This window comes from Lissotriton vulgaris, chromosome 2_1, assembly GCF_964263255.1.
Source record: "Lissotriton vulgaris chromosome 2_1, aLisVul1.2, whole genome shotgun sequence".
NCBI classification, from domain to species: Eukaryota; Metazoa; Chordata; class Amphibia; order Caudata; family Salamandridae; genus Lissotriton; species Lissotriton vulgaris.
The window spans coordinates 1,252,535,724-1,252,679,902 of record NC_141687.1 but is presented as its reverse complement, the minus strand read 5'-3'; the positions used below and the strand labels follow the sequence as shown (position 1 = coordinate 1,252,679,902).

The 144,179-nt window shown below is 44.5% G+C and overlaps 1 long non-coding RNA gene across 1 annotated transcript; it reads right to left on the bottom strand.

Annotated features, from left to right (window-relative positions):
- Positions 1 to 94,610: 94,610 nt before the first annotated feature.
- Positions 94,611 to 143,756, bottom strand: LOC147732451 (uncharacterized). Its single transcript, XR_015308660.1, has 3 exons — positions 143,718 to 143,756; positions 138,836 to 138,904; positions 94,611 to 96,045 (listed from the first exon to the last, which is right to left on the bottom strand). It is a non-coding gene; the product is annotated as an uncharacterized LOC147732451 (long non-coding RNA).
- Between the last annotated feature and the right edge of the window lie 423 nt (positions 143,757 to 144,179).

Sequence of the window (144,179 nt, the reverse complement as noted above, 5' to 3'; positions counted from 1 at the left end):
TCTAGCTCTCTTGACTTCTGAGGCGATCCTTGGTTTCCTGTGAAGTTCTTTTTTTAACAACAAGTGTAGTTTAGTGCACTTTGAATCAAACCACCCCCGTACCCCCTTGGCCTTGTGTTGTCTGCTAAGACATTGCCTAATTGCCTTGGTTATCTCCTGAAATGACACTAGTAAGACCGTGGGAGGAGTATCTTCATTAAGGCATGTCTCTATATCTCTAAAGGATTTAACAATAGTTTGTTTAAGCATCTCTGTCTGGTTCACCATTGCACAATGCAGAGAGTAATCATTAGTGCTGGCAATAGATATATTCTCTAACAGTCGGTCTCTGTTATTGGTAACTACAACATTCTTAAGCAGCAATGTGACTGATTGACAGAGCGGGAAATGGTCCCTAAGGGAATTGTCAGAGACGTAAAAGGAGCGAAGTCTAGGAGCTTGACTACTAGAGGCCAACATAAAATGTTTAGTAGAGCAGCAACCCAGACCGCTAAAGGTTGTTGTCATGGGGACAGGTGGTGGGCATAATTTGTTAACAAAACCAAGATCAAAACTGTAAATAAATTCATTCAGTAGGTCCCCTAGAACAGAATGATTAATGTGTAAGGGACAAACGCCATCTTCACATAAAGCCCCACAAACATTGGTCCCAGCATTAACACACAGTACAATTAAAATCCCCCACCAGGAGTACCATGATATCTTTCCTGTTATTTTTGCTTAACAGACTCAATGATTTATGCATATTCTCAAATACGGCGCGTTGTAAGCCTGGGGAAATATTATTATAAAAGTTCACCATAGCTAAAGAAAATGTTGAGTCAAAGTCCAGAACGAGCAATTGATGATAAGAATCACTAGCAAGCTCAGTGATCAATTTCAGGCTTAGAGTGTTCGACACATAAACACACAAACCACCCTTTGCCCTGCCACTCCGGGACAGCAGGAATGTGGTACGTCCTGTACCTGTTTAAATGAATGGCTTCCTCAGCCCAGGTCTCCTGAAAACAGAGGACTTCATAATGTCGAACAGAGTCCCACCATAATTGAACATTTAGTTTGGAGCCAATACCAGCGATGTTCCAAGATACAATTCGACAGACCTGGTGCTCGTCCACAAGCGCAAGAGGTGCAAGGGAGATTACATCCTCAGTTGGAGACATGGTAACAAGTGCGGATTGAGCTGGAACGTTACAGCTGTCGTATTCACTATGTACAGGCTCGTTACCAGGGTCATGGGTCAATATGGTCATATATGGTCTTATTTTCCTTCAGACTCTGTGAATCACCACTTCCGCACCATTCCTTGGATTTAAGACAAGGCACATGGTTAAGTCAATCGTTATCCTCCAGACCACTGAAAACCTCAAAACGGTTATGAGTAGGTAGGTAGTAGCTAGGCTGTCTTATTTCCCAGTGACTCTCAGGAGCACGATTGAGGCCAGGATTTAATGCAGGTTCTAAGAGGTGATAAAAATATCCTAAAGGTAGAATATTTATGTCGCGTGAGGTTACCGGCCCATTCCGCCCCCTCTCTATAATGGTGCGTACCTAAAGTTATAACTACGCATAGGTTATAACTACGCAATTTCCTCTGAACAATTTTGGGGAGGGGCTGACCCAGCCAATCCTGCGGACCATTTTGAATACCGTGAAGAGGCATTCCTTCAGGCCTGTCCTGGAAGTCAAAAAACTGGAGAGCCTTATTCCTTAAGGTTGACCAATGTTCGAACACGTTAGTAGCCAGTTGGGGGACATTGGTCAAGACCACCGTATACTGGGTTGCTTCTGCGGGTAAATCTAAGTTTTGTGAGGAATCGTAAGAAGTTTCATAATATCCCTGCTGATTTTTGTCAGTAGTGGCAGCATCAGTACTTCCCCCTTCCTTCCCCCCTGCAATTACCCTACTCTCAGAGTGGTCAGGCTGATTGGTGGTTATAATAGAATTCACGGCCTTATTCCTCATTTGCTCTGGAATTACCACATTAGAGGATGAGCCCGCGATAGGCTCTATCCCTATATCGGGTGGAGTGTGAACTACTGGTTTAGAGGAGGCGGACTGTACCAATTGGTGGGTGCCTTGTGTCAGCTCGTCTATTTTTGTTAGCTGGGATTCTATGTTGGAGATTTTTAAGTGGATAGGTTCCAAAACAGTTACCAAAATAAACTTCAATTTGTCCCAAAAACCATCGTTCTGTATTAAATTTGCAGTGTTAGCTGTTTCTTTCTGCTTAATTGGACTGCCCAACTCACATGTGCCCTCTGCCAGTTTCCTTTTCTTCCCCTTCGAGCAGATAGCATTCTTGCTATGCTTAGGGGTATTTTTTCTTTTAACCTTGGCAGAAGTAGAAGGAAATTCTGAATTGTGTGTGTGTTGACGTTTATATTTAGCCTTTTGGCCTCCCGTTATGACAGCATGTCTAATCGGACTATGTTCCGGAGATATTAGTATAACTGAGTTCTCAGGTGAATCTGTTACGGTTAATAGTGGAGGACAGGTAATAGATTCGGGGGGTAAGGAAGACACGTTATTAGAGTCTGTGCTCAGGCCATAAGATTAGGAGTCAGGGAGAGTCTGATCTGGGGGCGGAACGGTTCTAAAGACAACCTGCGTTCAGTAAGTTGAATTTCTCGAACAGGAACAGACTCAGCCCTCACCAAGAAGGCATCAAGTGTCCCAGCCACGGTCCTACCTTTAGCTTTATTCATGCTGTAAATACTTCTTACTGGATCCCCAGCCCTATACTGCAAGTTAGCAACTTCTGAATATCTCAGGCCACCCTATATTATCTGCTAAGGCAGACGAGGTAACAGGCCACAGATAGGATTTAACATCCAAAAATAACCATAAAATGAGTAAAAAATATCTACTTAGTCAGAGCCCTTTGGAACAGAATTTAAGGCAATTTGGTAAGTTCGCTGAAATGTCCCACTGGCTGGTGCAAGTTGAACTCTCTTGTGACTCAATATAATACAAACAGAATCCCCCTTATATTCAAAGTCAAAATTAGTCAGTTAGCTTACTTCGTGTCCAAGATGAGAGCGTTAGGGGGGGTGGGTCAACCCAGTCTCCTTTGGCCTCTGACGGGCAGTGCCCGGGCAAGCCCATGCGTGTCCCGTGCTGCGGGAGCCCGTGCCTCTGCTTAAGCACCTCCTGGTGCATGTGACCTTGTTGGGAGTGTGGGCAGCACTACTGCCACGCGGGATGCTGGTTGGTGTAGTCCCCTCTCGCTGGGTGGCAGTGGCGGTCAATGGCGGCAATGGCGGCAATGGCGATCGAGTGGCGGCTCTCGGCGGCGCTCAGTGAACCTAACGAGTGCGGCGGCCCACCTCGCTGCTCTGGACTCTCTTTTGTGGCAGAAAGATGATGCAGGTACTGAAAAGAACTCGCCTGATTGTGTTCCCACGAAGTGAAAAACTGCACGCAAGACCCGATTCTGGATATCCTTTAAGAAAGGTGCGATGTCTCATTTAGAATTTGTGTATTCTTGAAAGTGATTACGGAGCAGAGTTCCTGCATATAAGGGCCCCTCCAGCTCCGTTGCGCTTTGCAAGTGCATGGCTACCGACCCACTTGGGTCTCGTAGTGGTGCGTAGCCATGGCCTGGGCTTGGCCACAAAAATCTGAAAAGAGCTGGAGGGGCCCTTTTCATTGTCAGGGCGTCACTCTGTACATTGTTTGTCTCACCAGGATATTTTAATTTGACTATTGGAAAGCAAGTGCCCACTTGGATATGTTAATCAGGACTTCCAGTCCCATCATGACACATTATCACTACCTGGTTTTACATCGGGGCTTATTGTGTAAAATAAAGAATGGTCTACCTTTTAAAATGCTGATGCCTTTTCAATTGTCTCGAAATGCTGCCCAGAGGAAGGGAGGTGTCCTGAAACGCATTGGCGGCATTTGTGTGGGGGGATGTCCAGATTGAGCAGCCCTGCCTTTGGCTGACTTCCGGCCAGTGCGTTGCACCGGAGCCGCAAACTCTCTTTTTAGAAATTTGTTGCCAAGCAAAAGGCCATGGCTACGCACCACCACAAGACCCGAGTGGGTCTGTAGCAATACACTTGCAAAGCGCAACGGAGCTAGAGGGGCCCTTTTCATTGCCATGGCATCACTCTGTGCATTGTTTGTCTCACCAGGATATTTTATTTGACTTTTGGAAAGCCAGAGCCAAGTTGGATGTGCTAATCAGGAATCCAGTCACATCATGCCACATTTTCACTACCTGGTGTGACATCAGGGCGTATTGTGTCAAATAAAGAAGGGACTACCTTTTAAAATGATGATGCCTTTTCATTTGTCTCAAAATGCTGCCCAGAAGAAGGGAGGTGTCCCGAAACACGTTGGCGGCGTTTGTGTGAGAAGATGTCCAGATTGAGCAGCCCTGCCTTTGGCCTGACCTCTGGCAAGTGTGTTCCACCGCAGCGGCAAACTTTCTTTTCAGATGTTTGTGGCCAAGGTCAGGCCACGGCTACGCACCACCACGAAACCCGAGTGGGTCTGTAGCAATGCACTTACAAAGAGCAACAGAGCTGGAGGGGCCCTTTTCATTGCCAGGATGTCACTCTGTACATTCTTTGTCTCACCGGATATTTTATTTGACTTTTGGAAAGCCAGCACCCACTTGGATATGCTAATCAAGTCTTCCAGTCCCATCATGCCATATTTTCATAACCTGGTTTTACATCAGGGCTTATTGTGCAAAATAAAGAAGGGACTACCTTTTAAAATGCTGATGCCTTTTCATTTGTCTCCAAATGCTGCCCAGAGGAAGGGAGGTGTCCAGAAACGCGTTGGCAGCGTTTGGGTGGGGGAGATGTTCAGATTGAGCAGCCTGGCCTTTGGCTGACCTCCAGCAAGTGCGTTCCACGGGAGCGGCAGACTCTCTTTTCAGATATTTGTTGCCAAGCCCAGGCCCCGGCTACGCACCACCAGGAGACCAGAGTGGGTCTGTAGAAATGCACTTGCAAAGCGCAATGAAGCTGGAGGGGCCCTTTTCATTGCCAGGGCGACACTCTGTACCTTGTTTGTCTCACCAGGATATTTTCTTTGACTTTTGGAAAGTCAGCGCCCTCTTGGATATCCTAATCAGGATTCCCAGTCTCATCATGCCACATTTTCAATACCTGGTTTTACTTCGGGGCTCATTGGGTAAAATAAAGAAGGGACTACCTTTTAAAATGCTGATGCCTTTTCATTTGTCTTGAAATGCTGCCCAGAGGAAGAGAGGTGTCCCGAAACGTGTTGGCAGAGTTTGTGTGGGGAGATGTCCAGATTGAGCAGCCCAGCCTTTGGCCTGAGCTCCGGCGAGTGCGTTCCACCGGAGCCGCACACTCTCTTTTCAGATATTTGTGGCCAGGCCACGGCTACGCACCACCACGAGACCCGAGTGGGTCTGCAGCAATGCACATGCAAAGCGCAACAGAGCTGGAGGGGCCCTTTTCATTGCCAGGATTTCACTCTGTACATTCTTTGTCTCACCGGATATTTTATTTAACTTTTGGAAAGCCAGCACCCACTTGGATATGCTAATCAAGTCTTCCAGTCCCATCATGCCACATTTTCATAACCTGGTTTTACATCAGGGCTTATTGTGCAAAATAAAGAAGGAACTGCCTTTTAAAATGCTGATGCCTTTTCATTTGTCTCCAAATGCTGCCCAGAGGAAGGGAGGTGTCCAGAAAAGCGTTGGCGGCGTTTGGGTGGGGGAGATGTTCAGATTGAGCAGCCCGGCCTTTGGCTGACCTCCAGCAAGTGCGTTCCACGGGAGCGGCAGACTCTCTTTTCAGATATTTGTTGCCAAGCCCAGGCCCCGGCTACGCACCACCAGGAGACCAGAGTGGGTCTGTAGAAATGCACTTGCAAAGCGCAATGAAGCTGGAGGGGCCCTTTTCATTGCCAGGGCGACACTCTGTACCTTGTTTGTCTCACCAGGATATTTTACTTTGACTTTTGGAAAGTCAGCGCCCTGTTGGATATCCTAATCAGGATTCCCAGTCTCATCATGCCACATTTTCAATACCTGGTTTTACTTCGGGGCTCATTGGGTAAAATAAGGAAGGGACTACCTTTTAAAATGCTGATGCCTTTTCATTTGTCTTGAAATGCTGCCCAGAGGAAGAGAGGTGTCCCGAAACGTGTTGGCAGAGTTTGTGTTTGGAGATGTCCAGATTAAGCAGCCCAGCCTTTGGCCTGAGCTCCGGTGAGTGCGTTCCACCGGAGCCGCAAACTCTCTTTTCAGATATTTGTGGCCAAGCCCAGGCCACGGCTACGCACCACCACGAGACCCGAGTGGGTCTGTAGCAATGCACATGCAAAGCGCAACGGAGCTGGAGGGGCCCTTTTCATTGCCAGGGAGTCACTCTGTACATTCTTTGTCTCACCAGGATATTTTATTTGACTTTTGGAAAGCCAGCGCACAGTTGGATATGCTAGTCAGGACTTCCAGTCCCATCATGCCACATTTTCACTACCTGGTGTTACATCAGGGCGTATTGTGCAAAATAAAACAGGGACTACCTTTTAAAATGCAATGCCTTTTCATTTGTCTCAAAATGCTGCCCAGAGGAAGGGAGGTGTCCCGAAACACGTTGGCGGCGTTTGTGTGGGGAGATGTCCAGATTGAGCAGCGGCAGCCCTGCCTTTGGCCTGACCTCTGGCGAGTGTGTTCCACCGCAGCGGCAAACTTTCTTTTCAGATATTTGTGGCCAAGCTCAGGCCACAGCTACGCACCACTACGAAACCAGAGTGGGTCTGTAGCAATGCACATGCAAAGAGCAACGGAACTGGAGAGGCCCCTTTCATTGCCAGGGCACAGTTGGATATGCTAATCAGGACTTCCAGTCCCATCATGTCACATTTTCACTACCTGGTTTTACATCAGGCTCATCGTGCAAAATAAAGAAGGGACAACCTTTTAAAATGCTGATGCCTTTTTATTTGTCTCGAAATGCTGCCCAGAAGAAAGGATTGTTTATCCTGAAACGCGTCTGGCAGTGTCTTTTAAACTGGAAGCCTGTGATTTTGTAAGTGACTGCTGGCAAATGCTCGTGTTTAATTAAAGAACCAAAAGAAGCTTCCTGTGGCCTCCCTCATTGTGCTTTCCTGGTGTTGGATATATATATACATATATATATTCAATGAAAAAACCATAGGTTATAGACCATATATAGTTAGGAATTAGCATTTACAAAACCATATTTTACTCACACAAAACCATTGAAATTCCATATATAGTTAGTTGCACTAACTATATATCGCGCACCCGCAATCCACTGCTGATGATGTCACATATTACATCATTCATGACATGGTCAGTGACATCACTGATGACATCACTGATGACATCTCAAATGACATCACTGATGACATCTCAAATGACATTACTGATGACATCACTGATGACATCTCATTTGACATTACTGATCACATCACTGATGATATCATTCATGTGATAATACGATGAACCTCTTCAGACTCTAATATAACCTTAGATACAATCAGTGTAAACAGACACTCACAGACTGTCACTCATCCATGGAGTTACTCACACACCTAGTCAGTCATGCAAAGAATCTATCACATCTCCATTTCCTCAACTATACAGTTATACAAACTTTACTTATTCAAACATATACTAACACATATTTACTCTCTTATACAATCCCTGATACAAGTTCACAATGATCCATACAGCCACTCACACATTCACTGGCTCTTATGCACAGTTATTTATATATGTCAACTCTCACATGTACTGTGTTTTACATATGTACTTACTTTGACATGTAGAACTGAGATATCCATTCACTCACCAATACACTCATGCACACAGTCAACCGCCCATACAGCTGTTTCCACATGCACTTTTGAAACCATACATCTAGTGAATCAACTGCTCACACATCTATGCACAGAGTCATCCACCTCCCAGCCACCCACACACACACTCAGTCTCCCATACAAATACTTGGGCAACCAATCAATAACCCATATAGTTACTCATATAGCTACTTATCAACACATGCAACAGTTTACAGAACAACAGACATAATGATGCACAAATTAAGACAGTTTAGTCACTAACCCATGCACTCAGTGAGACACATTTAATCACTCACTCATACAGTCAGTCATGCACCTACTAAATCCTTCATCCAGAAACTTATACATCCACTCATTCTTCAATATGTAAGACATATTTTAACTTTACAGAAACATGCAGTCACTGGATGTTGTCATCAGTGATGTCATCAGTGATGTCATTTGAGATGTCATCAGTGATGTCATCAGTGATGTCACTGACCATGTCATGAATGATGTAATATGTGACATCATCAGCAGTGGATTGCGGGTGCGCGATATATAGTTAGTGCAACTAACTATATATGGAATTTCAATGGTTTTGTGTGAGTAAAATATGGTTTTGTAAATGCTAATTCCTAACTATATATGGTCTATAACCTATGGTTTTTTCATTGAATTTCAATGGTTTTTTAAAAGCTAATATCTGTAGCTGTAAAATGTCTTTTTCTTTATATCCCAAATTATATTTTATATGTTTATGATTATTTTTTTTAAAAATATTTTTTGGGTTCGCTCCTGGTTAGCGAACCGGGAAGCTTTCCGTTAGCTCAATTTGATGCAGCGACCCGGTCCGCTAACCGGTAAACGTTCCGTTCACGCAACTACCGCATCAGAAATCAACATCGTGACGCGTCGCGGAAACGCGACATATCACGTTGTCGCGTAATGCGTCTTATGACGCGCCGCGTTAGCGCTCCCGGAAATGCTCCGGAACGCGAACCGGAAGCGATTCGAGGCGCGGCCCGCGTAACTTGAGCGGAACAGGTCATGTGACTTGTTTATTAAAGTTTTCATTGGTTCATTTCACTTTTGGTTTCCTAATGATGTAAGACTAAGTCATGTGACCTAAAAATAACACTTTTCATTGGTTTAGAACTATTTTTTTTCCCAAATGATGAAATCCCCCACCTTTTTTTCTCACTCTGACTTTCAACTTTGAGAAAGGAAGACCTGATCATTTTCTCTGATGGCTTCAATAGTAGCTTCAGCTTCTGCACCCCCACCACCACCACCACCATCTCCTAATAGGAAGAGAGGACCACCTGCACAGTTTATTGGAAACATAGAGGAGGAAGAGGAAGAAGAAGACGGAGAGGAAGAAGAGGGACCACGATTTGTCCAAGAGTTACCCCGGGTATCTCATCGGAAAGAAAGCTTTATCTGGCAATTTTTTTCCATTCCTCCAGGAGAAAAAAAAGTCAATGCACGCCATGCTACGTGCCTTATCTGCCAAGAGAAGTTATCCAGGGGAACTAATAAAAAATACAGCTTTGGAAATCACACGATGCACCGACATATGCAGAGGTGGCATCCAATCAACTATAGTCGTGCAGAGATGCGTGAACTACAACAGAACCCCCCAAATTCGGTGGCCCGACCTTCTTCTGATATCTCTCTCTCAGTGGAAGAGGCAAACGAAACTGTGGCAAATATACAAAAAAAATTGTACATCTGAAGCTGACATGCTTATATTGTGGAACATTAATTTCATGCGCAAACATGAGCGTGAAATGAATTATTCTGGCTTTCGAGAAACACCAATGTTCCAAACGCAAGAAGTTTTAATTTTTTTTTTTGCTCCTGTTGAGCCATTTTCAATGCCTCTTTCTGTTTTTTCCCTTTGAAAAAAAAACAAAAAAAACAAAAAAGTGTTCAAAAAATACAAAAAAAACAAATAATGTTCAAAAAAGAAAAAAAATATATAAAAAAAAAAAAAGTTCTTTTCAGAACTACCTCCCCTTTTTACAAAAATTGCTAGAAAGTGTAACACTCTAGCAAGCTGTTTTTTTTTTAGTTCGCTTTCCGGTTCGCGAACCGGTACGCGAACCGGGAGCTAACCCCAATTTTTTTTTTAAAAAAATAAAGGAGTAAGTACAAGAGAAGAAAACAGAGTGTGATGTAAAAAGAAAGACAGCTATAGGGACTAAACCAGAAATGGTGTTTAATAGATTTATTTACCTAAGAAAAGAAGGAAGAGGATATAATTGTGGAAAACAAAATACATAAGGAAGTGAAAGAATCAAGCATTGAAAATGCAATAGGTTTCACAATAGAAGAGTTTGTTCGTTTGATTTTGCAAATGGATGAGTGGCATTGTGTGGATGAGAGGCATTGCGTGGATAATTGGCGTTGTGTGGATTATTGGTGTTGCGTGGATGAGTGGTATTGCGTGGATTAGTGGCATTGCGTGGATGAATTGCGTGTGTGAATGGCATAGTGTGTGTGAGTGACGTTGTGTGTGTGAGTGGCGTTGTGTGTGTGAGTGGCGTTGCATGTGTGAATGGCGTTGCGTGTGTGAATGGCATTGCATGTGTGAGTGACGTTACTGTGAGGGGGGGGAGAGGAGAAATGCACACGGCAGACAGGAGAGGAGACGAAGCGAGGATAGTAGAATGAGAAGGTAAAGCAGCCGGGGCGTTTATAGTGAAGCTAAACTTCACTTCAAAGGTGTGGGAGGAGTACGCCTGAGGAAACAGACGGCGATTTGGTAATGTGCACACGCATTTTAGGTCAATGCACTTGTGTATTGAACCAAAACCCACGGGCACAGCTCCAAATTTGCACAGTTCACACAGCAAAGTTATGGAACGCGCTTCCTCTGAAACTGAGAACTGAGCGGAACCTCCTCCGCTTTAGAAAATCCCTCAAAACTCTCCTCTTCCCATAACCCCCCTAACCTTGCTGCTTTCCCTCCCCTCTGGATTACGAGGTATAGCGCTGGGATGCTCTTGGGTGACTACGCGCTCTATAAAAACCTTAAATAAATAAATAATACATTTAAATAATCTTTGTTTAAAGCTCTATAGTCTGAAGCCCTAAAGTAGGTGAATGTGATTGAAATGTAACGAAAAGAGTAGAAAACATTTACCTTATAATTCTTGTTAACTTTTTCAATTCTTTTTTCATACTTTCAATCTGTGAAAGAGAGAACAAACATTTCAAAAATATTAAAACATGTATTTAAAAATTAGAAAAGACAAGGGAAAAGGTTCAAGAACAAACAGTTTTTCAACAACTTTGACATTTACAGAAGCCTCTGCTTCTCTACGTCCCCTACACAATCCTAAAGATATATATATTAAACAAACAGTATCTTGATGCTGATGAAGTGAGGCCTATTTTGGAACATGGTGCATCTTTTGCACTGCTGATGTCTCACAATAGTGATGCAATAGCAGCGGAAAAGAGATGTAAAGCCATCATAAAATTGTGTCTAACATTTTAAATGATTGTTTCAGGATGCAAATAAGATGTGTCCTTTCAAGAGGTTTGTTTGAGGTGAGGCCTATTCAGTTTAAAAAAAAAAACAGTACCCAGAAGTGCAGCACTGTAAGCATTAACTTTGACACTTACAGAAGCCTCAGTTTCTCCATATCTACCTCACATTTCTAAATGTATATCATAAGTACAAAAAGTAGAACATTAATTATACATGTTAAATGGTTTATTTTTGCTGTTCTCAGAATGTATCAAATTTCACTTAAATCAGTGACTTGAAGGTATTCATCATGTAACAGTGGGGAAAAAAAACACAATCAAAATGATTGTGTTTAAAAAACCCATACAACATAAGAAATCTGAATTCAAAACTCCTTAAAATTAACTTACTTTCCATAACGTCGAAGGATGTCCTATGAACAGCGTACACTCTGTTGTGCTATTAATATTTTCAGCCCGCCACTTTCTGAAAGAAAACCTCCATCGTTTTGAAAAATATGTTACATACAATAAAATACTTCTCACATTCTACCACATGTTTCCACATGGCCAAATCATGTTGGAGCGATTTACAACTCTTGTAATTCTTGTAATCAAATCCCGTCATTTTCTATTTTCGCAACTTTCAGAAAGAAAACATTTAAGATTACTTTCACAATCCTGGACTACTAATATCTTACCCTTCTTGCTCACTCATGTTCTACTTTTCATATGACACTGATACTGCTTACTATGAAGCAGACTTACTTGCATCAGGTTTATATAGTTGGATTTTTAAAATGACATTATAATTAAAAGTTTTGGACCAATAATCTAGACAGCATTGCAGACTTACATTCCCTCTACTTCATGAACCTTTTGCAATTCCTCTGAGCAAATCCCGAGATTCTTTCCTTAAAATTTTGGTTTTAAAAACACCAGGTAAGAATTTTTAAGGTCAAACGGCAATTTTTTTTTAACGTTACAACAGAATTGTTGCAGAATGACCAGCCGTTTCTAGACTTTAAATAAGCTGTGTAATGTCCTGATGTTGTTGAAGGACCATCGTGATAGATAATTGCTGCAGTTACAAAAGTCCTTCCTGATATTGACAACTGCGAAGCAACAAAATTTTTTATTAAAGTTGTTAATTTTGATCCATCAGGCCTACATCGTTGGATCATTAAAATGACATACTGGCCATATCTTCGTATAAATATTGTTGACATCATTTCAGATTTACATGGCTACACTCCATGTTGTGATCAGCTGCTTTTACTAGCTTATTAAAGGAGACTGATTTACTGTCTGGCAAAGTTAAATATATAAATCTTTCTGAGTCTACACTAGTAGTACTTGATACCCTACAGTTCTCGCAGTCATGCTGCCATTGATAAGAAAGCCCAAACAGGTGATCTACATTTTCCACAGAATTCCTTTTATTCCTGCTTACAATTTTTGAATCATCGACTTTTGGGCTTTTTGCTACAACCTCCCTACTATTACTGATATTTCTTCGTTTACGGCCTACCACACGTTTCTCAAACAAAGGATATTGAGGCAAATGTGGCGCATACTCTCTTCTTAACCTATTGTATTCCTTAACACAATCTAGATCCGCACAAATGTTTGTGACATCACAATCAATCAAGTACAATCCCGATAAAGTTCTAACTCGTGACAATGCCACATATGCCATACCCTCCTTGAACACAGAACTGCCAATATTCACCAATGCACTATCTACACTTAAACCTTGCGATTTATGGATTGTCACCGCATATGCCAAGCAAACAGGAAACTATTTACGGCGAACATATAAGTCTTTAACAAGCAAAAACCTAGCAGAACAACAACCAATTAGCTGTACTTCCTCAATGCCATCAAATTTAATTTTTAGAAATTCAATACCATCTCTACTTCTGTATTTCTCAAAATCAACTACATTACCCATTGATCCATTTACCAGACCTCTTTCAACATGTAAATTCCTTCTCAAAATGATTCGGCAATTTAAACACACATTCAAAGTCTTTTCAAAACCCGCTGTTTTAGATATAGTCTTCTCTAATGAATCCAATTTTGATTTCAAATTCTCAGACAAAATAATTGTTGATCCCAAATGCTCTATTCTGTCAATAGCTTCAAGTTTCACAATCTCTTGCTTTTCTAAATTCAACATTTTGTTGTTGAAGATGGCACATTCTGCAAGAGTTGGCATCAAACATATTCCGGATTTCTTCTCAGTAATTTTCTGAAAAATATTCTCAGGCACAACGTCTTGTTCTGGATATAAATTTGACAGTAATCGTGCATTTAAAGCTTCTTTCCCATGCTCGGTCACTTTTCCAATTCTAATATCTTGTAGAATATTCTTGTAATCTTCATCCTTTGCCTGACGCATATTTTCATGCAGTTCAGCATAATTGAAGTTTAACCATATATTGACGTTGCCAATGCTCCCTAGGCACTTCCTGGTATCTTCATGCGTGAGTATTTTGAACACAGGTTGTCCTTTTACTGGTGTCAGCTGCAGAAGATCTCCGAAAACAATGATGTGTTTGCCACCAAATAACACATCATACTCAGTTTTAAGAACTTCTTGCATTCTCAAATGCACAAAGGCAAGCATGACATTGGAAACCATGCTTACTTCGTCAATGATAAGAAGTTTCATTTTCCTCAAGACTCTTGAAACTTCACAACAAGCATCCCCAGATAACTTGTGGTATTGTAATTTGTTGTCATGCTCCACTGGCAGCATCAGTAGACGATGCAAAGTAATACCTTTAATGTTATGTGCTGCCAGTCCAGTAGGAGCGGTAACAACACAAGACAGCGATGACTCAGTCCTTTCCTGCAAATAACAAGAAATTGCTTTAATAAGGAAACTTTTTCCAGTTCCCGCTTCTCCACTCACGTACAGTCGGACAGGCTTCAACGACGTACATGAGCACTCTTTCTTCTCATGACTTAATCCATGATCAATTTGCTTGGTAACTTCATCATATATTTTCCTCTGCTCAACGTTGAGTTGTTTTTCCAAGTCTTCTAAGTTAACCGCATCCTCCTGAACATGTGCCATGGCTCTTTCCACTTCATTCATAGCAGTGGCAGCTTCATTTTCGATAATAGGTCCTCCTAGTGGATCCTGACTCAATGAAACAGATCTCTGACTGTCCTGAGAACTGTCTCTGGCAATCTTGGCTGCAATTGTTGCTTCCTGCTCAATTTCCAAAGTCAACATTTCTTGATATTTGGGAAAAGCAGGACATTCTATGGTCTCCTTAGCGGCAGTGAAAGAGTCTTCGTAACAGAGGAAATCTCCAAGCAGTTCCTCTTCTGCACGCCAAGGCTTGAAAAGTTGCAAAAGTGCTAAATAGAAAAACTCCTTTTTTTCTGGAGATTCGCCACTCAATTTTCGATGGTTTACTAATTTGCATTTTCTTTGCTTGACCAGACATCCCTCACTTCCAATTACAGCATACACTCCTTTCTCAATATCTTCTTTGATGTTCCTCTTGAATATGTAATTTTGTAGAACCTCATATAGACAAACATTCTCAAGGTGACTGCTTCGATTTGGATAATATGTATCCAACATGTTGGTCTTCAAAATGTCGGTACTGTTTGGCTCCTTTTCCGCCAAATACTCAATTTCCCGGACAGGTTTTAGAACTCGATTTCGCGTTGCAGCAAGACCAAGACTCGCCCAAATGATACTCCTGGATTTGGCATAGAGACTTGCTGAAGACAACCGGTCAGAACATTCGTAAGCTCCGATTTCTCGATGCGACAACATCTTCAGACTGAAACTGTACAACTTCTTGCTGAGGCTCTTTTCATGGGAAATGTCCTCCCACATATCCTTCAATTCTGTCTTTTCTTTATTGGTGATGTAAGATGTCACATACCGAGCCACAGCCATACAGTTGTCAGCCACAAACTGTATATCCATGTTAGCATTCCACATAGACAAAATCACTGGGTTGTAGTCGTTGATGTACTTGGACTCTTCGTTCCTTTTCAAATTGTATGTATTTTTGGGTGATTTCCTCGTCACATTATGTCGCAGCGAAGACATCAAACTGTTCACTCTTCCTTTAGAAATCACCGGTCGTGGAAAGTTGAAACGACATTTGGTGTAGAACTTGTCCTTGTTTCTGAATTTATGACGACAGTACTTTCCACAACGATGGTTTTGGAAACGTAGAACTTGTTCTCTTAGGCTTTTTTTCTCCGTTGCGTTTGGAACAGCACACGTAGAATACTGTTCTATGAAATTAATCACTAAGTCATCCGGATCTGTTCCAAATTTAGGTGCATCCTTGATCCACAGCAACATATGTATATGAGGAGCACCTCTTGCTTGGTACTCCTTTCTCCAGAAGAAATCCAACACCTCTCCAAGAGGTGGATTCTTCTTATTTGTGATGAAAGACATCATAGCTTCAAATCTATGATTGAAGTACCTGCATACATTCACTGGATCCAAAGAACACAGTTCTCCAGGTGTCTTGAATTCAATGTTTTCAATATTTCCATTTGCCTCTCGTAGAAATTCAAGTAAGTCTTCCCAGCCATACTCGGCACAGCTCAGAGTGAGGAACCATGTTGGAGTCCCTAAGTTCCTCAGGATACATTTTAAATCACCATGACGACGGTACCAGTACTCATTAGTACCACGCTGACACGCCATGAGATTAATTAAGTGAGAATCCAAAATAATGTCTTGGACATTGACTTTATGCATAAAGTCACTTGCCGAGATGTTTCGCATCTGTATACCACTTTTTAAGATGTGGTTCACTGCATATGACAGTCCAGACAGATCGCTTTCAAACAGGAGATGAAACAAATAGGGAATGCATTGAGGAAACCTAGGATCTTCTGCATACAATCGTAAAGTCCGGTATTCAGACGCAGGAATTTGATGAGGTCGCTCATCATATCTTCCTCCTTGACCTGTTGGAAATAGCTGTGGGAAACACCGAGCTTCCAAACTTTCCTCCCAAACACTAATGGGACTCCCTTTGGCTTGTTTCATTTGAAACAACTCAATTGCATTCCCCATGACTTCCTTGGAATGCAAAGGATGAACACTATAATGTTCATATATTTCTTCACTTTTTGTGGCCTCTACTTTCTCAATTTGGCCAGCACACAAATCGCTATCCTCTTCATCACTTACTTCCTCTTCTGCAACATATACATTCTTATAGTACTTATTATTTTTCTTCAAATACAATGTTGCCTTTTTGACTTTCCTAACATCCACTAAATCTTGCCATATTTTCTTATTCTTTGTCGGAACCCCATTAACCAAGATAACCAGAGGTTCCTCTTCCACTTTTTCTACTCCAATTGTGTTAATGTTTTTGTTCAAATCTAGAGGCAAATAAACAACTCTTCCCTTTAATCCTCTCTGTAAATCTGATGGAGGCAACTTCCCTGTCTTTGGCTCCATTCTTACAATAGCCTGAAAGGGATGGATACTTTGAATCAAAATAGATTCATAAGTATTTAAATCCTTCAATTCAGAAGGAACCTCAACCAATTCCAGATTATTATGAACCGCCCTAGCAGGCATCTGGTTTTGGTTTAATTTGTTACAACAATAAGTACACACACGTTGATCCGATCCCAAATCAAAATAATTTTCTACCATCAAGTATGTGGCAAAATCCTTCCATTCACTATTATTTTCCCTTTCACTTTTTGCATATAAATCCACTAACTTAGTCTGATTCTTATAATAAGTGCGTCGACAACACACACAAGTGAAATTAGGCCTCTCACTTGATTTCATCTGAAACGTGGCACTTTCCTTCTGAAATTTATCTGTACTAGAAACCTGTACATTATCTTCAACATTACCCTCTACTTCTGGGTCAATTTGAACATTCTCATCTTTACTTCCAAAGTAACAAAACTCAATTTCTTCACAAATATTCTTGACATCTATTTCAGAACCATGCAAAAGAGCAGCACATAATTGTTTAAGCATAATTGCTGGACTCTTAGCATGATACAACATTCTCACTAATTTTCTCACTTTATTATGATGCACTGCTAGCATCCTGAAATGATGAAAAACACTCTGGCATACTCTCCTGGAAAAACAAGCCAGTGAATGACCATGCAAACATGTCATTTGTCTCACTCTGCAAGGATCTAATTCTTGCAACAACTTCATTTTCTGCTTCAAACTTTTCTTATTAAATGTCCGTACAAAATCACAAAACAAATTGATGGAATCCTGTTGCACACTGCAAATAGAACTACACTTCCAAATGTACACAGGACCCTTAGGATGTCTTCCTAAAACCTCATTACCTAACACCTCGTCTGTCTCTGTTGTCACAAGTTTTTCTTTTTCAACTGGACAACCATCCTTCACTTCATAAGCTCGACCACTGGTGTCAACTGCAAACACCAAATCATTATCCTGAAAATAACTCTCCTCATTAAAAAATGCCTCACAACTTGAACTATGCATCCATTCTCCGGAAAAAACTTCACAAAAGTTACTACGATTTACTACTCTCTTCCATCTACTATTTGATTTGAAATCAGAAATTACCTTGTTTAGTTTCCTAATTCTATTGATTACCAAAATAAATAACTTTCGCTTAATTTCGAAAGCATGATCAATAATTTTCTCTACATTTTTCTTCTTCTTATAAAATGCCACTTTCTGTTGGCCTTTCTTAATATTTTTTAATAAATTAACTATTATCCTGTTGCGGAACATTCGTTTTCGAATGTCCCTAAACTGTTGTTTCCTTCTACTATCATGCACAGAGTTATCTCTTGCTCTAGCAGTAACATTTTTGATTGGTCTTTCCTTTCCATTTAAATTGCTTTTCTTTTTCTGGACTGAAACATTTTTTGTTGAAATACTTTTTTTACTACAAATATTTCTTATGAATGATTTCGTGCTCTTACCCGGAGCTTTCTTGGTGATTTCACAAGATTTTTGGGGAGAGGACTGCTGCAATAATAGATGATCTTGCTGTCTTTGACGTTTTCTAGCCTTTCTAATTCGATTCTTAGTTGGCATTTTTTAAATTTTGAAATGATCTGCAGTTGAATCTGTGGAAAAATATAATAAAAAATGTTATTAACCACTATTACCAAACAGTAAATGAATAACAGTCATCAAAAACTTAACACCCTACTTATTATTTAACATAGCAAATCTTTTGCACCACCACTGCGTCACAAAAGTGACACACAGTGGTACAAAACAGGCATACACCTATCATAAATCTCTCCCTAACATTTTAAATGATTGATTCAGGATGACGATAAGGTGTGGCCTATCTAGAGGTTTGTTTGGGCCCAGATCTTTGGACTGGGGTGAATGTGTGTCATTGATCCACATTCGGTCCATCACCTGCTTTGTTTGTTTGAGGTGAGGCCAACACACGGTTGCAGATGAGATTTTCGCTTGTTGAAGAAAACAAAGGAGATAATACATGTGAAGGCCTACCAATGAAGTAAGTCATGTCCACTTCACTCTTGAACAAAGGGCAGACCTCTTTTGAATCTGTGGTCACACCTAAACTTCATCTGCACAATGTCATTCATAAACTTAGGAAACACTAGTGATGTAATTGAAAAATGTGGAGTTTCTTTTCCTCATTTCAGAATTACATCACCTGTGTTTCCTCATTGACTTAAAATGTCCTTAATACACATGAAAGCGTTTTTTTGATTGCCCTTGCACCATTTTTGGGTCATTTTTAACCTGGCTATGTTACTCCCATAATCAAAATCTAAATTTGCCAAGCACAGGTGGGAGCGTATTTACAAGAAACTTGCCCCATGAAGAACGCTTTCCATTTAAAAAGGGAAAAATAACATCATAGACACTCAAATGCCTTATAAATATGGCCCAAACAACCTATGAAGCTCTAGCAGTACATATCCAGAAATGTAATTGATTTCAAAAATCGTTTTTAAACACAACATATAAATCAATTGTATACCGACATTCAGTTGGAAATGACTGTAAATGTCCTTGAGACACATGAAAGCGTTTTTTTGAATGCCCTTGCACCATTTTTGGGACATTTTTAACATGGCTATGTAACTCCCATAATCAAAATCTAAATTTGCCAAGCACAGGTGGGAGCGTATTTACAAGAAACTTGCCCCATGAAGAACGCTTTCCATTTAAAAAGGGAAAAATAACATCATAGACACTCAAATGCCTTATAAATATGACCCAAACAACCTATGAAGCTCTAGCAGTACATATCCAGAAATGTAATTGATTTCAAAAAATCGTTTTTAAACACAGCATATAAATCAATTGTATACCTACATTCAAGAGGAAATGACTGAAAATGTCCTTGAGACACATGAAAGCGTTTTTTTGAATGCCCTTGCACCATTTTTGGGACATTTTTAACATGGCTATGTAACTCCCATAATCAAAATCTAAATTTGCCAAGCACAGGTGGGAGCGTATTTACAAGAAACTTGCCCCATGAAGAACGCTTTCCATTTAAAAAGGGAAAAATAACATCATAGACACTCAAATGCCTTATAAATATGACCCAAACAACCTATGAAGCTCTAGCAGTACATATCCAGAAATGTAATTGATTTAAAAAAATCGTTTTTAAACACAGCATATAAATCAATTGTATACCTACATTCAAGAGGAAATGACTGAAAATGTCCTTGAGACACATGAAAGCGTTTTTTTGAATGCCCTTGCACCATTTTTGGGACATTTTTAACATGGCTATGTAACTCCCATAATCAAAATCTAAATTTGCCAAGCACAGGTGGGAGCGTATTTACAAGAAACTTGCCCCATGAAGAACGCTTTCCATTTAAAAAGGGAAAAATAACATCATAGACACTCAAATGCCTTATAAATATGACCCAAACAACCTATGAAGCTCTAGCAGTACATATCCAGAAATGTAATTGTTTTCAAAAATCGTTTTTAAACACAACATATCTGTTTCAGCTTACATGAGAGACCATGGAATGGGCTCCATGTACAACAATAACTTGTGTTACTGCATGCCAGAATGCTACACCGAATATGCAATTACAATTTCTCAAAGAAACAAAATCTATTTGTATATCACTTGAGACAAAGCCACATTTTAAAAACACAGCTTTCTTCATCATTTTCTCCTTAAATCATACTATTCTCTATCTAAATTAAATAAATCTTTTCTCACCTTAGCAAATACTTTTTGAGTTTCAAAACAGTCTCAGAAATACTCCAAATTGTCTTCAGCAGAACAAAGAGGATGCACTCCAGAGGCTGCAGCTATAGAAAGCACAGAAATGCTGATATTCATTACACATATCTCTCATATTAGCCAATCATAACTCTTCCCTCACTTTTTTCAAATCAAAACCCTTCCCCCCTCTGCCCTCTCTGCCTTTTTTGCTTAGCAACCACCTCCTGAAAGACCTCTCATGTTTGCAAGTTCACACAACAATGTTTCAATTGAACTCTGAACTCTCAGTGCACCTGCGTATCCAGTGCAATCTTTCATTAAATGTTTTTTCCTTGACCATTCAAATTACATCTTTCAAAGAACACATCCATGCACCCTAACTTTCTGATTTCAGAAATGGAAATGCACCATTCACTGCTAATGAATCATTAGCACTGGAAATCCACAGTTTTTTTTCTTTACAAACTCCTACTGTTTCAACTGCCCTTTCATTACCACACTTCATCTGACTGCAGCCCAACTTTCTCTCACCATGTTTAATGTCTGGATTGTTGGACATAGTTACATCTACTGGGCTCAAAGGTATGCTGAGAACAGAAATTTACCTAACCTCAATTTACAAGATGTGGAAATTAAGTGGTTGGGCCAAAGAGGATTAAAATGTCACCAATTGATACCATTGGTGAAAACCTTTATGCATTTGCCAAAACCTGACCTGTTAATTATGCACTGTGGAGGTAATGATTTGGGCACTTTGACTGGGGTAGGTCTGGAAATGCTTTTAAAGGACACCTTTGAGCAATTAATGGCACTTTTTCCTCAAACTGCCTTGGTATATTCCAATATATGCCAAAGACAGAAATGGAGGTGGTCCAAACAATTTTGTCCACAAATTGAGAAGTCGAGGAAGCATGTAAACAAATCTGTTTCAGCTTACATGAGAGACCATGGAATGTGCTCCTTGTACAACAATAACTTGCGTTACTACATGCAAGATATCTACAGAGGAGATGGAGTTCACTTCTCAGATGAGGGCAACAGAATTTTCATTTTGAATTTAAGACTGTGCATTGGTACCTACTTATAAGTACCAAAATGTACCATAAACCCAAAAGCTCTTCTCAGAGCTACCCTACATCTGATCACTCACAATTATTATTTTTCTCCAACTTTTTTCTCTAATTTTCAACAAACTACGCTCAAAGAGCGCTACCCGGTACGCGAACTGGAAGCTAACCGCGCAAAATTTAAAAAAAAAGTTTTTTTCCCGCACATATGGTCCTCCTCAGCCACCCTCAGAAAAAGTAGGGGGTCAAGATACATCTATCGTGCCCCCTTCTACCCATTCTGAACATTATTTGCCCTCCATCTTGTATCTTGATTCGACCGAAACACAAAATGGTGGACTCCAGTAACGCTGCTGGTTCGCGGACCATAACGCATACCGGGAAGCGGTCCAATAAAAAAGGTGGGAAAGTAATTTACAGAAAAACGACTGGAGACACCCTCACCAAATATACATTAGCTCATACTACATAACAATCCCTTTCATTTTCACAAATTTGATTGAAATTCCATTTAGCCATTAAGCCTGTAGACCTCTCTAAATACCGTGAGGTAAATTACTTCACAAAACACATCTGAAGTGTTGGAATTGACAACCAATGAAAATGTTACTTTCATTTTCTACTTTTATTACCTGACATTTGATTGGTTATATACCTGAATATATATAAAGGAAGAGAAGAAAACACAGCCATTTTGACTGCTACTTCTTGTTGTACATTACATTTGAATAGTTACTAAACACTTCAACTTGTTTGTGAAGGTAAGTTGTTATTTTTAAAACTGAAGTATATTGTGCACTATAACTTAATATGGTAGACTTTTTCTGATAGTTATATACTATCCCTCTGTAGTAGTTATAGATTTAGATAGACTTCTCTGTTATAGTTATGGATGGAGTTAGGCTTCTCTTGGTTAAATCACATACACTTTTTTATAGTCCTACTTCCACTCTGATACTATACACTGCCAAAAGATAAATTCACTGATAAAAACTGCCTATCTAAAATTAATCCCAACAGTGCCCTATCTCTACTAATATATATTTTTTTATCCAAATTTCAGGCAAAATGGAAGGCGAGCAGCAAGTTCAATTTAAAATTGTACTGCAAGAGAGCAGCCAAGGAAACATTGATGAAAATCAAAATGAATTTATGGATGAAAGTAGGGACCAGGAACTACTACAATGTGTGGAAGCAGTGGATAACCTGCTTAAAAATGAGGACATTTTACACCCTCATAGACTACAAAATATATTCAATGACAATTTTGAAATTTCTGACAATGAAGTGTTAGAAAGTTTAATGAATTATGAAACACAATCAAAATAAAAAAAATGCTTAAAAAATAAAGAAAACAAAAAAATCAACAAAAACAACAAACAATTAACATACAGTATTTGAAAAGTCTATCATTCTTTTATCCTTATAGTACGCTGTCCAGAACGCTTTCTGGTTCGCGGACTAGGCGCTCACCACGCTGGGCCCTTTTAAAACCTCCACATAAAACCTAGGGGGTCAACGAGGATCTACTATGCCCCCTTATGGTAATTTCCCCTTTTGTTTTGTCCTCCTCTTGTCTCTCGATCCTACCGAGAGACAAGATGGCGGCCGCTCCGGACTGTTTAGAATGTTGACAGACACCAGAGAGCCAATCAGCTTCGCATCGCAAAGTTCCGTTACGCGAAAAGTACGCGAACCGGAGCGCTACCCGGAGCGCTGTTACAGATATATATCTTTTTTTGAATGTTAATTTCTCAAAATCCACTGGAGCACATATATTGAGACCTAGCAAAGGCACATCAGGCTAACAGTCCCTACAATTTTGCCAAGTTTCGTGCAAATCCATTCAGCCGTTCGGGCTAAAAGTGAGGCCAACCGCCCTATGGAAATTAACATGGGAAAAACGCGTTTTGGGACCCCCCTTTTTTCTCGGCTCCCCCTTGCCGAACCCCCCCCCCAAATTTTCAGGGGCTGCTCAGAAACAAAATGTGCCATTTTCCTGAAAATTTCAGCCAATTCCGTCCACAAACGCCAAAGTTATTAGACATAGAATTTTCAGAAATCCCATAGGGAAAAAATCCTAACTATATATACCTACTGGCGACCGCCAGTAGGTAATATATAGTTAGGATTTTTTCTCTATGGAACTTTTGAAAATTCTATGTCTAATAACTTTGGGGTTTGTGGACGGAATCGGCTGAAATTTTCAGGAAAATGGCACATTTAGTTTCTGAGCAGCCCTTGAAAATTTGGGGGGGTTTTGTCAAGGGGGGGGCCGAGAAAAAAGGGGGGTCCCAAAACGCATTTTTCCCATTCATTTTTCCATAGGGCGTTTGGCCTCACTTTTAGCTCGAACGGCTGAATGGATTTACACGAAACTTGGCAAAATTGTAGGGACTGTTAGCCCGATGTGCCTTTGCTGGGTCTCAATATATGTGCTCCAGTGGATTTTGAGAAATTAACGTTTAAAAAAACAGATATATCTGTGACAGCGTCCCAGATAGCGCTCCAGATCGCGTACTTTTCGCGTAACGGAGCTTTGCGAAGCGAAGCTGATTGGCTCTCCGGTGTCTGTCAACATTCTAAACAGTCCGGTGCGGCCGCCATCTTGTCTCTCGGTAGGATCGAGAGACAAGAGGAGGAGAAAAACGAAGGGGGAATTTAATGAAAGGGGGCAAGGTAGACTCCTCTTGACCCTCTAGGAATGATGTTGGGGTTATTAAAGGGTCCCGTAGGGCAAATAAAAAAAATTAGATTTTTCGCGGTAGAAGCGCTTCTTGGTTCGCGAACCGGGTCGCAAACTGGTAGCGAAACGGGAATTTTGTCATTTTGTGTTTCGATTTAATTAAATTACAAGATGGAGGAAAAGCAATGTGAGTATTGGGTACAAGGGGGTATGGGAGACGTATCCTGACCCCCTATGTTTTCTGAGGGTGGTTGAGGAGGCTCATATATGTTGATACTTGTCTTCCGGCGGTTGCCCGTGAGCGTTTTTTTTTTTTTTTTTTGCCGCTTGACTTCTGTTAACGTTCGATTCGAAGGAAATCAGGAAGTGTTGACCGCCATTTTGACACTGCGAGTAAATATATTGTTAAAAATAATTGTTATAAATTAATTCGTATTGATAAACATTGTTTGCGCCATCTTGCTTTTTTTCCAATGCCACACTTTTGTCGTGCACGGCAGCCATTTTAGATGCCTTGACCAGACCCACTCTCTGCACTCCGCCGATCCTCAGCATGGCTCCCCACCCTCGCAAGCATCTCCCCCACGCACTGGTCACCCCCACTCTCTGTCTTATGCATGGGCCATAAACCTCCCTCCATCTGCGCTGCTCTTCCCTGAGAATCACACCCTGTGCCCGCCCGACACCACCCTTTCACCCTATTCACTACCGCACCCTCTGACACTCCTCTTCTTCTGTGTCCAATTGTCCAGGCCGGTCCCAGGCTATCACCTAGCCCTGCGGATGTAGTTTATGGCCCCAACTGTAAAGAATCACCCCTGTTCAAAGGAGTTACAGTAGATCAAGGCCCCCACCTCATGAGATTCGTCACACCACACGCGTTCCTATTATCTGATAACGATCCTGTATTGTGATTGGGGAGGGGATTCTCACTGTAAGGGTGTGTGGGACCGAGCCTGAAGCGAAAGATTCCAGGGATGCCTTTTTGTACATCAAAATCTTCACAATTATGTGTCACATTAAAAATATATAGCACTCCTACATAATTACTCCTGTTGGATCTATCCCTTATTGGGTCTAATAGTACATTGAAATCTCCACCCACAATATACGGTGGTGCCTCCAACATCAATACAGATTGCAATTTCAAGATATAAGAAGGATCATCCACGTTAGGGCCATAAAAGGAGGCACACACAACATCAATACCATTCAACAGCATCTTTACTACAACCCATCTCCCAGATGAATCTGTGTGGACCCCCCTAACTGTTGCCAGTGTACCCTGTTTCACAAGTATAGCCACTCCCCTATTGTGTGCTGTCTGAAGCGAAACCTCAAAATCTTTTCTCCATTTAACCTTCGAGAATATAGATCGGCTTTCGAGTACACTCAAATGCGTCTCCTGTAGTAGGCAGATCTGGGCACTCGAGATTTCCAGATATTTAAGAATAAGTCTCTGTCTACGTGGACATCGCATTCCATTCACATTCCATGTGACAAAGGTGGTCCGTTTATCCCTTAAACTTTGTTCCCCCATCATTCTTCCTACTACTTGACAAGCATAATTCCATACCACTAGTGAGATGAGTAATTTTCTGGATTTTTTCCCTATACCCCCCCACCCTGTGCTCCCCCTCTCCCCCCACCCCACATGCCTCCCCCCAGTGCCCTACCCCCCCATTGGGAACCCTCCCTTCCAATAGGCTAAGCCTATTTGGCTGGGCTCTCTCTCTTAGATGCAATTTTAGTATTTATTAAACAATAATGCTCTGTTTATTCATTAATCGTCATATTACAGCTCTTGGCGGCTCTGGTCATTGATGGTTTTTGACCCCCTACGGAAAAAAAAAAAAAAAAAAAAGGAAACTACATAGGGGAGGGATAGAAGATACACCACTTATAGATACGGAAGGGGGGGGGGACTTCCTATCCTTATCATTCACTTCCTTTAGAGCTTTTTTTTTCTTTTTTAATTTTCAAAATCAATTCATCAGCTTCCTCCCCTGTTTTGACCAAGTGCATATGGTTGTTCCACATCACCCTTAGATGTGCCGGAAACTTTAATTGTGCCTTGACCCCCAAACTATTCAGTTCATCCAGTCTTTTCCCCAGTTCCCATTGTCGATTAGCTGTCACATGGGAGATGTCTGACCTTATTTGGAAATTAAAGGGGTTGGAACTATTGAATGCAATTGTTTTTTCTTTCAGTGCTGATGATAAGATTTGCTCTTTTACCGTGTAGGTCAAGAAATTCACCAGAATTTTCCTTGGTTTCTGCCTGGCGGGGTTCCTTCGAAAAGGATCTCGATGAACCCTCTGAATTTCCTGCACAAGGTCAATCGTTTCATCTCCTTTCAGTACAGTCCCCCTTATCAGCGATATCACAAAGCCCTTTAAATCAGCTCCTTCCATTGCTTCTGGCACATTGAGTATTTTTAAATTATTCCGCCGGGAGTGGTTCTCCAGCCTCTCAATGTCTTCTATCAACTCGCGGTTTTGTGCACTTAGTTTCGCCACTACCTCATCTGTAGAGCGCACTGACTCCCTTATCAATGGAACTTGTTTCTCCAACTCTTCTGTCCTTAACATAACATCGTCTAGTCGTTTTGCCAAAACTTCACATGAAGCCTGAATAGCGGCCTGGTTGGCTTCAGATGTCATAAAACGGCTAGCTAATTCTGATTGATTGCTTTCCGAAACCGTAAATCTGTTTGATATTTCTTCCTTCATAGTTAGAAGGATATCCGCCAGCGTTGAAGAGGACACATCAGATTTACTAGTGGCCAACTTACTAGCACCAGTACACGCTAGCCCTCCCTGCAACTCGGGCATTACGGGCTTTTTTTGATGTTCGGTATGCAAGGGACTAATTGGGGGAAGATTCCTCTCCCCCGTGGCTCTATCCCCATCTATCAACACAGAGTACTTGTTGGAGAGGGGTACGTCCGGGTGTATGGTCAAATTTGCCGTCAGCTCTCCCCCTTCATCCGCTGGCATCTCGTCCAACCCCCCACTGTTTTTTGCCATTTCCTCAGTGCTTTTCTTTTGCTCTACCATTGTACCCTGCTTTGTAGTGCCCTTTTGTGCGGTTGAAACCAGTGCCGGAGATGGTGTTTTCTTGGGCTTTAATGATTTAGATGGCGTCTGAGAGGTACTAGTAGCCATTACTTTATAGTATGTTTTCACTGAGGGGGTAATCTTAGTGTATGATGGAGCCCCTTTCTTGGTTTTAACTTTCCCTTTAGGTGTTCTTACCGCAGCCTCCTCTTGACTTCTGTCCGGACTACTAGCTTTGCGCTTGCTTTTGCCTTGCCTTTTCGATTTTACAAACGCAATTGGCGGGGACACTCGCATGGGGTACCCAGAGTTTTCGCGAAGGGGGTCTTGTGTTAACCTGGCCCTCAGTGCATACCTATTCACTCTCCCCCCTTGGATTTGGCCCAGGACAGCTTCTCTTTTCTTTTCTTCCGTCTCCACCGTACTTCTATCGTCTTCCACTAATTTAGCTTTAATTTGGTCATACACACCCCTCTCTTTACCCCCCTCAGGGAATTTAGTTTCGCCATCCATCCATCCCCTTTTCTGCAACAGTGCAGTGGCGCCCTCATTCTCCTGAATAGTCAATTGTAGATATTTCAAAGATTCAAGTAAATCGGAATAATCCGCACCTCCAATAACCCGTTTCAGAGTATACTTTCCCCAGTGTCCCTCCACAAAAGTTACTAGTCTACTTAGTCAGTGTAGGTGCGTTTGTGCTCGTGCTTGTTGATTCAATGGTGGTGAAACAATCCCATTTGTCTCATTTAGCAACTTAACAATGTTAACCACCCTGTTTGCACTGTTTTGGGTACTAGAACAACATATATCCGGGATATTGGGGATAGTGGAGATACTGAAACACTTTAGAGCAGGTACACTCTTACCGCTACCATAATTATGGGAAACCTCACTTCTGTTGCCTCCTTCCCTCCACGATACCTGAGCTGCTCCCAGTGACCCCCACAGACTACGTGCTGAATCACGTCTCCTTCGAGCAGCGGCTGCCTCCTCCCACCGTGTGTGGTTGATCTCCTGGGTGCTGCCTCCAGCTAAGCAGCCTCCTCCATGTGAGCGCGGAGCTTTCACCACATCTCCTGCTCCTCTCACGCCCACCACCAAGCCTCGTCGCTCGACTCCTGCTCCCATCCAGGTCGTCTCCGCCTTCACTGATGAGGAGACCGCAGAGCGGGGAACTAAGCAGGGTGCAGTACAGGGACATACATTCTACAGTAAGAAATCTAAGCATGCCTCGAGGATAGATTATATGTTTACAGATAGGCACTCAATTAACGATATAAAGAAAATAGAAGTAAAGCCCAGCCTTCTATCTGACCATTCCCCTCTCCAGTAGGTCTATGTGAAAGGTGTAACGCAGATATAGTCTAGATGGACATTAAAGAGGTCTATTCTTTCTAGTACAGAAACAATACAATCTATTCAGGCTTATACAGCAGAATTTTTTCTATTTAATATGGGGTCCACTACTTTTGATTATATTTGGGACGCATATAAGGCAGGGCTTAGAGGGAAGCTCCATGCAATAGTCTGTGCCAAGAACAGATCTGAGGCAAGGGCACTTAAAGATCTTGAGATTAAAATAGGACAGTTGGAGCAGGAAAGGCTGAATATACAAATCAATGAGCAGGGAAAACTCCTCCAGATCGAATCGGATCTAGAATCGGCTAAACAAACTTATAGAGGACATCTAGACATTAAGTGTAAAGCTCAGTGGGATTCCAATAGGATGGATAATTTTGAATATGGGGAAAGGGCAGGAGCATTACTAGCGTGGAAAGCTAGAACTGACCGTGCAAGGAATGACATAAAGGAGTTAATAATTAATAACAATAATGGAGAAACATCAAGAAATATTGAGGACATGCAGAACTGTCTTCTTTCCTTGTTTTCAAGCCTATATAGAGAAGAGGTGAATCCGCCTATTGAAGCCATATATACATGGTTGAGCAACAAGAATTTGCCTAGGCTATCTGAGGAGGGGAGGAACACTCTGGATGCCCCTATCACAATAGAAGAAATTTCAGTACAGATTAAGAATTAAAGAACAAAAAAGCTGCGGGCACAGACGCATTACCCAGTGAGCTATATAAACATCTAACCGAGGAGTTATGTCCGATTCTAGAAATCATATTTAATTCAATGTATTCTCCAAAGGGTAGGCTCCCAAACTCCTGGAGGGAAGCTTTAATAGTTTTAATTCTGAAGCCCGGAAAGGATCCTCAGAGAGCAGACTCATACAGACCAATCTCCCTGCTAAATGTAGATTATAAAATCTTTGTGGGCATTTTGGCAGGGAGATTGGCCAAATTGATACCCATGTTGATCCATGAGGACCAGAAGGGCTTTGTGGCGGGTAGGCACATTGAGGATCAAACGCACCTCCTACTGGGAAACATCGATCTAGCAGCACGAAAGTCAGAACCCTTGGCAGTGATAGCCCTCGACGCTGCCAAGGCATTCGATAAAGTCTGCTGGAAATACCTCTGGGTAGTCCTTGAAACAATGGGGTTTGGGCCACTTTTTATCAGTACACTACAGAATTGTTACAGGGGAGCCTCAGCTAGGATCATTTTAAATGGAACACTAACATCAGTCTTTAATATCAAGCAGGGAACCAGGCAGGGCTGCCCTATCTCGCCGTTATTGTTCAATTTATACATTGAACCTTTGGCGCAGGCAATAAGGCTTGACCCTATTATAGCACCCTTTCAATCTGGACAGTATATTTCCAAACTGGCTATCTACGCGGACGACTTGATCCTATATACAAGAGACCCAGCTATAGCCATACCCCGGATAGAGGAATTGACAGCAGAGTTTGGAGCACTGTCCGGCTATAAGGTGAATAGATCTAAGACGGAGGTTATGTGTTGGAATCTAGATCATTGGGCAGGAGTGGAGAGCTCGGAGTTCAGATATTTGGGGATTTATATAGTGAAGGAATTAGATAGGATCCCTAAAATAAACTTAGACAGAACTACTAAGGAAATAGACCGTTTGTTCAGTAGGTGGAAAAATCTCCCATTGACAATATACGGGAAAGTGAATTTGGTAAAAATGGTGGTTCTCCCAAAGCTTACATATCTTTTCTCTACTATACCGCTACTATTCCCCAAAAAAGATGTAAAAAGGATACAGGGCAAGATTGGGAGTTTTGTGTGGGGGAATAAAGGGACACGCTTATCCTGGAAAAAACTCAGAAGAAGATTATTAAAAGGTGGTTTAGCCCTCCCCGATATCAGCCTTTATGTTGTTGCTTTTCAGTTTAAGAGTCTCCGCACGTTACTTACTAGGCCAGATGATTCACCCTGGGGCAAATTATTGCAGGAAATGGTTAGAATCGAAGGGAGGAATGACGAATTTATGTATAAGTTCGGTTCCCCAAGATACTTCAAGAGGGTTCGTTTAAAGATTCTAAAAACAGCCCTGGAGACATGGTACAGGATAAGGGTAGGATGTGGAATTGGGTATTATTCAGCCTCATCTCCAATCTGGGACTCACCTGGTACCCCGGACTGCTTAAAAGATGCCCTGGCTGTACCCATCCAAAGAGCTGGGATAATGAAGTGGGAGGAGTTAATGGATGAGGATGGGATACACTCATGGGAGTATTTGAGGGCCAAGGTTGGGGTAGATATGTCAAGGTTTAAATATCTTCAACTAGTGTCCTGGCATACAGCAGAAGTGGAAGAGATGGGGAACAATGAGGTAGTAGAAAGGCTTATTCGATCATCTACACCAATCTCTAAAGAAGTCTCAGTTTGGTATCAGCAATTAATAAAAGGAGATGATACAGGGATACCAGTGGCAGAAGGGGTTTGGAACAACTCCGAACTGGCTATGCAGGCAGAGGATATGTTATAACCATCTTTGAAGATCTTGTACAAACATATAAAGCCTGCATGTTTAAAAAAAAACCATTTCTTTGTAGTGAATAGACTTTACTACACCCCCTATAAAATCGGGAAATTTGCCCCTATACCCCCACCGAAATGTCCAAGATGTCAGGAATTGTTGGCCAACGATATACATATGTTTTTTGATTGCAAAGAGCTAGATCAATTCTGGACTGAGATAGGACAGGCTCTTTCAGGACTTTTTAGCTCTGTGATTAAAGTCAATCCCTCCCTAATGTTTTTTGGGGACGATGGCCTGTCTTTTCAGTCAGCTACAAGTTTGGAAAAAGGGCTCCTCCTATATTTGATACTGCTGGCTAGGAGAGAGATCTGTAGGAGGTGGAAGGACCACATACCCTCGAGTAGTGAGGAGTGGTTAAGATCAGCATTTAGTATGGCCTGGTTGGAATACGAAAGGGTGGAGGAGAAGCTGCTTAACATCTGGCATCCTTTTATAAGATGGGGAAGAGACTTAAGACTGATTCGGACACTCCTATGATTACACCATGTCCCCGGTACTAAAGGGGAGGAGGTCTGGTGACCCAAGTAAAGGTGGTCAGCCCGGTGGCCCCTAGAGATGGATTATGGCTGTAAAGGTTCCACAGAAACTTGACACGGTGAGATGAGGAGTAAAAAAAAGAAAAAAAATATATATATATATAGCACTCCAACAAAGTAGTAGTATTATAACACTTTAATAACTTATAAATATATACAACGCTCCAACAAAGTAAACACGTTAAAAAAAAACTTTTTAAAGAACTATTTACATGACATTGCTTTAACCAGGATAGACAAAGAAATGACACAGTGATGTAAAAGTTTCTGAAAGAAATGCCAAGAACGTCCCATGTGAAAGTGAATTTTATCTGGCAATTTTTTTCTTTTCCTTCTCATGAAAAGAAAGTTAATGCCAGGTTCGTTACCTGCCTCATCTGCAAACAAAAAACTCTCGAGAGGGACCGAAAAAAAATACAGCTATGGTAATCATACCATGCTTCGGCACATGGAGAGGTGGCACCCTCTTAATTATTCTAAAGCACAACTTTGAGATTTGGTGGATAATCCCCGACCGGCAAAAACATCCACCAATGACTTAGCAATAAGTGAGTCAGAGGCAAGGGAAACGGTCCCAAATCTGTAAAAGAACTTTAGGCAGATGAGATTGACTTGTGTAGTATGTGGAAAATTAATTTCATGCGGAGAGATGAGTATTACTTTAATAAATAGATCATATGAAAATCATCAATGTCCAAAACGTCATAGAAAGTAATTTTTGTCATTTTTGAGGAAGAGAGATAACCTACAGTGGTACGGGGTCGTTTTCGTTCGTACTAGGGGGGCCAGGTGACATTCGTTCGGGGTGGTTTAGGGGCATTTAAAACAACTTCCCTGATACAGGTAGCATATAAAGTAGAGGCTAAATACCAGGATCTTTATCGATTGCTTTATGCTGTACAAAAATGAAAAACACATACAACAAACCTGGACCATTCATATTTTCAATGTTTCTGCGTACTATACTTTTTAACCCTTAACTAATTGAGCTGCTTCATTTCACCTGCTTTTTAAAAAAAAAAAAAAAAATCCGGAACAGTGGTCATTTATTCGAAACTTACCAATCTACGCGTTACAACTACGTAATGTTGGTGCCCAAATACGGGCCTACAACCCCGTGGGCCAGCCACGGAGCAGGCTGGAACTGTAAATGGGGGGGGGGGTATTTATTTGTGGAAAACATAACAGAGAGTCAGTGGTCGTTGATTTCATAGTAAAAAGTGCGACAAGTGCAACAAAATCGAATCGATAATTCATTGTGAGCAAGTACCAAAAGTGTCGACAATTCGAACCTTCAATAATAAATACAGTAATCAATGATGCATTAGAACTTAATATCAATTCATTGTTCGAACGTGTAATCAGTTCCCGTCCCATGTCAATTCATTGTACGAACGTATAATCAATACCCATCCTGGATCAATTCATTGTCCGAACATATAATCAGTCTTATTCCATATCAATTCATGTGCTAAAAACTGCATACATATCTCATGATATCAAGGCTGAGCAATCGGGGCACAACAAGGAGTTGAGAGTTTCATTTGTACTGGTGCTATTTTGGGTGAGATCAGGAAGGTCCAAGTATAGTCAAAATGTCTACACCAACTCGTGGTTGGACCGGGACCTCTTTCGGCAGTCCAAAAGTTTTCGTTGAAGGGTAGCAGAGGGGACTGCCGACATGAACCATCAGTCAAAGTGGGGTGGGAGGCAACAATCTCTCCTACCGGGTCATACTGGTGTACCACCGGAACTGATCAAGTTGGTAGTCTTGCAGGATTTTGGTCATTTCAAGACTGAGGCCGGCGCCGGCATGAGCACGCCGACATCCCGCGGCTACGTCGTGGTCGTTCCGTGGGTGATCATGGCAGTCATTTCCCATCGGGGGTGTCTGCGGGGGTCGGGGGCCCCCGTGGCTCCTATAGAATCTTCAAAGTTGAGGAGAACCTTTCTGGACGCAGGACTCATTTTATAGTTGAACTCAGAAGCGCCGTTGCACCGGAACAGTGGACGAGACCCCCGCTGGGTGAGCGGAGCATCTTTGCCTCGCAATAGTGGACGAGACCTTTTGTTGGGTGAGTGGAGCGTTGGGGGTGCAGTTGAGGGGCCCCCACCTGGGGGGGGTGGGAGAGGCTCGTTCGCGCCGCCTCTCCCTCCCAGCGCACCCCACGCCGACACCTGGCGTTGATATCCGTGATGTCCGGACCAGGCGATAAGAGGGGGGGGGTCGGAGACAGAGGCAAGACATCCCCCCCGTGGCCTGCAGGGCACCGCTTCAGGACCGAACGGGGAGCTCATAGCAAGCCGGGGCCAGACCAGGAGATACGAGGGGAGGGGGGGGGTCGGTGGCATGTGTAAGACATTCCTCTCCAGTGTTGTCGCAGCTAAAGTTCCCATCGGCCTCGGCTCCTCTCCTGGTGCACCTTACGCAACGACCCTTTTGATGGGTGAGTGGAGCGTTGGGGGTGCAGCTGAGGGGCCCCCACCTGGGGGGGTGGGAGAGGCTCGTTCGCGCCGCCTCTCCCTCCCAGCGCACCCCACGCCGACACCTGGCGTTGATATCCGTGATGTCCGGACCAGGCGATAAGAGGGGGGGGGTCGGTGGCATGTGCAAGACATCCCCCCGTGTTGTCGCAGCCATTATTGAAGAGAGAAGAAGATACCGTCGGCCTCGGCTCCTCTCCTGGTGCACCTTACGCGACGACCCTTTTGTTGGGTGAGTGGAGCGTTGGGGGTGCAGCTGAGGGGCCCCCACCTGGGTGTTGGGAGAGGCTCGTTCGCGCCGCCTCTCCCTCCCAGCGCACCCCACGCCGACACCTGGCGTTGATATCCGTGATGTCCGGACCAGGCGATAAGAAGGGGGGGGGTCGGAGGCAGAGGCAAGACATCCCCCCTGTGGCCTGCAAGGCGGCAGAAGAAGGGAATCGGGAGACCAGTACATTTCGGGCCATCCACGCCACGGCTGATGGCGGTTAGCTGGGCCCCGCCCTGCACGTGTCGAGGCCTCATCTTCCGGATGGGCGTAACCGTGGCCGTGTTGCACTTCGGGAGTTTCCGAAATGAGGGTAGGTATCTGCTGATTTGTATCTATTTCATGTTACCGTTAATGGGCGTGGCGGGCGGTGGGACAGACATGCTTGGAGCAGTGGGGGGGTGGCGGAGCCTAGCTACCTCGTGGCTGCCGTAACGTCAAGCTTGGCTTTTTTCACTACTTTCATGTTTCTTATTTTTAGCGAAGTCAAAAACTCATCAGTGGCCTACTGATTTTGTTTGATTTCTTTCCCTTCCTTTTCAAGTGTGTTTCATGCTAAAGTTTCTGTTTAACAGGATACAGTGATTACTTCGTTTTTTACATATGTCTTCTTTATTAGGGGTACTCTCCGGTTGAGCCAGATGATGTACCTCTAATAAATGGTCCGGGTGGAACTAGTTTCTCAATCAGTGGGGAGTAGATGGGCATGGCAGATTACAACGGGGGACAAAGGTCCGCATTACCCACCCTTCACTACTTGCAAAGACTAGACAGAATATTTCTATTCCACGTTATTTGCAAACAGAGAATACCTCGAGAGAACTATTCCTTGAACAATAAATGTCCAGCCAATCAATCAATCAGTGGGGAGAAAAACAGGCATGATGGATTACAACGGGGGACAAAAGTCCGCATTACCTATCCTTCACTATCTGCAAAGGGAGACAGAATATTCCTATTCTTCTCTGTTTGTAGATAGGGAATATCTCAAAGAGCAATAATCGATAAAAAAATAGTAGGATTATAACACTTTAATAACTTATAAATATATACATCGCAACAAAAACAGAAAACACCTTCAAACATTTTTTATTACAACAGAGGCAAAAATGACAACTAACAGTAGTGATATCCTGGGCGGGTGATGGAACTGGGAATGTTAATGGAAAAAGATCTACAGAGAAAGGTATTGGTGAATTATACTTCTCCGGAAATTTAAAACTCACAAATGTTTTATTTGTGTAATCGTTTCAGGTCAAACGGATTGTTGGACAATGTTCAGAATGGAAGAGTCACCAAAAGGCAAAAAGTTCCGCTTGACCCCGGGAGCCGGCCGCCTATGTCGGGTGCGATCTCAGGCCACACCAGGGCAACAAGACTTGGGAAAGGGGTCGGAGCCAAGCGCCTTCTTCGAGTCCGCGCCATCACACCGCCCCTCGGGGGCCTCCGTCAAGCGGTTTAGGGAGGTACCATATCACATTGTTTTCAAATGCAGTCAGGTCCACAAACGGCACCCACTTACTTTGAGAATAGTGAAACTGCAGCAGGTGCAAATAAGCTTTAGACAGTGTTACAAGCGCTGCTCAGAACTCTGAACTATGGCACCCAACATCCAGGACTTATGCCATTTGTGCAAGGCAGTGACATCGAAGCAACTCAGGGACCAAAACCATGAACGTACACTCATGTTTGAAAATCTTACTATTGATGCTTGACTGAGGCCAAGGAGATCAGAGTGCATGAGTCTCATGCTCGATCGATTGAGCTAGCCGGATCGGGCAACTAAAAGTATAAAATAGTTATGTAAATAGTTATTTAATAAAATGGTTTACCTTGTTACTTTGCTGGTGTGTTGTATATATTTATAATATTTGCATAGGGTTTGTCGTTATTTTGGGTGGGGTGGGTGGCGGAGCCGAGCTGTCTTGCAGCCATCATGGTGTGGAGCTCAGTTCATCTCACTAGTTTCATATTTCTCATGAGGGGTTGTTCTTAATGTTTCTATTTTAGCGAGGTCAAAAAGAGATCCCATTAGTGGCCTACTGATTTTGCTCGATTCCTTTTGTTTTTTTAAACGATTTTTCACTATCTGCAAAGACTAAACAGAGTATTGCGACTCTGTGCTTGTTTGTAAATAGAGAATGAACCAAAGAGAACCAATTCTAAAACGGTAAATGCTTGGATAACAATCAATTAAATGGAGAGAGAAGCAGGCACAACGGATTACAACGGGGGCAAAGGCCTGCGTTAACTACCCTTCACTATCTGCAAAGAGAGAGTACTCCTAAGAGAAAAGCGGGGTGGGAGTGGGGGGGCAGCGTTCAAAGCACATCAGCGTGCATAAACACGAAAATGTTTTTACCTATCACGTACTTGACATTTGGCAGCTTTTGATATTTGCTATTAAAAAACCATTGATATTCACTGAAAAAACCATTGGTTATAGACCATATATAGTTAGTGATTAGCATTTACAAAACCAAGAAAATTCACTGAAAAACCATTGGTTATAGACCATATATAGTTAGGAATTAGCATTTACAAAACCTTAATTTACTCGCACAAAACCATAGAAATTCGAATATATAGTTAGTTGCAATAACTATATATCGCTCACCCGCAATCCACTGCTGATTATGTCACATATTACATCATTCATGACATGGTCAGTGACATCACTGATGACATCACTGATGACATCTCAAATGACATCATTGATGACATCTCAAATGACATCACTGATGACATCTCAAATGACATCACTGATGACATCACTGATGACATCTCAAATGACATCACTGATGACATCACTGATAACATCTCATTTGACATTACTGATCACATCACTGATGACATCATTCATGTGATAATACGATGAACCTCTTCAGACTCTAATATAACCTTAGATACAATCAGTGTAAACAGACACTCACAGACTGTCACTCATCCATGGAGTTACTCACACACCTAGTCAGTCATGCAAAGAATCAATCACACCTCCATTTCCTCAACTATACAGTTATACACACCTTACTTAATCAAACATATACTAACACATATTTACTCTCTTATACAATCACTGATACAAGTTCACAATGATCCATACAGCCACTCACACATTCACTGGCTCTTATGCACAGTTATTTATATATGTCAACTCTTACATGTACTGTGTTTTACATATGTACTTACTTTGACATGTAGCACTGAGAAATCCAATCACTCACCAATACACTCATGCAGACAGTCATCCGCCCATACAGCTGTTTATACATGCACTTTTAAACCCATACATCTACTAAATCAACTGCTCACACATCTATGCACAGAGTCACATACCTCCCAGCCACCCCCACACACACACTCACTCTCCCATACAAATATCAGCAGTGGATTGCGGGTGCGCGATATATAGTTATTGCAACTAACTATATATTCGAATTTCTATGGTTTTGTGCGAGTAAATTAAGGTTTTGTAAATGCTAATTCCTAACTATATATGGTCTATAATCAATGTTTTTTTCAGTGAATATATATATATACATATATATATATATATATATATATATATATATATATATATATATATATATATATATATATATATACGGTTCACATTTTAAGTAAAAAAGAAATGGTGAAACAGGTGAGCTCGTCTTTTGCCTTTGTAAGCCCAAGATTAAGAGGCGTATGTTGCCTAGAAACGCGTCGGGTATGGATAAATGTGGGAATCGAGGAGAGCAGGCTGCAAGAAGGCTGACCTAATCGGATGGTAACAGAGCATCTTAGAGTGACCTCTCAAGCGCAGTGGTGTTTGGTGATATATATATATATATATATATATATATATATATATATTCACTGAAAAAACCATAGGTTATAGTCGATATATAGTTAGGAATTTGCATTTACAAAACCTTGAAAATTCAATGAAAAAACCATTGGTTTTAGGCCATATATAGTTAGGGATTTGCATTTACAAAACCTTATTTTACTCGCATAAAACCATTGAAATTCCATATATAGTTAGATGCGCTAACTATATATCGCGCACCCGCAATCCACTGCTGATGATGTCACATATTACATCATTCATGACATGGTCAGTGACATCACTGATGACATCACTGATGACAACATCCAGTGACTGTATGTTTCTGTAAAGTTAAAATATGTCTTACATATTGAAGAATGAGTGGATGTATAAATGTCTGGATGAAGGATTTAGTAGGTGCAACTGATTGTATGAGGGAGTGATTAAATGTGTCTCCCTGAGTGCATGGGTTAGTGATTAAACTGTATTAATTTGTGCATCATTATATCTGTTGTTCTGAAAACTGCTGCATGTGTTGATCAGTAGCTATATGAGTAACTATATGGGTTATTGATTGGTTGCCCAAGTATTTGTATGGGAGACTGAGTATGTGTGTGAGTGGCTGGGAAATGTGTGACTCTGTGCATAGATGTGTGAACAGCTGATTCACTAGATGTATGGGTTCAAAACTGCATGTGGAAACAGCTGTATGGGTGGTTGACTGTGTGCATGAGTGTATTGGTGAGTGATTGGATATCTCAATGCTACATGTCAAAGTAAGTACATATGTAAAACACAGTACATGCGAGAGTTGACATATATAAATTACTGTGTTTAAGAGCCAGTGAATGTGTGAGTAGCTGCATGGATCATTGAAAACTTGTATCAGTGATTGTATAAGAGAGTAAATATGTGTTAGAATATGTTTCAATAAGTAAGGTGTGTATAACTGTATAGTTGAGGAATTGGAGGTGTGATTGATTCTTTGCATGACTGTCTAGGTGTATGAGTAACTCCATGGATGAGTGACAATCTGTGAGTGTCTGTTTTCACTGAGTGTATCTAAGGTTATATCAGAGTCTGTAGAGGTTCATCGTATTAACACATGAATGATGTCATCTGTGATGTCATCAGTGATGTCATTTGAGATGTCATCAGTGATGTCACTGACCATGTCATGAATGATGTAATATGTGACATCATCAGCAGTGGATTGCGGGTGCGCGATATATAGTTAGCGCATCTAACTATATATGGAATTTCAATGGTTTTATGCGAGTAAAATAAGGTTTTGTAAATGCAAATCCCTAACTATATATGGCCTAAAACCAATGGTTTTTTCATTGAATTTTCAAGGTTTTGTAAATGCAAATTCCTAACTATATATCGACTATAACCTATGGTTTTTTCAGTGAATTTCAATGGTTTTTTAATAGCAAATATGAAAAGCTTTAAAATGTCAAGTACGTGATAGATAAAAACTTTTTCGTGTTTATGCACGCTGATGTGCTTTGAACGCTGCCCCCCTCCCCTCTTTTCTCTTAGTAGTACTCTCTCTTTGCAGATAGTGAAGAGTAGTTAACGCAGGCCTTTACCCCCGTTGTAATCCGTCCTGCCTGCTTGTCTCTCCATTTGATTGATTATTATCCAAGCATTTACTGTTTTACAATTGATTCTCTTTGGTTCATTCTCTATTTACAAACAAGCACAAAGTCGCAATACTCTGTTTAGTCTTTGCAGATCGTGAAAAATCGTGTAAAAAAATAAAAGTAATCGAGCAAAATCAGTAGGCCACTAATTGGATCTCTTTTTGACCTCACTAAAATAGAAATATTATAAACAACCCTTCATGAGAAATACGAAAATAGTGAGATGAACTGAGCTCCACACCATGAGGGCTGCAAGACAGCTCGGCTCCGTCACCCATCCCGCCCAAAATAACGACAAACCCTATGCAAATATTAAAAATATAGACAACACACCAGCAAAGAAACGGGGTAAAACATTTTATTAAATAACTATTTACATAACGTTGGTTTATAAGATGATGTCAGTAGTGGACCGATGTGTGAATAGGTCGGAAGCAGCACAAGGCGCCAAGATCCGGATGGCAAATTCTGGATGTTGGGTGCCATAGTTCAGAGTTCTGAGTTTGAGCCTTTTTCAATGCCTGTGCTTTGTTGTTTCCCCTCCATCAAAAACAAAAAAAAATATAAAACTGTGCAAACATACAAAAAAATCAAAAAATGTTTACAAAAGCAGTGCTTGTAAGACTGTCTGAAGCTTATTTCAACCTACTGCAGCTTCACTATTCTCAAAGTAAGTGAGGGTCGTTTGTGGACCTGACTGCATTTGAAAACAATGTTATATGGTACCTCCCTAAACCGCTTGACGGAGGCCCCCGAGGGGCGGTGTGATGGCACGGACTCGGAGAAGACGCTTGGCTCCGACCCCCTCCCCAAGTCTTATAGCAATGGTGTAGCCTGAGATCGCCCCCGACATAGGCGGCCGGCTCCCGGGGTCCGGCGGAACTTTTTGCCTTTTGATGACTCTTCTATTCTGGACTTTGTCCCACAATCAGTTTGACCTGAAGACACGCTGTAGTGGGGCGCCCCTTTACCGTTTTAGTTGCCATTCCGCCCGCTTTTGCTACACTGTGCCTCTCCCGCCATTCAGCTGTTTTCCGCCCGCTCTTGCAACTACAGCGTCTCGCTCACCATGTAGTTAAGTTGCTCCCGCTCTTGCGGTGCAGCGATAGGCGGCTGCCACAGGACTCTCAAAATGGTGGCCGGCTCTTCGGTTTTGGGCCTGGTCCACTAAAATGGCCCTGGGACACCTTGAAACTCGGACGCTTCCCTGATAGGGCTTGGGTCCCATTCTCGAAAGCGTCCCCTCAGCCGTCAAGATTCTACAAAAGTCTTGGGGGCCCCCGACTCCCGCAGGCTTCTGGTGGGGAGCGGCTGCCATGTCTGCTCGTGGAATGGCCACGACGGAGCTACGAGATGGTAGTGCTCTCATGCTGACGCCAGCTTTATTCTGAAACATCCAGAAACACTGTAACTACCAATTCGATCAGTTCCGGTAGCGCCCCAACATGACCCGGAAGAGAAGAACTTGCCCTCCCCTCTTTGACTGATGGTTCTTGTTGCCTGTCCCCTCTGTTGTCATTTAACAGAACTTTTTGGACTGCTGAAAGGGGTTGTGTTCCGAACGCTGGTTGGTGGAGACATTTTGACTATATTCTTGACCTACGTTGTCGCGTAATGCGTTATATGACACGCCGCGTTAGCGCACCCGGAAGTGATCCGGGGCGCGGCGCGTAGCGCGTAACGTAAGCATAACAGGTCATGTGACTTGTTAATAAATCTTTTCATTGGTTCATTTTACTTTTGTTATTTTAATGATGAAAAGCTTGGTCATACGACCTAAAAATTACGCTTTTTATTGTTTTCGAACATTTTTTTTTTTTAAACATATATGTTATAATATTCCAGGCTAATGTACTTTCCCGGAAAATTTACAACTGTCCTGCAAGTAAAATATATTCCTTTTTCAAGAAAAAGGGCGTTTCTTCGTTCCATGACGGAGCCGTTGAGTAAAAGAGACTCGGCCTGCTGTCTTAGTCGCCGATACGCCTGATTATCAGATTCTTATCGATCACTTTATGTTGCAGGAGTGGAAAACACAACTGCCCTTGACCATTTATCTTTACTACGTTCCTACATATTATACCTTTTATCCGTCATGTAATTGGACTGCTTTATTTCACTTGCCTTTTACTGATTCGAAAACAGTGACTAAAAGTAAAAACTTTACCAATGTAAATACTACTACCGTGTTTTGTTTTAAAAACCTTTATTGTGAAAATGTCAGTATACAAATACGGGCCTATAACCACGTGGGCCGGCCACGGAGCAAACTGAAATCGTATATGATGAGGAGACATTTACACTGTAGAGGAACGTAACGAGCGGGCCATTAGGTTGCAAGAACTAAGGTGTCTAACAGTTGCGGAATCGGTGGACGTACATTTTGTAATTAAAATAAGACAGGGCCACTTACAATAAAATTTTCTAGATATACATTTGCGGGCAAGGAGTTACGAGTCCCATTTATACCGGCGCCATTTTGGGCGAGGCCGGGCAGGTCCAAGATATAGTCAAATGTCTCCACCAACAATCGGCCAGACCAGAACCCCTTTCGGCCCTTTATGCTACAAGATGGTGTCTTCCATTCAGAAAATATTGTTAGCAGCATTTTGAAAGGAAAGATAAACAGCCGTTCTCCTAGTGAGTCTCACATTGTTACATTTAGGAAGAATGTTGAAGAGTAATATGTGGAAAATCTGAAGCCATTTTTCTACAAACTCTCAATCAGCCTTGGATGGAAAAAAAAAATCCTGAAGAATGTACAAACTGAAAACCAATTTTTGTCTGTATAGCATCAATAGCAACGCTTGAGTCAGCTTTGTGTCAAGCCGCCATTTTCATTCAATCAATAGCGTCCCCCTGCACACATTCAGGAACCTGGTCGTGTCTTCAGGTGAAACGGATTGTGGGACAAGAAGCAGAAAGGAAAAGGAAAAAAGTTCCGCCGGACCTCGGGAGCCGGCCGCCTATGTCATGGGCGATCTTTGGCCACACCAGGGCAATAGTGAAGCTGCAGCAGGTGCAAAAGAGCTTCAGACAGTCTTACAAGCACTGCTTTTCTAAACATTTTTTTGTATTTTTGCAGAGTTTTATATATTTTTTTGTTTTTGATGGAGGGGAAACAACAAAAAACAGGCATTGAAAAAAGCTCAACAGTGCAGGGCGCCTTGTGCTGGTTCCGACCTATTCACACATCGGTCCACTACTGACATCACCTCATAAGCCAACGGGGCACCCCACACTGACTTTCGGCGCAGCATTGTAGGATGGCCACACCAGTGCGGCAACTTGCTGGACACCACCTCGGTGCCATCCGGATCTCGGAGCGTTCGGGTCACTGTACCGCAAGAGTGACCGGAACTCAGCTGGTCACGCCGTCTTTCGGCGCAGCATTGTAGGATGTCCATACTAGTGCGGCAACTTGCTGGACACCACCTCGGTGCCATCCGGATCTCGGCGCGTTCGAGTCACTGTACCGCAAGAGTGACCGGAACTCAGCTGAACACGCTGTCTTTCGGCGCAGCATTGTAGGATGGCCACACCAGTGCAGCAATTTGCTGGACACCACCTTGGGCAATAGTGAAGCTGCAGCAGGTGCAAATAAGCTTCAGATAGTCTTACAAGCACTGCTCAGAACTCTCAACTATGGCACTCAACATCCAGGACTTGCCATTCGAATCTTGGCGCCTTGTGCTGGTTCCGACTTATTCACACATCAGTCCACTACTGACATCACCTCAAAAGCCAACGGGGCACCCCACGCCGACTTTCGGCACAGCATTGTAGGATGGCCACACCAGTGCGGCAACTTGCTGGACACAACCTCGGTGCCATCCGGATCTCGGCGCGTTCGAGTCACTGTACCGCAAGAGTGACTGGAACTCAGCTGGACACGCCGTCTTTCGGCGCAGCATTGTAGGATGGCCACACCAGTGCGGCAATTTGCTGGACACCACCTCGGTGCCATCCGGATCTCGGCGCGTTGTGCTGCCTTCGGCCTATTCGCACATCGGTCCGCTACTGACGCCGCCTCACGTGCCAACGGATTTTCTACGCTTTTTGTAGCCCTATGCCGCATAACAGGTCATGTGACTTGTTTATAAAACTTTTCATTGGTTCATTTTACTTTTGGTTTCCTAAAGATGGAAGGCTTGGTCATATGACCTAAAAATAACACTTTTCATTGGTTTCGAACATTTTTTTTCTCCCAAACGATGAAAGCCCCACCTTGTTTCTGGATCATTCAGACTGAAGCTGGCGTCAGCATGAGAGCACCACCATCTCGTGGCTCCGTCGTTGTCATTCCGCGAGCAATCATGGCAGCCGCTCCCCACCGGAAGCCTGCAGGAGTCGAGGGCCCCCAAGACTTTTGTAGAATCTTCACGGCTGAGGGGACGCTTTTCGAGAATGGAGCCCAAGCCCTAGCAGGCAAGCATCCGAGTTCCAAGGTGTCCCAGGGCCATTTTAGTGGACCAGGCCCAAAACCGAAGAGCCGTCCGCCATTTTAAGAGTCATGTGTCAGCCGTCTATCGCTGCACTGCTAGAGTGGGAGCAACTCAACAACATGGTGAGCGAGACGCTGTAGCCGCAAGAGCGGGCGCAACTCAGCTGGATGGCTGCCACCTGGGGAGGCCCGTTCACGCCGCCTCCTCCACGCCCCCCCACCCCGGGCCGCCCCACGCCAATTTTCGGAGCAGCATTGTAGGATACCAAAACCAGTGCGGCTGTTTACTGGACATCACCTGGGTGCCATCAACATCTCAGCGCGTTCTGCTTCCTTGGGACTATTCGCACAACAGACCGCTACTGACGAGGCCTCCCTCCGCACCACCCTGGAAGCCCCACGCTGTTTTTCTTTGCTGTATTGTAGGATCCCAAAAACCAGTGCGGCACCCAGGTGACATCACCTGGGTGCCGTCCAGAACTCAGCACGTTGTGCTGCCTTGTGACTATTCGCACAAAAGACAGCTTCTGACCATTGTTGCTTTTTTTTGTGAAAAATGTTTAAATGTTTTTACAGTTTTTGTTCCGTTCGTTATATTTAAAAGTTAATAAAGTTTTATAATCCTACTTAGTTGGAGTGTTATATATTTTTTTTAAAACGGGTGAATGGGGCCTTGAATCGGGTTATTGTCATGTGTGGGCTTTGCAAGTGTACTGCTACAGGATCGGACATTTCAAACTCAAATGCACGTTCTTTTTCTTACCTTTCCGAAGCATGGAGCGCAATAGCAGGCAGAGAAAGGGTGATGCAACTATTGAACACTGCCTGGCCTGGAAGTTGCTGGCACTGCCCCCCCCCCCGCCCGCTCCTGAAAGAGGACACACACACACCGCCGCCCCGAGTACTTCACAGATCTTTAAAAGACCATGCGCTTGTTCATGAGGCTTAAATGGTTTATCACCCCTTCTAGAACCCCTGCATCGACCCTCTGACGTTTCCTGGAAGAATTACCACGTAACACAATACCAAGCCTTGTCAGCTGAAACCCCCGAGGAATCGTGGGGCATATTATCAAGGGGGTTTATCTCCGCTTTTTTGGCTTTAAAAGCCAAGAAAGCGGAGATAAAATTATCTCCCTATTACCAAGCTGTCGCTAACACCAGTTAGTGACAGCTAAAAGGAGATAGCGACCATCTTGGGCCCCGCTTTGCATGTCAGTGATATTTATCACTAATGACATGCAAAGTGGGCGTGCCAAGATGTTAGCGACTGGAAACAGTCCCTAACATCGCTATCTCCTATTACCAACTTTTGGAGATATTCGCGCTAAGCGCGAATATCTCCAAAAGCTAACACCTGACCTGAGCTGTTCTTAGCCATGTTATCCAATGGGAGGTGGATAACATGGCTAAGAGCATTTGCTCGATAATACATGAATATCGCAGACTTTTCTGCGATATTCATGCATTGCGGCCGTTTTTTATCGCATTTGCGATAAACCTTGCTAATAGCAAGGTTTATCTGCGATAAAAATCGCCGATGTGCGGCGATAATTTTTGTCTCTAAACAAGTTAGAGACAAAAATTATCGCTAGTTGTTGGTAATATGCCCCCGGGTTTTTGCTTGCAGAAATCGGGAGGCGGGAGACTAGCACTGAAATCAGTAGTCTCACGCCTGAATCGGGAGGGTTGGCATGTCTGGATTCTCTACAGCTGGGGCCATAAACTACATCCGCAGGGGTAGGTGATAGCCTGGGACCAGCCTGGCATCTAAAATGGCTGCCGTGCACGACAAAATTGTGGCATTGGAAAAAAGGCAAGATGGCGCAGACAATGTTTATCAATAAGGATTCATTTATAACAAAATATTTTATCGCAGTGACAAATTGGCGGTCAACACTTCCTGATTTCCATCGAATCGAACGTTAACAGACGTCACGCAGCAAAAAAAAAAAAAAGCTCACGCACAGGCGCTGGAAGAGATGTATCAACATATATGAGCCTCCTCAGCCACCCTCAGGAAACATAGGGGATTAGGATACGTCTCCCGCACCCCCTTATACCTAGTAATTTAATTAAAACGAAGCACAAAATGGCGAATTCCCGTTTCGCTACCAGTTTGCGGCCCAGATCGCGGCCCGTGAAGCGCTTCTACCGTGAAAAATCATTTTTTTTTTATTTTCCCCACGGGACCCTTTACTAACCCCAACAACATTCCTAGGGGGTCAAGAGGGGTATACCTTGCCCCCTTTCATTAAATTCCCCCTTCGTTTTTCACCTCTTCTTCTCTCTCGATCCTACCGAGAGATAAGATGGCGGCCGCTCCGGACTGTTTAGAATGTTGACAGACACCGGAGAGCCAATCAGCTTTCTGCGCGCAAAGTTCCGTTTCGCGAAAAGTAAGCGAACCGGAGCGCAGTCAGGAGCGCTGTTACAGATATATATCTTGTTTTGAACGTTAATTTCTCAAAAACTACTGGAGCACATATATTGAGACCTAGCAAAGGCACATCGGGCTAACAGTCCCTACAATTTTGCCAAGTTTCGTGCAAATCCATTCAGCCGTTCGAGCTAAAAGTGAGTCCAACCGCCCTATGGAAATTAACATGCGAAAAATGCGTTTTGGGACCCCCACTTTTTTCTCGGCCCCCCCTCGACAAAACCCCCCCAAATTTTCAAGGGCTGCTCAGAAACAAAATGTGCCATTTTCCTGAAAATTTCAGCCGATTCCGTCCACAAACGCCAAAGTTATTAGACATAGAATTTTCAAAAATCCCATAGGGAATAAATCCTAACTATATATACCTACTGGCGATAGCCAGTAGGTAATATATATATATATATATATATATATATATATATATATATATATATATATATATATATATATATATATATATATATATATATATATATATATTACCCACTGGCGATAGCCAGTAGGTATATAAAGTTAGGATTGGCTACCATAGGAAATTCCGAACATTCTATTGGGAATAACTTTGGCGCCGATTGAGGGATCTGCCTGTAATTTTCCTTCCCTGAAAGTTTCAGGGGGATTCGTGAAGTGGGGGCTGAGAAAAAAGGGGGGTCCCAAAACGTGTTTTCCCCATGTTAATTTCCATAGGACGGTCTGGCAAGTCTACAGCCCGAACCGCTGTACGGAATGACGCCAAACTTGGCAAAATTGTAGGGACTGGTACGCAGATGTGCCTTTGCTATGTTTGGTGAAATTTGCTCCAGTGGTTTTTATGAAAGTTAGGTTAAAAAACACATATATATCTATATGAGCTTACGGGTCCGCGCACCGTACGCGTACCGTACGCGTAGCGTACGTGTACGTGCGCGTACCCTTACGAGCACGATCCTGATTGGCTGGCAGTCGACTGTCAACATTCCAAACTGTCCAAACCAGGAAGAGTTGGCCACCATCTTGTTTCTCAGGAGAACTGAGGCACAAGGGAGCCCAAAACAAGAGTGGAAAACACGAAAAGGCGGCAGGGTAGAGACCCCCCAACCCCCTAGCCCTTCTCATGGGGTCCCAGAAGGACCCCCAAGGGCATTAAAAAAAAAAAAAAATCGCGGGGTGCGCGCATGGTACACGTACAGGTCCGCGTACGTACGCGTACCGTGCGCGTACCCCGTGATTTCATTAAAAAAAATGTACCCTTGGGGGTCCTTCTGGGACAACCTGAGAAGGATTAGGAGGTAAGGGGGTCTCTACCCTGCCCCCCTTTCTGCTCTCTTGTGCCTCACTTCTCCTGAGAAACAAGATGGTTGCTCAGGTGGTCCCAGAAGGATAATAACATATATAAACGTTATCCGCTAATAGAATTAGCATTTACAAAACCTTTGAAATTTATTGAAAAAAAATATAGGTTTCACGCCTGATATAGTTAGGAATTAGCATTTAAAAAACCTTTCAAATTCACTTAAAAAACCATAGGTTTCAGGCCTTATATAGTTAGGAATTAGCCTTTAAAAAACCTTGCAAATTCACTTAAAAAACCACAGGTTTCAGGCCTTATATAGTTAGGAATTAGCATTTAAAAAACCTTGCAAATTCACTTAAAAAACCATAGGTTTCAGGCCTTATATAGTTAGGAATTAGCTTTAAAAAAACTTTGAAATTCACTCAAAAAAAGTTTTAGGGGTGTTATAGTTTGCTGGACATTTCACTCATACAAAACAATTGAAATTGCTCCTATATAGTTATTTGGACTAACTATATTTCGCGCACCAGCAATGCACTGCTGATGATGTCACATATTAGATCATTCATGACATGGTCAGTGACATCACTGATGACATCTCAAATGAAATCACTGATGACATCACTGATGACATCATCCACGTGACAATCACATACACCTTTTCATACACTAGTAAAATCTTTCATCACTCAATGTAAAATACAGAGTATCATATTTGAATCCATTGTCACAGCAATACAAGTATCTAAAAACCCACTCAGTGATTCAAAGATGTATGCACACATCTAATCACTTACCTGTAGATTCACTCATACATGCTGTCAACGAACAATTGAACACTTTCAAAAATACTTATACACCTATATCGACATTAAACAACAGCGCACATCCTATTCACATGTGAAGTCATCCTAGTCACTTAGGCAAACAATGGATTATACTTACATACTTACTTAACTACACACTTATACAAACACCACTTCATCTATTCCTTTAGATAGTAAGTCATACTTAGTGAATTATAAAATCATTATTACATTATTATATATATATATATATATATATATATATTACCTACTGGCGGTAGCCAGTAGGTATATATAGTTAGGACCTAGTTTCCATAGGAAATCCCCAACATTCTATTGGGAATAACTTTGGCGCTGGTTGATGAATCTTCGCAAATTTCCCAAAGACGATGGCTCGCTCCGCTCCGCTCCTTCCCTGAAAGGTTGGGGGGGATTCGTCAAGTGGGGGCTGAGAAAAAAGGGGGGTCCCAAAACGTGTTTTCCCCATGTTAATTTCCATAGGACCTTTAGACTCGGCTACAGCTTGAACCGCTGAAGGGAATTACACCAAACTTGTCAAAATTGTAGTGTCTGGTACGCAGATCACGCTTTTGGTAAAATAGTGTAAATCCCTCCAGTGGTTCCTGAGAAAAGTAAAAGAGAAACAAATTATATATCTATAAGCGTGCACGCGTGCGCGCACCCCCGCGAATTTTCGGATTTTTTTTTTGGGGGGGGGGGGGCTTGGGGGGCTTCTGTCTTATATTTTATTGTGTTTTATTTTAATTTCGAGGGTGCCCACCCCTCGTTTTACTCCCGAGATCACCGCCGCGGCCCGAGCCGCCTCAAGATGGCTGCCGCCGCCTGGTTGTGGGCGGGGCCGGGAGGACGTGGTTTCCGCTTCCCCCTGCCTGGGGGAAGCCTTTGATGTGCCTGCCGGTCTCCCGTGCCAAGGGGGAGACTGGATAATGATGCTGGCTGGTGCGGGGCTCCCGTGTGCTGAGGAGCCCCGGGAAAAGAGGAGACGTCGTTGTGAGCGCTGATTGGCTCCTCCTGCAGCCCTGCCTGCACAGGTGTGTGCTCTGATCGCTGCCGCCCGTCCCCCTGCCCGGTGTGTGCTGTGATCGCTGCCGCCCCTCCCTCTCCCCCGCCTGCTCTGTGATCGCTGCCGCCCCTCCCGCTCACGGATATGACACCGACTTGTCGCCTTTTTTAGAGAAAGATACAGGTCAGTTGTTAATGTGTTAACCTTCCACAAAGGCCCGTACATAATGCTTAATTAGAACTTCACGTAAAGTCGCCTGTATTCATTTTTAACATGCCCTTTCTTTGTTTGTTTAATTATCATTCATGTGTCATTAGGGCTGCTGACGTACAACACTTTTTAAAGTGTTTTATGTTCACAATTAATTTACGTTACTGATAAGGGGAAAATATACCGGCTTTAGGTGATCTTTCTATTTATTGTACCGGCCGGGACCTAACAGCACCGGTCCTGCCGATTTAAAACTGTCCATGTGGCAACCCCAGCTGGCAGTCTGTGCCCGCCCTAAAAGCTGCATGTTTCCTACTTGCACCAGAGTGTCGGGCAGCTGAAGGCTCGTCGGGCGCCGGTACAGCGTAGTGCCTCTCTGATGCGTTTTTTTTTTCGGCACAACCAGCCCTGCTGTCAGACTCCACGCGTCTGCCCTCAGGTGTGCTGCGCCCAAGTGATGCTAAGGAGGTGGGTTCGCACTAAGGCTGGGCGGGACTTGCAGGCTTGTTTGTGGGCAAAGACTTCTCCCACTTCCGCCTATGTGAAGCAGCCAGGTGAGCCAGTACGATTCCGCTCTGCGCATGTACGTCACGCGCCATTACCTGACCACCACCCTAGGTGAGACCTAATTGAGCGCGGGGAGGAGGGCTCTTGTGCGCATGCCCGGTGACAGTTGTTACCGTCTTCGTGTCCAGGTGAGCCGAAACTGCTTCTTCGGTTCGTGCGTTCAGCGTGGGAGCAACATGGGAGACGTCTTCCAGATTAGAGCACACACCCAATCTGAAAATCTACAGGCGGGCCTTCTGGCACCAGGCTGCTACACTCTCATTCCTGCCAACATTTCAGAAGCGGAAAGTGGGAGATTAAAACAAAATATATATTCGGGAGAATGTATTTCTCCCATTGACTTCTACTGAAGCAGAGGTATTTTTAGGCGGGACTGGAGGCAGCCAAAATAAAGTTAGTTTTACTTTTAAAAAATTGATTTTCCCGCCCGAGTGAGGTCTATTGTCATTCTCCAAAGCTCTATCAATGTACGGTGCCTGCCAAACGCAATATTGCTTTCCGATGTTACAGTGAGTGTCCCGAAAACTAACACCGCCTATAAAAAGAAGCAAAACGAGCACTTGTGAGGCACCTGCTGCTTCATGCATCAATGACCGTATCATAGGACTTTCAGGCTCAGGTGTTATTCTTGATCTGGTGACCTTTGGGTTAGTGTAGTTTTACATTGTCAGTTCATTGCCGCCGTATCACACCTTGTAGAGAAGTGTGGCTCAATGGTTAGAGCGGCAGATCCTGATGCAGTGGTCTGGCCGGGACCAGCGTTCAATTCCTGCCTCGGCGGGTCTCGGGCTCAATTTCCTCTGACCTGATAATTCGATGTTAACAAGAAATTATTGGTCATTTGATATACATATATATATATATATATATATATATATATATATATATATATATATTAGCTTTTAAAAAACCAATGAAATTCACTGAAAAAACCATAGGTTATAGACTATATATAGTTAGGAATTAGCCTTTAAAAAACCTTGGAAATTCACTGAAAAAACCATAGGTTTTAGGCCTTATATAGTTAGGAATTAACATATAAAAAACCATTGAAATTCCTCCTATATAGTTAGCTGGACATTTTATTGATATAAAACCAATGAAATTCCACATATAGTTAAATGCACTAACTATATATTTCGCGCATCCGCAATCCAATGCTGATGATGTCACATATTACATCATTCATGACATGGTCAGTGACATCACTGAGGACATCACTGATGACAGCTCATTTAACATCAATAATCACGCCACTGATGATATACTTCATGTGATAATACAATGCACCTCCTTACACTCTAAAATAACCTATGTTACACCTAGTGTAAAATACAGAGTATCATTTTTGAAACTATTGACACACCAATACCATTTACTACATACCCACTCACTGATTCCTACGTCTACATGCACATTCATTCAATCACCCATAAGGTCATTCGTACATACAGTCACTCATCATTGCAACACTATCATATGCACTCATACACCTATGCAGACACTCACACACTGCCACTCATCCATGGAGTTACTCACACACCTACTCAGTCCTGTAAAGAATCAATCACACTTTGATTTCTTCATCTATACCATGGGTACTCATAGTACGGCCCGCGGGCCGGCAGCGGCCCGGCAAGCCTTCCGTGGCGGCCCGCGGACCATGAGACATAGTACCCGTGTCAAAGACTGTCTGCAAACACTCTGCTGCTCTGTGGGGGCCGGGCAATTTATTCCGGCGAAGGCTGAGTGGAGTAGCAGGGGCGCCAAGAGGGTGTGAAATACAGCAATGCCCCATTATGCAAATGGTCTTTTTGAAGACCTGTGAAATGCTCGGGTGTGTGTCTGTGCGTGCTAGGGAAGCAGGCTGGGGAAGCTGTCTCAGCCCGGGTGACACAGGCAGGGTGGGGTAACAGAGGGAGGTAGAGGGACAGAGACAGAGGGAGGGAGGGAAATGGAGACAGAGAAATGGAGACAGAGAAAGGGAGACAGACAGAGGGAGGAGGGCGATAGAGGGATGAGGGTGACAGAGGGATGAGGGTAAAAGAGTGCGGGATGCACAGTGAGGGAAGGGGAGTGAGGGAGGGAGTGAGGGAAGGGGAATGAGGGAGGGAGGGAAGGGGAGTGAGGGAGGGAGTGAGGGAAGGGGAGTGAGGGAAGGGGAGTGAGGGAGGGAGTGAGGGAAGGGGAATGAGGGAGGGAGTGAGGGGAGTGAGGGAGGGAGTGAGGGAAGGGGAATGAGGGAGGGAGTGAGGGAAGGGGAATGAGGGAAGGAGTGAGGGAAGGGGAGTGAGGGAGTGAGGTAAGGGGAGTGAGGGAAGGGAGTGAGGGAAGGGGAATGAGGGAGGGAGTGAGGGAAGGGGAGTGAGGGAGTGAAGGAAGGGGAGTGAGGGAAGGGGGAGTGAGGGAGGGCAGGGAGGGACGGAGTGAGGGAAGGGGAATGAGGGAGGGAGGGAGGGAGGGAGTGAGGGAGGGAAGGGGAGTGAGTGAAGGGGAGTGAGGGACTGGGTGAGGGAAGGGGATTGAGGGAGTGAGGGAGAGAGGGGAGTGAGGGAGTGAAGGGGAATGAGGGAAGGGGAGTGAGGGAAGAGGAGTGAGGGAAGGGGAGTGAGGGAAGGGGAGTGAGGGAAGGGGAGGGAGTGAGGGGAGGGAGGGAGGGAGGGAGAGAGGGGAGAGAGTGAGGGAGGGAGAGAGGGGAGGGAGTGAGGGTGAGGGAAGGGGAGTGAGGGAGGGAGAGGGGGAATAGGGGGGAGGGGAGGGGAAGGTAAGGGGAGTGAGTGTGAGGGAGGGAAGGAGAGGGAAGCGAAGGGAGAGGGAAGGGAGAGGGAGGAAGAGGGAGGAAGAGGGAGGAAGAGGGAGGGAGGGAGAGGGAGGGAGAAGGAAGGGGAGGGAGAGGGAAGGAGATGAAGGGAGAGGGAAGGAGAGAGGGAGAGGGAGTGAGACAGTCAGAATGAGGGCGAGATAGGGAGAGAGAGGGAGTGAGAGGGAGTGAGAAAGTCAGAGTGAGTGAGACAGAGGGAGACCGGGGAGGGAGAGAGGCAGAGAGAGATGGATAGAGGGAGGGAGTCAGAGAGAGAGAGAGAGAGGCGGAGAGAGATGGATAGAGGGAGGGAGTCAGAGAGAGAGAGAGAAAGAGAGAGATGGATAGAGGGAGGGAGTCAGAGAGAGAGAGAGAGAGAGAGAGAGAGAGAGATGTGTATGCTGGGTCTGGTAGCTCAGTGGACGAAGGCGTCTGCTGCAGGGACCTGTGTTCAGCCTCATGGTTACAGTTTTTTGTTGTTGCTCTAGCCCCGCCCTCCCCTACTGACCCCGCCCCCACCGGTGCGGCCCTCTGACACAAACCACACTGTAAATTTGGCCCCCGAGAGAAAGTTTGTGAGTACCCATGATCTATACAGTTAAACACAGAACAGCTTACATTTTCACAGATATACTAACACATACTTACTCACTTATACAATCAAATCCTTCATCCATACTCTTATACATCCTCTCATTCTTCAATATGTAAAACATATTTAAACTTTACAAAAACACACAGACACTGGATGATGTCATCAGTGATGTCATCAGTGATGTCACTGACCATGTCATGAATAATGTAATATGTGACATCATCAGCATTGGATTGCGGATGCGCGAAATATATAGTTAGTGCAACTAACTATATGTGGAATTTCATTGGTTTTATATCAATAAAATGTCCAGCTAACTATATAGGAGGAATTTCAATGGTTTTTTATATGTTAATTCCTAACTATATAAGGCCTAAAACCTATGGTTTTTTCAGTGAATTTCCAAGGTTTTTTAAAGGCTAATTCCTAACTATATATAGTCTATAACCTATGGTTTTTTCAGTGAATATATATATATATATATATATATATATATATATTACCTACTGGCGGTCGCCAGTAGGTATATATAGTTAGGATTTTTTCTCTATGGAACTTTTGAAAATTCTATGTCTAATAACTTTGGCGTTTTTAAACGGAATCGGCTGAAATTTTGGGGGTGTTTTGTCAAGGGGGGGCCGAGAAAAAAGGGGGTCCCAAAACGCGTTTTTCCCATTCATTTTTCCATAGGGCGTTTGGCCTCACTTTTAGCTCGAACGGCTGAATGGATTTGCACGAAACTTGGCAAAATTGTAGGGACTGTTAGCCTGATGTGCCTTTGCTGGGTCTCAATATATGTGCTCCAGTGGATTTTGAGAAATTAACGTTTAAAAAAACAGATATATCTGTTACAGCGTCCCGGATAGCGCTCCAGATCGCGTACTTTTCGCGTAACGGAGCTTTGCGAAGCGAAGCTGATTGGCTCTCCGGTGTCTGTCAACATTCTAAACAGTCCGTAGCGGCCGCCATCTTGTCTCTCGGTAGGATCGAGAGACTAGAGGAGGCCAAAACGATGGGGGAAATGAAGGAAAGGGGGCAAGGTAGACCCCTTCTGACCCCCTAGGATTGATGAGGGGGATATTAAAGTGCCCCGCGGGGCCAAAAAAAACAAAAAAAAAATTGTGTTTCGTTTTAATTAAATTACAAGATGGAGGAAAAACAATGTGGGAAATGGGTATAAGGGGGTTCGGGAGACGTATCCTGACCCCCTTATTTTCTGAGGGTGGCTGAGGATGCTCATATATGTTGATACTTGTCTTCCAGCGGCTGCGCGCGAGCGTTTTTTTTGCAGCGTGACGTCTGTTAACGTTCGATTCGAAGGAAATCAGGAAGTGTTGACCGCCACTTTGACACTGCGAGTAAATACACCTCCCTTTTACCCTATTCACTACCGCACCCTCTGACATTCCTCTTCCTTTGTGTCTGATTGTCCAGGCCGGTCCCAGGCTATCAGCTAGCCCTGCGGATGTAGTTTATGGCCCCAACTGTAAAGAATCACCCCTCTTCAAAGGAGTTACAGTTGTTCATGGCCCCCACCCGATGAGATCCGTCACACCACACGCGTTCCTACTATCTGATAACCATCCTGTATTGTGATTGGGGAGGGGATTCTCACTGTGAGGGTGTGTGGGACCGAGCCTGAAGCGGAAGATTCCAGGGATGCTTTTTTGTACATCAAAGTCTTCACAATTATGTGTCACATTAAAAATATATAGAACTCCAACAAAAGTAGGAGGTTTATAACACTTTAATAACTTATAAATATATACAACGCACCAAAAACAAAGGTTTAAGGAAAGGCAACCCTTAATGTGCATGTTTTCCACAGAAATTTGCCTTTGAAAACTAGAGGCAATAAATAAGGCCGAAATCTGTATTTTGTTTTTGGATACACATGTTATTTGTGTCTGTGTATTCATTTTTATGCATGACTTTATATGGAATGGTTAAAATAACTTATGATGCAACTTAACAGGAAAGATCACAAACATTTCAATGAGTGCTATGTCCCAGGTTTACATAAAGTAGTGTTTACCTAGAGTGGTGCTGTGTAGGACACTCTGAATGGAAATTAACCAGAACTATAACCATAACAACAACAACAACAACAACAACAATAATATCACTTTTATGTCCAAATTACGCAAAGATTTAGCTAATCTGCTAAAGGGGGGAGTCGCCATTTCTTTTGATAATTTATTCACCCATCCGTAGCCTCTCTAATCTCCATTACAATGTGTTTGTTGCTGTCGCTAGCTGATGAAAAAACTAAAGTGATAACTTCCTCATCCTTAATTTGTCTTTCTTTGTTCCTTAAGATGTCATCTGTGTCAACCTCTTCCGAGAATGCTGATGCGTTAGGGATTTCCTTGTGTTTCTTAATAGCATTGGTGTCTGCACACTTCTTTGTCAATTCTGTGAACATGACAGCTGCTTCATAGACAGACGATATCTTTGTTAAGTCATTAGTGTTAAGTGTGTCTGAAACTACAGTGCCCTTCTGTTTTACTTTCCTCAGACACTATAGAGTTTTGTGTGTTGTTCTTCTGAGCGACAATTATTCCAGAGGTTTCAGGTTCACTTGTTTTGTCCTGCAGTGAGTTAACAGCTTCAGAGACTTCATGTTTATTTGCTATGTCCTGCTGTGCGTCAACTGCTTCAGAGACGTCAGCCTCATTTGTTATGTTTGACTATATCCTGGACCTGCCCGGCCGCGCCCAAAATGGCGCCGGTATTAATGGGACTCGTAACTCCTTGTTGTGTACTGGTTGCCCAACCTTGATATCACGAGATACGTATTCAGTTTTGAAGCACATGGCGAGCAGGGACGAGAATTGATTCAACATTTTGACATCCCTATTGATATTAAGTTCTGATGTGTTATTGATTACTGTACTATTGAAAGATCGAATTAACGTCACTCATGGTACTTGCCCGCTTTTGCTGCGCTGAGATCTGGACGGCACCCAGGTGATGTCCAGTAAGTTGCCGCACTGGTTTTGGTATCCTACAATGCTGCTCCGAAAAACGGCGCGGGGCGCCCCGGGGGGGGGGGGGGGGGGGGGGGGGGAGGCGGCGTAAACGGGCCTCCCCAGGTGGAGGCTCGTCTGCTGTAGTGGGGCGCCCCTTTACCGTTTCAATTGCCATTCCGCCCGCTTTTGCTACACTGTGCCTTTTTCGTCATTCAGCTGTTTACCGCCCGCTCTTCCGGCTACAGCGTTTCGCTCACCATGTAGTTGAGTTGCTCCCACTCTTGCGGTGCAGCGATAGGCAGCTGCATCAGGACTCTTAAAATGGCGGCCGGCTCTTCGGATTTGGGCCTGGTCCACTAAAATGGCCCTGGGACACCTTGGAACTCGAACGCTTGTCTGCTAGGGCTTGGGCTCTATTCTCGAAAGCGTCCCCTCAGCCTTGAAGATTCTACAAAAGTCTTGGGGGCCCCCGACTCCCGCAGGCTTGCGGTGGGGAGCGGCTGCCATGATTGCTTGCGGAATGGCCACGACGGAGCTACGAGATGGTGGTGCTCTCATGCTAATGCCAGCTTTAGTCTGAAACTTCCAGAAACACTGTAGACTATCAATTCGATGAGTTCCGGTGGAGCCCCAACGTGACCCGTAGGGAAGAACTTGCCCTCCCCTTTTTTGAGTGATGGTTCTTGTTGCCTGTCCCCTCTGTTGTCATCTAACGGAACCTTTTTTGATTGCCGAGTGAGAAAAAAAAAGGTGGGTGTTTCATCGTTTGGGAAAAAAAAATGTTTTAATCCAATGAAAAGTGTTATTTTTAGGTCATATGATCAAGCCTTCCATCATTAGGAAACCAAAAGTAAAATGAATCAATGAAAAGTTTTATTAACAAGTCACATGACCTGTTATGCTTACGTTACGCACTGCGCGCCGCGCTCTGGATCGTTCCCGGGAAGCTGCGCCTTGTGCACTGGAGCACTTCCGGGTGCGCTAACGCGGCGCGTCATATGACACATTACGCGACAACGCAGGTCCAGAATATAGTCAAAATGTCTCCACCAACCAGCGGTCGGAATACAACCCCTTTCAGCAGTCCAAAAAGTTCTGTTAAATGACAACAGAAGGGACAGGCAACAAGAACAATCAGTCAAAGAGGGGAGGGCAAGTTCTTCTCTACCGGGTCACGTTGGGGCTCCACCGGAACTGATTGAATTGGTAGTCTACAGTATTTCTGGATGTTTCAGATTGAAGCTGGTGTCAGCATGAGAGCACCCAATTCTAAAACAGTAAATGCTTGGATAACAATCAATCAAATGTAGAGGGAAGCAGGCACGACGGGTTACAATGGGGACAAAGGCTTACGTTACCTACCCTTCACTATCTGCAAAGAGAGAATACTCCTAAAAGAAAAGAGGATGGGGGGGCAGCGTTCAAAGCACATCAGCGTGCATAAATACGAAAATGTTTTTACCTATCACGTACTTGACATTTTACAGCTTTTCATATTTGCTATTAAAAAACCATTGAAATTCACTGAAAAAACCTATGCGTTACAACTACGTTTGCTTTTTCAAAAACCTTTAATAAAAATGTTGGTGCACAAATACGGGCCTACAACCCCATGGGCCGGCCACGGAGCAGGCTGGAACTGTAAATGGGGGGGGGGTATTTATTTGTGGAAAACATAACAGAGTCAGTGGTCGTTGATTTCATAGTAAAAAGTGCGACAAGTGTAACAAAATCATATCAATAATTCATTGTGAGCAAGTACCAAAAGTGTCGACAATTCGAACCTTCAATAAATACAGTAATCAATGATGCATTAGAACTTAATATCAATTCATTGTCCGAACGTGTAATCAGTACCCGTCCCATGTCAATTCATTGTTCGAACGTATAATCAATACCCATCCTGTATCAATTCATTGTCTGAACATATAATCAGTCTTATCCCATATCAATTCATGTGCTAAAAACTGCATACATATCTCATGATATCAAGGCTGAGCAATCGGGGCACAACAAGGAGTTGAGAGTTTCATTTGTACCGGCGCCATTTTGGGTGAGGTCAGGAAGGTCCAAGTATAGTCAAAATGTCTCCACCAACTCGTGGTTGGACCGGTACCTCTTTCGGCAGTCCAAAAGTTTTCGTTGAAGGGTAGCAGAGGGGACTGGCGACATGAACCATCAGTCAAAGTGGGGTGGGAGGCAACAATCTCTCCTACCGGGTCATACTGGTGTCCCACCGGAACTGATCAAGTTGGTAGTCTTGCAGGATTTTGGTCATTTCAAGACTGAGGCCGGCACCGGCATGAGCGCGCCGACGTCCCGCGGCTACGTCGTGGTCGTTGCGTGGGTGATCATGGCAGTCATTCCCCATCGGGGGTGTCTGCGGGGGTCGGGGGCCCCCGTGGCTCTTATAGAATCTTCAAAGTTGAGGAGAATGTTTCTGGACGCAGGACTCATTTTCTAGCTGAACTCAGAAGCGCCGTTGCACCGCAACAGTGGACGAGACCCCCACTGGGTGAGCGGAGCATCATTGCCTCGCAATAGTGGACGAGACCTTTTGTTGGGTGAGTGGAGCGTTAGGGGTGCAGCTGGGGGGGGTGGGAGAGGCTTGTTCACGCCGCCTCTCCCTCCCAGCGCACCCCACGCCGACACCTGGCGTTGATATCCGTGATGTAACTGCTCCAATTACTATGCTAATAAACAGATTTTCAAAAAAAAAAAAAAAGAGGGGGGGGTCGGAGGCAGAGGCAAGACATCCCTCCCCGTGGCCTGCAGGGCGCCGCTTCAGGACCGAACGGGGAGCTCATACCAAGCCGGGGCCAGACCAGGAGATACGAGGGGAGGGGAGGGGGGGGTCGGTGGCATGTGCAAGACATCCCCCCCCGTTGTCGCAGCCATTAAAGAAAGAAGAGGGATCCCGTCGGCGTCGGCTCCTCTCCTGGCCCAGGGGGGGGTCGGTGGCATGTACAAGACATCCCCCCCCGTTGTCGCAGACATTATTGAAGAAAGAAGAGGGATCCCGTCGGCCTCGGCTCCTCTCCTGGCCCAGGGGGGGGGGTCGGTGGCATGTGCAAGACATCCCCCCCCCCCGTTGTCGTAGCCATTATTGAAAAAAGAAAAGGATGGTACAAGGGATCCTGTCGGCCTCGGCTCCTCTCCTGGCCCACCTTACGCGACGACCTCCCCGGCCGACGGCTGCCAGCAGGACTCGCCCTACACGTGCCGAAGGCCTCGTCTTCCGGATGGGCGTAGCCGCGAACCTGTTGCACTTCGGGAGTTTCCGGAATGGGGGTAGGTATCTGTTGATTTGTATCTATTTCATGTTACCGTTATTGGGCGTGGCGGGTGGTGGGACAGACATGCTTGGAGCAGTGGGGGGGTGGCGGAGCCTAGCTACCTCGTGCCTACCGTAACGTCAAGCTTGGCTTCTCTTACCACTTTCATGTTTCTTATTTCTAGCGAAGTCAAAAACTCATCAGTGGCCTACTGATTTTGTTTGATTTCTTTCCCTTCCTTTTTAAGTGTGTTTCTTGCTAAAGTTTCTGTTTAACAGGATACAGTGATTACTTCGTATTTTACATATGTCTTCTTTATTAGGGGTACCCTCCGGTTGAGCCAGATGATGTACCCCTAATAAATGGTCCGGGTGGAACTAGTTTCTCAATCAGTGGGGAGTAGATGGGCATGACAGATTACAACGGGGGACAAAGGTCCGCATTACCCACCCTTCACTACTTGCAAAGACTAGACAGAATATTTCTATTCCACGTTATTTGCAAACAGAGAATACCTCGAAAGAACTATTCCTTGAACAATAAATGTCCAGCCAAACAATCAATCAGTGGGGAGAAAAACAGGCATGACGGATTACAACGGGGGACAAAAGTCCGCATTACCTATCCTTCACTATCTGCAAAGGGAGACAGAATATTCCTATTCTTCTCTGTTTGTAGACAGGGAATATCTCAAAGAGCAATAATCGATAAAAAATTAGTAGGATTATAACACTTTAATAACTTATAAATGGTACACAGACAAAATATTGATTTTTAAATATCGATATACAAAAATATCGAAGTTTAAATATCGATGGGACAAAATATCGAAGGTAAGTAATATCGACAGTCTTAATATCGATATTAGTATGATATCAGTAATATCGAAGTTTTAAATATCAATGTCAATAATATCGAAATAAATAACTTCGATGTTACTAATATCAATTTTTAAATAAATTTAGTGTATATTATATTGTATTTATTATGTTTTATTATTTATTTTTAATGTAATTTAATTAAATATTGTCTTTTACTTCTGTAGCGGGTTGTGGGTTTATAGGGGAATAGGGTGGGAAGTAATTTAATTATATTAAATTAATTATTAATTAGTAGGAATTATTAATTAATTAATTGAGAAATAATTTTTAATTAATTTTAATTAATTGATTAATTGATAAATATGTTCTGTAGCGGGTTATGGGTTTATAGGGGAATAGGGTGGGAATTAATTTAATAATAATTAATTAATTATTATATGTTTGTACATATTTTAATTAATAATTAATTGGTAATTAATTTATATTAATTAGTTAATTAATTAATATAATTTTGTACATATTTATAATTATTAATTAGTTGGTAATTAATTAATATTAATTATTTAATTACATTAATTATAGTAATTTTTTTATGTATAATTTTTTGTTATTCTTAATTAATTAATTGGGAAAAATAATATTAATTATTAAATTAAATTAATTACAGCTAATGTGCTAATATAGTTACTTTATTGTTATTGTTAATTAATAATTAATTGGTAATTAAATAATATTAATTAATTTTGGGTAAAGGAGTATTTTTAGGGTTCAGGGTCAGTTTTGAGTTTTTGGGTAAAGGGGTATTTTTAGGGTTCAGGGTCAGTTTTCAGTTTTTGGGTAAAGGGGTATTTTTAGGGTTCTGGGTCAGTTTTCAGTTTTTGGGTAAAGGGGTATTTTTATGGTTCAGGGTCAGTTTTCAGTTCATGGGTAAAGGGGTATTTTTAGGGTTCAGGGTCAGTTTTCAGTTTTTGGGTAAAGGGGTATTTTTAGGGTTCAGGGTCAGTTTTCAGTTTTTGGGTAAAGGGTTATTTTTAGGGTTCAGGGTCAGTTTTCAGTTTTTGGGTAAAGGGGTATTTTTAGGGATAAGGGTCAGTTTTCAGTTCATGGGTAAAGGGGTATTTTTAGGGTTCAGGGTCAGTTTTCAGTTTTTGGGTAAAGGGGTATTTTTAGGGTTCAGGGTCAGTTTTCAGTTTTTGGGTAAAGGGGTATTTTTAGGGTTCAGGGTCAGTTTTGGGTTTTTGGGGTACAGGGATATTTTTAGGGTTCAGGGTCAGTTTTGGGTTTTTGGGGTACAGGCGTACAGGGTAAAAAGAAAAAAAATATTACATTAAATCAAATAAATAACATTACAAAAAATTACATTAAATTATTAAGTGTTTTATTTATTTTAAATGTATATGTATTAGTTTTAATTTTGTTTTAATATTTTTGTTTAATATTTGTAAAATTATATGTATTTTAAAATTATTTTTACATTATTATTAATACATTTAAAAAAACGTTATTTTTGATTCCGATATTTTTGTACTACGATATTATTTTTTCGATATTTTTGTACTTACCTTTATGAAGATAGGATTCCGATATTTTTGATGTCGATATTTTTGCTCCGATATTTTTGTATTTCGATATTCTGTCTGTCGATATTATGTCAGACATTCCTTATAAATATATACATCGCAACAAAAACAGTAAACACCTTAAAACATTTTTTATTAAAACAGAAGCAACAATGACAACTAACAGTAGTGATATCCTGGGTGGGTGATGGAACTGGGATTGTTAATAGAAAAACATCTACAGAGAAAGCTATTGGTGAATTATACTTCTCCGGAAATTTAAAACTCACAAATGTTTCATTTGTGTAATCGTTTCATAAACATGTACATTAAAAAACTAAATACGCTCCACTGTTTTAGAAAATCTTTACAGCTTGCTATATCACCCTTTAAAGTTACAACTACGAAAACCTACTTACTTAAGCTGTTGAATTTGGCTTCAAATGTAAAGCATAAGTTCAAGCTAGCATTCCTTTTGTTTTTTAAAACAATTTTTCACTATCTGCAAAGACTAAACAGAGTATTGCGACTCTGTGCTTGTTTGTTATTAGAGAATGAAGCAAAGAGATCCAATTCTAAAACAGTAAATGCTTGGATAACAATCAATCAAATGGAGAGAGAAGCAGGCACGACGGGTTACAACGGGGGCAAAGGCTTACGTTACCTACCCTTCACTATCTGCAAAGAGAGAATACTCCTAAAATAAAAGAGGAGGGGGGGGGCAGCGTTCAAAGCACATCAGCGTGCATAGACACGAAAATGTTTTTATCTACCATGTACTTGACATTTTAAAGCTTTTCATATTTGCTATTAAAAAACCATTGAAATCCACTGAAAAAACCATAGGTTATAGACCATATATAGTTAGGAATTAGCATTTACAAAACCTTAATTTACTCGCACAAAACCATAGAAATTTGCATATATAGTTAGTTGCAATAACTATATATCGCGCACCCGCAATCCACTGCTGATGATGTCACATATTACATTGTTCATGACATGGTCAGTGACATCACTGATGAAGTAGTGTGGCTCACTGGTTAGAGGCGGCAGACCCGAGAGCAGAGGACGGCCCGGGACCAGGGTTCGATTCCCGACGCGGCAGGTTTCTGGACCAGGGTCAGCGGACTCGATAATTCTCTCGCCTCGGTGCCCACTCTGATCAGCGATCACACTCGGCAACTCTGGGCATTAGCTTGCCTCATCTTCACTAACGGCCCCACCAGACCGCTGGGGATGCCTGGTCTCACCCTGGAGATACCCATTAAGGGACCATCTCTCAGGGAAGCCAGGAAGGGTTTCGCAGCGGTCGAAGCGCGGAGATACTCCTCCGGGAGTCTATCCTAGCGCTATATGAACCCACAATTAATTAATTAATTAATTAATCACTGATGACATCTCAAATGACATCACTGATGACATCACTGATGACATCAATCATGTGATAATACGATTAACCTCTTCAGACTCTAATATAACCTTAGATACACTCAGAGTAAACAGACACTCACAGATTGTCACTCATCCATGGAGTTACTCATACACCTAGTCAGTCATGCAAAGAATCAATCACACCTCCATTTCCTCAACTATACAGTTATACACACCTTACTTATTCAAACATATTCTAACACATATTTACTCTCTTATACAATCACTGATACAAGTTTTCAATGATCCATGCAGCCACTCACACATTCACTATCTCTTATACACAGTAATTTATATATGTGAACTCTCATATGTTCTTTGTTTTACATATGTACTTACTTTGACATGTAGCATTGAGATATCCATTCACTCACCAATACATTCATGCACACAGTCAACCACCCATACAGCTGTTTCCACATGCAGTTTTGAACCCATACATCTAGTGAATCAACTGTTCATACATCTATGCACAGAGTCACACACCTTCCAGACACCCACACACACACACTCACTCTCCCATACAAATACTTGGGCAACCAATCAATAACCCATATAGTTACTCATATAGGTACTGATCAGCACATGCAGCATCTTACACAACAACAGACATACTGATGCACACATTCAGACAGTTTAGTCACTAACCCATGCACTCAGTGAGACACATTCAATCATTTTCTCATACAGTCAGTCATGCACCTACTAAATCCTTCATCCAGACACTTATACATCCACTCATTCTTCAATATTAAGACATATTTTAACTTTACAGAAACTTACAGTCACTGGATGATGTAATCAGTGATGTCATCAGTGATGTCACTGACCATGTCATGAATGATGTAATATGTGACATCATCAGCAGTGGATTGCGGGTGCGCGATATATATTATTGCAACTAACTATATATGCGAATTTCTATGGTTTTGTGCGAGTAAATTAAGGTTTTGTAAATGCTAATTCCTAACTGTATATGGTCTATAACCTATGGTTTTTTCAGTGAATATAAAAAAGTCAAAGTCAAAAGTCAAAAGTTTTTTATTTGCTTTGGTACTCAACTGAGGACCACAAATTTAAAAACAGTTTACACAATATAAGCACAATCAATATAATTTTAGAAAAGATTTTAAAAATGTATAGAAATTATAGCAAACCCATTCGTCAGTCTGTCGTTTACATAATGCTAGTAAATTATTTACTGTAGTAATATTGCATTTCTGATATATCGGCTTAAGATATCTAGCCCGTGCTTTGACTACACTTGCGTGAGGACAAACAAATAAAATATGCACAATGTCTTGATCACCACCAAAACAGAGTTTACAGATAGGGGAGTCTCCTGGTGACCATTTAGATGTGACAGTGGAAACTGGGAGAATGCCTAAGCGCAACATAGTTATGGACCTTCTTGCTCCATGTGTGAGGCAAAGCCCCAGATATGGCCGTGATTGCTTATATTCCAACGACTCTATGTAAGTTTTATATGTAGATAACTTACTACAATGCAGAAGATCAAGATCGTAACTTAGTCTTGGAGTAAAGCATTTCAAGAAAAGTTTTAACTGGGGTTTTGTCCATGATAACAGAATATCTTCTGTCAGGTTCGCTGTTTTAAAAGCTTCTGACATATTCTTGGAAAAGTTAAGTTGTCGAGAATCTGTTTTAAATATCTCAGTCTTCAACAAGAATCTCAACGTTCCTTCCTTTGCATGCAAGATGTTGTACGCCCATCGAATAACATTTGCCATAGCTGTTGCATGTGAACTTGTCAATGCAAATTCCAATCTGAGAGCCTGTACAGATGTTGATGTAGAAACCTTTAGTAATCTTTTCAAGATCTTTCCTTCGGTAATGTCCATGAAAGACCATTGTTTTGTAGGTAGATGTTCAATTGCATAGGACAAGACCGAGGGTATTTTTACTTTATACACCTTGAGTAATGAGGAGAAATGCCTACTTCCTGTGGCAGTATACATTCTAGAGAGCGCCCCGGCATGGATGTCAGATTTTTTCTTTAAATTGTTTATATGTTTAAAATTTTGTAGATTCTTAGTAAAAATCCTGCCAAGGTAAGTATATTCATCTACTTCCTCTACTCTTATCCCATCAAGGTTCCAGTGATATTTAGCACTTTTTTTCCGGCCAGAAAACGCCACCACTTTTGTTTTCGTTAAGTTAGGGATTAGAAAATGTTCCTTCGAATAAGCATTTAAAGAATCCAGTAAATTTTGAAGACCAAAAGGTGTGAGATCTAACATAACTATATCGTCTGCGTATAGCAGCGCGTGTATGCTCTGAAAAGCAATCTTTGGTGGCAGGCTAGAGCATTTTTGTAAGTAAGATGGTATATCGCTCAGATATGGTGAAAATAGAATTGGTGCAAGAAGACATCCTTGTTTAAGACCATTCGAAGTATTAATTGATTTCGTCAGACCTTTTTCACTTCCCATTTGTACCTGGGACCAGGTGTTCGTATGTAATTTGATTATAATTTGCAATAAATTTTCAGAAATCCCCAGTCTTCTCAATTTTTTCCATAGCGTTGGTCTATCTACGCGATCAAACGCGGTGGAATAATCTATAAAGGCAGCATACACAGGTTGTGATTTCCTCCCAATGTATTTATCAAGAATAGTCTGAAGTATTGAGATATTATCTGTTACTGAGTGATTAGGACGAAAGCCAGCTTGATACATCGGTATTATTCCATTCGAGAAGCACCAGGCTTTTAATCTGTCCAGTACCTCTGCTGCGAAAATTTTACCTGTAGCGTCCATTAATGCAATTTGACGGTAATTACTAGCAACATTTTGATTCCCTTTTTTGTATATAGGGATTATTGTACTTCCCTGCCATGATTTAGGCATTCTCCTGGTACAAAAGATAAGATTAAAAAGTGATGTTAACATCTGACTCCATTCCTTACGATTTGACTGCAGAACTTTAATCGGTATCAGGTCAGGACCTGACGCTGAAGTATTCCTGGCATTTCTAATATGGTTGTCAATAGAATATGCTGTACTTTTTTCTATCGGTATTAAGTTGCTTTCCAAACAAATTTCAGCAGCATTACTGTCAGTCTCAGTTGAGTTTGCTTTATATAGGTCAGTTAAATAGGCTTCCCATTCCTGGGGTGGTACTGGTATGGCATATAATTTATTTTTTGTTCCAGTTATTTTGGCTATCAAAGACCAGTATTTTCTTTGATTGTATTGTTTCGCCGCCTCTTGAATGTCCACCCAATTTTTGTCTTGTAGTATTCTTTTTTTGCTAGTCTTCTCTCTTCTAAGTTGATTTTTTTAACTTATTTATCTCTTGCTGTATAACAGGTGAGTAATCTAAGAATTGCCCTCGTATAAGTTTATTTAATTTCCTCCTGTGTATATTTTCATTAGAGTTCTTGTAGGCTTTGCTTTTGCGTGGTTTCTCTCTGTTAAGAAGAAATCTTTTAAGAATTGTCATAATACATTCGAAGTTTATTATTTGATCTTCCGAGTGTATTTTGTTTAAAATGTTGTTTTGTAGAATCTTTCCATTTATATAGTCTAGTGTCCCTGAATTCCAGAAGATTCGTCTCTGCTTATTATCAATTTCGATATTCCCCTTAAGGTACATAATTGGGTTAGACGAAGCTGATTTTAGCGACCAACCAGTGTTTAGGCATTAAAGTCGCACAGTCGCTTTCTTCTGTAAAATTGACTTTCAGGTAATGGAATGTGTCTGATATCTCTATACTACATATTAGATCCATTTCCACGCCTTGTGCAAGATGCCGGTCTATCACCTTCTACGTAACCATTCAAGATGAAACCGTTTATACATGGGAGTGATGCTAATAGGGTGTGGCTTGGATGCCGAGGAGGTAGGCAGCGTGAGCTCGGAGCTCCGTGCCCGATCCCGGAAAATATCCTGAAAATCCATTCGAACCCCGAGATAAATGATACTATCCGATACTGGACGGTACTGCGGAGGGTCCGGGACCCACGGAGGACGACACCGAGCCTTCCCACAGCAGTATCTCAACTTTGAAAGCTGAACTCGGCCGAGAAGTCGCGGACCCCAAAATGGCGGCGAGGGCATGAGATCGCTTGTGACGGAGACATCTGCCCGGAGACCCACTGAAGACTGCTCCCGGACACGCTAGAGGTGTTGGCGGCCGCATCGCGCCTCTCCCCAGGTGCCGGATGGACATTGGGCGCGCCCTTGGGCGGTGGTTGAGGACCGTCTCCTGATTGGGGCGACAACGGTGCGACAGTGACCCGGAGACGAGACCCCGGACTTCGGGCGCATCTGGCGCTGGCCGGGCCGCGACCGCTCGGTGCTTCCTGCTTCTTGGTGACATATCTGGGCCTGAGAACCCGGCCGGAGGACGGTGCCCGGCGACGCTCGGAGGGCGACCAAGAACACACTTGAGGACCACCGCCCATCCCGGCCCAGATGGGGAAGCCGAAGGGGAAGGGAGATGGCGCGACCGACACTGAGGCGGCGGAAGGAGCGGAGAGAGACCAAGCGGCGTTACAGCGGATGCAGGATCGTATCCTGGAAGCCATCGCCACCACAAAGGACGCCCTGCAGCAAGATATAGCTCAGGTGGCGACGGGCTTGGGCCTCCTGAAGGCCGACCACAACAAACTTAAAGACAGGGTGAAATCCGTGGAGACCACGGTTAAGGACTTAGCCCCGGCCCAGGCAACGGTGAAGGCCCAGATGGCCGACGTGATGGACCGTCTGAAGGTGCTGGAAAGGAGGGCCGAGGATGCAGAAAACAGGAACAGGCGCAACAACGTACGCCTAGTGGGCCTGCTGGAGAAAATTGAAGGCGACGACATGGTGGGCTACTTGGATAACTGGCTGCGGACGGAGGTGGCACCAGAAGGTCTGTCCCCCTTCTTCTCCCTGGAGCGGGCACATAGAGTTCCGGCGCGTCCGCCAGCCTTGGGCCTTCCTCCTCGCCCGGTGGTGTTCAAGTTGCTCCATTACCGGGACAGAGACTGGCTTTTGCAGAGGGCGAGAGAGGCAGGGCCCTTTCAAGTGGAAAACAACAGAGTCACCATGTTCCCGGACTACACGTTTGAGACTCAGCGACTCCGGGCAAACTTCCTGTCCCTCAAGCGGGAGCTCCGCCAGGAAGGCATCAAGTACTCCCTGTTGTTTCCTGCCAAGCTAAGAGTGGTGGTGGATGAGAAGTCTTTATTCTTCACGACCTCCGCGGACGCATGGGACTGGTGGGACACTTATAAGGCGGGAACGGACGGTGCTAAGGCCAGGGAGGAAGAGGCTAAGGTGGCGAAGCCGATCAGGCAGTCCCAACGGATCAGAAGGAACCGCAAGAGGACCGGGAAACCTTCGATGTCGCAGACGGAGGCGGAGAGGCAGGCGGCCCTACAGGCGGTGGTGGACTTATCTAGAACCGCCAGGACTCAGTCTGGGAAGGGTACGGATTCGGAGGACCCGGGCACGGGCTCAGAGACAGGACAATCTGAATTTGGTGGAGCCCGGGGCCCTGTTGTCACGCCGCAGACCTCGGGAGAGATACTGGAGGCGTGTTGAACTGGTTTGGCGGAATGGACTCGCTGGTTGGACACCGGGGCGATGGGCCCGCAGCAGTGGAACGATGTTGATTGAGGTTTTGGGGAGCTGTAATGTGGGGATTGTGGGGTGGAGCGCGCGGGGCTGATTTGTTTGAGGTCTTATAGCATTGAGCCGCGCCTTACTGGCCCCTAAGGTCATCGCAGTGGGGACTGCGAATATTACCACCTTTCCTTGAGGGGTGGTCGGGAGTGTTGGTTTGGATGGGGGTACTTCCAGTTGCGGGGGGGCCTGTCCTGGGGGGGTGGGAGTTGCGAGCAGTTGGGGTTGCTCAGGGGGTTGTAGTTGTTGGAGGGGTTTGGCTTCCTGTTTGGAGAGGGTGGGGGGGGGGCCGTGGTCGCGGGCCTTATGCGAACACTGTTCTTTGCTGTATGGTCCGGTTGGGTAGGGGGGAATGGCTAGTACTGGAGCGTTGAAATGTGTGACCTGGAATGTGCGGGGTATGCAGTCCATGACGCGCAGACATAAGGTCCAGGCGTACCTCAAGCGTAGGGGGGTTCATATAGCGTTTCTGCAGGAGACGCACCTAAATAAGCAGGAAGGGGCGGCTCTGCAAAGGCGCTGGAGGGGGCAGTTATTCTACACGGCATTTTCAGCATTCGCGAGGGGGGCACTGATTTGGATACGGGCGGGGGTCCCCTTCCAAGTTTCGAAGTCATCGATAGACCCTGAGGGCAGGTATGTGGCGGTGGAAGGAAGGCTGAGAGGCAGGATGATTTCTCTCTGTAATGTGTATGCTCCTAATGTAGACCTGCCCGCTTTCTTGTCTAACATCTCGGGCAAACTGGCGGGCTATTTGGCAGGGCCGGTCCTCTTGGGGGGGGACTTCAACTCAGTTGAGGATGTGCTATTAGATAGGTCCCATCCCCCGCTGCGCGCGTCCCCAGTACATAGGATCGCCAAGCGTAGATTAGAATGGCAGGAGAGCTGGGCCCTCACGGATGCATGGAGGGCGTTGCACCCCACCGCTAGGGACTACTCCTTTCACTCGCACCTGCATGATTTACATGTGAGGCTGGATGCGTTTCTTTGTTCGGAATGTGTGCTCCCCGCGGTGGGAGGGGCGGAATACTTGGCCAGGACGATATCGGACCACAACCCCTTGTTGATGTCTCTGGAATGGATGGTGACTGTTAACTGCGTGCCAACATGGCGTCTGCAACCTGACACCCTGGACGACTTGTTGTTCAGGGAGGCCCTGAGTGAACGTATTGAGAGGTATTTTGAGGAGAACAGTGGTTCGGCTTCCACGAGGGCGGTTGAATGGGATGCTTTCAAGGTGGTGGTGCGGGGACACTGTATTGGACACACGGCAGGGGCGCGGAAGACTCTGTTGGATGACTTAGATAAGGCTGAGACACGGCTGAGGGATCTCGAGAAGAGACGCCCGAATCACCCTGAACTGCAGGAGGGGCTTAGCGGGGCGCGGGAGGGGCTGGCAGTAGAGCTAGAGCGGCTGCGTAGCTTTGACCATAAGGCGTACGTGACGAGGGCGCATGCGGAAGGTGATAAGGCGGGGGCGATGTTGGCTTGGCTTGCTAACCCTATCCGGGGGGGAGGGCCGATCATGAGGATCCAGGAGCCAGGGGAGGAGCCTTGCCACTCCCAACCCGGGATCCTGAATAAGTTCCGTGCTTATTATGAGGGGCTCTATCTGAGTGGTGATACGGGAGGGACGGAGGAGCTTGAGGAGTTCTTGGACGGGCTAGAGTTGCCGCGAGTGGAGGACTCGGAGGCAGAAGAGTTAGGGCGGCCCATCTCCCTCGGAGAAATAGGTTGTGCTGTAAAACAGATGGCTAGAAACAAGACCCCGGGCCTTGACGGTTTATCGATCGAATTTTATGGCAAATACCTAGAGCATCTTGCTCCGCGGCTGCGCGAGGTATACAATGAGGCGCAGGAGAAGGGCCGACTCCCGGGCTCTATGTGCGAGGCCCTTATGATCCCACTCTTGAAGCCGGGCAGAGAGGGTGCGGCGCTGTCCTCGTATCGTCCGTTGTCTATGTTGACGACGGACACAAGATCCTCAGTAAAATTTTGGCCAACAGATTGCTAGTGCACATGACGGGCCTGATTCATGGTGACCAGTGCGGTTTCATACCGACACGCAATACCACTCATAACATCCGTAGACTCACGAGGCTGATGGGTGCGGACTGGCCAGACACCGTCTCCCCATTTGTCCTGTCCATTGACATTGAGAAGGCATTTGACAGCCTCGAATGGGGATACCTGTATGAGGTGATGCGTCGCTTCGGGTTGGGGGACGGATATATACAGTGGACCAAGGTCCTCTACACTGAGGCGGTAGCGAGGGTCCGAGTGGGTGCACTGATCTCTAGACAATACCCGATTAGGCGTGGCACTAGACAGGGTTGTTCCCTATCCCCGCTACTGTTTGCGTTGGCAATGGAACCCTTCGCTGCGGTAGCTAGACTGGGCCGCCACTACGCAGGTTTGCCTTTTAGGGGGAGGCCACACCTCATCTCCCTATATGCAGATGACTTGTTGATGTTTTTGGCCGATGCGGGCGCCGAACTTCGGGGGGCGCGGAGGCTACTGGAGCAGTTCGGTAGGTTGTCGGGCCTGAGGGTCAACTGGCCTAAATCCTGTCTGTTTCCCCTGAGGCCGGGAGAACCGTGCCCACTCACTGCTCAAGAACTCCGGTGGGAGCCGCGCTGCCTACATTATCTAGGGGTCTATATTTACCACGCCCCGTCCGACCTGCTGGATGGCAACATAACCCGCTGTATTAACGCCCTGCGTGGATCTATGGACTTCTGGGCGACTCTACCGCTCTCCCTGGCTGGTAGGATTTCCCTGCTTAAAATGATAGCCCTGCCCAGGTTATTGTATTATTTTAGGACACTACCGGTATGGATCCCGAGCTCGGTTTTCAAACGCCTGAGGTCACTGATCATAGCGTTCCTGTGGGGCACGGGTAGGAGGCGCATAGCGCTCGACACGCTGTTACGCCCCAAAGATGAGGGAGGTATGGCAGTGCCAGACTTCGAAGGATACTACCTAGCCGCGCAGCTGCAGACTTTTACTCAGGAGGTGGCGAGAGTATATAGAGGTCCCGAGGACGCGAGAGTTGAAGGCACCCCGCGACATGTTCTGGCTTATATTGCGCTGCACCAGAAACTCCGAGTGGGAGACCTGACGGTCGAGGAGCAGACTTTCCGGCTATGCTGGGACCGGGCCCGTAAGCGGGCGGGTGTCCGCCTTATGTATGCCCCCGAAATACCGCTGGGAATGGTCACTGCCCTCCCACATGGAGGTGACTGGTCACGCTTGCTAGGGTGGGAGGAGGCGGGAATACACATGTTGGGTGACCTCTACGAAGATGGGGTGTTGCTGCCGTTTCGGGAACTGCAGGAGAGATTTGACCTACCGAGGGGTGACTACCTGCTGCACGCAGCAGTCACGGGCGCCATGCGAGCCCACTGGGGGGAAGGGCTGCAGGAACCAGACACCTCGATGGCTTGCCAGTACGCCATGATGGCGGCGGGAACCTTTAAGGCCGTCACGTGCCTGTACTCGAGGATGCAGCGGGAGGCCTTGCAACCTTTGGCAGCCCTGAAGGCCAAGTGGGAGCAGGACCTCCAGGTGGAGATACCAGACCCGACCTGGGGCCAACTGCTGAGACGGGCACGGAAGAGCTCGAGGAATGCCAGGTTCCAATTGATCCACTTTTATGTTATCCACAGGGCATACCTCACGCCCGGGAAAATCCAACAGTACTTTGGGGCGACCGACGCTGCTTGCCCCAGATGTAATACAGAGGGGGCGGATCTGTGTCATATGCTGTGGGATTGCCCCTCTTTAGGCGACTATTGGCAGGAAGTTGGGCGGGCCCTTAATGGCGCGACGGACAGGGATATCCAGTATACTAAAGCAGTTGGCATCCTTCACTGGTTCCCACACACACCTAAAAATAAGATATCAAGTAAATTTATAGATTTAGGGCTTATCTTGGCCAAGCGGGAGATCACACGAAATTGGAAGTCCAGAGTGGGGCCCACGTATAAAAGATGGTATGGGGAGTGTCTGAGATGGGCCGCGTGTGATAGTACCCTACGATACCAGATGGCCTGGAGGTCGAATGACGAGAAAGCACTGGAAAGGGCGACTGCATGGGAGGTGATGGTGCAGGCGCTCAGGGATGTGGACGACGAGGGGCAGGATGGCGAGAGCGAACTAGCTGGAGCAGACCCTAACACTATTCAGGAGAACACACCTTAGCGATTGATTACTTCCTCCTACAACACACCGGGCACTAATACATGGTTACTCAAGCGCAGCGCGACCACGGGGGAGGGCGGGTAGGAAGCTGGTTTGGAGGGATGTTGGGGCACCGAAATTTGGGGAGGGGGAGGGGCGTAAATCACAAAAGCATTCCAGGGTTATGTGCAAAAGGAGGCGGTCGGACAATGTAAGAAGTACGAGACCAAGACAGAGATGAAGCCACCCGCGCCAAGAGCGGGGTGATCCCTCCGAATGAAGATCGAATGTCACCAACTGAATCAGTACATGTCATGTTAATTTTGCTGAATATCTTGTCTGTACAGTTATATTGGTGATGCAATAAAAATGATGTTAAAAAAAAAAAAATGGGAGTGATGCTAATAACATTTTCCCTCTTTTATCGGCGACTTTTCCTTTTGGGAATAATGGAATAGGTAAATCTATTGATTCATCTTCGTATATTTTTGCCCATTTGCCAATTTCAGTATTGGAGAGTTTCCCGTTCACATCACCCACGATTAAGTACGGAATGTTAGCTCGTTCTTCGATTATCTTGGATATTAAATCTATGGTTTCTAAAAAAGAGGCATCCTGAGATGTACCTGGAGGGTTGTACATGTTGAAAAATAAAAAGGGCTTTTTTTTGTTCAGAAATATTTGTTTTTAGTATGAACTTGATGCATTGAAAATTGTCAGATTTGGAATTGATTATTTCTTGAGACCATTGATGTTCCTCGCTTAAAAGAATAGCCAGACCTCCCTTGGCATGACCTCTGCTAGTTGTTGTAGCTGGGATAGCATATACATAGTAACCCTTCTGTTTGAATGATTTTATTGCCCATGTTTCCTGTATAGCTAGAATATCAGGGTTGTCTTTTAGTGCTGTGATCATTTTGTTGGATAGTTTTCCGGCCATATTCCACGAGGTAATCTTTAAGCTACTGTTAAACACTGCATTGCAATCGATGTACTTGTTTGTTGCTATTTAAGGCCTCAGATATCCAGGCCCAAGATTCTGTTGTTTTTCTGGCCTCTTTTTCTTCATGATATTGGGTCCATACATTCCTTTGACCATTATTTACCTGAATTTTCAGAATATCCTTCCTAGAGCTAGTTCGCCCCAGTTCAACATGATCAGAGATGTTTGTAGACCAATTGTTTGTGTGGGTATTGGTAATAATGTTTTGAGGGCCAGTCGATTTGGTTATGAAGTTCTTTGGTGGAAATATTTCAATGACATCGTATCCATATTTGTGCAATGTTTCTTTTTCCCTTACAATGATCCCGGGAACAACAGTTGACCAGAAGGCTACTTTCGCGATTTTTTGATTTTCTTTTATAGGGAATGTGACTAAATCTATTTCTTTACTAGTGATGGATTGTAGCGTATAGATTTGTTGCAGCAAATTGATTATCCTTTCTCGGTTTAGCGATAGATCATCAGAAGGAAACAGTTCTTCGAATTGTAGGTATTTGGTCGAGGGTTGGTCGCCACCGAGGGATAACATCTTATTAGTTCTATTTTCTTTATTTGTTTGATCAATACTGTTTCTAAGGGGTACATATGCAGGTGCTTTATGATTCAGTTGTTTTGTGGGCAGTATGTTTATGGTTTCATTTTGTTCCTCTACCATAGATTGATTAGTTGTTACTTTTTCCAGAGATCCTTCCTCAATATTCTGATCAATGTTTGCGTTTTCAAATCTGATCTTTCTGGTTTTCTTTTTATTGATTCTTCTTAGTGGCTTCCTATTGTTCATTTTTCTTTTTAATCTTTTGTTACATTTCTTTTGATAAGGTTTTTCATTTCCAGGCTCATCTGATACAGGTACTAGAGTAGTTATTTCATTTCCTTCGCCGGTATCTTTTATCATTTTGGTATTCTTAATCGAAAAGATTGGATACTCTTTGGTTATCGACTATCCACTATTAAAAGCGGCTCTCCCTCAGACCCAGCCCCGATGCACATTCTTAAACAAACTTTAAACATCATTGCCCCGGTAGCCACGGAGTTACTCAACTCGTCGCTATCTTCGGGCATAGTGCCCCCGAGCTGGAAACAGGCCAGAGTCAAAACACTTTTAAAAAAACCAGGACTGGACACCTCCGATCTGGCCAACTTTCGCCCGATCTCGCTTCTACCTGGACTGAGCAAAGTGGCCGAAAAAGTGGTGAATAAGCAGATCTCCGAGTACCTAGAGGTTAACCATCTCCTCAGTGACTCTCAGACTGGTTTTCGCCCGGGTCAGGGCACAGACACCGCCCTTTTGGCGGTGACTGAAGAGGTTAGATGCATCTTGGATTCAGGGGGATCAGTAGCTCTGATCCTCCTGGATCTGAGTGCTGCATTCGATACTGTGGATCATGCTGTCCTGGCCCAACGCCTGGCCTTGCTGGGCATTTCAGGATCAGCCCTCAAATGGTTGCAGTCCTACTTGGAGGAGAGATCCTTCAGGATCTGGGAAAATGGGTCCATGTCAGAGCCCTTCCCTCTTCAGTGTGGGGTGCCGCAGGGCTCCTCCCTCAGCCCCACACTGTTTAATGTCTACATGGCCCCGCTGGAGAAGGTGATAGCCCCATTCGGGGTTAAAGCTATAAGTTATGCTGACGACACGCAGCTTGTCGTTTCGCTGTCGCAACATGAGGGCAGCCCGGTTGATCTCCCAGATTGTCTTACAGCCATTTCCTCCTGGATGTCCAGCTCAAAACTCAAACTGAATGGATCTAAGACGGAGATCATGCTCCTAGGCAACCAATTCACCTCTCTGCCCCCTGAGATGTGGCCTGCCTGTATGGGAGATCTTCCCCCCCCTAAGCAGCAAATAAAAAGCCTCGGGATTTGGTTCGAACCCCAACTGACCTTCAAGACCCACGCGCAGAAAGTGGTTGGAGGCTGCTTCGGCTTGCTACGGGCAGCTCGAAAGGTACTCCCTCTCCTTCCATTTCAATCTAGAAAGTTATTAATCCAGGGCCTGATCTTGTCCAAACTGGATTATGGTAACTCTCTTTTCCTCGCAGCCCCTCTTGCTACCATCAAGACTCTTCAGCGAGCTCAGAATGCCGCAGCCAGGTTGCTGATGGGGGCGCCGAGACGGGCCTCAGCCAAACCATTGCTGAATGCCCTGCACTGGCTCCCCATCCAGGAGCGGGTCTCTTTCAAGTCTCTTTGTATTGCACATAAGACCTTGCAAGGTAAAGGCCCTCCAGCCTTGAGAGGTTTGATCCGACCTTACAAGTCGACCAGGGCCCTTCGCTCGGATGGAGAAAATCTGGCCATTGTCCCACGAGTGAGGAAAGCACGAACAGGAGGCCGACGGTTCTCTCTGAATGTGGCAAATAAATGGAATGCTCTCCCTAGAGAACTCCGAATGGAACCGGATCACTTGAAATTCAGAAGAGCACTTAAAACCTTTTTGTTCCCTACCACCCTCTAACCTTGCTTTGCTTGAGTTCACCAGGTTCAGACTAGGATTAGCGCTGGGACGCTCCAGGGCAGCCATGCGCTCTACAAGTCTAAATCAAATCAAATCAAATCAAATCGATGAAGGTTCCTCTCTAAACAGTTTCTTTAGAGAGTATATTCGGTCCCCATTGGGATTTTTCTGGGTCGTATTATTAACTAGATGTACTGATTTTTGATCAGTGGTTTGAGTACTGTTATCACATTTATTTTGAGATTCAGGAGTTAGAGTTTTTGTTGAAAGGAACAATTCAGAGAGCTCTTTTCTTTCCTCTTGAGTCTGTGTACTTTTTGATAATTCAATATGTTCTTTTTTCCTCTTTTCTTCTACCAAAAATTTCAGAATGCCAATTTGAACATCCAAAGTTTGATCTGAATTTTCTAAGATGTTACCTAAAAAAGAGATGACAGATTCAAGTATTTCCTGTAAGGTATGCAGAGACTTTGAAACAGGTGTCGCCATGTTAGTAGAGTTCATATTATTTGGAAGAAATGTATCCAATGATATATCCAAGTCTATTTTGTGATCAATTATTTGATCGTGAGATTCAATTTGCGGATCAGCTGAATTTGGTGATATCTCAGAAATATTTTCTATCGGTTTTATACCGTTTGGGTAGGGATCCTCGATGTCAAAAGAGTGGTTTATTTGTTTTACCGGTGTGATGGTAATTAGTTTTGAAGAGTCAAGAATCGGTGTTTGAGACTCCTGTGTTGGACGAAATATCTGAGGTTTGGATTGGGAACCTTGATCACTTGGAATTGAGGTAGTCTGTAAATCCGTAGTAGGCAACTCAGAAGCCTCTTTAGGTGGAGTTTTTTCCATTGTTATAGGCGATTCACGATCAGGTAGACAAGATTGGTTTTTAGGAGTAGTAGCTAAGAAGTATTTACTAATAGCTGGTGTGCCAATTAACCGACCCTGTTTTACTGCTTTTACGGAACTTTGCCTTACAGCTTCCTCTGTACCCATTCTCTTCATAAAAATGGTGCGCGATCTTAGTTTTTTATATGCCATAAATAATTGTCACAGTCAAATAGTCAATAGTTACCGTGGTGTTATCAGATGTGTCGTTTATCAGCGTCAGTAGTCAGCGACAAGTACTTTAGAAAGAAGAAGCTTTTCCACGTTTTAGCTGATTTCTCTTGGTAACAAAGACTATATGGCTATCGAACATTTTAGTCCAAGTATAAGTTTCACAGCGATAAGCAAGGAGATGAAAGAGGGGTGGCCCGTCCCGTCCTTATGCGTCCTTGGACGGCCTTAGACGGCCCGCCCTTTGCCCAGGCTTCGCCCGGCGCCCTCCCGCGCAGCGGGACTCTGTGGTTGAAAATATACTATCTAGGGAGGAAGGGGAGGAGCCTGCAGGGAGAGCGTCCCAGCTGCTGATGATTGGGAGTTGTGGGCGCTCCTGGGACTTTGAGTCCTGCGCCCACAACACGCTCGCAGCCCTGCAGGTCTCAGTGCCCAAAATCAGAATCCAGGAAGTAGCGCTGTAATCCAGGCAGTAGCGCTGTCGAAGGGTGCCCTCTGGCGACGCGGGACCCGCGCAGCGGGTACCGCTAGCTGTGGTGGTAAAGATGAAAGCAGAGTCTCAAAAGAACAGCGAAGACTCAGCGTCAGGACGCAGCAACAGAGCAAATCAATGCAGGAATCCTCAGACACAGGTGAGAGAGCGGGTTATATCTCGTTTGACCAGCCAGGGGAGGAGCCTGCAGGGAGAGCGTCTCAGCTGCTGATGATTGGGAGTTGTGGGCGCTCCTGGGACTTTGAGTCCTGCGCCCACAACACGCTCACAGCCCTGCAGGTCTCAGTGCCCAAAGTCAGAATCCAGGAAGTAGCGCTGTAATCCAGGCAGTAGCGCTGTCAAAGGGTGCCCTCTGGCGACGTGGGACCCGCGCAGCGGGTACCGCTAGCTGTGGTGGTAAAGATGAAAGCAGAGTCTCAAAAGAACAGCGAAGACTCAGCGTCAGGACGCAGCAACAGAGCAAATCAATGCAGGAATCCTCAGACACAGGTGAGAGAGCGGGTTATATCTCGTTTGACCAGCCAGGGGAGGGGCCTGCAGGGAGAGCGTCCCAGCTGCTGATGATTGGGAGTTGTGGGCGCTCCTGGGACTTTGAGTCCTGCGCCCACAACACGCTCGCAGCCCTGCAGGTCTCAGTGCCCAAAATCAGAATCCAGGAAGTAGCGCTGTAATCCAGGCAGTAGCGCTGTCGAAGGGTGCCCTCTGGCGACGCGGGACCCGCGCAGCGGGTACCGCTAGCTGTGGTGGTAAAGATGAAAGCAGAGTCTCAAAAGAACAGCGAAGACTCAGCGTCAGGACGCAGCAACAGAGCAAATCAATGCAGGAATTCCTCAGTGATATATATATATATATATATATATATATATATATATATATATATATATATATATATATATGTATGTATATATATATATATATATATATATATATATATATATATATATATATATATATATATATATATATATATATATATATATATATTCACAGAAAAAACCATAGGTTATAGTGGATATATAGTTAGGAATTTGCATTTACAAAACCTTGAAAATTCAATGAAAAAACCATTGGTTTTAGGCCATATATAGTTAGGGATTTGCATTTACAAAACCTTATTTTACTCGCATAAAACCATTGAAATTCCATATATAGTTATAAGCGCTAACTATATATCGCGCACCCGCAATCCACTGCTGATGATGTCACATATTACATCATTCATGACATGGTTAGTGACATCACTGATGACATCACTGATGACATCTCAAATGACATCACTGATGACATCACTGATGACAACATCCAGTGACTGCATGTTTCAGTACAGTTAAAATATGTCTTACATATTGAAGAATGAGTGGATGTATAAGTGTCTGGATGAAGGATTTAGTAGGTGCATGACTGACTGTATGAGTGAGTGATTAAATGTGTCTCACTGAGTGCATGGGTTAGTGACTAAACTGTCTTAATTTGTGCATCATTATGTCTGTTGTTCTGTAAACTGTTGCATGTTTTGATAAGTAGCTATATGAGTAACTATATGGGTTATTGATTGGTTGCCTAAGTATTTGTATGGGATACTGAGTGTGTGTGTGGGTGGCTGGGAGGTGTATGACTCTGTGCATAGATGTGTGAGCAGTTGATTCACTAGATGTATGGTTTCAAAAGTGCATGTGGAAACAGCTGTATGGGCGGTTGACTGTGTGCATGAGTGTATTGGTGAGTGAATGGATATCTCAGTGCTACATGTCAAAGTAAGTACATATGTAAAACACAGTACATGTGAGAGTTGACATATATAAATAACTGTGCATAAGAGCCAGTGAATGTGTGAGTGGCTGTATGGATCATTGTGAACTTGTATCAGGGATTGTATAAGAGAGTAAATATGTGTTAGTATATGTTTGAATAAGTAAAGTTTGTATAACTGTATAGTTGAGGAAATGGAGGTGTGATTGATTCTTTGCATGACTGACTAGGTGTGTGAGTAACTCCATGGATGTGTGACAGTCTGTGAGTGTCTGTTTACACTGATTGTATCTAAGGTTATATTAGAGTCTGAAGAGGTTCATCGTATTATCACATGAATGATATCATCAGTGATGTTATCAGTCATGTCAAATGAGATGTTTTCAGTGATGTCATCAGTGATGTCATTTGAGATGTCATCAGTGATGTCATCAGTGATGTCACTAACCATGTCATGAATGATGTAATATGTGACATCATCAGCAGTGGATTGCGGGTGCGCGATATATAGTTAGCGCTTATAACTATATATGGAATTTCAATGGTTTTATGCGAGTAAAATAAGGTTTTGTAAATGCAAATCCCTAACTATATATGGCCTAAAACCAATGGTTTTTTCATTGAATTTTCAAGGTTTTGTAAATGCAAATTCCTAACTATATATCCACTATAACCTATGGTTTTTTCTGTGAATTTCATTGGTTTTTTAATAGCAAATATGAAAAGCTTTAAAATGTCAAGTACGTGATAGATAAAAACATTTTTGTATTTATGCACGCTGATGTGCTTTGAACGCTGCACCCCCCCCCCTCCCCTCTTTTGTCTTAGTAGTACTCTCTCTTTGCAGATACTGAAGGGTAGTTAACGCAGGCCTTTACCCCCGTTGTAATCCGTCGTGCCTGCTTGTCTCTCCATTTGATTGATTGTTGTCCAAGCATTTACTGTTTTAGAATTGGTTCTCTTTGGATCATTCTCTATTTACAAACAAGCACGAAGTCGCAATACTCTGTTTAGTCTTTGCAGATAGTGAAAAATCGTGTAAAAAAATAAAAGTAATCGAGCAAAATCAGTAGGCCACTAATTGGATCTCTTTTTGACCTCGCTAAAATAGAAATATTAGGAACAACCCTTCATGAGAAATACGAAAATAGTGAGATGAACTGAGCTCCACACCATGAGGGCTGCAAGACAGCTCGGCTCCGTCACCCATCCCGCCCAAAATAACGACAAACCCTATGCAAATATTAAAAATATAGAGAACACACCAGCAAAGAAACAGGGTAAAACATTTTATTAAAAAACTATTTACATAACGTTGGTTTATAAGATGATGTCAGTAGTGGACCGATGTGTGAATAGGTCGAAAGCAGCACAAGGCTCCAAGATCCGGATGGCAAGCTCCTGGATGTTGGGTGCCATAGTTCAAAGTTCTGACTTCTGTGCTTTGTTGAATCAAAATGGCGGCTTGACACAAAGCTGACTCAAGCGTTGCTACTGATGCTATGCAGACCAAAACTGGTTTTCAGTTTGTACATTTTTCTAGATTTTTCAATCCAAGTTTGGTTGACTTTGTAGAACGATGGCTTCAAATTTTCAACATACGGTGTGGTGGCGCTGACTGGGAGGGGGCGCTTCGCTCCTGCCCCCTCCCCAAGTAAGATTTTCATACGTGAAAGTACGTTAATGGTTTTGGTCCCTGAGTTGCTTCGATGTCACTGCCATTCTCAAATGGCATAAGTTCTGGATGTTGGGTGCCATAGTTAAGAGTTCTGAGCAGCGCTTGTAACACTGTCTGAAGCTTATTTCCACCTACTGCAGCTTCACTATTCTCAAAGTAAGTGAGTGTCGTTTGTGGACCTGACTGCATTAGAAAACAATGTGATATGTTACCTTCCTAAACAGCTTGACGGAGGCCCCTGAGGGGCGGTGTGATGGCCATGGACTTGGAGAAGACGCTTGGCTCCGACACCCTCCCCAAGTCTTATAGCACTGGTGTAGCCTGAGATCGCCCCCGACATAGGCGGCCGGCTCCCGGGGTCCTGCGGAACTTTTTGCCTTTTGATGACTCTTCAATTCTGAACCTTGTCCCATCCAGCTGAGTTGCGCCCACTCTTGCGGCTACAGCGTCTTGCCCACCATCCAGCTGAATTGCGCCCACTCTTGCGGTGCAGCGATAGGCGGCTGCCACAGGACTCTCAAAATGGCGGCCGGCTCTTCGGTTTTGGGCCTGGTCCACTAAAATGGCCCTGGGACACCTTTGAACTCGGACGCTTCCCTGATAGGGCTTGGGTCCCATTCTCGAAAACCGTCCCCTCAGCCGTGAAGATTCTACAAAAGTCTTGGGGGCCTCCGACTCCCGCAGGCTTCTGGTGGGGAGCGGCTGCCATGATTGCTCGTGGAATGGCCACGACGGAGCTACGAGATGGTAGTGGTCTCATGCTGACGCCAGCTTTAGTCTGAAACATCCAGAAACACTGTAGACTACCAATTCGATCAGTTCCGGTAGCGCCCCAACATGACCCGGAAGAGAAGAACTTGCCCTCCCCTCTTTGACTGATGGTTCTTGTTGCCTGTCCCCTCTGTTGTCATTTAACAGAACTTTTTGGACTGCTGAAAGGGGTTGTGTTCCGAACGCTGGTTGGTGGAGACATTTTGACTATATTCTTGACCTACGTTGTCGCGTAATGCGTTATATGACACGCCGCGTTACCGCACCCGGAAGTGATCCGAGGCGCGGCGCGCAGCACGTAACGTAAGCATAACAAGTCATGTGACTTGTTAATAAAACTTTTCATTGGTTCATTTTACTTTTGTTAATTTAATTATGAAAAGCTTGGTCATATGACCTAAAAATTACGCTTTTTATTGTTTTCGAACAATATTTTTTTTTCAAACATATGTTATAATATTCCAGGCTAATGTACTTTCCCGGAAAATTTACAACTGTCTTGTAAGTAAAATATATTCCTTTTTCGAGAAAAAGGGCGTTTCTTCCTTCCATGACGGAGCCGTTGAGTAAAAGAGATTCGGCCTGCTGTCTTAGTCGCCGATACGCCTGATTATCAGATTCTTATCGATCACTTTATATTGCAGACATGAGAAACACAACTGCCCTTAAGCATTTATCTTTACTGCGTTCCTACATATTATACCTTTTATCCGTCATGTAATTGGACTGCTTTATTTCACTTGCCTTTACTGATTCGAAAACAGTGACTAAAAGTAAAAACTTTACCAATGTAAATACTACTACCGTGTTTTGTTTTAAAAACCTTTATTGTGAAAATGTCAGTATACAAATACGGGCCTATAACCACGTGGGCCGGCCACGGAGCAAACTGAAATCGTATATGATGAGGAGACATTTACACTGTAGAAGAACGTAACGAGCGGGCCATTAGGTTGCAAGAACAAAGGTGTCTAACAGTTGCGGAATCGGTGGACGTACATTTTGTAATTAAAATACGACAGGGCCACTTACAATAACATTTTCTAGATATACATTTGCGGGCAAGGAGTTACGAGTCCCATTTATACCGGCGCCATTTTGGGCGAGGCCGGGCAGGTCCAAGATATAGTCAAAATATCTCCACCAACCATCGGCCAGACCAGAACCCCTTTCGGCCCTTTATGCTACAAGATGGTGTCTTCCATTCAGAAAATATTGTTGGCAGCATTTTGAAAGGAAACAGAAACAGCCGTTCTCCTAGTGAGTTTCACATTGTTACATTTAGGAAGAATGTTGAAGAGTAGTATGTGGAAAATCTGAAGCCATTTTTCTACAAACTCTCAATCAGACTTGGATGGAAAAAAAAAACCTGAAGAATGTATTTTATTTATTTTATTTTATTGAACTTGTATTGCGCGCAGCTACCCGCAGTGGGTTTCCCGGCGCCAGGGATAGACTGGAGGAGAAATCAGAAAACAAGTAATTGCAAGAGGGAGACACTAGACCGGAGGAATCTGGAACTAGAACAGGAGGGTCTTCAGTTTTTTGCGGAAAGCCAGAAGACTGGTTTCTGTTTTAAGCGCCAATGGGAGAGCATTCCACATCTTGGGGCCCAGATATGCGAATGAACGGCCTCCCATTTTTGCCAGTCGGATTCTGGGAATCACAAGATTGCCACTGTTGGATGACCTCAAAAGGCGGCCAGGCTGATATGGCTGCGCAAGATTGTGCAAGTAGGCCGGAGCGGAGCCTTGGCGAATTTTGAAGAGGATGCACAAAGTTTTGAAGGCCACTCGATCCGAGATTTTTAACCAATGGAGGTCACGTAGAGCCTGCATTGCGGACATTCTCCTTGGGACATTACGCAGCAGGCGGGCGGCTGAGTTCTGTACAACCTGTAGTTTATTGATTGTAGCTTTATCTGCTCCTAGATAAAGCACATTGCCATAGTCGATATGGGACATCACAAGGGCCTGTACGACAGTTCTACGAGTGGACTCAGGCAGCATCCATATGATCTTTTGCAACCAGCGAAGGGTGTTAAAGCAGATCGCAGCGACCTTAGTTGCCTGCTGCCTCATCGAGAGTTTGTCGTCGATTAGGACACCGAGGTTGCGAGCAACAGGCACGGGGGTAGGCAGAGGACCCATGTCACTGGGCCAATGTCGTGGACCCCAGAGATCTTTTTGTTTGCCTAGTATGATCACCTCGGTCTTGTCTCCGTTGAGCTTTAACAGATGCATTTGCATCCAAGCTGCAACGCGAGAGAGGCCGATTTTGAGGGCAGAGGTGTCCTGAGCCCTGCTGCTAGACAAAGAGAACACAATCTGCGTGTCGTCTGCGTATGAGTATATAGACAGACCGGCGTCCTCTACGATGGAAGCAAGTGGTCTGATGTAAATATTGAACAACAGAGGGCTCAATATAGACCCTTGGGGGACGCCGTAGGCAGAGGAATGAATCGCAGATTCAGCTTTGTTTGAGAAAACCTGAAAGGTGCGCTCATTAAGAAATGAGGACACCCAGGCGAGCGCAGATCCAGCAACACCGAGGGAACCGAGAGACTCCAATAGGATGGAGTGGGACACGGTATCGAAAGCAGCGCTTAAGTCAAGAAGAATCAGCGCAAAGGTCTCACCGCCATCGATACCGTGTCGGAGTCGCTCAGTTACCCCTAGGAGTGCGGATTCGGTGGAGTAATTAGCGCGAAAGCCTGATTGGGACGGATGGAGATATCCCATGTTTTCAACAAACTCATTAAGCTGGGTGTTAACATGGCGTTCTAGGATTTTAGAACAGGCTGGCAGCAGGGATATAGGCCTGAAGTTGGCAAGATTTGTGATGTCAGCACCAGATTTTTTAAGCAGGGGGACGACCATGGCGTGTTTCCAGTCCTGTTCCACTCGAGATTCGGTGAGCGAGACGTTTAATAGCCTCATTAGGAATCTTCGTGGTTCAAGGTCAAGTTGTTTGAGTAATGTACAAACTGAAAACCAATTTTTGTCTGTATAGCATCAACAGTAACGCTTGAGTCAGCTTTGTGTCAAGCCGCCATTTTCATTCAATCAATAGCGTCCCCCTGCACACATTCAGGGACCTGGTCGTGTCTTCAGATGAAACGGATTGTAGGAAAAGAAGCAGAAAGGAAAAGGAAAAAAGTTCCGCCGGACCTCGGGAGCCGGCCGCCTATGTCATGTGCCACCTTTGGCCACACCAGGGCAATAGTGAAGCTGCAGCAGGTGCAAATAAGCTTCAGACAGTCTTACAAGCACTGCTCAGAAATCTCAACTGAGGCACTCAACATCCAGGACTTGCCATTCGGATCTTGGCGCCTTGTGCTGGTTCCGACCTATTCACACATCGGTCCACTACTGACATCACCTCATAAGCCAACGGGGCACCCCACACCGACTTTCGGCGCAGCATTGTAGGATGGCCACACCAGTGCGGCAACTTGCTGGACACAACATCGGGGCCATCCAGATCTCGGCGCGTTCGACTCACTGTACCGCAAGAGTGACCGCAACTCAGCTGGACACGCCATCTTTCGGCGCAGCATTGTAGGATGGCCACACCAGTGCGGCAATTTGCTGGACACCACCTCGGTGCCATCCGGATCTCGGCGCGTTCGAGTCACTGTACCGCAACAGTGACCGCAACTCAGCTGGACACGCCGTCTTTCGGCGCAGCATTGTAGGATGGCCACACCAGTGCGGCAATTTGCTGGACACCACCTCGGTGCCATCCGGATCTCAGCGCGTTCGAGTCACTGTACCGCAACAGTGACCGCAACTCAGCTGGACACGCCGTCTTTCGGCGCAGCATTGTAGGATGGCCACACCAGTGCGGCAATTTGCTGGACACCACCTCGGTGCCATCCGGATCTCGGCGCGTTGTGCTGCCTTCGGCCTATTCGCACATCGGTCCGCTACTGACGCCGCCTCACGTGCCAACGGATTTTCTACGCTTTTTGTAGCCCTATGCCGCATAACAGGTCATGTGACTTGTTTATAAAACTTTTCATTGGTTCATTTTACTTTTGGTTTCCTAAAGATGGAAGGCTTGGTCATATGACCTAAAAATAACACTTTTCATTGGTTTAGAACATTTTTTTTTCCCAAACGATGAAAGCCCCACCTTGTTTCTGGATCATTCAGACTGAAGCTGGCGTCAGCATGAGAGCACCACCATCTCGTGGCTCCGTCGTGCTCATTCCGCGAGCAATCATGGCAGCCGCTCCCCACCGGAAGCCTGCGGGAGTCGGGGGCCCCCAAGACTTTTGTAGAATCTTCACGGCTGAGGGGACGCTTTTCGAGAATGGAGCCCAAGCCCTAGCAGGCAAGCGTCCGAGTTCCAAGGTGTCCCAGGGCCATTTCAGTGGACCAGGCCCAAAACCGAGGAGCCGTCCGCCATTTTAAGAGCCATGTGGCAGCCGCCTATCGCTGCACTGCAAGAGTGGGAGCAACTGAACAACATGGTGAGCGAGACGCTGTAGCCGCAAGAGCGGGCGCAACTCAGCTAGATGGCCGCCACCTGGGGAGGCCCGTTCACGCCGCCTCCCCCCCCCCCCCCCCGGGCCGCCGCACGCCAATTTTCGGAGCAGCATTGTAGGATACCAAAACCAGTGCGGCAGTTTACTGGACATCACCTGGGTGCCTGTCGTACATGTTGTGTCAGCCATGGGACACTGGACACAGTCCCATCAACATCTCAACGCGTTCTGCTGCCTTGGGACTATTCGCACAACAGACCGCTACTGACGAGGCCTCCCCCCGCACCACCCGGGACGCCCCACACTGTTTTTCTGTGCTGCATTGTAGGATCCCAAAACCAGTGCGGCACCCAGGCGACATCACCTGGGTGCCGTCCAGAACTCTGCACGTTGTGCTGCCTTGGGACTATTCGCACAAAAGACAGCTTCTAACCATTGTTGCTTTTTGAGTTGAAAAATGTTTAAATGTTTTTAGTTTTTGTTCCGTTCATTATAGTTAAAAGTTAATAAAGTTTTATAATCTTACTTTGTTGGAGTGTTATCTATTTTTTAAAAAACGGGTGAATAGGGCCTTGAATCGGGTTATTGTCATGTGTGGGCTTTGGAAGTGTGCTGCTGCAGGATCGGACATTTCAAACTCAAATGCACGTTCTTTTTTTTACCTTTCCGAAGCATGGAGCGCAATAGCAGGCAGAGAAAGGGTGATGCACGTGTTGAACACTACCTGACCTGGCAAGTTGCTGGCAGTGCCCCCCCCGCCCGCTCCTGAAAGAGGGCACACACACACCGCCGCCCCGAGTACTTCACAAATCTTTAAAAGACCATGCGCTTGTTCATGAGGCTTAAATGGTTTATCACCTTTTCTAGAACTCCTGCATCGACCCTCTGACGTTTCCTGGAAAAATTACCATGTAACACAATACCAAGCCCTGTCAGCTGAAACCCCCAAGGAATCGTGGGGCATATTATCAAGGGGGTTTATCTCCGCTCTTTTGGCTTTAAAAGCCATGAAAGCGGAGATAAAATTATCTCCCTATTACCAAGCTGTCGCTAACACCAGTTAGTGACAGCTAAAAGGAGATAGCGACCATCTTGGGCCCCGCTTTGCATGTCAGTGATACTTATCACTAATGACATGCAAAGTGGCGTGCCAAGATGTTAGCGACTGGAAACAGTCCCTAACATCGCTATCTCCTATTACCAACTTTTGGTGATATTCGCGCTAAGCGCGAATATCTCCAAAATCTAACACCTGCCCTGAGCAGTTCTTAGCCATGTTATCCAATGGGAGGTGGATAACATGGCTAAGAGCATTTGCTCGATAATACATGAATATCGCTGACTTTTCTGCGATAATAGCAAGGTTTATCTGCGATAAAAATCGCCGATGTGCGGCGATAATTTTTGTCTCTAAACAAGTTAGAGACAAAAGTTATCGCTAGTTGTTCGTAATATGCCCCCGGGTTTTTGCTTGCAGAAATCGGGAGGCGGGAGACTAGCACTGAAATCAGTAGTCACACGCCTGAATCGGGAGGGTTGGCATGTCTGAATTCTCTACAGCTGGGGCCATAAACTACATCCGCAGGGGTAGGTGATAGCCTGGGACCAGCCTGGCATCTAAAATGGCTGCCCTGCACGACAAAATTGTGGCATTGGAAAAAAGGCAAGATGGCGCAGCCGCTGGAAGAGATGTATCAACATATATCAGCCTCCTCAGCCACCCTCAGGAAACATAGGGGATTAGGATACGTCTCCCGCACCCCCTTATACCTAGTAATTTAATTAACGAAGCACAAAATGGCGAATTCCCGTTTCGCTACCAGTTTGCGGCCCAGTTTGCGGCCCGTGAAGCGCTTCTACCGTGAAAAATCATTTTTTTTTTTTTTCCCCACGGGACCCTTTAATAACCCCAACAACATTCCTAGGGGGTCAAGAGGGTGATACCTTGCCCCCTTTCATTAAATTCCCCCTTCGTTTTTCACCTCTTCTTCTCTCTCGATCCTACCGAGAGACAAGATGGCGGCCGCTCCGGACTGTCACGCAGCAAAAAAAAAAAAAAGCTCACGCACAGCCGCTGGAAGAGATGTATCAACATATATCAGCCTCCTCAGCCACCCTCAGGAAACATAGGGGATTAGGATACGTCTCCCGCACCCCCTTATACCTAGTAATTTAATTAACGAAGCACAAAATGGCGAATTCCCGTTTCGCTACCAGTTTGCGGCCCAGTTCGCGGCCCGTGAAGCGCTTCTACCGTGAAAAATCATTTTTTTTTCTTTTCCCCACGGGACCCTTTAATAACCCCAACAACATTCCTAGGGGGTCAAGAGGGGGATACCTTGCCCCCTTTCATTAACTTCCCCCTTCGTTTTTCACCTCTTCTTCTCTCTCGATCCTACCAAGAGACAAGATGGCGGCCGCTCCGGACTGTTTAGAATGTTGACAGACACCGGAGAGCCAATCAGCTTTCTGCGCGCAAAGTTCCGAAACGCGAAAAGTAAGCGGACCGGATCGCTGCCCGGAGCGCTGTTACAGATATATATCTTGATTTAAACGTTAATTTCTCAAAATCCACTGAAGCACATATATTGAGACCTAGCAAAGGCACATCGGGCTAACAGTCCCTACAATTTTGCCAAGTTTCGTGCAAATCCATTCAGCCGTTCGAGCTAAAAGTGAGTCCAACCGCCCTATGGAAATTAACATGGGAAAAACGCGTTTTGGGACCCCCCTTTTTTCTCGGCCCCCCCTTGACGAAACCCCACCAAATTTTCAGGGGCTGCTCAGAAACAAAATGTGCCATTTTCCTGAAAATTTCAGCCGATTCCGTCCACAAACGCCAAAGTTATTAGACATAGATTTTCAGAAATGCCATAGGGAATTAATCCTAACTATATATACCTACTGGCGATAGCCAGTAGGTAATATATATATATATATATATATATATATATTACCTACTGGCGATAGCCAGTAGGTATATATAGTTAGGATTTTTTTCCTATGGGACTTTTGAAAATTCTATGTCTAATAACTTTGGCGTTTGTGGACGGAATCGGCTGAAATTTTCAGGAAAATGGCACATTTTGTTTCTGAGCAGCTCCTGAAAATTTGGGGGGGGTTCGTCAAGGGGGGGCCGAGAAAAAAGGGGGGTCCCAAAACGCGTTTTTCCCATGTTAATTTCCATAGGGCGGTTGGACTCACTTTTAGCCCGAACGGCTGAATGGATTTCCACGAAACTTGGCAAAATTGTAGGGACTGTTAGCCCGATGTGCCTTTGCTAGGTCTCAATATATGTGCTTCAGTGGATTTTGAGAAATTAACGTTTAAATCAAGATATATATCTGTAACAGCGCTCCGGGCAGCGCTCCGGTTCGCGAACTTTTCGCGTATCGGAACTTTGCAAAGCGAAGCTGATTGGCTCTCCGGTGTCTGTCAACATTCTAAACAGTCCGGTGCGGCCGCCATCTTGTCTCTCGGTAGGATCGAGAGACAAGAGGAGGCCAAAACAAAGGGGGAAATGAAGGAAAGGGGGCAAGGTAGACCCCTCCTGACCCCCTAGGATTGATGAGGGGGATATTATAGAGCCACGCCGGGCCCAAAAAAAAATAAAAAAAAATCCGATTTTTTCGCCGTAGAGACGCGTCTTGGTTCGCGAACCTGGCAGCTAACCGGGCAGCTAACCGGGAAGCTAACCGTCAGTGTAACCCCAAAAAAAAGAAAAAAAATCCGATTTTTCCGCCGTAGAGACGCGTCTTGGTTCGCGAACCGGGCAGCTAACCGGGCAGCTAACCGGGAAGCTAACCGGCAGTGTAACCCAAAAAAAAAAAAAAATCCGATTTTTTCGCCGTAGAGACGCGTCTTGGTACGCGAACCGGGCAGCTAACCGGGCAGCTAACCGGGAAGCTAACCGGCAGTGTAACCCAAAAAAAAAAAAAATCAGATTTTTTCGCCGTAGAGACGCGTCTTGGTACGCGAACCGGGCAGCTAACCGGGCAGCTAACCGGGAAGCTAACCGGCAGTGTAACGGGAGTCTGAGGAGTAGCTGATTGGCTGTCAATATTGTAAACAGTCCGGAGCGGCCGCCATCTTGTCTCTCGGTAGGATCGAGAGACAAGAGGAGGCCAAAACAAAGGGGGAAATGAAGGAAAGAGGGCAAGGTAGACCCCTTCTGACCCCCTAGGATTTATGAGGGGGATATTATAAAGCCACGTGGGGCCAAAAAAAAACAAACAAAAAAATCCGATTTTTTCGCCGTAGAGACGCGTCTTGGTACGCGAACTGGGCAGCTAACCGGGCAGCTACCGGGAAGCTAATCGGCAGTGTAACGGGAGTCTGAGGAGAAGCTGATTGGCTGTTATCATTGTAAACAGTCTGGAGCGGCCGCCATCTTGTCTCTCTGTGGGATCGAGAGACAAGAGGTGGAAAAAAAAAGGTGTAAATGAATGAAAGGGGTAAGGCAGACCCCTCCTGAACCCCTAGGATTGATGAGGGGGCTATTAAAGTTCCCTGGGGGGTGAAAAAAATTTTTTTTGCGATTTTCGCGGTAAAGGTGCTTCCTGGTACGTTAACCGGGCAGCTAACCGGCAGCGTAACGGGAGTCCGACATATTGTGTTTTTTGAACGTTTGTGATATGTGCACGTGTGGATTTTGTCTAATTAAGGTTAAAAAAATATATATATATCTTTAAGCGTGTTCTGGCGCGCTTACGTTTTGGGTTTGGTTTGCGCTGCAGAGACGATACGTCACGGTTATGCGATGCATCATGAGGCGTCTCACGGGCTACGTGATACGTCACTTAATAAAGAATATATTTTACAGCTATAGATATTAGCTTTTAAAAAACCAATGAAATTCACAGAAAAAACCATAGGTTATAGACCATATATAGTTAGGAATTTGCATTTAAAAAACCTTGAAAATTCACTGAAAAAACCATAGGTTATAGACCATATATAGTTAGGGATTAGCATTTAAAAAACCTTATTTTATTTGCACAAAACCATTGAAATTCCATATATAGTTAGTTGCACTAACTATATATCGCGGACCCGCAATCCACTGCTAATGATGTCACATATTACATCATTCATGACATGGTCAGTGACATCACTGATGACATCACTGATGACATCTCAAATGACATCACTGATGACATCACTGATGACAACACCCAGTGACTGTATGTTTCTGTAAAGTTAAAATATGTCTTACATATTGAAGAATGAGTGGATGTATAAGTGTCTGGATGAAGGATTTAGTAGGTGCATGACTGACTGTATGAGAGAATGATTAAATGTGTCTCACTGAGTGCATGGGTTAGTGATTAAAGTGTCTTAATTTGGCAATCAATATTTATGTTCTTCTGTAAACTGCTGCATGTTTAAATCAGTAGCTATATCAGTAACTATATGGGTTATTGAATGGTTGCCCAAGTATTTGTATGGGAGACTGAGTGTGTGTGTGGGTGGCTGGGAGGTGTATAACTCTGTGCATAGATGTGTGAGCGGTTGATTCCCTAGGTGTATGGGTTCAAAAGTGCATGTAGAAACAGCTGTATGGACAGTTGACTGTGTGCATGAGTATATTGGTGAGTGAATGGATATCTCAGTTCTACATGTCAAAGTAAGTACATATGTAAAACACACTCCATGTGAGAGTTGACATATATAAATAACTGAACATAAGAGTCAGTGAATGTGAGAGTGGCTGTATGAATCATTGTGAACTTGTATCAAGGATTGTATAAGAGAGTAAATATGTGTTAGTATATGTTTGAATAAGTAAGGTGTGTATAACTGTATAGTTAAGGAAATGGAGATGTGATTGATTCTTTGCATGACTGAATAGGTGTGTGAGTAACTCCATGGATGTGTGACAGTCTGTGAGTGCCTGTTTACACTGAGTGTATCAAAGGTTATATTAGAGTCTGAAGATGTATTATCACATAAATGATATCATCAGTGATGTAATCAGTAATGTCAAATGAGATGTCAGTGATGTCATCAGTGATGTCATTTGAGATGTCATCAGTGATGTCATCAGTGATGTCATTTGAGATGTCATCAGTGATGTCATCAGTGATGTCACTGACCATGTCATGAATGATGTAATATGTGACATCATTAGCAGTGGATTGCGGGTCCGCGATATATAGTTAGTGCAACTAACTATATATGGAATTTCAATGGTTTTGTGCAAATAAAATAAGGTTTTTTAAATGCTAATCCCTAACTATATATGGTCTATAACCTATGGTTTTTTCAGTGAATATATATATATATATATATATATATTGTGATACTTTGCACAACTATATTTTTTACATACCTGGTTAAGTATAGGGAGTCGATATTTTTGCATTCTATATTTTTACATTAATATTTATTTCTTCTATATTTTTAACTTCGATTTTTTGTCAGTGAACCCTGTTGGCTACTTTCTGTTTTTTCTCCCCATGTGCTTTGACAGGACCAAACATCAAACAGCCGCCACACTAGCCAGCTTGAAAGGGAGAACATGCAACATCTCACTTGGGAGCTCACTTGCTGCTGTACTTATACTGAGGTGAAGGAGGCCTGTTGTAAGGCTGGCCTCTGCAAAGCTTAGCTGCCACACAATCTGCAATGCAGGAAACGTCAGACACTCCGGTGCTCTAAACTCATTCTTTCTCCACCACCAAACATTTGCTCCACCAGTGGGGCCCACTCAGTTCCACTGGCCTCCCCCCTGCTTTTTGATCTCTCACTTACCAACTTCAGTGGTTCCTATCCGCCTAGCCAAGGTGACAATAACAACACAAAGCAGTATCACGGGGGCTTCCACTGCAGTCTTAAAGCCTGCCAATAGCAACAACACAGCCCAAAAAAAAGTGACCAAGACAACTTTATTAGTTATAGACAACATATCTTTTGGAACAAAAACACCTTCTTCTTTGGCAGTGATCTTGATACATTTCATCAATATATATAGAGCGGGCATTCAAAGAGCATTGAAGGAACAAATGGGAGACAAACAGAAGGAAAAAGTTAAAAGCAATCTGCAATGAAGGGTTCCCACTGCATTTACTGTACCCTACTGGAACTTAATGTAAACAATCAAAGATGGGAAATCATCCATCAAAGCACTGATGTCACTGGAGGATGTAAATGAGCCAGAAGGACTGCTTTCCCCATAAAACTAGCCTTTGAACGTGAACGTGAATGTGACCCATACATGCCAATAGACCCGATTCAGGCGTATAAAATTGCATTTTCTACAATAGAAGTCAATGGGGAACTTTAATTCTCCTGATTTTTTATTTTTAAACTCCACTCATTGCAGGAAGTACTTCAAATCCATCACAAGCAACACAGGGGCTGAAGGGCAGTCTCAGTAATAGCATTTGGAGTGATGGAGGGGTATCCTTAGGTAGGCAGAGTCTACACTTATCGATTGGCAAAAAAACGTCAACTTAGAAAATGTGCTTCTTCCCAAAGTTTTCAGCATCTTTCTAACAATAATATCTCAGTTTTGCTGAACTGTCCTTTTAATTGATACTATTTCAGATTATTTTTACTATCCCTAGACATTCAAGCCCACATTTAATAATACTTAGTGCTGGATTTGCATCGCAAAAGTGACACAAGCCCAGCACAAAGTGCTGTGGTGGGGTTTACTTTCCAACACAAATCATGATTTGCATTGGGAAGTTGCCTAAAACAATTGGAAATGTCTCTTTCACTCACCAGAGCATAATAATTTTGATTGCTGTGCTGCATCGTATGAAAAGTTGGTGAATCTTCCCCCGGTGTCAACCAACCGTTTTATTTTGTGCATTGTTTAATTAAGGCCTCTAGCCTGCCCGCCTGACCTGCTGGTGCACTGCTTATACCTATCACTTTAATCCTCCTTGGATCTGCAATACAATTTCTGTCATTGAAGGGACCAATCCAGGGGTTCCCGTACTTTATCCAGGCGCAGTCATATTGACTCTGCCAAGTTTTCTGCAGGGGGTGCCCCTTTGCTTCAATCTGGATGCATTTACCGACATTGACTCTCAGTTTTAGAATCACATTGTCGTAAGGTAAATGCTTGGGGAAGTTTCGGGCTATATGGGTCCCTCTGCTGACATAGACCCCTGACCCTAACTTGCCATCCCTCGTCACTTTGAAGCCATTTCTGATAATATCCTCTGCGGCTTCCATTGTGGTCCCGTGGTACATTTCGTAGAGCTTTCCATCTGTAGGGGCCGAGCTGGGTGGCATAGTTGAATCCCTGTAGAACCTCCCTTTCGATTCTGCAAACAGATCTTCCTCTGAGTAGCAACTCATTCTGCTTTCTCTGCAAAAAGCAAAAATGAGAAAAAAGATAATTGAGTGCAACATTCCTATGATGATAACCAGTTCACATTCTCTTTACCTTCAAAACAATGCTTACTTTCTGTACCTTGTAGACCATTGCCAGGTCAACGACAGAGAAAACTTAGTGCCTCATTTACAATATTTTGACGCACGGCAGTGCAGCAAGCCTTCCTGCTGCGTTGCTACATGTCAAAATAATGGGAAACAAACAAACAAAGCAAACAAACACAAACCGGAGCCATGCACCAGCAATCATTAAAATGAGTTTCCTCTTTCTATGTGTGCTGCAGAATGCAGCATGCATAGAAGAAGAAAAAAACGAGGTGAAATAAAAGTATTTCTCCATGTTGCGCCTCCTCACTCCTCTCTCAGGAGAAGTGTGGGATTCTGACTCATTCCCAGGTTTTCAAAATTTGTAAATCTGCAAATGCGTCAAGTTCCATGGATGTCGCTTGGGAACACCCAAAGTAACACCCATAGAACACAACTTTCATGCAGAGTTGTGCGTGAAAGAGGAACATATTTACAAGGCAATGCAAAGTCATTCAGTGCGACTTTACATGGCCCTGTAAATATGGGGAAGTCCATTGCGCTGCCGGTGCGTCAATAAAGGTGATGCACCGGTGGTGCAGTGGGCTTGTAAATAAGCCCTTAGCCTGGGTGAAACTTTAATTCCACAAGTGGAACTGCTCGAATGTGTGCTACACAACATTTGGGAAATTTGTCAAAATTTTGTATTACGTGACTCTGCATAATTATTTTTTAACAGAAGGTGCACTTTTGCTGGTTCGCACAGAAATTTCTCATCGACATATATTTTCTCCTCAATCCAAAATCTTGGTGGTATCTTTTAAGATTTGTTTATTATTATAATTAGTCATATTTGTAATAATAAACAATAGTGAACAATAATACAGTTTATACAGGGTTTGAGCTTACCAAAGAATGTAAAGTGGGATACCGTGAGACCACATTTTAGTATGAAAGTGTAATTTTGTTTCAGTTGGAAAATGTTCAGGGTCTTTTACTCAACTTCTTGAGAAAAAAATAGGTGAATTTGCATACTTCTTAAACAATTTCTCCACCACCTGACACTAGTCATCACATTCCTGACTTTCAGGAAAGAATGTGAAAAATTCTTGCTCTCCTGACAGGCGCCCCCCGCCTATAGGTGGGGCGCTCTGCTTGGCCCAGAAGGGGCTGATCAAAGGGACGGGTCAGTGACGTCATTGGGGGCCGCAGCAGGAACCTATAAGACCATTTAAGGACGCGCACCAGGGTTTCCGGCCTCATTGTCCCCTTGAACCAGAAGCAGGTATCATCAGAGCGTCGTGAACCACCCTCCCACCCGGGAGAAGAGCTAGAGCCTTGCAGGGGCCCTGACAGTTAACAACTAATGGGGATTCACAACAACAGAGGTTCAGCGACTGGATGGACCCCAAGATGGGGTAAGAATGGCGTGCAAACCTGGTAGGCAGGGTAGGCAGGGAGGGGGGTCTGACCTGTTGGTGGTTCTGGACTCTCCTGCCCTAACCTGCGACGTATGGACTGACTGGAACATTGGGGAGACTGGTTGTGTTCAGGTATCCCAGTGGGTCGGTGTGCTATGCGGTGCTCTGGATTTCAAGTAGTGCAACCGCTTTCTGTAGCGCGTTCGGGCCTTCTGGCACAATGTGCACAGCAGAGTAGGTGCTGGATGGGACGAGAAGGCCAAATTCAAGATCAAGTTTATTGTCATCCCTATTTGCCTTACTGCCTGTGACCTGTTGATGCGGCTAAAATGTGTTGTTGTAAATATTTCCGATATACAAGTTTAGGATACTTATACTTTCGTATTGGTTTGTGGTTTGAATACCCTTGTTTGATGTGAATATAAGGCTACGCCTTGAAGAACATAACCTGAATCTAAGCTTTCTTTGGGACAGCTGCACTGGAAGAATGGGGGGGGGGGAGTATGGGAGGAGGGAATGGCACGTTGTGCGCATACTAATGTACCTTGACAAACCTTTAACAGCTCACACAAGTAACTTTGCCATTCTATTTTATTTTATTTTAGTTTATATTCTTCTATAGCGCCTGAATAGACCCCCGGAGGGGTATCTCCGCGCTTTGCCAGTAAGAATATCCTCAGATGGTATGTAGTTAGATAAAATGGTACATAGCAACAGAGGGGGATCAATTACTGGAGAATAGGTGTGTTTTTAAGACCTTTCGGAAGGTCAGATGACTGGTGAGTGATCTCATCCCGAGAGGTAAAGAATTCCAAAGCTTTGGTCCTAGATGGGCTAATGCTCGCCCTCCTTGTCTGGACTTTTTTATTCTGGGCACCTGCAGAAGCTGCTGGTTGCCTGAGCGCAGGGTTCGTCCAGGGGCATATGGCTGGAAGATTTTGGCTAGATATTTTGGACCTTCGCCTATCACACTTTTGTGAATAGTGCACAAGGTCTTAAACTGCACTCTTCTTCACTGGTAACCAATGGAGCCTAGTCAGCAGCGGGAGAGAGGGAGTCCTGGGGGGAGCGTTAAGGACTACCCTTGCTGCCGTGTTTTGGATCACCTGTAACTTTTTAGACTGCCCTTCATTTGCTCCTAATAGAAGGCCGAATAAATGGATTAGTGGGTCGATGAGATCTCATCCCCCATCAACCTGCCCCTATGATGTAAGACTTCACTTATTTATAATTGTAACTACTCTCATGATCAGCTTATGATCAAACGATGATGTTTTCATGCTTAAATGATTAGGTCTGACCAAAGGAGACAATAGCTGCCTGGACAGATCTCGTGTTAGCAACAACACTGACACAATATTCAACGTACAATATACAACATATAGAAAAGGGGCTTCGGGCCAGCAGTCCTCAACCATTGGTGTGTTGTGCTCAGATTCCTTCAGCCACTAGTTGTGTAAAATGCCCTTCGCATTTGGGTCAGCCCACGATATTTTCACAGATATTACATGGCCTTTTTGACATTCTACACTAGTCAAGTAAAGTAGTCCCTAGTATGTTGTTGCTTCTCCCGCCGGTTCCATATTAAATTCTGAGTGCTGTCCTTGTCTGGGTGGTTACTGACCTGATAGCAGTTGCAATCATTAAGGCAGCTTCACTTTTCTGCAGAATCTAAAAAGCATCTCAACTGCCACAAGGCACTTTAATCAAGTAATGTACTGTAGAACTTCAACCGTATGTTTAAGTGGCCTGCAATGCAAAGCTGTTGTAACACCATATTCGTAAACATGTTAGTGGTAACTGGATTGTTTATTAGGCTAGTTACACATTACCTGTCTTAATGCAGTACCATTACAGCACACGCGCGCTTTTTTAATTTAACAAACTGTATTTTTAACCAGAATTACCAAACAGAATGGGTATGTTTGTCAATTACAATCCAGAACTATTGACTATGCCAATGCATGTTAAGGTCTGCCATGCATCTGGGATCAGCACATAGTGGCGCATATTTCCGTCTTTTACATACAGCACTCTACTGCCCTCTAGAACCAGAACCGCATTACTTAAATATGTTCCAATCAATTAATAAATAAAATACCTTCGAACAACTGCGTTTGTATTTAATCAGTGTTGTACCTACATACAGCAACTAAAAAATAACATGTGGAGTTTAAAGAGTTTCAGTTCCTCCATCGAATTTCTATTCCAAATTGTTTATGGTTGGGCCACCAGAATTATTTGGCAATGGAGTACTAAATTATTTTCCACATTTGATTTAAACATGCAGCCGGGGAAGTCAAAGTGTGCAGTGAATTATGGGTTTACAGGCAAACGTGGAATAAACCATCTATTTTGAACTTCCAACAGACATAGATACACAAAGTATTGACGCAAACAGAAACAATGATCAAGGTTCTTTAGGAAATAAAACCATACAATTTCTGCTGAACCTACTCCAAATGATGTCTGCCAACAATTCTGTGTGTGGTGTTGCATTGAACAGCACTTTATTAATACAGTGCTTTCTACCTCCCATAGTTAAGCAGATTGTGTTGAACTTAGAATAGTGAACTCAGCACAGATATGGCCTACATGTACACTACGCCTTGCAGTTGTATGTAGGCATGTGTGTATCTGGTTTGTTCAGAGCAGTGACTAGGTACAAGAAGGTGCAAGAGCAGGGAGAGCGCTAAAGATCATATACACAGCCAGGGTAGGCGGGGTCCCTGTTCGCTAAATGTGATTATGGTCCTTGAGGTATATTTCCTGACCTCAAATAACTTTCAAAATGTGTTTGTTTAACATCAGTAGAGGCTGCTTCTTCGAAGCAGTAGTGAGGCAGGGAGGAGAAGAATAGAGTGTGGGGGGGAGGGGGGGGGAATAAAAAAAGATCACTTACCTGCTGACAGTCCTCTCCCTGGCTTCAGTTCGAGCAGGAAGCACCCAGGCTCCCCTAAGCCAACCACAACGCTGCAATGCAGTATTGTGATTGGTCTGATTGCTGTGGTTCACCTCTCAGATGGGGGATGGGAGTCTGGGCATGTTCTAAACCCAGGCTGTAATACAGCCTGGGTGGAGAGCATGCAAAGTGCGCATTAATGTTTGGCCGGCCACAGAGGGCTGGCCAAACATTCATGCGCACTTAGGAGGGTGCACCAATCCTACCCCTTGTCCTGACCAGCCTATCCCCACCCCACGAATCTGCCTAAGCATGAAAAAAATAAAATGATAATAGCATTGCGTTATCATCATTTTATTTTTATTTTTTTGGCATGCAGAAATGCAGTTGGGCGATGCTCCTCTGCCTTAGCGGAGGAGCTCTCCCTGTTTAACATTGCTTGTAGTTCTTAATTCACAAGTTAAAAAAAAGAAAAATATAGTGAATCAAACTGTATGTAGTGAGTAAGGTGCATTGTTTCATCTTTGCCTATTAAATATATGCACGTTTTTCCTTGTCAATTCAGCTTAAAACCCAGTTGTCCTAGCCGAGGTTGACATATTTCCTCCGCAGGTTTTGGGAATTTGCTTTCTGCAGATCTTGGTACTGGTTTGAAATGGTATAAATATCCTGTTTTTGTGCTTTCCTCCAGCAGTTCAGTAACGAATGGTTCTCTTTATAACACACTGTTGTGTCTTTCTGGTATTGTGGCATGTGTAGTTATAAGGATGGGTAGTAAGAGTCCTTTTCACGTTTGATGTAGCTGTCTGGAACCCTTCATGTCATAAATTCTTAAAAATAGTTCAATAGGAAGAGGTACCATGAGTGGGCTTTGATACTTTCCCCTTCAACCATTGGCTTTCACGTGTTTTTAGTTGCTGCCATTTATGGAGTGGGCTTTACTTCAAGGGAATGATATTTTGAGGGTGGTTACATTGTTAAGTGTGTTCCCATTAGGTTAGGGAATCTGTAGTTCTTTTGATAAACTGCAAATGCAACTTCACTTCTAGCTTCTATGTCATAACCAATGTGAGTTCTTTCCTATATTTACTCTGCCGAATCAACATTTTAAACGCTTATTTGTCCCTTTTCTGACGTGGAAGTGATTGCTATTCGGATGCCAGGCTCAGGGATCCAAAAAATTCCATAATCGCATTCGCAAATTGATTTGTTTTACTTTGCTGTCATGATAACATGCTATTGGAATTGCAGCCACTTTTGTGCACATTGGAAATACCTGTCCACACAGAGGAATTTTAGGCTTTGGTTTCAATCATGTACAGTAACCGGGGATTTTGGTAGGGGTCGGGTGTAAATGTAGGGCAAGTAGGAGAGATCCTAGCCAAATTTTCAGGATAACCATTTCCTATGTAAATACTTTCTATTGAGATGTGTTGTTTTTTAAAATATCTTATGAGCCTACCATAGAAATCTAGCATGGATGGGGCCTTCCTGGCCTGTGCTAAATGTGCAAGGCTCTACTTCAACAGAGACAAAGCAGATATCTTTTCAAGGACCTCTCCGTGAACAACCTTTTATTTCATTATTAAATTAAATCTATGAGCCATTTTTGCAACAGTGTTACACATTACCTAAATAACCAGTAGATGGCTGAGAAAACAGTGAGACAATTTCATTATGGTGCAAGAAAACAAACCTTAAGAAATGATTGCCAATTCTCCCTTAAACAGTTTTAATAGAAGTTGAAGTTGGAGCCAACCGTGGCCCGTCCATAGGGGCGAGCTGAGGGTCCATGCCCCTCATCTTTTTCCCTCAAGAAGATTGTCTGTCAGGCTGATTAAAGGTCAGCTTGAGAGACACTATTCATTTTCAGGCCAGGCAGCCAGGACCTTGACATGTGCTAAATAAGAAGGCTGCCTGAGCTGAACTTTGCTGGGCTGAGGATATTACAGCTCCTGTGGGGGTGGCTTCCTCAGCTCAGCAAAGGTTCTTGAGGCCCTCCCCCTCGTGACGAGGTGGAGCATCACTCATTGCCTCAGATCTGGGTGCTTCAGTTTTAAGCACTGAAGTGCACGAGGCGGAGTGCCATTCAGTGGGGTGGGGGCAGCAGTCTCACTGACCCCATCCCACTCTGTGAAGAAGTTGGGACTGCTGCTTTCCCTCATTGACTGACCTAAGGTCAACCAATAAAGGAAGGCAGCAGTCCCAGCTCTCCTGGGGCCTCCGAGCCAGAGCTACAATCACCCGCGTAGCTAGGGGGGGCGAGGGGGCGAGGGGGCGGACCGCCCTGTAGTGCCCAGCCCCAAGAACTCAGGCAGACACAGTGTGGTAGTATCAGGGACATTCTTTATTGTATGTCCTTCTTCTGCAAATCCCAACGGCTCACTGCCAGCTGCCCACTTGGTCTCCCAGCTCCTCCCTTTTCCCCCGCCCTCGTCCCTCACTCGGGCCGGTCCTAGTGCCTGACCAGTTTGGTCACTGGGCACTTTACATCAACGTCATTACATCTCCCCCCTCTGTGAATAAAAGAAAACAAAACAATATACACCACAGCAAATAGCAAATTATTTTTCTTTAGAATTCTTCGATAAAGCGAGACGGTTTCGTGATCACACGTCTGGGGCGTGACTGGAGGTTGGGACTGTCGAGCTCATTCTCATCGGCAGTCTCCATCAATAACTGACTGTGAGTTGGCAGTGTCTCTGGGTCTCCTGGCTCCAGTTTCGGTTTGGTCAGTAGCTCTTTGACCTTTGTTCCGCACTTTTTGAAGTACGTCACATTCCTAGTAAGTCTTTTCCCGTCGGTTTCTGCAGTGATCATGGTTCCTTTTTGTTGTATCACTTTGAGTGGAACCTCATGGTACTGGCAATCAGTCTTTCTGTGCTGCTCTTGTCGTGCCAGCACCCAGTCTCCCTCTTGGATTTGAGGGGTAGTAGCATGACGCAGCTCATCGGCATAGTCCTTCATTCTTTCCTTCTTTATCTTGTCTCTGGTCGCGATCTCCTCATGATCAGAGTCGGAATACAGTTTGTGCGCTGCCATATTCATCATTGGTATTCTGGTGCGCACTGGGCGTCCTAGCATGAGAGTGGCAGGACATTTGCCTGTGGTGGAATTAGGCGTATTTCGGTATGCCCGCAATACCTCGTCGAGTGCTTTCTGAAGGCTTTTTCCGGTGAGTTCTGCTTGCTGGATGGTCTTCTTGATCGTGGCCATGAAGCGTTCGATCATTCTGTTGGCCTGTGGCCATAGTGGTGTGATCTTGCGGTGTGTGAAGTTGAGGTGCTGGGCAAAATCAGCAAAGTCATGGCTGTTGAATGGAGGCCCATTGTCTGACTTCACCACTAGGGGAATGCCCCATGCGGCAAAGACCTCCTCTAGGATCGGTATGACACACGATGCTCTCGTGGATGTGCACAGTTGTGCGATGGGGAATCTGGAGTACTTGTCCATGATGGCCAGGACGTATTGGCCCGATTTGATTGGCCCAAAGAAGTCAATGGCAATGTGTTGCCAGATGCCCTCCGGTAGTGGAGACATTTATAGTGGTGCAGGGGGATCTGGACGACTTACCAGTTGACATTGAGGACAGTCCTTCAAGGTCGTCTCCACCATCAGGTCTAGTGTTGGGAACCAGACTCTTTCACGGAGTGCTCTTTTTGTGGCTACTATGCCCCGGTGTCCCTCATGTGCTAGGTTGATGACCCCTTGTCTGAGTTGTCGTGGGATCACTATTCTGGTGTCTCGTAAGATGAGACCATTTGCTGCTATCGACAGTTCTTCGTGGACATGTTTAAATGCTGCCATCTCTTGGTTATTTTGTCCATTGCTTGGCGTGTGTCTCCAGCTGTTAGTTTGGATCAGCCGTTTCACCTCTGCAGGGTGGCATCCGTTTGCGTCGCTTCGCAAATGGCCTCTAGTGGAACAGCCGGAGACCTCGCTTGGTTCACTACAAAGTGAATGTATTCATCCGCGGTTGATTGTTCTGATTTGTTGGATCTGATGGGGTGTCGGGACATGTAGTCTGCAGGGTTTGCATCTTTTCCTGGCTTGTGGATTATGGTATAGGTGTACTCTTGGAGCCGTAGGCCCCATCGCTCTATTCTCAGTGGCATTTTTGCCTGCGGGTTTCCAAATATTGTGATCAAAGATTGATGGTCAGTTATCAGTGTAAAGTGTTTTCCAAAAATGAAAATGTGGAAGTGTTCACACGCCCAGATAACAGCCAGGCTTTCTTTTTCTGGCTGTGAATATGCTCTCTCTGTGTCTGTCAGACTTCTGCTGGCATGTGCTACTATGTGCCGTTGGTCTCCTTCTCTATCGTATTGCGCAAGGATGGCTCCTAATCCTACAGGACTGGCATCTACTGTTATCTCCATCTTCTTTTTTGGATTGAAGTATGCTAGGTTCTTTGCTGATTCTACAGTTCTCTTGATCTCTCGAAATGCCCCTTCACACTGAGTGGACCAGTGAAAGGGCTGTCCTTGTTTCGTGAGCATCCTTAGCGGGTAGCTTACCGTGGCGTAGTCAGGTATATATCTGGAGCAGTAGCTGGCCATGCCTAGGAACGATCGTACATCGCCTACGTCCTCCGGGCTTGGTGTATCGTTTAGCGCTGCTACCTTTTCAGGGTCTGGTTTTATGCCTCTTCCAGAGAATACGTTACAAAGAGGGGGGTTGAACCCATGCAGTCACGGGGACCTGGGTGCTATATGGTACATATATAAGGGGGTCCCCGCAAGGGAAGTGTATTGTAACCTACATACACTGGAAATATTCTGGATAGTTCAATGATACAAGGAATTTACAGGTATTGTAATTTATTAATCAACACCACGTAGTTGCCAATGGCAAAATACAATCACATAAAATTTCAAGCCCCAAAGGGGGAGAAAGGGAAGGGAAGGGTAGTGCTCAGGGGAGTGTCAAGTCAAGGAAAGTAAACACAGTTCCAAGAAAAAATAAATTACATTATTGCAATCAAAGTCATGACAATTATGATGCAAAAGCCCAGATTCAAGGCATATATTGGAACATATTCAACAAATGACATTCAACGGTCACATACAACATTCAGAAATATCGGGGGCATGTGCCGGAAGTCCAAGGAGAGAAACAACCGTCGACGTTTTGACCCCTATCTACAGGCTATGTTGAGTCCTTTCTCGGGGTCTTCATCAGGACATCTGCAAGGGGTGGGAGGGGTGGTGGGGCAATTCTATCTGAAAAAATGTAATAAAGGATTCGCACTTTAGTACATAATAGGAGTGTAATGAACCATCCTATCTAGCATTATACAGAAACGTTAAAATAATTACCATGGAGTAAGGCCCGACTGGGCTCTGTACATGGAGGGAGAATACGCCACACAGGGTGTCGTGGTCGATCTCAGTGGTAAAAATTCTCAACTGCAGAGGAGACAACAATCGATCAGATACAAAGGATGAGGATAAATTCGTCAGAAAGGTGTCCTATGATTTAATGCAGTCTGTTAGAATTGAGACTACACTTACACGCTTCAAAGGTTAAGACGAATGGTAAGTTAATAGTTGAACCATAGTCGTCACAAATCAATTTCAAAGTCAGTGCAGGCAAGCACGGGCTGTGGGTAAAAATAATTGATTACAACTCTACAGAGTAGAACGTGTGTAATTACTAATGACGCAGGACTAAATTAATGTCCGGTCATTGAGAGCCTGTATATGAGATGTCAGGCGTATGCAACCGCTTACACGCAGGAACAATGGATACTAGCAATTGCGGAACCCATGAGAAGATAGAATTGTGATACAAATCACTATGATAAGCAATCTATGTCTAAGATACAGTTGTGCGTTAGGGCACTGTGTGAAATCTAAAAATTGTGAAGTCAAAATTTGCCTCCAAGTTGACACGAAAAGGAGAGTAAATTACATCAAATGTAGAACTTGTTACCGGCCCAGGTGGGATCAAAAAGGAACCGTCATGCGGTCCACAGGTCGAGAAAGGCACGAACACTCATTACGTGTGCCTTCGTGAGATTTAATCCTACGGTAAACAAGAAAGTAGGAGTGTAACCGATTACAAGACGAGTGAATCTCCAAGTTACGGAAAACACTCGAGAAAGGCTGTCTTGTACTTACAGGTGACCAAACGGGCGATGCCGTCTACGCCGGTCGAGGCTGAAATTTTGGGAGATAACACACTCACTAAAGCCAAGGAGGCTGTGGAAAATTTGGAAGCCACAATTAAAGACTTTGACATTACGGCTCAAACCAAAAAACTGGAAAAACTAGCCAGAGATCTTAGACTGTTTGACAAGAAATCCGTTTACCCATATCTACAACCTGATTATTATAAACAGGACAATCAGGGTCGTTTTACCAACCGCGGCCGCGGTGGTTACAGAGGACGACGGAATTTCACAACTTTTTCCGACTCCTCATATAGTTCGGGGAGTGACGGTGAAGCAGGACCGAGCACCCCTTACCTTTACCCACCTCAAGACACAGGTTACCAACAGTACCCCCCGCAATTCCAGCCTCATTTTTTAGATCAAGGCCGTGGACAATGGCAGCCCCCACGGGGACGCGGCAACAATTGGACAAGGGGCCAGACAAGAGGACAACAACAGAACCAGGGAGGATGGGACGGCAGCCGAGGCAAGCAGCAGAAACGGGTGACCTTCCGCCCAGAAGTGCATGGAGAAATCTCGACCAGGAGGAACACATACAGGTGGTAAACACATGATCCACGCCTGGCTCAACCACATCGAGCATCAGCAGGGTCACCACCAACCCCGTGATTAACATCTCCAAATATAATCTACAGGAGGAAGAACTAAAGGTCCTCAGCAGAGGCCTCTCCTATGTTCCGACTGCCCCGGTCAACAAATTCCTGTTGAAAACAGAATTATACAGTTTTTTCAGGAAGATTAGATTGAGATACTTCTTCCGCCATCAAACATCCAGACAACAAAGTTCCACCACGGGACTTAGAGTACCTTCCACTTTCTTTCCACCCACGTATGCCATGAGCCATCGGATCCTGGCTTTTGAAGAAATTGTGACCTCTTCCGTAGACCGATCACTGGATCAACCAAAATTCACTAGACTGAACCTAAGTAAAACAGAGAAAAAGGCCCTCACAGATCTATGCAACAACAAAGAAGTCGTCATCAAACCCGCCGACAAAGGCGGGGCCATTGTCGTGCAGGACCTTTCCAACTATAAGGAAGAAATTTACAGACAATTGTCGGATGGTATCAGCTATCGGCTACTACCAGGTGATCCTTCACATGAATTGGCAACTACAATCTTGAAAGCCACACAGAAAGGATTGGATGCTGGGTTCCTCAGTAAGCAAGAATTTGAATTTCTTAACCAAAAATTCCCAAGACTGGCTACCATTTACACCTTACCGAAGGTACATAAGAATCAGAATAGCCCCCCAGGACGCCCTATCGTGTCCGGCTGTGGGTCGATGTTAGAGCCCCTGTGCAAATATGTCGACTTCTTCCTAAAGCCCATCGCCCTTAATACTAGGGCATACCTACGTGATACTACACAGACAATCAACCTGATTGATGAGAGACCATTTAATCCGGAAAGTGCACTCCTGGTCACCTGCGATATCGTATCGCTCTACACCAGCATCCCCCAACAAGATACTTTGGAAGTGATGCGAGAGGCCTTAGACAAAAGAACGGCGCTTGTACCGGTCCCGACGGACTTCATAATTGAGCTACTGAAGATTGCCATGATGCAGAACTTTTTTATCTTTCAGGAGGGGTTCTATTTGCAGACCAAGGGGGTAGCCATGGGGACTACCTTCGCTCCAAATTTGGCCATAATCTATAGGGACCATTTTGAACAACAATATATTTTTTCATCAAACAACCCTTTCCAGGCCAGACTAACCCTATGGGTCAGATATATTGACGATGTCCTGTGCATCTGGGAGGGCAATAAAGATCAACTAAAAGTTTTTCATGTTTGGCTCAATTCACGAAACCCCCATATCCAATTCACGATGGAATCCAGCAACAAACCCATACCTTTCCTAGACATCTCCATCTACACTGAAGGAGACCGCTTGCAAACCACCTTATTCAGGAAGCCGACTGAGCGCAACTCATTACTGCAATATGGGAGTCATCACCCCAGAGGTTTCAAGGACAACTTGCCTGTCGGGCAATTCCTCAGAATCAGGAGAAATTGTTCCACCAGAGCCAACTACCTCACGGAATCTGAGGTCCTGAGTGAGCGCCTTATTTCACGGGGATACCCAGCCCGGATGGTGAAACGAGCCAGAAAACGTGCATGGTATAACCCACGCGATTCCCTGCTAAACCCCGAAAACCCTGATCGCGCCATGGCAGACCGTATCATCTGTGTCACGACTTTTTCGACACGTAGCAACGACATCAAGAAAATCATTAATAAGAACTGGTCCCTGGTGGCAGACGTGATTAAACAAACTGAACTCCCTCTCCACTCTTTCAAGAGAGCCAAAAACATACGGGACATGGTGGTCCATTCTTATTTGGAACCAGTCAGTCAACCAACCCTTACAACCTTATGGAACCTGCCCCCTCTAGTTGGACACCACAGATGTGGGACATGTACTGCATGCGACACTACTATTCAGACTAAAACCTTTGATCATGATGGTCGGACTTACACTTTAAAACCCTACACGAATTGTAATTCCACTGGCGTCATCTACATCGTCCAGTGTCCATGTAGCCAGGTATATGTGGGACAAACTCAACAAAAAATAAAATCTAGGATTTCTTCTCACTGTAGTAGACTAAGATGCAAAGTGGCGGGCGCGCCATTGGTAGAACATTGGCAGACAGCAGGACATGCTGTAGCAGATCTGAGATGGCTTGTAATTGAAAAAGTATCCCTGGGTAGAAGAGGGGGTAACCTCCCTACAGTATTGAATACACGCGAGTCTTAATGGATGTCCCTTTTGGACTCGATTAAGAATGGTCTGAATGAGCAGGACAGCAGTTTAGCACAATTGGCAGCACTCGGTTAACTGACAGATTTTAGATCTACTTAAGAATGTTTATCATTTGCTAACACTACTCGTTTACACTCTCATGTTGGTGAAGTGCACGAGTTTGTTGTAATCTCTCGATAAGTATACCTAATGACATGTTTCTCGCCTACAACCTCTTGTTAGAGAGTTGCGCGGGTACTTCAGACCGTTAAATGGTTCTTGATTTATCCCATGTATCTATCCTCTCTCTGTCATCCATTGTACATGTTTACCTTTGCTCACTGGTCTACAACCTCCTGCGAGAGAGTTGCACGAGTGTCCTTCTTTTAAATGTTCCTTAGTATGTAAATTACCTAAATGCAGTTGTCTCATTTATCATTTGCCAAGGTGAACATTTATTGCATTTTATTCATCTTTATCGCATGTGTAATTCACCAAGGTTCCCCCGAATAGCTAGACTAGCGTACACACCATTAGCTACTAGTAACTCTTCCCTTTCTATTTTTACCCATATCTGTGAACTCCGCCCCAAACTCCACGTAGCGGCTTCTGCGGAGTTTGTTGCACGACCGGCGTAGACGGCATCGCCCGTTTGGTCACCTGTAAGTACAAGACAGCCTTTCTCGAGTGTTTTCCGTAACTTGGAGATTCACTCTTCTTGTAATAGGTTACACTCCTACTTTCTTGCTTACCGTAGGATTAAATCTCACGAAGGCACACGTAATGAGTGTTCGTGCCTTTCTCGACCTGTGGACCGCATGACGGTTCCTTTTTGATCCCACCTGGGCCGGTAACAAGTTCTACATTTGATGTAATTTATTCTCCTTTTCGTGTCAACTTGGAGGCAAATTTTGACTTCACAATTTTTAGATTTCACACAGTGCCCTAACGCACAACTGTATATTAGACATAGATTGCTTATCATAGTGATTTGTATCACAATTCTATCTTCTCATGGGTTCTGCGATTGCTAGTATCCATTGTTCCTGCGTGTAAGCGGTTGCATACACCTGACATCTCATATACAGGCTCTCAATTACCGGACATTAATTTAGTCCTGCGTCATTAGTAATTACACACGTTCTACTCTGTAGAGTTGTAATCAATTATTTTTACCCACAGCCCGTGCTTGCCTGCACCGACTTTGAAATTGATTTGTGACGACTATGGTTCAACTATTAACTTACCATTCGTCTTAACCGTTGAAGCGTGTAAGTGTAGTCTCAATTCTAACAGACAGCATTAAATCATAGGACACCTTTCTGACGAATTTATCCTCATCCTTTGTATCTGATCGATTGTTGCCTCCTCTGCAGTTGAGAATTTTTACCACAGAGATCGACCACGACACCCTGCGTGGCATATTCTCCTTCCATGTACAGAGCCCAGTCGGGCCTTACTCCATGGTAATTATTTTAACGTTTCTGTATAATGCTAGATAGGATGGTTCATTACACTCCTATTATGTACTAAAGTGCGAATCCTTTATTACATTTTTTTCAGATAGAATTGCCCCACCACCCCTCCCACCCCTTGTAGATGTCCTGATGAAGAACCCGAGAAAGGACTCAACATAGCCTGTAGATAGGGGTCGAAACGTCGACGGTTGTTTCTCTCCTTGGACTTCCGGCACATGCCCCCGATATTTCTGAATGTTGTATGTGACCGTTGAATGTCATTTGTTGAATATGTTCCAATATATGCCTTGAATCTGGGCTTTTGCATCATAATTGTCACGACTTTGATTGCAATACTGTAATTTATTTTTTCTTGGAACTGTGTTTACTTTCCTTGACTTGACACTCCCCTGAGCACTACCCTTCCCTTCCCTTTCTCCCCCTTTGGGGCTTGAAATTTTATGTGATTGTATTGTGCCATTGGCAACTACGTAGTGTTGATTAATAAATTACAATACCTATAAATTCCTTGTATCATTGAACTATCCAGAATATTTCCAGTGTATGTAGGTTACAATACACTTCCCTTGCGGGGATCCCCTTATATATGTACCATCTTCCAGATAATAGGTGTCCGAAGAACTTTAGCGTTGGTTTGTGAAGTTCGCACTTATTTGTGTTGAGTGTCGGGTTCGCGTCCATCAGTGCTTGACAGACCTGATCCAGTGCTTTGTTGTGTTCCTCAGTCATTGCTCCATAGACGAGGATGTCATCGCTGTAGTTTAGGACCTGTGGGATGTGGTGTATTGTTCTCCTGATGGAATCTTGGAATATCTCAGCTGATGATGACACCTTGAAGCTTAGTCTTTTATATCTGAATAGTCCAAGGTGTGTCGAGAATGTTGTGATGTATCTCGACCTTTCGTGCAGTTCTAGTTGGTGGTATCCTTTGTTGAGGTCCAGTTTTAAAAAGATCTTGGCTCCTTTGAGGGAAGTGATCATGACACTGATGTGAGGGCCTGGATGTCTCTCTCTCTCTATAGCGGTGTTGGGCGCCCTCATGTCTACACACAGACGGACTCGGTCAGTTTCTCCTTTCTTTGGGACCACCACGACCGGGGAGACCCATGGAGTTGGTCCATATGTTCTCTCGATGATGTCGGCTTCCAGCAGGTCTTGGAGTTCCTTCTCCACGGCTTCTTGCAGGTGGAACAGGATTTTTCGGTGGTGTTGCACCACAGGTGTGATTTGTTCATCTATGTGCAATTTTATTTGGCAGTTCTTCATTTTTTCCCAGGCCTTGAAAGAGCTTGGGGAACTTCTTGATGAGTGCTGGTTTGTCAGTGACTCTGAATAGGATGTCCACCAATTTCAATCGCTCAGCAGTGGCTAGGCTCAGGAGGCAGTCGGCTTCAGGCCCCTTGATGACATGGATGTAGGCTGGTATTGTTCGATCTTCATATGACAGTTCGGTCTCGAACTTCCCAAGACATGTAAGTGGCTCCTTGGCCATCCACGTATACACTTGTACGTGGGCATCAACTAGCTTTGGCAGTGGTTTCATGCATTGGTACTCTGTTACTGGTAAGTAGTTTAGCGTTGCTCCACTATCTAGCACAAATTGGGCGGGGTGGGAGCCAACCCTGATGTCTAAACGCTGGTACTCTTTCAGCTGATCAAGGTCAGCTACACTGTAAAGGTATTCCTTTCGAACTCGGGGGGTGGGCGATGGGGATCGAGATTCTCTTGATGACGATCGATGAGATTGACATGTCCTGCAGGAGCGGCAGCTAGATTGTGATGACCCAGAGGATGAGTCTCGTCTATCCTGGACTGCTCTGACAATGACGACTGTTTGAAGGTGGGTGTCGTCGGTGTCTTCCCCCGTGGTCACTCTTCGGTACTGCCCCACACATGCTTTCAAAATGGTTGTCTCTGCCACATTTTCGGCATTGTTGTCCTAGTGCTGGGCATGCATCTGCATGTGGGAAGTCGTATCCGCATCGGGTGCATTTGAGTTGTCTGTCTGATAGTACCTGTGTGTGACTTGTGTCTTTGTGTCCTTTGTTTGACTGGTGGTGATGTCTCTTTGATCTGGAGGAACAAGCTTGTGGTGGAGACCTTCTGTGCTCTTGTCGCGACTGCATCCTGAAAACTTGTTCCCGTCTCTCACTTTTAAAGGTTTCCATTTTCTTCGCGTGTTCGTCAGCTTGTTCATCCACTCTCGTCATCTCTACGATCTCTTCCAACGTGTAGCTTCTCTTGAGTAACTTGCGTCTCAGTGGCTCGGAGAGACAACCTTCTATGACTCTTAGTCGCAGGGCGTCCTCAGTTGAGAATTTGTCAAAGTCGCAGTGTTTCGCCAATCATCTCAGACGTGTTAAGAATGCCCCCATTTGTTCACCTCTCTCTTGCGCGGCCAAGTTGAAAGTGTACCGCTCAAAGTCGACGTTCCTTTTGTGTAGGAACTTGCTGTCTAGTGCTTCACGTACTTTAGTGTAAGAATCAGAGGACTCTTCTGGCAGTTCTTTTATGAGTCGTCCACCTCCTCTGCCAATCAGGTTCTTGAGAATAAGCAGCTTCTCTCCTAGGTCTGACACCTTGGATGCTTTCATGAAGTCCTCAAAATTCTCTATCCATTCTTGCCATCGCGGGCCCATGCTCCCGCCGGATTCAAGAACAAGGGGCTCGGGGCGGCCCAGGAGAGATGCTCTCATTATGCTTTCGGGGGCTGAGTCAGGCATTGTACGCTTGTGGTTCCTGGCGGCTTTTGCAGTCCTAATTCACTCTTTGTTTGTTGTCTTTGTTGAACTCGCCAGTGCTTGTTTGTTATTTGTTGCACTCGCCAGTGCTTGGTTGTTGTATTTGTTGCACTCACCAGTGCTTGTTTGTTGTTTTGTTGCACTCGCCAGTGCTTGTTTGCTGTTTTGTTGCACTCGCCAGTGCTTGTTTGCTGTTTTGGTTGCGCTCGCCAGTGCTTGTTTGTTATTTGTTGCACTCACCAGTGCTTGTTTGCTGTCTTTGTTGCACTCGGCAATGCTTTTTTGCTGTTTCACGCTCTTTGCCTGACTTCAAAATGGCCACCGACGATCCCTCACAGGCGATTGTCAATGCTGCCTGACTTCAAAATGGCCGCCTGGGAATCTCGTTTCTAGCGAGATTTTCGCCGTTTCTCTTTGTTTCTTCGCCGGGGGGGGCAGTTAGTCGGCGATTTCACTCACCGCAGCCGTGATCCACCGCTTGAGTCATGATCAGGTAGGGCAGTTTTTCTTTCACTTCTGCCGCCCTCGGCACTCGGTAGGCGTTTTCTTCGGCCACACCCTACCGCCGCTGAGGTGGGCACTCGGTAGGCGCTCTTGATAGCGCGCTTCTGCCGCTGAGGTGGGCACTCGGTAGGTGCTTTTGTTGGCGCTCTTCCGCCGCCGAGGTGGGCACTCAGTGGGCGTTTTCAGCAAAGCGCTTCCGCCGCCGAGGTGGGCACTCGGTAGGCGCTTTTGTTGGCACTCTTCCGCCACTGAGGTGGGCACTCGGTGGGCGTTTTCAGCAACACACTTCAGCCTCCGAGGTGGGCACTCTGTAGGCGCTTTTATTATCACTCTTCCGCCGCCGAGGTGGGCACTCGGTGGGCGTTTTCTCGCAGCGCGCTCGAGCCTTCAGACGTGGGGCAAGCTCCGGACCAGTCGGTCGCCGGTTGCTGCTGTAGCCGTCCACACGCTCAGGGTCCGGTACCTTTGTCGCCAGTTGTAGTGTCCAGCCCCAAGATCTCAGGCAGACACAGTGTGGTAGTTCAGGGACCTTCTTTATTGTATGTCCTTCTTCTGCAAATCCCAACGGCTCACTGCCAGCTGCCCCCTTGGTCTCCCAGCTCCTCCCTTTCCGCCCGCCCTCGTCCCTCACTCGGGCCGGTCCTAGTGCCTGACCAGTTTGGTCACTGGGCACTTTACATCAACGTCATTACACGCCCCAGGCGGCACTGTTTTGGAGGCGGCAAGCACGCACTTGTGGCCCGTTGCGGCGGCCTTAATGATTTATTTGGGGACACTCACTGTCTGACACTTTGTCAGTCAGTGTCCCCAGCCCCTAAAAAATTATTAAGGCGGCCGCAACGGGCCACCAGTGCCGCGCCCTCGCCGTTTCACAGTTTGATGAAGTGCAAGCAAACTCACCTGCTTGCTAAATTATGAAAGTACAGAAGATAGGTGCCTCAATAGACATTAAAAGTTCAAGTTTCCACCGTTGAAAAAAGGGGACAACCAGTATTTCGGCTCCTCTTTTATTGATTTTGAATGGCCAGCCGACACGTGTTTCGTCGCAAAGGAATACAATAATTCCGCGACTCCTCAGGGCTGGGGAGGATACAAAATAAAAGATGGAGTGCATGGTAACATTACAATGTACATAACGATTTCTTTGGTGACTGTATTATGTGCAAGTGCAGGGTGAGAGAGATCTTGTGACAATGAACAGCAAAGATGTAGTGGATGCACACAACACCGTCCCCTCATTCCAGTGTAGATGTGGAGAGGTGTAAACGCAAGCAGGATTGTGGTTCGACAGTTGGTACGTCTGTGACATGGTATAGTATTGTTTCTCGATGATCAGAACGTCGTATCGAAGTGACGCAAGAGGGGAAATGTGAAAGTATAGGTGCCAACGTGTGAAGTTGAAGAATCCCTGCTCTAAAGGGGCGTAAACGTCAAGTTTTCAAGGCATATGAAGGGAAATTTGTGTGGGTGACATTTGTTTATTCAAAACAGTTTCCCTGAGTATACCAAAAGGTGTGCATCCTACCTGTAGTAAATGTGTAGTAAACCGCAGGTCTGTAGAGTTACCAAAAAGAAGAAAGAAAGAAGGGAAAGAAGGTAAAACTGCGGGGTCTTGGAGAATAGAGTAAACATCGGAGACCCGATTGAGAATCGTGTCTGAAATTCGGTATTTACATATGTTGAGTAAATATTAAGAAGGTGCTCACCGCTGTGCCGGTGATAATTCCGACCCGGCCCGGCTAGAGACCAGGTTAAATGATTTCAAATTGTTGTCGATATTGGTCCATTGTTAATCCTGTCCAATGGGAATGGGGAGATGCTAAAAGAGGGAATTAAAAGGTCAAAATTCAGGGGACTGTAACCAATTGAGAATTACATGTGTTTAGTGCCAAAACGCCCCGATTCCAAAAAAAAGGGTTTACTAGCATCTCACCTTCAAAATCAGGTATTGGTGCAGTGGGTTGACTTCTGCAATGGATTACTTTCAATGGTGTAGGCGTCCACTTGTTAAATCACGGGGAGTGTGGAGGCTCCTCAATATTGGATTCGCTGGATGAGTAGGTGAGTTGATTCAGGAACGGAATATAAAGAAAAATGGGGAAGGAAAGCGCAAGAGCGTAAGGTTAGATGCTCTCGCTGGTCATGATAATACATTTGTGTTTGTATTAGATCGTTGGATCAATCATGATCCTTAAATCCCTCTACTTGGTATCGATAGCTGAAAGAATCTGCTATACAGTATGTTTTTACTTGAATCTAAGTTTAAGACAGCTATAGAATATTTAAATTGGATCATCTCTTACCCGTAATGCGGGGGAAAGCCGGCAGGACGAGTACTCCTGTGGAATGGTTCCGGGTAAGGACACGTGATAATCGACCCGGAAATGGTTAAATAGCCTGAAAAAGTTCCCGGATTCAAATGACTTGAGCGTCAATCATACTGGTGTTGTGTGCGAGTTCCCTAACCATTATGGCGGTGTCATAGTAAAGGTGTAGATAGCGGGGAGCTATAAAGTTAGAAGAAAGGGAACTGTCATCAGAAAGAGAAAAGGTTTCATGCACGAATAGTTGGATCACGTATAGTGCGTGGCGCACCTACCATGCAGAGAGTGAAAACGGTCAAGCCTCAGATCCACAATTATGCAATCATGTTGATTATAATATCAATTTGATTAGTAAATTGTGCATCAAATTACATTATCATTCAATGACTATCTTTAACATAAAATCCTTAGGTAATTTTATGCGAGTTGGTGATAATCAACAATACAACTTTTATTGATGGCATTTCAAACCACAGTTATCGATCGCATTGTGTGCAATGTGTGGATGCTCAACCATTATATAAATGTTGTAGGTGTTAAGATAGCATTACATTGTGAGGGTCATTCTTTAGAGACCACTCTAGATGGTTATTAAAACATTACCTCACGTAAGTCTCATTGAGGGTACACATTGAAGTGGGGAGGAAAATTTGGTTGCAGTTTCAGAATACATTTGTTGACTGAATGGTAATTAATTCACAATTACAGAGGATGACAAATGTTATTGTATGTGTGATCTGAATCAAGATATGTATTTACATGATTCATACTACTGAGGGAGATAACAGGAAAATGTGTTATGTTAATCCCCTAGGAAGTATTGCATCTCCTGGTCAAAGTTTAAACCATGTTTCACCCTGCGGAGGCGGAGAATCCACATTGCTTCCAGATGTCTCAGTTTCAATTCTCTGTTTCCGCCCCGTATCCCCGGTGGTACAGTTTCAATCCCAAAAAAGGAAATTCGTTTGTCCATACTTTGGTCATAGCACGCAGCCGCATGCAAAGCTACCGGATACCTTGGGTCTTGTTTGTGGATAGCTCTTATGTGTTATTCTTTCTTTGAGAGGGCGGATGGTGCTGCCCACATAGAATTTTTTACATACACACTCAATGATGTATACTACAAAGCGTGTAGTGCAATTGATGTTGGTCCTGATAACATATTTTTTTCCTTTAGTGTCATAGAATTCGTCTGTTTTGTGTTTGGCCCACCGGCACATAGAACAAAACCCACACTTGAAAAAACCTGTGTTGTGTACCGTTAGCCAGGTATTGGTTATGGTGCCTCAGGGAATTGTGGGACTAAGTCTGTTTTTTAGGGTCCTGCCCCTTCTGAAAGTTATCTGTGGATATTCTCCTATGTATTCTTGAATACTTTTGTCTGCTCTGAGAATGTTCCAGTGCTTAGTGAAGCTCATACGAAGTGATCAATGTTGGCTATTAAAGTCAGTGATCATTCGGATTGTTGTGGAATCGGTTTTTGTGTCTATGTGTTTCTTCGTGAGTGTGTCAACTCTTTTGATTTTCTTGACCCAAGCGGTTGCTCTTTTGAGTAAGTCTTCTGGGTAGCCTCTTTTTTTGAAACGTCCCTGCATTTCCCTCAGATTTTCGTTAAAGTCTTTGTCATCACTACAGTTTCTACGTGCTCTTAAGAATTCACCAAATGGGATGGTGCTGATCTGGTGGGGTGGATGGGCACTGCTAGCGTGTAGAATCGCATTGCAGGCAGTACTTTTTCTGAAAAGTTTGCTGTTTAGTTTGTTGTTGGAAACATAGATTTCTAAGTCCAGGAATTCTACTCTGTCTAAGCTGGCTTTTATGGTTAAACTCATATCCCAGGTGTTATGGTTCAAAGGTTCGTGAAAATCCATCAAGTGTTCGTGTGTACTGGACCAGATTAATTTATTTATTTGTTTATTTATTTATTTATGCAGTTTTATATAGCGCGGACTTTACCCGAAGGCGTCAGAGCGCTTTACAATAGGAACAGAAATGATACAAACTGAGAACATTACACGAACAGCAGATTGCAAAAGCATGCGTTACGTTACATACGGTAAAGTGATCATTGTGAGCAAACAAAAATACATGAGGTAGTAAAAATTGTGAGCAACCAAAAATACATGAGGTAGACAAGGTAATAGTGACACTTCTGAGCAAACAAAATAAATGAGGTAGTAAAAATGTGAGCTACCAAAAATACATGAGGTAGTAGAAAGTGCACCGGAGGAAAAAGTGACAAGTGTGCAGGCTACAAGAGAAAATAGAGTATAATTTGAGGTATAATACTGCAATATATGCTAGACACTCAAGCACAAGAACAAACGTTACGTAGGTGAAGGTGGCACTTGTGCAAGTATCAAAGGTAAAAAACATGTGAGAGGAAGCAAACCCTGTGTTACAGTGGCAAAGTGGTGAGTGCAAGTTGCAAGAGGGTACCAAACACGAGTAGATGGATAATACTGCAATAAAAGGCAAACACTCTAACCACAAGAACACACTGGGAAGGCACTTCCATGGACATGAAAAGTAGAAATTTTCAGTAGTGGGAGGTCTTCCTTCATATAAAAGAGAGGACGTGAATTACTTTTGGAGGTGTCTCTGGAGGAGGAGAACTTTGAGGTCCCTTTTAAAGGCCTGGGAGGAGGCGGTGGTCCGGAGCTGAGGCGGGAATGAGTTCCAGATTCTCACTGCGTTGCCTGAAAAGGATTGGGCCATCGTTCTTTCCTTCTTGAAAGTGGGAGGTTCAAGCAGTATATTCTCCGCATTGCGTGAAGGTCTAGAGCCTCCAGAGAGTTTCAGTTTATTCGCCAGGTAGCGAGGAGAAGAGGAGTGCAGGGCTTTGTGGGTGATACAAGCGGTCTTGTAGATAGCTCTAGCCTCAAAGGGAAGCCAGCGGGGGTGGATAACATCGGTGTGATGTGATCGCTTCTTTTGGCCCCATAAATGAAACGAGCTGCTGAGTGGAAAACAGACTTAAGTGGGGACAAGTGGGATTTGGGGAGGCCAGTAAGAAGAGAATTGCAGTAGTTGAGTCTGGAGAGGACCAGTGATTGCACCAGGGTTATAAGGTCCCGCTCCGGGAAGAAGCGACGGATGCCCCAAAGAAGGCGCAGTTGGTATCGAGCAGATTTTGCAATGGAATTGATGTGGGGAATTAGATTGAGTTTTTTGTCTAGTATGACACCAAGGGATTTGGCACTGTCGACAATGATGGGTTTATTGTTTAGTAGATTCATCTGATCCATCCATGATTGAACCGGGGGAGGAGAGAGTGAGGAGGAGAAGAGGAGCAATTCAGTTTTGGAGGGATTCAGAATCAGTTGATGAGTTGACATCCAGTTTTGAATGGAGTCGAGAGTGGAGCTTAGGATGGAGAGATCGTGAGTAGGGGCAATCTTGAGGTAGAGTTGAGTGTCGTCAGCATAGAGATGATAGTGAATCCCGATTTACTTAGGAGATTTCCCAGTGGTTCTAGATAGAGATTGAACAGTGTGGGAGCAAGTATCGAGCCTTGGGGAACACCTTGATCTACCGCCACAGGAGGTGAAAGACTGTTCGCTATTTTGATCATTTGGGATCTGCCAGAAAGGAAGGATGCAAACCATTTAAGCACAGTGCCCTCCATGCCCATTCTCTGTTGAAGAATATTGAGGAGGGTGTTGTGATTGACAGTGTCAAAGGCTGCGGAGAGGTCAAGGAGAATTAGAAGACAGGACCCCCCTGAATCGAGTATCCTTAACGCGTCATCAACCACTTGCAGTAGAGCTGTTTCAGTGCTGCAGTTTTGGATGAAGCCGCACTGACAGTTGTCAAGAAGATCATTGTCCTTGATATGACGGGAGAGTTGTTTTGCTACACATCTTTCAGTGATCTTCGCCAGAAAGGGAAGGTTAGTGATGGGGTGGAAGTTGTTGAGGTCATTCGCATCAGCAGTGGGTTTTTTAAGAAGAGGGGTATCTTCCCCAAAATACTATAGAGTCTATAAATGTCACACCTTTTGTGCCCCAAATTAGGTCATTTTCAAGTGCACCCATAAACAAATTAGCGAAAGAAGGGGAAAATTTAGAACCCATGGCGACACCTTTTATTTGCCTGTAGCATGAGTTGTTAAACATGAAGACATTGTTCTTCAAAATGAGTTCCATCATGGAGACCAGCATATTTGTATGTTGCCACATTGTGGCTGGTCGATGCTGTAAAGTCTTAGTTACTACTTCCAATCCTAGATCTGGTTTGATGCTAGTATACAGTGCTACCACACCCATGGTTACTAGAATGTTGCCTGGTTACCACTGTAGATCAGAGAGTATACTTAATATGTGTTTCGTGTCTTGTATAAATGATGGTAAGTTACGTACCAGGGGCCCTAAGAATAGGTATACATACTCGGCTAGTCTCTCTGTCGGTCCGCCTATGCCCGATATAATGGGCCATCCAGGAGGGAAAGGGAGGTGTTTGTGTACCTTGGGCAAGGTGTAAAGCCAAGGGTAAGATGGTTTGAATATTTTCAAATAAAGATATTCATCTTCATTGATTAGACCATCTTCTTTCCAGGTTATCAGGAATCTGTTGATGGTAGTAGTGAGAGATGCTATGGGGTTGTGGTCAAGGCACTCATAACATGTAGTGTCTTGTAGTTGACCTAAAATTTCATCCTGGTAATTTTTTTTGTTCATAATTACAACATTACCCCCCTTGTCCGCTTCTCTAATGATGATGTCTTGATCTTTGATAAGGGTGTTTAGGGCGGCCCGTTCTCCTGTTGTCAAGTTATCTTTGTACCTAAAGGTTTGTAGGTCTCTCTTATTGTCTAATTTTTCTAAGTCCTCCAGTACTCGTTTATGGAAATTGTCTATAGAGTTACCCCCTGGTAAGGTGGGGATCCATTTGGATTTAGACTTCAGCCCACTTACGATACTGAAGTCCGACTCAATGTTGAGTTCCTCTAGTAATCTTTCCATGTCATATGGAGTTTGTTCTTGGTCAGTCAAAGAGAGTAAGAGTTGTGTGGTTTGAATATCATTAATAGTTAAGACACCAGGTTCAAACTAAGTTGGGATGTTCGAAGATATTTTATTAGACATATTCCAGTTAGAAAAATGCTTTTTCAGTTTTAAACTGCGTACAAACTTAAACAAATCAATCTTTAGTCTACAGATGTCAGTGCTAGCGAAAGGGTTGAAATTCAGACCTTTACTTAGAAGGCAGATTATTTTGGGGGTCAGAGTTTTGGATGATAAGTTAATAACCTGTACCTCCCCCTCTTGTGTGTCTGTTATTTCTGGTTGTTCCCTGATCTGAGTTTCCTCTTGTAATCTTCTACGTTTCCCCCTCCTGCCCCTGCGGGTTTTGGATCCTGGATGCGATTGCCTCTCCTGATCCGTTGTATCTCGCATAAAAATGGTGTGGTCTTGCTGTCTGTTCTATTAGAATCGTCCTCACTGACACTGCCTGTGCTTAGTGATGTGTTGCTCGAAGAGATAGAGCTGGCGTCAGTTTCATTTGGTTTGCCTTTTCTTTTTTGTGAGGGTTTGTGTATCATGTAATCATATTTCTTGGCATATGTGAATATCCTACCCTCAGTGTAGTCAGCCTCATCTCTCTTTAACTGTCTGGCTTTACGACTTTTTATCTCGTTCTGATGTTTTAGTAGAATTTCATCCAATATCATATAGTTTTTGACAGTGGATTCAGGAAGATTTAAGTCTTTTATCTCCTGTTCTAAAATGGCAATTTCGGCTTGAAATTTGATGACCTTACGGTCAGAACTCTCAATGAGAATGTCCATGAGGATGTTGGAATTGTTGGTTAGAGCTTCTTCCCACTTGCCTAGGAGATTGGTGTCTAGATCATCATAAGTGGGAAAGATCTCTGCCCTTAGGCCTCTGGGTATACGTCTTAGTCTTGCATATTGTTTCAAAGTGGTGCCGTCCCACCACTTTGAGTTCTCTTGTTTTTTGAGTTTCTCTAGCCTCATGAATTTATCCCTAAGACCTTCTTTCTTGGTAACACTAGGGGTTCCACTAGTTGTTGCTCTATGTGTTGACATACCCTTTGCAAGGTTGTCGAAAAGCTCCTCTGCAGCTTTGTCTCTATTCATTTTTAAGCTAAAAAGGGATGGAAGTGCCTATCCCTATTGTTGTTTCTTACTGCGCGGTGGCTGCCCCCCTCTTCTAACTGTATGATCAATTGAGAACAGGGTTTTTTGGAGTGAGGGAAATGCTGGGAGCACTGCTCGCGGTTGATGCGCAGGAGGTGTTGGTATTGGTGTGTTTGGCACTAGGTGCAAACAGGTGAGGGGAGAAAGCCCTATAACCCCTCCAAGAGTATGTGACAAGACACACACTACACAAAGTAAGCAGAAACCTGTTGCACACTAAATTATGAAAGTACAGAAGATAGGTGTCTCAATGGACATTAACAGTTCAAGTTTCCACCGTTGAAAAAAGGGGACAACCAGTATTTCAGCTCCTCTTTTATTGATTTTGAATGGCCAGCCAACACGTGTTTCGTCGCAAAGGAACACAATAATTCCGCGACTCCTCAGGGCTGGGGAGGATACAAAATAAAAGATGGAGTGCATGGTAACATTACAATTTACATAACGATTTCTTTGGTGAGTGTATTATGTGCAAGTGCAGGGTGAGAGTGAATCTTGTGACAATGAACAGCAAAGATGTAGTGGATGCACACAACACCGTCCCCTCATTCCAGTGTAGATGTAGAGAGGTGTAGACGCAAGCAGGATTGTGGTTCGACAGTTGGTACATCATGGTATAGGTTTGTTTCTTGATGATCAGAACGTCGTATCGAAGTGACGCAAGAGGGGAAATGTGAAAGTATAGGTGCCAACGTGTGAAGTTGAAGAATCCCTGTTCTGAAGGGGTGTAAACGTCAAGTTTTCAAGGCATACGAAGGGAAATTTGTGTGGGTGACATTTGTTTATTCAAAACAGTTTCCCTGAGTATACCAAAAGGTGTGCATCCTACCTGTAGTTAATGGGTAGTAAACCGCAGGTCTGTAGAGTTACCAAAAAGAAGAAAGAAAGAAGGGAAAGAAGGTAAAACTGCAGGTCTTGGAGAAAAGAGTAAACATCAGAGACCCGATTGAGAATCGTGTCTGAAATTCGGTATTTATGTATGTTGAGTAAATATTAAGAAGGACCTCACCGCTGTGCCGGTGATAATTCCGACCCGGCCCCGCTCGAGACCAGGTTAAATGATTTCAAATCGTCGTCGATATTGGTCCAGTGTTAATCCTGTCCAATGGGAATGGGGAGATGCTAAAAAGAGGGAATTAAAAGGTCGAAATTCAGGGGACTGTAACCAATTGAGAATAACATGTGTTTAGTGCCAAAACACCCCGATAAAAGGGTTTACTAGCATCTCACCTTCAAAATCAGGTATTGGTGCAGTGGGTTGACTTCTGCAATGGATTACTTTGAATGGTGTAGGCGTCCACTTGATAAATCACGGGGAGTGTGGAGGCTCCTCAATATTAGATTCCCTGGATGAGTAGGTGAGTTGATTCAGGAACGGAATATAAAGAAAAATGGGGAAGGAAAGAGCAAGAGCGTAAGGTTAGATGCTCTCGCTGGTCATGATAATACATTTGTGTTTGTATTATATTGTTGGATCGATCATGAACCTTAAATCTCTCTACTTGGTATCGAAAGCTGAAAGAATCTGCTATACGGTATGTTTTCTCTTGAATCTAAGTTTAAGACAGCTATAGAATATTTCAATTGGATCATCTCGTACCCGTATTGCGGGGAAAAGCCGGCAGGACGAGTACTCCTGTGGAATGGTTCCGGGTACGGACACGTGATCATCGACCCGGAAATGGTTAAATAGCCTGAAAAAGGTCCCGGATTCAAATGATTAGAACATCAATCATACCGGTGTTGTGTGCGAGTTCCCTAACCATTATGGCGGTGTCATAGTAAAGGTGTAGATAGCGGGGAGCTATAAAGTTAGAAGAAAGGGAACTGTCATCAGAAAGAGAAAAGGTTTCATGCACGAATAGTTGGACCACGTATAGTGCGTGGCGCACCTACCATGCAGAGAGTGAAAACGGTCAAGCCTCAGATCCACAATTATGCAATCATGTCGATTATCATATCAATTCGTGCGAGTTGGCGAAAATCAACAATACAATTCTTATTGATGGCATTTCAAACCACAGTTATCGATAACTGTGGTTTGAAATGCCACCAATAAGAATTGTATTGTTGATTTTCGCCAACACGCATCCAATGACCTAAGGATTTTATGTTAAAGATAGGCATTGAATGATAATGTATTTGATGCACAATTTACTAATCGAATTGATATGATAATCGACATGATTTCATAATTGTGGATCTGATGCATGACCGTTTTCACTCTCTACATGGTATGTGCGCCACGCACTATACATGATCCAACTATTCGTGCATGAAACCTTTTCTCTTTCTGATGACAGTTCCCTTTCTTCTAACTTTATAGCTCCCCTCTATCTACACCTTTACTATGACACCGCCATAATGGTTAGGAAACTCGCACACAACACCGGTATGATTTGCGTTCTAGTCATTTGAATCCGGGACCTTTTTCAGGCTATTTAACCATTTCCGGGTCGATGATCACGTGTCCGTACCCGGAACCATTCCACAGGAGTACTCATCCTTACGGCTTTTCCCCGCATTACGGGTAAGAGATGATCCAATTTAAATATTCTATAGCTGTCTTAAACTTAGATTCAAGTAAAAACATACCGTATAGCAGATTCTTTCAGCTATCGATACCAAGTAGAGAGATTTAAGGGTCATGATCGATCCAACGATCTAATACAAAAACAAATGTATTATCATGACCAGCGAGAGCATCTAACCTTACCCTCTTGCTCTTTCCTACTCCATTTTTCTTTATATTCCGTTCCTGAATCAACTCACCTACTCATCCAGGGAATCCAATATTGAGGAGCCTCCACACTCCCCGTGATTTATCAAGTGGACGCCTACACCATTCAAAGTAATCCATTGCAGAAGTCAACCCACTGCACCAATACCTGATTTTGAAGGTGAGATGCTAGTAAACCCTGTTTTTTTTGGAATCGGGGCGTTTTGGCACTAAACACATGTAATTCTCAATTGGTTACAGTCCCCTGAATTTCGACCTTTTAATTCCCTCTTTTAGCATCTCCCCATTCCCATTGGACAGGATTAACACTGGACCAATATCGACGACGATTTGAAATCATTTAACCTGGTCTCGAGCGGGGTCGGGTCGGAATTATCACCGGCACAGCTGTGAGGTCCTTCTTAATATTTACTCAACATACGTAAATACCGAATTTCAGACACGATTCTCAATCGGGTCTCCGATGTTTACTCTTTTCTCCAAGACCCCGCAGTTTTACCTTCTTTCCCTTCTTTCTTTCTTCTTTTTGGTAACTCTACAGACCTGCGGTTTACTACCCATTAACTACAGGTAGGATGCACACCTTTTGGTATACTCAGGGAAACTGTTTTGAATAAACAAATGTCACCCACACAAATTTCCCTTCATATGCCTTGAAAACTTGACGTTTACACCCCTTCAGAGCAGGGATTCTTCAACTTCACACGTTGGCACCTATACTTTCACATTTCCCCTCTTGCTTCACTTCGATACGACATTCTGATCATCGAGAAACAATACTATACCATGTCACAGACGTACCAACTGTCGGACCACAATCCTGCTTGCGTCTACACCTCTCTACATCTACACTGGAATGAGGGGACGGTGTTGTGTGCATCCACTACATCTTTGCTGTTCATTGTCACAAGATTCACTCTCACCCTGCACTTGCACATAATACAGTCACCAAAGAAATCGTTATGTACATTGTAATGTTACCATGCACTCCATCTTTTATTTTGTATCCTCCCCAGCCCTGAGGAGTCGCGGAATTATTGTATTCCTTTGCGACGAAACACGCGTCGGCTGGCCATTCAAAATCAAAAAAAGAGGAGCCGAAATACTGGTTGTCCCCTTTTTTCAACGGTGGAAACTTGAACTTTTTTTTTTTTTTTTTAAATTTTTGAAAACCTTTATTGTGCATGAATAAGAGGACAAATACGGGTCTACAACCGTCAGGCCGACCACGATACTTATGTTAGCACAGGTGCAAGCATTACATTCCCCAGCAGCAACAGGTAAAATGTCAACAATCAACGTGCGTTACATTGGGAAAAGACACATCGCCGGGGAAGAGGAGAATTGAAGGTTAATTTTTTTAAGGTTTTTTAAGCGTTTTCATCATAAGATAAGTCAGTGAAGAGTAAGAACTAAGAAGATTCGAGTCCGCACTATGACTTCACGACATGGGCAAGCGGCATTATAGCTAAAACAACAGTAGAAGTAAGCGATTAGAACAAAATGGCGGTGCAAAACAACAGCAAGTCTTCATCCAGTATTTAGGCACCCCCTGCAGTGCCGCCCCCACCCCGTCAATCCCAACCCGGACCCAGAATCGAACCAGATTAAGAAAGCGCAGAAAACAGAAAAATAAGGCCCATAGAACTAAGGAATATCAAATTACCCCCCCACCCTGCACCATTGTGGAGGCTACGGCCTGCCCCCCCCCCCAGCAAAGTGCCTGTCGCCCTCTAAAGAACCCGAAATATAGACAAGAAAGGAAGAAGGAGGAAAAGAAAAGAAGAAAATTAACTCTGAATATAGGGAGCGAGAAAAGAATAAACTAGTCTACGACTCCCAGGGAAAGAAAGTGGGGAGGAGCCCACCCAACCTCAGGGCTCCCGAACTCCCCAGCCGCAATTAGCTCCCACACCGTGCATATCAATAAAGTAGGGACGTAGTGGACCCGGGGGGTCAGGATCGATAACTCCCAGGACCCCAGGCCAACTGAAAACCACCCCACCATCAGCAAGAATAGACATAAGGCAAATCAATTACAATATAAAATAAGAGAAAGCAGGATATGCAACATTGCAATAACATTTCAAGAATGAGGTGCAATCCGGGTCGTCGTCAGCCAAGCAATCAGTACAAACGAGGAGGTCACCTTCATCCCTGCCCCGAGCGCTGAAAACCCTCCAAGTATGTCCACCACAGCAAGCCTCTCTCAATCAGGACAAAGGAGCAAGATGGCCGCCCCCGACAACAAAGAAGCAGAGGAGGAAGGGACGAAAGTCTCAAGTCCATAACCAGTACAGTGGCAATTGGGATGGACTTTACCTTCATAACAGGATAATACACACTGTGCCCGGTCAGAAAAGGATTAGCAGAGAGTGAGGAACCCAGTTATACCCTTGAGGGCTTGGGTAATTCAAATGAAAGGGTAGAGAGGCCTTCAAGGGAAATACTTCATAAGAAAGATCAGTTGTTCAATATGTTTGTGGGATAAAATTAAATACCCAATGTATCAATCATATGGTTCAATGTACACAATCAATTTAGGAAACACATAAAAACATGTAAACGTATAAACAACAAAACACAAAGGTGTATCAAAAGAAGAATTTTATCAAAGATTTCATTAAGTCAGCAGTAAATCAAAAAAGCAGGTAAGGAGATGCTGATATGAAAAGCATAATGGCAGAAAATCAATAATACAGCAAAACCTAGAAAGGACATCTATCTCAAAACAAGAAGTGAGTTAAACACTGTGGAGATAAGATGTGGGTCAGAAAAGGAGCACTAGGGGCAGAAGTGTCCGAAGGGGCCAGCAACTGAGGGGCCGGGAAGCGGGCCCCCGGGAACAAGTGCACGGGCAGAGTCACAATAGCTGGGGTGGAGGGAGACTTTGTATCCACAGTCTCTTCAGCAAAGAAACGCACAACAATGTTACCAGGGACACGCAGCTCCCTCGCCGTCCCACTCGATAACAATGTATCACACTCCGGGGTGGTTAGAAGTACCAGGGGGTCGGCAGGACCCGGTCGCTTTGCTGCAAGCGCAACCGCATCGATCTTCCATGTCAGCTCGCGGACATTTCTCTGACATGCTGCCCGCAGGTCATCAAGGGCAGCCAGGACATCAGCGTAGGTCCAATCCTCCTGCATTATCGGGCAGGTCATAATATGCGGTGAAATCCTCGGCGTGGTCCCCCACTCAAGGATACGCAGGGCAGCACACAGTGAGGATCACCGAGCAGCCCGCACTCAGCCCGGGAGCCAGGAGGCGCCACAAGAAGGAGTCTCACAGTCATAAAGCGCGTAGCGTAGAGAAGCGCCGCCCGAAATGCCAGCCACACAGGGGAGAACCTCTCCGTCAAAGGGGAGCCAGCGTAGAGGAAGGGGTCAGTCTCAGCAGCCCTGTGAGCAACGTGCCACCCGCAGTCTGTATCACCCCCTCAGCCACCTCACCGGGAACGTCCAGCAGTGCTCAGCGATGGGGGTCGGCGAGGGCTTCAGGGACCGCAGCGGAGGTCAGCATACGCCCCGGGTATCGTACCAAATCCGCCGGCGGGGACCTTGAGAGAACGCCATCCACCTCAGCGCATTAGCGTCTCCATTTCAGCGCGGCGTAGGGGCAAATAAATATCAGTATAGTCTTGTAAAGGCAGACGGCTTGCGGAGCCGGGAGCTCACACGTCCGTCCCGTCTGCCATCTTGGCTCCTCCCCGGAAACTTGAACTTTTAATGTCCATTGAGACACCTATCTTCTGTACTTTCATAATTTAGTGTGCAACAGGTTTCTGCTTACTTTGTGTAGTGTGTGTCTCGTCACATACTCTTGGAGGGGTTATAGGGCTTTCTCTCCTCACCTGTTTGCACCTAGTGCCAAACACACCAATACCAACACCTCCTGCGCATCAACTACGAGCAGTGCGCCTAGCATTTCCCTCACTCCAAAAAACCCTGTTCTCAATTGATCAAACTCACCTGCTTGCAACTGCTGCCTGCAGCGCACATACGCTGCACGCACGTTGCACGCATGGGGGTATGGCCAGGCGCGGTGCGTCCATTGGGGCGTAGCCCCACTAAGCCCCATGGACCCACCGCGTCGTCACTGAAATACAAATGAAAATATTAAAATAATCGCGCTACCCGCCGGCCAGGAATCTGGGAGACACCCGACTTTTCCGGAGAGTGCGCAGGGGGGGGGGGGGGGGGGGGGGGGGACTGGGCCTGCTGCAGCTGTGCAAGTGGATTTTGGGGTAGAAACTAGCCCGCGCATGTGCAGATTGTTTCCCCTGTGCAGTTCTCCTTAGAGAGAGGACCAGGGGGCGGGCCGCAGCCCCCGGGGTTGCACAGGGCGACTGGGCGAGCAGTCATGGTGCCCCCCCAGCCAATCCTGGTGCTGCATACTGCGCCAGGATTGGCTAGTCAATACTATAGCCCGGGTCCTGCAAGGAGTGCTGGACGCAGAATTAGTTGTTTCTTTAATCAATAGTCTAATCTGTAAGCAAATGCAATTTAATATATTTCTTTTGGCCACGTACATATGTCAAAGGTCGTCTGCGTAGAAATTTGACCAGTAGCGAATAGACAGTTATTTTGGACCTAGACGCACTTCCTTGGCACGGTTCTCTTTACCCTTTCAGACACACATTAACTCCGCAAGCTCAAATGACTTGAGATAGTTCAGTGTGTTAAAGCATCTGCTGCAGAAATGTGTGCGTCTATTCCAGGTCACCCGTTTATTTCACGGCACGAAGTTGTAAAAATGCATACATGACTTTGGTGTGAATATGTACCATCAAAACTGCAGGGCCACACCAAAGGGGAGAGGATGTGGTCTGACGGTTAGCGCGGCCAACTTTGGTGCTGTGAAACCAGGTTCGAGCCTCTTATCGAGCCATAAAAATGTATACATGACTTTGGTGTTAAATAAATAGATGTTTTAAAAAACAAATAAAAATGATGTTCCGACTAAGGTGTGAAATTGGTGTCAAATAAATACATGTTTTTAAAACAATTAATATTAATCATGTATCATTGGTGCTGGAGTACAAGGTTCAAGACTGGCATTGAACACTGACAAGCTGTGTGAAAGTTATATGGTCATAAAAATATATGAATGATGGATGGATGCAGGGTGTGTGCATTAATGATTGTTGGGTGGATGGTTGGGTGGATGGGTGCATGGATGGATGCATGCATGATGGGTGGATGCATGAATGGTGGATGCAGGATGGGTGGGTGGGTGGATGGATGGATGGGTGGATGCATGAATGAATGATGTATGGATGCAGGATGGGTGGGTGGATGGATGGATGGGTGGATGCATGAATGATGTATGGGTGGATGCTTGATGGATGGATGGGTGGATGCATGAATGAATGATGTATGGATGCAGGATGGGTGGGTGGATGGTTGGGTGGATGAATGATGTATGGATGCAGGAGGGGTGGGTGGATAGATGGGTGGATGCATGAATGATGTATGGATGGATGCATGGATGCATGCATGATGGGTGGATGCATGATGGATGGATGGGTGGATGCATGAATGAATGATGTATGGATGCAGGATGGGTGGGTGGGTGGGTGGGTGGATGGATGGGTGGATGCATGAATGATGTATGGATGGATGCAAGGTGGTTCGGGCTCGCTCGCTGCGCTCGCTCGATGCGGTGCAATATGCAAATTAGTTTACACCTCACCACTTTCAAATGTCACCAGCCGCCCCTGGGTATGTCCAAAACCGGGTCACTCCGAAGTCAGGCTGTCTCTCTACAGCATGTAGATGCATGAATGATGTATGGATGGATGCATGCATGATGGGTGGATGCTTGATGGATGGATGGGTGGATGCATGAATGAATGATGTATGGATGCAGGATGGGTGGGTGGATGGTTGGGTGGATGAATGATGTATGGATGCAGGAGGGGTGGGTGGATAGATGGGTGGATGCATGAATGATGTATGGATGGATGCATGGATGCATGCATGATGGGTGGATGCATGATGGATGGATGGGTGGATGCATGAATGAATGATGTATGGATGCAGGATGGGTGGGTGGGTGGGTGGGTGGGTGGATGGATGGGTGGATGCATGAATGATGTATGGATGGATGCAAGGTGGTTCGGGCTCGCTCGCTGCGCTCGCTCGATGCGGTGCAATATGCAAATTAGTTTACACCTCACCACTTTCAAATGTCACCAGCCGCCCCTGGGTATGTCCAAAACCGGGTCACTCCGAAGTCAGGCTGTCTCTCTACAGCATGTAGGGGCGGGCTGGCCCTTGCAAAATAACATTAAAATATAAATAAACCCTCAGCATCGCTGCCACGGTTTCAGATTGCTATGAGTGAGATTTTCGTAATTTTACTGTAATTATGAGTGACATTTCAATGTCTGTGAGTGACACTTTGTCACGAGCAAAATCACGTGATGAGAGAAACCTAAATATCAGAAAAGACACCCGTTTGAGCAACGAGAAACTCAAGTGACGCCGGCCATGCTGAAAGTTGACAGGCACCAGTGTGGTCACTGCACGCTGGTGCGGTCTCTGCACTGATTAGGGCTGCCTGGGCCTCCAGTGCTATCTTGATCCTCGGAGGAGATATCTCAGGCCAATTCTTTAGGAATCTATGTGCTTCCCACAGTGGCTCGGGAGATTGTGCCAAGAGGTTTTGTTGCCTGGCAGCCTTGTTAATAACCCCTGTTTCATACCAGGAGTTCTCAGGTCCGTTGTAGTGTTTCGAGTGATTCATGGGTTTGAATCATTACGTGTTTTTAGTTTTTGTTATTGCACATCCATTTAGTGAACCTGTTATGTTAAAGATCACTTGCCACCAAAAGGGTCTCTGTGCTGGGGTAGAGGGGGCCACTACTGTTGTCTTAGTTATTTACACATAAGCTCGTCTGACCAGCCAAGTTTTCTGCGTTTTTATTCTAAATCTCTAGTTATTCACAGAAGATTTTATTTCAATCAAGGGGGAAAGTGGTCCGAGTGAAGGAAGAAGACAGAAAACCTGACTCCCTCAGTCTCTTTTACTTCTAGTAACAGTATATGTGGACCTAGATGGGGAGTGCATCACTGTCTGCTGCCCTGCCCCGCGGTGACGGGTAGCGCTGGCGGGCTGCAGGTCACAGGGTCATTCCAATCCAATCTGAACATCGGGCTCCTAGGGCCCGATGTAGGTAGCCCTTTACCGATCCGAATCGGCCGAAAATACCGATTTTCTGCCGTTTCCGATCGGTAAAGGGCTATCGAGATGTAGGGGCACATTTTCGGTAATTTTACCGAATCGTTATCATTAGCGAATCGGTAAATTTACCGAATCGGTAATAGTTACCGATTCGGTAATGATACCGATTCGGTAAAATTACCGAAAATGCAATGTAGGTAGCCAATGTTCCATCAGCACATGGCTTACAGAATCGGTATTTTACCATGGAATACAAATCCATGGTACAATACCGATTCCTGTGTACATGCACATCTGTGCATGTACACATGTGCCATGTGACAGACAGACGTGCCCTTAGGGCATGTCTGTGTGCCACATTGCACACATGCCCGTTTTGGGGGTGCTAGAGGGTGTCAAAGTGACACCCCCTGCACCCTTGCCAAATTCGGTATTTACCGATTCGGTAAATACCGATTCGGTATTTGACTTTAATCCTATGGGCTTCAAAGGCCCATAGGATTCAATAGCAAATACCGATTCGGTATTTACCGAATCGGTAAATACCAAATTTGTAAGGAATCGGTAACGATTCCAGATGTTGGGACCTACATCCCATTTACCGATTTTGAAATACCGAATCGGTAAAATTCGGTATTTCAAATTCGGTAAATGGGATTTACCTACATCGGGCCCCTAGTGTCTCCGTAAGGGGATATGCGGTGAGTGAGTTACTGGTGTTATGGTAGCTGCGCGCTGTAGGGCTATTTTAGGTAAATGCCATCGAATCAGTAACTTACGGTTTTGCAGCCTCTGTGTGGCCGCAGGAACTGCTCCAGTGGCAAGCGTCGGCTCGGCCATGATTATGCAGCCTGAAACTTTGTTATCACGAACTGAAGCGTGCAACAGCCAGCCGCAGCAGTAGGAAGTCTGCAATCTTGCCATACTGATCTGGGACAGCAGGAGGGGGTTAAAACACTGCAGTGAGTTCTGCTGCCATGGGGGGCGTTCAGAGTTTGCCATGAGCCCCCGGGGGGGGGGGGGGCTGTGCATCAGCGTCGTCGCTATTTCCTGGTTAGGTAATGCATCGGAGCATTGGCAATGGCAGTGTGTGCTGCTCCTGCGTGTGTCACAGTAAAGTAAATGCCAATCCAGCGAGCAGACCCGACGATCCACCGGCAGCTGAGTGAATCACACTGACCCTGCTGGTCGATGCTGGAGTGCTTTCTCAGCAGCCCAGACAACACACCACCACTATGATTGCACTTCACTTCTGCGCAGAGCTGCGCAGAGCCCCAGAAGCATGCCAAACTGTTGTGTTTTCCGTGGGAGTCATTGCGACCTTGAGGCGGCCCGTTACTGAATAGTGAGTCCCTAATGATATCTCTCTGCTCAATAACATTCTCTTTTAAATTAATATCGTGGTCATTATGATTGTCTTCAGTGGCCTGCTGTCGTGTTTCAAGCAGGAATGTGCCAGGCAGTGATGTGTGATACTGATCCATGCAGCAATGCGTGAAGATGTAAAGAGATTTTTCAGAGCCTTTGTGTAGGTTTGTTAAAAACCTCACATCTTGTCAAGAACTACAAATATTTCTACTTTCTTATTTCTGTTAGAAAGTTATGACTTTTAAGACAAATTAAACTGCACATTTACTCATTTACCATTAGCAAATTGATCTGTCAAAGAAAGCATTGCAGGAAAGAGGTTGAGCCTGATGTACAATGTTTTGCATGATGTGTGAACTGAAGTAATTGTGCCTTCTTACAGTTCTCTTTGCTCAAATGGGTGTAATTTCTGATATTTATGTTTCCGTTGTTTTTAGGTCTCGCCTGTCGATGCGCATGCGCATCGAGCAAGCGAGAGTATTGGGACTTATCCACTCTTTCCCCAACTTGCAAGGAATCGTGGCGATTCCTTGCAGTGCCCGTGACTTTTAAGCTCAATGCGCATGCGCATTGAGCTTAAAAGCGCGTGCACGTCCGTCTTGGTTTACCCGCTCCGCCCCCTCCCCTTCCCGCCGTGTCGCATTTCTCCTCCCCCCTCCCCTCTCTTCCCTCCGTCTTGTTTGGTTGTCCCTCCCCTTCCCGCCGTGTCGCATTTCTCCTCCCCCCTCCCCTCTCTTCCCTCCGTCTTGTTTGGTTGTTTATTTTACCCACTCCGCCCCCTCCCCTTCCCGCCGTGTCGCATTTCTCCTCCCCCCTCCCCTCTCTTCCCTCCGCCATCGCCTTCGTGGTCTCTCCCCCTCTGCCATACAGCCCCAGCAAGTCCGTTATGAAAGGAAAACACTTCTATTTTCCCACAAGTATTGCTCTGCAGTAAGGAGCCTCAGAGAGTCAGACGGCGTGTCTCAGTTAATCTTGCGCCGCCTGCGATTTCCTCAACCAGCACCCAGCGCCGGTCAGCAGTCTCACGCCTCACAGCCACCAGTCAGCCTCCGTCCTCGGTGCCTCCACACCATTGTTGCTGCGTAGCAGGATCGGTACAGCGCTGCCACCTCACCTCTCAATGCTGTAGGTCAGGGCGCAATGTGCGTGTCCCAGCGGCCACTCCAGCATTCAGCACCTCCTCGCCTCACCGCCTCGGTCTGCCTCTCACCTTCGCACCATCAGGCCTCCGCCCGCATCCCATAACTGCCATCTTGGGAGCGTAGTGCACCACAGGAAGGTTAAGGCGATCTCGCCCTCCAGACTTCTCCCCCAGGACTGCCGCCTCCGCAGTTTTCCGCTGTGAGTCTGCACGCCGAATCGCCTCCCAGCCGCTCACAAACAGAGTGCACATCTCCCGTTGCCGCAGCCGGTGGAAGTCTCCCCCTCAGTGCGCTGCCGTCATTTTAGATGCGCAGCGCGCAGCACTCAATCGGGTGATTTTGCTGCACTTACACCCTTGTAACAGCACCAATGCGCCCCAGCAGCAGTCCAGCTCATGCACCAGGATTTCCGCAACCAGTTTTGCAGTAAGGGGCCACCTTAGAATCGCCAACCCCTCACCCTCAACCCCTCACCCTCACTCACTCACCCTCAACCCCTCACCCTCAAACCCTCACCCTCACTCACCCACCCTCAACCCCTCACCCTCACTCACTCACCCTCAACCCCTCACTCTCACTCACTCACCCTCAACCCCTCCCCCTCGACCCCTCCCCCTCAACCCCTCACCCTCACTCACCCTCACTCACCCTCAACCCCTCACTCACCCTCAACCCCTCACCCTCAACCCCTCACTCACCCTCACTCTCACTCATCCTCACTCACCCTCAACCCCTCACCCTCACTCACCCTCACTCACCCTCAACCCCTCACCCTCACTCACTCACCCTCAACCCCTCACCCTCAACCCCTCACTCACCCTCACTCTCACTCAGCCTCAACTACTCCCCCTCACCCTCATTCACCCAAAACCCCTCACTCACCCTCACTCACCCTCAACACCTCACTCACCCTCACTCACCCTCACCCTCACTCACCCTCAACACCTCACCCTCAACCCCTCACCCTCACTCACCCTCACTCACCCTCACTCACTCACCCTCAACCCCTCACTCTCACTCACTCACCCTCAACCCCTCCCCCTCGACCCCTCCCCCTCAACCCCTCACCCTCACTCACCCTCACTCACCCTCAACCCCTCACTCACCCTCAACCCCTCACCCTCAACCCCTCACTCACCCTCACTCTCACTCATCCTCACTCACCCTCAACCCCTCACCCTCACTCACCCTCACTCACCCTCAACCCCTCACCCTCACTCACTCACCCTCAACCCCTCACCCTCAACCCCTCACTCACCCTCACTCTCACTCAGCCTCAACTACTCCCCCTCACCCTCACTCACCCAAAACCCCTCACTCACCCTCAACACCTCACTCACCCTCACTCACCCTCACCCTCACTCACCCTCAACACCTCACCCTCAACCCCTCACCCTCACTCACCCTCACTCACCCTCACCCTCAACCCCTCACCCTCACTCACCCTCACTCACACTCACCCTCACCCTCACTCACCCTCACTCACACTCACCCTCACCCTCACACAGTGCAATAGTTCTCAGACCATTTCAGTTAGAGCTTTTAGAAATGTTTATGGCTTTTTTTATTTGTAATACTTTAGCATTGGCTACAGGAAACAAAAATGCTAAACATTTACAAAAAAAACCCATAAACAATTCTAAAAGCACTAACTCTAATGGTGCGAGACCTATTGCATTTCCAATGCTTGTTATTGCTTGATTTTCCTTGCAAAAAAAGTGTCACTCATAGTTGTTGAAATGTCACTCATAATTAAGCTAACATTATAAAAATGTCACACTTAGCAATCTGAAATCTTGGCAGCTATGTTATGTCCGGCCTGCTGTTGTTACCTGTACTTCCAGTGCTAGCTGCGCCCCTCCACGTGCACAAACCATGAGTTGAACATTGCAGGCATTGCCCTGCAACTGCAGAAACGTAGACATGGCTGCCGGTTGTACAGTGGGGTGTCGGACAACATTCCATGAAGTATAGAACCCTGTGAATGCTCGTAATTTCTGCGTTTTTATTTCTTTATTTGAAATTTTATACCACACGCAGACAACATTAAAGTACTCTACAGTTATATTTTTTACAAAAAAATATGAGAAATGATTCCAAATAATTAACATATATATTTACAAAGAAATGTTCAGGATGACGTCAGAGCATTTTGCAATTTGTAGATACATATTCTGAGAAATGCATCCAAGCCATACAATCCATGTTAGCAAAGATGTGTTGTCTTATAGTGAACGTTAAGTCGTCAGTTTGTTCTTCACGCTACAATATTTGATTTAAGAATTTAACTGCATATGTGGCGGTGCTGGTGCTGAAGAGAGCTGCAATTAAATGTCTCAAACGTAAATGTTAGTGTGGTGGCAGTCTGTGTGTTCTCCTTTGTACTGCCGGTCACCGGTGTATTTAACTGTGTATCCTTTGACCGTGTCATGTATGTGCATGTAACTTGCATGATCGAGGTAACTATTATCGGCAATACTACGTGTCTCTCAGTCCTTTTTTCCCCAGCCCTCTCCCCCCTCCCCAGGGGCGGCAATCAGAGGGATAGCCCCGGGCGCCACAAGCTCTAGCTACGCCTCTGGCTATAATTAAGTGTACTTTTTTTCCAATCAATATTTGGTGCGTGCGTGCATGTTTGAATATTTGGTAAGGATTTTTGTGAATGGATGTGTGTGCGATTGGGCATCTGTGATGAGTGTGAGTGAGTGTGCATGTGTACGTATGTCTCATCCGCCCCCTCCCTCCTAAAATTGCTGGCCATCACTGGTAGGAGCAGTGGCAAATGAAAGTGGAAACATGTTCAAAAGCTTGGTAGTGAGAAGAAATAAAATCAAGATTTTCCAAGGAAATTGAAGAGAAAATTCGAAGTTTAATAAATAATCATGGTATATTTGCTTTCTGGAGCCCTACTGCACACTTAAAAACATGTTTCACACTTTTTCCAGTAATTTAATGCTACCAGTAGGTGGTGGACTAGTCATTTGGAACAAGCCACCTTTGTTTTCATTTAATATTGATACTTTCTGGGACAAGCACGAAAATGCCCTTTGTTTGGCCAGACTTGGGAAAATATTACGATTTGGATGGGGCTGTATTCCAGGGATGGGTACTGCTCCACTGACCAGAAGTGGCCCGGTGCACCTACACCCGGATTCTTGAGGTGCAGCAACACCACGTCCTATTTTAACATCTGGAAAATATGATCAGCACATTCATATGCAGACCTGGCAGGGTCTGCGAGCTCTAGCACAGCTAGATCTGTTTTTCAAGCTATTCCTCCAGCTTAGATGATTCCTGCCTGTCCAGCGCCAGCTTCACCTCTTCCACAACATCCTCACTATCAACCTCCCCATCCACAGACAGATACTCCCGGCCCAATTTACCACTGGCTCAGTGTCGCAGTTGAAAGGGAAAGAATGGGGCAGCCTCAGGTGGAAAAGGACCCACTAATTCAAGGTCCGCATTCTTCTTCCCAATTTGAGGGACAATAACTCCAACCAGGCAGATTTAGATGCAGGAATACTTCCTAGAAAGGTTAATTCGGGAAACCTGTTAACCGCACACCTACATGTACCCCTTTTCTTGCACCTGTTGTCAGCAACATAGTATGGAAATGGCACTGGGGGAATCTGGTCCAAAATACTGCATCCAAGTGGCTAATGACAATGTAGGATCCAGGGCATAACAAGACTAGCCCATCACCTGCAGATAAAACAGCAGGGAGAAAGTTGGGGCCAGATTGCACATAGAGGTGTTATGGAGTTTTCAACAATAAGCAACTTCACCAAGAGCTGCAAATGTTCATGTGTCAACAACACCTCAAGTGTGGTAAATGATTTACCTGTATCAGAAAGCTTTCCAAATGACACTTCTTTCAGGTGTGGTCGCCTCCAATGAGAGTCCTGTGGAGCTGGAAAAAAGAGGGGAAAGTGTCAGCCATAGTCTCCGATGATGCCTGTGCAGATGCTGCATATGGGCATCAATTTACCTCCAGCTCTGGTCCAAACATTTTCTTAAATGCAGGCAGATTGACACCTGTATGAATGCTCTGCGCCATTTTTGTCACTAGCCTAATTTTGAGCCCATTTGTTGCTTTGTTTACATCTGGTGGCCTGCAGTGGCCTCTCCTGATGATCCAAAAAGGCAGATGCCGATAATGGCCCTAAAGTATTACCACTCCTGTCTCCCTCACACACTGATGTGCAGTTTAAATAGGCTAAGGACAGAAGCATGGACACAGACTGGCTTCTCCAAAAGAACACATAAATTGAGGAGTTTAGAAACAGTGAGGCAGATTTACAATTTTTTTGCGCAATGCAGCTCAGCCAGCAAAGTTGCTGCACTGAGTTGCGTTAATGGGAAAAAACAAAATAGGATCATAGCTACAAAGGTGTCGCACTGTTTTTCTCTTCTTTTGGTCTGGTATACTGTTGACTGCCAGGCTAGAACACAGATACCCTTGCACCAAATGTGATGGTATGTGTGCGGTGTGTCAAGCATAGATATTGTACTGGAAGGGGACTTTCCAGGACAAAACCTATGATGTATTACTTATCCCACTTTATATGTTTGCTGTGCAGTGCAGAAGACTTGTGAAGTTTGAAAAGATTTGGGAAAAGAAAATGTTTCTCAAACCTTATGGCTGCTACAAGAGGAATCATTTCTTTGGTTGAAAGCATTGTCTACCAATGGTAGTACAGTTATTTTTGGATCAAAACCATGGGGGGCTGCATGGGAATGCCTATGTACCATCCATGGAACCCCCCCTTGATGCAAAATAGTGCATAGGCAAAATATTTTATTCATTGGAATGTAAATTCTGACACACCATTTTATGCTGGGTTTGCATCACTTTTGGGAAAGTGTTGATACATTTTCCCCTTTATTTCAAGGCTTATGCATTGTGACTATCCAATTATGGTTCTTGACTTAGTGGCATCCATTCATTGGCATAGGAGTACTCAATAAAAACATTTTTTGGGGACTTTTTAAAATAGAAAATACAAAAAGTCTGCCCCTCCCATGCGAGAGTCTTGTGGTTATTTTGTGATTGATTGGGTTTTTGGAAACCTTTATAGATTTAGTGAGATTTGCAAGGCCACTGGCCTGCGCCACCACTCTCAAATGTATTCCAGTGCCATTGGAGTTACGCGGTGGGTACAGACACATGGCCGAGGTCTACTGAAGTGAGCTTATAAAAAAAATATAGGTTGATCATCCTCAGAAACAGGCATTCTAGGGGGTAATGAAGAATTCCATTACAAGAGCAGGGAGAGTGGATCTGAAACTCTGTTGAGCCCTTCATACATATAGTCTATGCAAATTGACTGATTCTCCTTTGAAAGCATTTTAGGTTGTCAGGAGATAAAGAGTATTAGAACATTGGAATGTTGGGAGCTCCATTGAAAACAATGGAGTGCTCCGGGCTTATAATGGCTGGTATAAGTCTGGAGCTCCAACATTCCAATGTTCCTTTGTTCACAGCTCTGGCTGTGAACAAAGGCTTCAGGGAACCTGAGGGGATTCCAATCCCCTCACTCTCCCAAAAGGCTTTGTTTTTTTTGTTAGAACATTCTGTCCTCTAGTGACAGAATGTTCTAATAGCCTTATAGCCCTTCGTAGATGGGCTATACCGCTATTAAAGTCCCTCTCCCTTGTTAAAGGCCCTCGCCTTCGGCTCGGGGCCTTTAACACTGGAGAGGGCCTTTAATATAGCCTTATAGCCCGCCGTAAAGGGCTATACCGGCTATTAGAACATTGGAATGTTGGGAGCTCCATTGAAAAGAATGGAGTGCTCCGGGCTTATAATGGCTGGTATAAGTCTGGAGCTCCAACATTCTAATGTTTCTTTGTTCACAGCTCTGGCTGTGAACAAAGGCTTCAGGGAACCTGAGGGGATTCCAATCCCCTCACGCTCCCAAAAGGCTTTGTTTTTTTTGTTAGAACATTCTGTCCTCTAGTGACAGAATGTTCTAATAGCCTTACAGCCCTTCATAGATGGGCTATACCGCTATTAAAGACCCTCTCCCTTGTTAAAGGCCCTCGCCTTCGGCTCAGGGCCTTTAACGCTGGAGAGGGCCTTTAATAGCCGGTATAGCCCTCTACGGCGGGCTATAAGGCTATTCTGCAGGTTGAGGGGGGGGGGTCATTCCAGAGCAGGTCTCTCCAACCACGCGATTTGGAGCTACCAGTATTTCCCGGACACCTTCATAATAACTCACAGCTTTGTGTTAATTTTTAATTAAGCACAATTTGGTCATATTTTCCTTTTAAAGTTCAGGGAAGGCTGTGTTTATTTTACATTATTGTCATCAGGCTGCAGATAGCTGGGCCTGATAATGAACAGTGCTCAGTCAGATGTATGACCCAGGCTGTGGCACAGAGGTCAACAACTGAAGTACTGAGGTATTTAACTCATAAAAGACCTTGTCAACTCAATATTGGAGCTGTGAACAAAATGACATTTCTGAATGCTTTTAAATGGGAGAAAATTGAATGAAAAGTTACCTTACCTTCATTTGCATTTCCACCCATTTTAAGGTGTTGCATTTACAAACAGCAGGCCCCTTACTCCTGATGGCCAGTGGGCGCTGTGCCATAAGTATAAATAAAAATAGAAGCTTTTTTTTAAATGAAAGAAATTTAAAGTGCAGAAAAATGTCCCAAATTATGAACATTTTTACAGTACATTTCTCTGCACTTCAAATTTCTCCCATTTAAAAAAATATATTGTATGTGTGTTAAACATGTAACAGTGCCACATACTGTGCTGCAAGTTCATTCAAAAGGCAACAGGTGATGATCTGCATGCAGAGCAAATCAAATATTCACCCCAGTCAAGAGATCTGGGGTAAATCCATTGTTCTTTTTCTCACCATTCCACCCCAGTTAAGACCCAGCCATATGCAAATCAGTCTTGACCCTGCTCCTCATGAGAACAGTCCAGCCCGAAATGCAAAGCCAGGTGCTCCCTGGACAGGAAAAAAGGATCCTGTGACCGGTTTCGGGGGATCACCCCGGTGGTCCGGGTTTGCTCAGATGTGGGTCCTGGGCTCACTGTGCCACTTAATACAAGCTAGCCTGGCTGATGAGGGGTGATGCCCCGAAACCGCTCCTGGGATGCTTATTTCCAGGCCTGGGAAGACCTGGCTTGACATTTTGTGCTGGACATATAAATGCATTACTCTGTGTGAAAGTGGTGTTCCATGGGTGTTGCTGGGGTGTTCCCACGCAACACCAATGGATTGTGACACATTCCCAGATTTACAAGGTTTTGTGCAAGGGAAAGAGTCAGATTCTAATGCCTCCCCAGGTGAGATGTTAAAGTGGCGCAATTAGGAGAAATATCTTTATTTCTCCTCGTTTTTACTTTTGTGCTGCATTCTAACACACCTAGAATGAGGAAAACGGCAACAATTATGCTTTTTTTTGGCAGAAAGATGTCTCTTTATGCACAAAAAACAATTATTGCTGCAACCCAGACACTCTTACACTCTGGTGTAATGGTGCCTGCATCGGTGCTAGGCAGTCAACTATGCACCAGCGCATAGGGAAGAACAGGAATACACTGCATTGCCGTGAATACGATGCATCCCTGCACTTTCCTAGTGACACAGATTGGCACAGCAAGATGGTTTCCAGCGCTGCGCTGCATTATTTTTTTTGTAAATATACCCCCAGGAGTCGTTTTTCAGTTAATTTCTCACAATGAATCAAGAACGTGTGTCAACCTCAATTCATAGGCTGTCTTTGTCAGCTGTCCCTGCACTCATTCAAACTGTGATAAACTCATCCATTTCAAATCCTACATTCAACACACCTACACAGCCATTTAGGTCGTTTCATCAGAATCATGGGTGTTAGGAGAAGTGGCAGGTCCAAAGCAAAACTGTGAAATAACTTGAACATTTTCCAGAATTAAAAAATAAAGGCTGAAATATGAGTAAAGCGTGTAGTGTGTTGCAGCTGAAGCCACCAGTGATCTCTAAAAACACCCCCTCCTGTCAGTGAGTATACCACAGAACGCAGACTCATCAGTTCAGTGGTGCCTCCTCCTGCAGGGGGAACTGTACAAAAGTGTTTATAGTTCCACTCCCATGAGTGCTAGAGCCTCAAGTCATCACTCATGTGAAAGCAAAGATACTCGATGCCAGGATTCCCCTATGTAACATCCTTAGAACACAGCCCTGTCACATATATTGCCCTTAGTAAATGCATGAACATAGGATGGGACCTCTGCATAACATATCTACATTGATTAGAAAAAGTTTCTTAAAAGGCATGAAGCTATCTGTAGTATACTAAAGTGAAGTTATAAAGTCAGTACTCAAGTATATCGTATTAATAATGATAATGCATATACTGAGTAAACATGAAAAGTAACCTCAAACAAAAAAAAGAACAAGAAAAAGAACTAATTTAAGAAGGAAGAATACATTATTAAGGGTTTCAAAGCCTACATTGGCAACAGAATATATACACATGGCTTGAAACTAACCCCTGCAGGAAAATCCCATACTAGTGATTATTCAAAGCAGCATTTTGTGAAGCATTGAAAAAACAAAGAGGAAACACAAAACATTTGAAAGGTGCATGGTTTTATCTAGACACTGCCAGAATCCCCCAAGAATTAACTCCACAACATCTCTACAGATTCAGTATCACTCAGACCTGCTAATATCTGCAAACTGCCTGTACTGCTCATAACCATTAAGCCAACTCACCTGCTGGGTCTGGTTCTGTAAACCTTCGGGGAAGAGATACAAAGATATTATATTAGATTATGTGACTTTTCCGACTGCTTAACATTTTAATAAATATGGAGAGTAGAATTTGAGAATTAAATACAAAAATATTATGAAATTATGTTTGGGTTTCTCAGACAATATAAAATGGGGAAAGCCATTAAATTGGTGTAAATCTGTATAAGGGAGAGAGTGGACTCTTACCTTAGAAGAAGACATGAGAGTCTTTCTCCGCGCCTTAGAACACGCTGGGCTTTAAAGCTCTCCAAATGCTGCTATTCTGGTTTTTCATATTCCAGTCAGTGGTTTTATGTTTAGATCTAGGACGAAAAACCAGTTCCCAACAATGGTGACTATTTGGCTTACTGGAACAGTGAAATATGGATGTTATGTGATCAGTAAAACAGGTCCACGCCTATTTATTTTTTGATGTTACAGGTG